Here is a 129048-nt window from a genome sequence, read left to right on the forward strand (position 1 = left end):
CAAAGGTGTTTGTGGCTTGGCTCGTTGCTTGTCCAGTTTGTACCTAAACTTTCTGTACATCAACAAAACTTTTGCGTTTGAAATCTTTGCAATATGAATCTTTGAAATTACAATATTTTTACACGTTAATAACATTTTACCCATTCGGCAATGGCAACTGAATTTCTGTGCATCAACATAACTTTTTAAGGTCTTTCAGATAGATCATGTTTGATTTTGCACCTTTGTCCTTGCACCTTTTCTTGTGAGCATATAACATACAAAATTCATTAAATTTAAGTGTTCATCTTTAATTAAAACCAGTGGAAAATGTAACGCGATTACTGAAAAATTGATCTTAAACTTAAATAAAATGTACAAATTTTCTTAACCCTCATCTTGAAGTGTATGTATCATGGCCGAGCAGTCAAGGTGGTAGCCTGCCGCTTTAGGGAAATCGGGATCGAATCCAGACAGCTCAAAAAATCTCCAGGAATTTTTCGGGGATGGTCCGTCCGGATATGTCGGGTCCCGTCCTTCACCACCCAGCTGCCCCATTATGGGCTTGCTAAAATGAGACCTTAGTGCCCACAAGGCGGAAAGAGTTATTTTTTTTTAAAAAAAAAGTATGTATCCTGTGGGTACATGGCTTTTTTTCTATGAATTTCTCAAAAATAAATAACAGTTGAACGGCAGGCTTTGCAGTATTTCTCATCTGTTGTGTTCTGAAGCGATTCCTACAGCAGTTTTCAAGTTTATGATCCTTTTTCAGGGAAATTTTACGAACAATAATACCTTACAAACCACCTGCAATAAATTCTTTCGCAGCGTGAGGGCACTGTTCTCTGGATTGTCTCACATAAAAATCGCGATTGTTGTAGAATAATAACTCTACAACAGGCCGGATGGCCGAGCGGTCAAGGTGGCAGCCTACCGCTCTGGGGGACCCGGGATCGAATCCGAACGGTCGAATAATCCCCAGGAATTTTTCGGGGGGTGGTCCGTTCGGATATGTCGGGCCCCGTCCCTCACCACCCGGTCGCCCCATTGTGGGCCTGGCCGAACCCATAATGGTCCTACTAAAAGAGGCCCTCTTAGTGCCCACAGGGCGGAAAGAGTTAAAAAAAAAAAAAATAAAAAAAATAACTCTACAACAATCCTACGCGTTCTATCTTTTTCTTATTTCACTGTCCGGAACCAATTCCGATTCATTTCAAATGGGCCATTACAACTATTTTTGACAAAGAAATTTTATCGCTTCGGTGTTATCGCTCGGCTTTCTCGAGATCAGAGCATGATAAATTTAATACTTTCAATTTTTCAATAATTAAAATTTATGTTTATTACATAGCAATACCATTTAGTAATTGTGACACAAATATTTATTTGGTAATTTTATTAGTATTTTTTTTTTAATTATTAAAAATTAAAATCTTAAAGCTATATTCACATCTATGTAACAATGTCGCAGACGGCGGCGTTATGTTACCCGATTAAGAACCATAGCATTTATCATTTTTGTGAACAGACACGATCATTTTGACGTGCAGTACGTTATTTTATGCTATACACGCTGACATACAGTTTCGCATAGCACTTGAACTAACCCCTTCGTGTAGTGAATATGTAGTCGGCTGGAGTTGCTTAATTTCTCCGAAGCGTACTTCATACTGTTGATAGGACGTCGAGAAATCGATAAACAATGGATCAGTGGCAAACCTTTCGCGAACTTTTAAATGATGTCAAACATTATTGTACAAGGTCTTTTGCCACATCCAAATTGGTTTTTTAAGTGGTATAAACACGTTGTTTGCGACATTGTTTCATAGATTGAGAGATGGAGTTCGATAGAAACGGCGTAACCAGCGCCGAAGAGAATGGTTTCTGTATCACGATAATGCATCGAGTACTCATCACTTGTGCTTTAAGTTGATGAGTTACTGAACCAAAGAAAATATCAAATTGAATGCGAAGGTCAAACTCTTGAATATTCCGAAGGAAGCCTTTCAACGAAGATGCTTCAACAATGGCAGGATCGATGGGCAAGTGTGTGTCTGTGCTGTAGGGTCCTACTTTGAAGATTACATAAGCGTTTCTATATGTTCTACTGTTACGATGCTATATCAGAATTCCGAGAACTTTTTGACCGCTCGTATAATTTTGATTTGGTTGGTTTGCTGGGATACGGCAAAACAATACGTGAGCGATCTGCTCAGGAGGGATGCCTCTCGGAAGGACTTTCTATATAAAAAAAATAGTCCTTATTTAGTTATTAGACACGCGAAGAAAACCTAGAAAACCACTTGTCCAGCCTGTTAGTGAAGTGCGAACCTACAACCAGCTATCAGGATTTAGTGGTTTATTCCATTAGACCACTGGTGGGCCAAATAATTTTGAATGCAAAACATTTAAATATACATTTAGACAAAAATACTGTGTTGTTTAAATGTGTAATGGTTTCTATTTTCATCATGTATAATAACGAGAAGTACTCTTACTTTTTATTCTCTAAATTAATATTCCCTCATCAGAAAACGGCGCATAATGAGAAAATCGAATCCGGACCCGTTTTGTGGAATTGCTACACGCTCTCACCTCGCCACGGATAGCGTCGGATCACATGATTTCTAATAAAATAATTTTAAAATTCATAAATAAAAGCTAGTTTTGAAAAAGAGGAAATTATTTAACACTTCCCAATTAAAAAACAAAAAAAAATCAACATAAATTAGTTTAAAAAATAAGGAGACGCTAAAGGATTATAAACATTTCTCCATAAATTCGAACGATACGTATTATATTAATATTTTTATCATAATGCAAATTAATCTTTTAAATGATTAATAATATTTAAATTTAAAAATTAAAAAAGTTTTTATTAAAAATAAAATAAAACTTTAAAATATTATTCTATTTTAACTCTGCCGCCTGGTGCCGGTTTACGGAACTAAGTTATGTTTTTTTTTCTTTTAAAGGAAAAGCTTCCATCTTTTTGTTTTAAGTAAGTTTCTGTTGTTTATTCATTTACATTGACAGAATAATTAATTAATTACTTAACAAAGTGACGTAAATAATCTATTTACAGTGACGTAACCTTTGCATTGCATTGTTATGTGTTATACACTTGACATTGGCTGCTTGTCATACACAAAACTACAAAAATTCATAAAAATTCAGTCAATTTACCTTAAAAATTGTATATTTTTTGTGTTATTTCAGTTAATTATTGTATAAATTTGGTAATGGAATTTATAATTTTCAAATTTTTTTGATATTTTTGGCTGTAGAAGGGTCAATTGAACAATAAGCAATGACCACCACCTCCTGTGTCATTGCTGTGAAAATATTGGATTTACACATGTTTGACAGCATTAACGAATGAAAGAATGGATTAGGGTACGATTACACCTCCAAACAAGATGGTTGGACCTTATCGAAGCCATAGATCGTACCCGTAGGAGCAAACAATTGAAAGGAATTGTACCTCTATGTGCGACCCGTGGCAAGATGCGGTGCCCCGAAATCGGCCTATTTCTGGGTTGCACGTGATCAGGAGTTGCATCGCTCCACCGAGATTATTGCATTTAACTATTTAGCTGGCTTTAGGTGTTTGTGGAGTACTTGATGTTATATAGTTGTAGGGAAGTCTGGGAGGTGTGAGTGACTGCGTGTGGAGAGTCAGTTGAGATGAGCAATGGTGAGCCTTGACAGACACAGAGCGTGGAGAATAGGCAGTGTACTGATACCCGGTAAGAACTGGCCTTCGGAGGCGAATATCTGGCAAGGGGTTGTGCGTATAGGAATGATTCTGTTGACTTTTTTTGCTCGCATGAGGGTCTATAACTTCGTGAGGTGACAAATTTCAGAGTTTACATCTGGCTGTACTGGTTTCGTTACAGTATAAAGATTATATGATTAAGTTGGCAATGTGCAGAAAATACAATGAAGAAATGAAATTCTTCCATTAAGCAGTTATTCATAGGCTCGGAGATAAGCTATCAAATCAACGAAAGACAGAATCTTACTATTGTTCTAATTAGTCGTACAATGACTAAATATAGAGATTCTGTTAAGAGAGTGGACAAAGACTGAATCCTGAACATGATCTTGCTTGCAGAATATTCATTTGAGCTTGTGTACATAGGTTGTTTTCAAAGGATTGGAGACTTGCCAAGCTAAGTTGACAGCTTGTTGCTTTACAAGAGCCAAAAGATCTGGGTCCTGTGCACGAAGTATAGCCTCATATCCCATTAGCTTATTTAATAGCATTTATGTCTGGTGCTATACAGTTCTTGCAACTTTCTTGAGACAAAGGTGGCATAGATGTGGAGTAGAGATTCACAACCTACCAGTTTTTTCTGTATTAGACTACCAGTGAGTTGTAAATCTCTACTTCCTCACACCTGCTTTGTCTGAGGAAAGGATTTTAGAAAGGACCCATGACCTTTTGTCTCTTGTAAACTAAGTTTTCAACTTGGATCAGCAGTTCTCCTCTTCTTTGAAAAGGAATTATATATGCAATCTTAAATTATCATCCAGCATAGAGAAGAGAGGACAGCTGAAGAAAAGATGGAAAGTCTGGAATGGGTCTTATACATAAATTGAAGATTTGGTAGAAAATATCATTCTGTATGGATCATAATTAACTTGTAATAACTAATTGAAATAAAGAAATAATTCTTGTCCAGTAAACTATCTTGTAACATAAAACACATATATTGGCAATGTTTTTAGCTAAAATATATAAAATTAACTAAACTGAAAAGTAATTTTGTTGTCATTTACTATATGAGTTGTTTTCAAAAATGTGAAAGATACAGTCAGGTGTTTCTGCTTGAGAGATGTATATTAGCAGTGGTGGTTGTGAAATTTAACGTAATAGCAACTCGATACTGCTTGTCGTCTTAATCTTGTGATAACGGTGCACTTGCATGTTTATTCTTTGAGTAAGTGCCATCTAACTGTAAGTTGAATAGCTAGTGACATTTATGTGTTGTGTGTATTGGGTGATTACTCTGGTACATGCCATGCATATAACTCTGTAATATAGGTTTGATAATATTTTTGAAAACAGTAAAATTTTACATATTATTGTAAAACACATTTAAAAAGCTTTTAAATACATTTAAATATTTTCCTGTTAATTGTAAATGGCTGTGTAAGTGTATATGCATATGTAGAAAAACATCTGGACTATTTGAGCAAGAGTACAGATTTTTGTGTAATTTCATCTTTTTGTGTAAAATGTTGGCTTGTAAATACATAGACCCAACTGTATTTGTGATGTGAAAATGCTTTAGATGGTAAACTTGTGAACAAGATAGTCAAGCGTACAAGATAGTCAGCGTATTGCCTTCGAGATCCAGCTTTGAGTTCAATTTGTACCGTATAAACTATAATTGATTATAGATATTACTAGTTGGGGCATTGCTTATCATCTCTTACTTACCTGGGTTAATCTTCCCCATGTAGCCATTCATATACAGTAGAACTCTGATTATCTGAGGTAATGTGGATAACTGGTACTCTGATAACTGGAAATTCGGACAGAACAGACAGTTGGTACATTCTGAATTTAAAATTATGAATATAAAAGATTTATACCGATATGCCACAGTGAGCATAGGAAGTTGCATATCAATTGGATGTATTCAATGTGACACAAGATGCATGTATTGAGAAATAGTAATGCACAAATGTGAAACTTTGACTGTTTCCCAGTGTTTTAATGTATATCAAAATGCTCTTGATAATTAATGTAATTACAATAATTTAAAATGGTGGAATTCCTTTTGGAATGCTGGATTCTGTTTATAGTTGAGTGTTATGGAAGGGAAGTAGGTGTGTAATTGTCCCCAGTTGCATAGTGAGTGACTTGTATATATACATCTTCTAAGTTGGAAGTGAAAGATTGGAAGAAGATCCAGGTAGTGTAATTGGAATCATCTACAGGAATTGCAGGTTCAAGTCCCACTCCGAATCAATCTTTTCTTGTAAAATATTCTAAATTAATTAATTTAATTCTAATTATTAAATTTAATACATGATTGTGATTTAATTGCATATGTTTAGTTCAAATTACATAACATCTGTAAATTGAATTAGCCAAGTTATAGTCCAATAATGAATCCATCTTTATCATTTGATTATTAACATGATAAGAGAAATATATGATAAGATGCTAAAAATATTTTAAGTATTTATAATATAAGAAGAATTAGTTGAACTAGCCACTGTAGTTCATCTAATGAAGTAAGCAGTGTGCCGTTAACATTGGACGAGATTGGAGAAATGCTAATGTTTTTGATCCGGTTAACAGGCCATTCCCAGGTATAGACAGATAAAAAATGGATTGCATACATTGGATAGGAAAGAAAGATGGGATAGCATAAACAAGCAAGGGGAGGTAGACTACGATGGTAATGGTTGATGCAAAAGACTAATGAGATATTCCTGTATGGCACTGGCATTATACTTTTATCTGTCCACACTTCAGAACCAAGTGCTGAACTCTAGTTCTGTTGGGTTTTATGTTTATCATCAGGAGTCTATAATTTCACTTGTTCTGATGACATACAGTTCAAAAGCATGGATTTTCTAAAGTCATTTCTGCAAGAAAACAGTTTTAAATTAATGTTAATCTACTTCAATCCCTAAATATTCAAAATGAAAAGACAGCTTTATTTGGAGAACTTGCACATTATTATACCATACATGTTCAGAATCAAGTGCTTTTGGATCCTTGGGTACGCATTTGAAATTGGATCATCTGCTTAAAATACTTGATACTTTTTTATTATTTTTTTTCAGTTAAAAATTCTAAAGGCACTATTTTGTTTTTTGTTCTTTGATACAGAATAAGTACTAACTGAAAACTGTTTTTAGAGAGTGGCAAACCCTGAGGACTGTGCAGCTCCAAAAGCACTTTGATAATGCGTAACTTCTCTGAATAAAGCAGTTCTGTTCTTAGTTTAGATTTATGCTGGTGAATCTTTCTAAACAAGTGTGCTAGCAATAAACAGTATGTTTTTACATTATTTTTATTATAAGAAAATTTACTTTAGATCGTTATATTTATAAATATGTAGTACAGTCAAACCTGTTTTTATGCGCTCCTTTTATGTGCGATTTTTATTTGTGCGATTTTTTTAATGCGAATTTTTAATTTGTGCGGTATAGTTGGCGACTAGTCTCGTGCGATTCGTCATGTCTTACGTTGACTTATTATAGCTAAATAAACTTATTATAGCATAAATGCACTTATTATAGTAATATTATTGCATGAATATGCGAAAAATGAAATAATTTACTTTTTAAGTCAACAAAACACCACCTGGACAAAAATATGTAAAACAGACGATAGACCAGACGATGCAGTCAAGTGCTGACATCTGTTGTCAATAAATTCTATTTCGTACGGTTTTGAGTTATTTTCTATGTGAGACTTTTTTTATGCGGTCCCTGTTGACCGCATAAAAAAATTATTTTTTTAATTGTGTTGCGAAAACTATTATTTACAGCCATTCGTGAAGTTTCGTGAGATTTTTTTTAATGCGTTTTTTTTAATGCGGTCCCTATCCCCCGCATAAAAACAGGTTTGACTGTAATTAAAATTAAACTTACAGATTTTATTATATAATACACATAACCTTCAACAGCTGGATGGCTGAGCAATTAGGGTGGTAGCTTACTGCTATGGGAACCTGGTATTGAATCTGGATGGTTCAAAAAACCCCAGGAGTTTTTTGGGAGGTGGTCCATCCAGATATATTAGGCTTTTTTTCTTGCTACCCAGCTACCTCATAGCGGACTGGCCGAATTAATAACAGGCTATCTAAGAAAGACCCTTTTAGTACACAGAACAGAAAGTTAAAAAATAAAAATAAAAAAAAAACATGCTACTTTTAAAGTAAGCTTATACTTTAGCTATGCCTTTCTGATGGCATCTATATTACTCGTCAAAGCAGTCCCAGAAACTGTTTTTTGCAATATCTAATGGCTTGCATTACTGCAGCTTTTTGCTTGCTGAAATCTATATTCCTGCAACTTCTCTTTTATTTTAGGGAATACATAAGTGTGGAGGCAAAATGAAGGAAGCAAAATCTAAATAAAATAAGAATATAACTACAAATATTTTAAGCCAGCTCTTTTTCTATAAGTATAATTTATTTAACATACAACATTTCTGTAACAGAAAGAGTGACTTTTGTAATTCTGTATTGATCAGATCTTCTTGCAACATCTTGAGATATTGAAGATTTAGCTCTCATTTTAATATGTTTTCTCTTACATGGTAAATCGTTATCAGTTCAAACAGAAGTGAAAAATTTGTTTCTTTTTTTAAGGGTAATTTATACATTTAAATAATTTTATATTTAGTGTCACAGTGCGAAGAAACGACTCATCCAGAAAGCCTTCTGGTTGATACAGACTGTCAAGATTTACCGGAAGTAAGGCTTTTTTGTGCAGTAACAAAATGTTTATTTTAAATTTAAGAGCCGTAATAACATTTTAGATTCCTTACAGAAACGTAAAGGAGGATGGCCAAAAGGACGAAAACGAAAGACTAGACCACGAGATGTTAATGCCCCAAGACTACCTCTCACGGGATACATTCGATTTTTAAACGAAAACAGAGAAAAAGTCCGACTAGAAAATCCGTCTGCCTCTTTTTCTGAAGTGACTAGAATTTTGGCCGGAGAATGGAGTAAATTATCAACTAATGAGAAGCAGGTAATACGTTAGTCATAGTATGTCTCATTTTGAAATGTTCTTTGTTTAGTTTACGCTTAGAAATTACATCTTAATTTTCATTAATTTCAGAGGTATTTAGATGAAGCTGAAAAAGATAAAGAAAGGTATATTAAAGAACTGGAAAAATACCAACAAACTGATGCATATAAGATATTCACTAAACAGAAACAAGAAAAAAAGTGTAAAGGTGACATTTAAGCATGCTCTTTGTGTGATGTAATGCATGTTTTACTTACTTATTTTTGTCCTGTATTTGAAAATACAGAATATTATAATCAAAGTATCCAAAATTAAAGTCTGAAAGTCAGTTTTTACAAGAAAAAAAGTATAAATAATTTAACAAGATTTTAGGATATTTATTCCACACACTAATTTTGATCCACTTCTACAGTTTAAATTTGCAAATAACTACTGCAACTTACTAATTAACTGACTTAAAATCCAGTAGGGAGTGAGCATCACTATTGAAGATGGCTGTGAAAGGCATTTCTTCTTAATAAAAGTTATTAACAATGTCTTATATGGATTTACCTGATTTAGTAAGGTGTAGTGTTGCAGGAAGATTGAAAGCAGTTCATTCTCAAGTCCATCTATCTAGAGACTCAATTATACATCCACAAGTAATTCAACGACTATAGCATTGACTTTGGGAAATTGTCTGCAATAACAACATGCTGAAGGAGTGCATGCCATTCCATGTATTTTCAAAAGGCGGTCTGATTACTTGGCACTGTAAGGATGAAATCTTTTGTAAAGTTTTTCAAGATTCTGTTGGTTTCATGTCTTTTTTCCAACTAGTAATGCTTGTCAACACAAGACTCAACTTGTTCACCTTGAAAGTGAGAATATTGAAAGACGGGATGAGCATTTAAATCCCTGTGAATCAGACAGAATATGCCTGTGGTATATTATGAGATTCTATGCCATTTGTCATCTCCTGAGAACTTTTCTTGAGCTATTTTGTTGAAGAATGCAATTTGTTGCTTGCTGATCTAACCTAAATCATGCAACATGATCTTGAGGGATGCATCTGACATCTCGGTTTGGAATGAGACAATTTATCAAATGACTTACTGTTACATGTAACATTAAATGTAATATCTTCAGTTTTTTGACTATATGTTTTTATATTTTTATTATTATGTATTACTAAATTTCAATAAATTCTATTGAATGGATTTTAGTTATTTTTTTGAAAATGATTTTTGGACTTTAATTTTGGATGCTAGTGTACAATTTAGTATTAAACCTATAGGGATTCTATCATGTATTCTATGAATGCAAGTATTCTTAAAGTATGACACTATTGCCTGATTATAATGAAATATTATTTAATAAAATTTTTTTCTGTAATGAAATGTAGAAAATAATTTTATAAAATATTGCATTATAATCGGTTATGATGAGAGAATGTTGAAAATTTGACAGACAGCGAATACCAAGAGAATAGATACTAAAAAGAATAATCCTGTAAAATATGAATACCTAATACTAATACTATAAGGCAAAATAGAACTTTATAAGCCTCTATTTTGAATCAGATAATTGTTATATAAATATTACTCTATTATTGTCAAATACATTGATCTTTTCAAAAGTTTTGAGTCTAATATTTTTACAGTTTACAGCAGGGATAAGAACTTCCCTTGCTGTCAATATCTCCTTAGTCTTTTGCATCAACCTATGCCATCATAGTTTTCCACTTGTTTACTCTAGTGGGGTCTTTCCTATCTTCCTTTTCTGATACTGACATTCCACCTTCAACCATCCATGCATGAAAATCGCTCATTAACTGTGTCAAAAACATTAGCCTTGTTTAAACTTTCTCTAATTTATAAGGTATTTTACAGTTTTTAATAGTAGATTAGACAAGTTCTATGCTACTAATGAACAAAGCATAGTTCTGTACTTTCATTCAGTTAAGTGCTCATATTTAATGAAAATTTTCTTGATTTTTAAAAAAAAATTTCATATAGGATCTTAAATTATTGTAGCAGTAATGTCTTCTTACAATTGGTTTTATCCAATTTTTCTTCTGTATTTCATGTTAAAATTCTGAATAAAAAAGATTGTTAAAGCAAAATAGAGCAGAATTCATATTTGTAAAGAATCCAGTTAATTTCATTTAAGTTCTCTAGCATATAAGCTAAAATTTTATATGATTCTAACTATATTTTTTCCATATTTTTGTATTTTTTTTTTATTTCTAGATATGATGGATGATACTCAAGGAAGTTATTCTTATCAGTCCTCAACAATCGAGGTTATTCATCAATTTATAATTTGCTTCTTTACATTTTTGCCTTTATATATCTGTGACAAATAGATTTAATAATTATAGATGTTAAATCCTGAAGGTGGTCATGACGAAGATATTCCTGGATTTGATATTCCAATATTTACAGAAGAATTCCTGGATCACAACAAAGGTATTTGGACTTATAACATTCAGTTTTGTAGATGAAAACCCTAAAATTTCATAAGACTTAGTATACATTTTTGACCATAGCTAGAGAAGCAGAATTGCGACAGTTGAGAAAATCGAACACGGAATACGAAGAACAAAATGCGATACTGAGTAAACATATTGAAAATATGAAAATGGCAATTGAAAAATTAGAAGTTGAGACACTCCAACAACGCAACAATAGCAATGCCTTGCAGCAACATTTGGGAGAACTCAGATCTACATTGGCTGACAGTTTCTCCAATATACCTTTACCTGGTAATTTATTTTATAGTTATTTTTCAAATAGAGTAGAGTTAAAAATGAACCAAACTTTTGGAACAGATTTTATTATACAACACACTGAAACATTTACATCATAACCTATTCAAAGTATGTTCCTTCTTTTGTTAGCATTCAAATTTCTTGTCAGAGCAGTCCTGGAAGCCTTTTTTTTGTTTTTAAGGGTTTTTTGATGTGTTTTCCTCCTCTACTAATGATTGGAACCTATTTTAAAGAACAAATAAAAGTTTGTGGGAATGATAGAAATAAAGTACTTTCTCTTCTTAGCCATATATTTATTGACTAATGATGCCTGTGTGACTCATAACCTTATGTTTAACATAAGGTTTTGAGTTTTTTTTTGTTCTTTACATATACACTTCATGATGTTGATAGTTTTGTAAAGGGTTTATTAAGTGTCACATAAATTGCATGAAATACCATATTTCTTTGATTAAACCTTGATCTTCAAGTGAGTCTGAAGGAATGAAGGTGCTGTTTAAAATAAACCACAGGTTGAAAAGCATGGGAAACAATAATAAACGATGCTTTTAGCCCACGACTTTAATTTAGATGTGGGAATAAAGTCACATCACATTGTAAAATGAATTGTAACAAGGCAGTTGGCTTTACACAGTCTTATGGATTTGGTATATTTGTTTTATTTAAGGCTTTAATTTAGATGTGGGAATAAAGTCACATCACATTGTAAAATGAATTGTAACAAGGCAGTTGGCTTTACACAGTCTTATGGATTTGGAATATTTATTTTATTTAAGGTCTGGAAACCAATTATTTTAATAATAGTAAGTTTATTGTTAGTTTCCCTGCCTTTTGGTTTCTAATATACTTAACAATATTTTATTATTAATAGTGGAACAGTCTACCAGAATTCAGAAAATGTGGGAGAAAATAAGACATTTACTGGTCCCAAATAATGTGATATATCATATTATTATATAAATTTTATGCTCGATAGTTTTAGTTATTTAGTATATGGGTTGTATTAAAAATTGTAAATACAGTGCACTTTATATATCAAAAATTCCTTTGTATTGGTTAACTGTTAGTGTTATAATTATATGTTGGTGCTATGTGTTTGTAAGCTGATGAGGGGTCCTTGTACCAGAAATGCATCCTTACCTGAATTTGAAAGTGATTATTAAAGACTAACATTTTTGTAAAAGATTTGGTCTTTTTTTTTCTGTCGGCCTTGGTGCGATAAGCCCTCCAAATTGTTAAATCCTATTTATTAGGCTATCTAACTGTGTCTAAACATGGGAAACATGTTGAAGTACTGCATTGTATAGGATAATTTAGTTTAGAGTGACAGATTTTTTTTTGTTTGTTTACACACACTATCATGTGAGCAATAAGAGGGTCTTTTTTTTTAAAGCTGTTTGGCCAGGCTCACAGTTGGGTAGTGAGGAATGGAGATTGACACATCTGGGAAAGATCACTCCCGAAAAATTTTTGGGGTTTTCCTGCCCTCCTGTATTCAATTCCGAGTCTCCAGAATCAAAGAGTGAGGTCTTAACTACCTTGGCAGTCTGGCAGATAGCCAAATTTGATCCAGAAGATGGTAATTAAGATTCTGATTCTAACAACAGGATGAAAATAAGACACAAATAAATGGCCTGTAAATTAAGATAATTAAGATAGTTCTTTCAGTTTTTACCCACTTGTCTCCAAGGCCCAGTTTAATACCTTATGACAAGAGAGTTGCAAGGTATTAAATCTTGGCCTTTGAAAATCCCAGGTCTTCAAATAAACTTGGGATATATGTATATTACATTTTAAAAATAAACCCCCAGGTTTAATCAAGGAAAACCATAGTAGCTTGCTGCTCTAGATGCTTGTTTCTTATTGCAAACTTTCACTGACACTATTACACAAATTTTTTGATCCACTGCTTGTGACTGAGATGGATTACAAATGATGTTTGTATGCTAGCTTAGATTGGAGTTACAAGAAAGTGATGCCACCAGCTCACTTGGTTTTCTGTAGTTCATTTTTGACTTGACTTCACAAAACATTAGTGATAATTACCACTATTAAATCTTTTATTTTAGGTACAAACGAAGTTCCCACCATTGAGACAATTGACATGTACATGACGAAGTTACATTCAATGATACTCGATAATCCTCAAGATCATGAGAACCTAATTTCAACTGTTCGAGACATTGTTGGAAGATTGGATTATCAAGGATAAATTTTGTAATTTAATTAATGGAAATTTCAATATTTTTATTTTTGTTTTCACGTGTCAAAAAATATGTAATTAATAGAAATGCATTTGAGAGTTATTTACAATTTGATCATCTAGAATGTAAGAAAATTGTTTTTATCTTGGTGTTTCATAGTTCCTATAAGAGAATCGTTTTATTTAACTATATTTTTAAAAATTTATTCAACTTCTAATAATTAAAAATGAAGAATTTTCATCTATATTTTTAAAATTGAATAGAAAATGTTAACAGTTTATCAAAAGGATGTTTTGTGCTGCTTAACGTCATGCAGTCCAGTGTGCCAATACTAAAAGATATACTTTGTAGTAAACACTTTATGATTTTTTTAATTTTATACAGTATTTTTTTGTATAATAATTAACACAATTTATCATTTGTATATTTTTATAGCATATTTGGGAATTGAAAGTGTAAAATTTTCACATTTGATTGTAATTAATTTTTGTTAAAAATAATTTTATAGCAAAGTTTTAAGATGAGTGTTGCTAACATTTTATTGAAACTCTGTTTTAACTTTATTATTGGTTTAGTATTTTCAGTGAAACTGAAAAGAATTTAATTCAATTTAATTACACCAGTGCTTGGTTATAAAGTTTTTGTAAGTAGTAGTTTTATTTATATCTTTGTAGCCTTGTCTATATCTTTTAGACATGTTAAGCAAGTGATTTATTGCTTAACAATCTCCAACCCTTATACACAGTCAATTCTTAATTTTATTGTCAGAGACGAGTTGTAATGAATGTAATTTTAGGAACGAAAGATTGCGTGTAATGTAAAATTACCAAAACGTCATTATTTGGTTACGAAATTTGCACACAGATCAAACAAGTGTTCAATATAATGATACCTTTACTCACTCAGTCAAAAGCTTTAGTTTCCCCAGATAAATGGCAATCGCAAGTAAGCCTGGACAAAATTTTGTGTGATAGAGAGAGTATTAGACGATAGCAAACAGTTTTTCAAATTAGTGGCATTTTGAAATGATTTAAGGAGATAAACTAATTATACCAGAATGCTTTCCGATGCCAAATTGCAAGTGAGATGACCGGCTGTTGTCTATGAGTTCCGGTTGATGAGGGTGCAACAAACCAACTTCTCTGATTTTCAAAAAAATCGTGTTTCTTCTAGCGAAAACTTAATCCACGTGGATCTGGGGTACTAACACTCTCGGTGATTAAGTCTGTTACGTGTCAAGTCCTTTTGTGGATGCAAGATTAACTTAATTTGTGTTAAGTGTATGTCTAGAATTACATTGACAGGTGACAGCATAGTGCATATCCTGTAAATAGTTTTGGAAAGTATGAACATTTGGTTAATTTTATTACATCTGTATATATTTAGCAATATTTTGTATATAGTCAAACTTGAGTTTTTAATCATGATCACTTTTCTAATTAATTTTTTTTCATAAGATTTAATTATGTTCCGACAGACATTAAATTACAGCCTTTTAATTTATATCCCATCTTTAGCTGTATTGTTGATTTTTACTATTTTTATCATAAAAACTTTATAACTTTTAAGACAAACTGAAAGGGAACTTATTGATTGTTTATAATTTTTTATTTGGTAGTTTTAATATATATTTTTGTAGATACTTATTGTATTTCATGTCAGGTACTCATTCATTACGTTTACTTTCAGGTGAAACAGTTACATTATGTTTTATTTAGAGTTTAGTAAGTACTTATGAATTTCTTCTATACTTGTAGTTATGTGATAACAAATAATGGGTGATCAAACAAAGGTAGGACTCCCACGAAGTAGTGCGAAGAGTTAGGCTACCTTCAGTTTGTAGCATTTTCAAACTCCCCCATGCTACTACTCGTGAGTTTTTCTTTCGTTTGATCACCCCATATAACTTGAAACTAATTCTTGACAAAATTCATTTTATGTTTGATTATGTATTATTTTTCAAGGTTTTTTTTTTTTCTTCAATGTTTATTAAGTATTTTAGTAAACAAATGATTAATTATATCAATTCTGAAGAGTCACAATTGTGACCTACAAAATTTAAAAAAATAAAAAATAAAATAAATAAATAAAAGAGTAAAATGAAAACTGCATACTAGAGCAAGGATCAAAATCTTCAGTTTCAAGTAGAGTCATGCAATTTCATATTTAAAGTCCGTACAACTCTTTCTTGTAAGTCGTTTCATTCGTGGCAAAGACTGTTGATCCTTGAACTAGTTATCAATTCAGGCTACATTTACTTAGACCTTTATTATGGTTTACTGTGCTATTTAAAGTTTAAATTACAGCAATTCTAGTAAAATTTTAAAAGATTTTAATGAAGAAATGATATCTGATTCAGAATTTTCATATTTTCTAATAATGTCGTGAGATTGGCAAACGTTTCTAGTGGGCATTTTAATTTTATATCACTTTATATAAACTACACATTGTTGTAACAGTGTTAATTCTGTAAGAAATGATTGCAGATTTGCTTTAACATCCAGGCAATTTCGGTTACTTTAGACCTCTTGGAAGGACCTATATCTCATTCAGCTAACATGTTAAATAGTAAAATGTTAAATGTAGTGTAGAGCATATAGTAAAACTGATATATTCTCTTAAAATTTAATCGATAATTATGTAGAAGGAATACAATTATTTGATGTTTACGTCACGAGAAATCGAGGAAACAGGATAAAAGTATCTTTTGGAAAGCTTCTTGATAACATAGAAACATAATAAAATCAATATTTATAGTTCTCATAGGATGCATATCCTACGAGAACCATATAACGAAAGCATGTGTAATTTGCACGTGTTTTTGTGCTTCACGTTACCAAATACTGCTTTGCAGTTTAGCCTTTACAATAATGTGCAGTTTCAGGGTTATATTTAGCATGGGGATGGTTTAATTTTTAAATTTTTCTACTATTTTAATCATTATGTAAATATAGATGCACTATCAAGTGTGTATATATTTTTTGGTTTTGATTTATATTGCAAATTTTCTCGGTAGCCCTGCAGAGAGCACACAATTTCTTATATTATAGTCGTTCTAGGTGTTTCACAAAAAAAATTGATATTGATATATATATATTGGGAGTTGTGAACAAGTTTTAGCGGACTCGAGTATTAGAAATAGGAATTAGGTGTCTTTTAAGATAGATTATCGGGCTTCTATCACTTAAGATATCTTCTTTTCGATGCACATGAATCATTTTCCTTTAGCAAATTAGTTTAAACACTGATTATATTTTAAGATATATCATTTTAGACACTACGTAATGGATTTTAGGTATGTGAATTTTTAATTTTGTAAGGTGTATCGGTTAGTTGATTCAAGGCTTAAATTTAAATATATAATTCGTGATTATTATTTCAATATTTTCTTCAGGGATATTTAAATTGTGAAAGAAACAATTTGCATTTTCTCAAGACCTCTTCCATTAGAATAATATAGTAAAACTCAATTCAATCAGTGTTATATTGTTCAGACCATTTTTTAGGTTTCTAATTGATCGCACTTAAGTTCATGCGCAGCCATGCCGTTTCTTTGTTTCGCAGTGTGACAAGTGCTTTATGCACCCATTTATCACATGCGAATGTAAATGCTATTACTTAGTTTTTCTATGTTATGAGCAACTTTTATCTTCATTTTTTGGGTTAGAATCAGCATTTTGCTGCATTACTAAACAAAATTACTCACTAAATAATATACATTCAACAATTTTAATTATTTTAAAATTAAAAGAAACTGCTTTATCATTCAAAAGATGAGTTTTAGAGATAGATCAGTGTAAAATCAGTTCCGTTCAAAGGAATAAAATGCGACGAAAGGATAGAATAAAAAAAGAAAACTTCTGTCTGTTCTGAATTGCCAATTTTCGAGATATTTCAGAGTTATAGAATTAATATAACAAGAAAAAATATACTGTATATACTTAATGCTTGTGTAAATTGTACTAGATATCATGTGCATATATTTGTATTGTAAATATGTGTGAAATCTTGTATTGATTTTGTTTATGGTAGGAGAATTTCAAGTTATTTTTTGTTTAACGCAAGTAAAAACAGTTCGTGTTTATCCTAAAAACTTGTATTATTAATTGTGACTTGCCTTTACTTCTTGTTCCCTCTCCTACATTGTTTAATTTGAAAATTGTATAATTGATTTTTGAGCTATTGTTGTAATGTAGAATAATGTAAATGTTATTGCTAGATACTGGCATTAAATGTTAAATTGGAGTATGCATCATTATGGACTTTCCTTCTTTTTTGTTTTTTAAGACCAACTTAAAGTTCTAACTGCCGACAATGCAAATGATAGAGTATTTGCATGAGAGCACCTGCACATAATGGGCCATACTGTATACTTTAGTCTTTACCGCAGGTGTGATTGACTAATAGTGGAGTTGATAGAGTTTTCAAAAGCACCTGCCAGCTGCTCAGAGGATCCAAAGTTGCAAAACCAAATTGCAACTTGGAAGCATTTCAATATGTTGGATTGTTGTCATTTGGCCGACTCCGTTACAGGATTTCGCCCCATTCATAATGAGGCAAAATTGGGGTTGCTACAAAGCCTGTGCTGTGTTTTATGTCAACAAATCAATCACAAGAGAGTCAGTTAGGAGTGAGAAATGAAAAATGATTATACATTCGAACTTCTCATCAAAATTAGCATGATTGAGTTTATATTTAATTTTAGTACCAACACAACACTAGTGGTTATTCTAGCCGTTCCCAAAGTGTGTGCTTCGGTGCCCTAGGGCACCACGACTTCCTCACACAAAATATTATAAAATGTTTATAATGTTAGAATTTGTATAATGTACTTGTTAGAATTTGACATAGGGTGTCTTGGGAAAATCTGCATTTAGCAAGGGTGCATAGAATCAAAAATGTTTGGGATCCACTGGGTTATCCAGTTATTTTAACAGAACTAGGTGACATCTTTCTTGATACAAGGTAAGTTTTAGCTGATCTCCATGCAAATATGCTGTTGACCCCCAATGGTTTGAGTAGTGAAAATTAAGAGTTACAACATAGCCTATGAGCTTGTCAATAGTTGAAGCTCTTGAGGACCTGGGTTTGAATCTGGATGGTTCGAAAAACTCAATGGAGGTGTTTCAGTCCCAGATATGCTGGGACTTTGGAAAAATGAAATGGCCTTAGTGTCTTTTTTCAAGATACTAAAGCCAATTTCATTGTTTCTTAATGTTGTTTTTAAACAGAATGATAATAGAAAATTATGTACAATGTAAATTAAACAAGCAAAATATGTAAATTTATGATATTCTGAAATTTGTGTAGAAGAAACTGCATGCTTTAAGTACCATTTACCATTACACATTGAAGTACTAGATGGGTCACTATGTATGGTTGGCTGTGGTAAGTTAAGGAAGTTCAGACTGGGTTCGAACCCTCCAAGTCTGACTCTCATAACTTATCTTAGGCTGTACACAGGCACATCATTTTTGTATCCCTCAACCATGCTGGTCAATCCCATTGTGAATCATGCTCTCCCATAACACACAATTGTAATCCTGCAACTTCATTCCTCAGTATTTAATCAATTAATCAGTATCTTTTATTATAACTTGCAGACTGCTCCACAAAAGAGAATGTAAAACATTTATTTAAATTATTTAATTAAAAATTCTAAGTATTAAATTTAGCAAGAGATGGTGCCTAATGCCTAACTCAAGTTCCAAATTATCTTAAATTATTAATATTGCTATAGCCGTTTTCTAGCCCAATAATTCGGCATTGGTTGGTGTCTTTATGTAAAACATTTCTTGTCAGAAATGGAAATCTGATGATAGTTTTTGTAATATAAGTGGTGACTGCTACAGGAAACTACAAAGTAGTTGCTGATTATGAAAATTGACAGGTAAGCATCTGATTTAATTTCTCTACAATAGAATGCATATTGGCAGGCCCATCAAAAGCACGGTGTTTGATTGTCTCTTCTTAAATTTTATTAATTTAAAATGTCCTTTAAACAGTAATTTATTTGGAGAATGCAATGTGAACGAGATGAGATACCTGGGCATCATTTTTGACAGGGCACTCAGCTGGAAAGAACACATAAATAAAATCCACCAAAGAATCCATCTTGAGAAAAGCAACTCACTCATGCAAATTTCTAGAAATGTCTGGGGCTTGAACCACCAGTCAGCAAGATTGATATACAGAGCGGCAATCAAGCCTGCAATCCTATACGGTGTACAGGTGTGGGGTGAATCAGCAAACAAAGTTGAAACAAAAAGAAAACTACGATCAACACTAAGGAAATTTATGATAAACATTTGCAAGGCTTACAGAATGGCCCCAACTGATGCAATGTTGGTTCTAGCAAATATCTTACCAATAGATCTCAGGGCCAAACAACTCGTGTAGGAATGGTCCTAATAAGGAAGACATTAACAGCTTAAACAACAAAGAAATAGAAGACAAAATCGAAAAGGGAAAATTACCATCAGACATTGCTGAACTCATTCAAGAAATAAAGGTTAGCCAACTGGAAAAAGCAACAAAAAACATGGATACAATTAGACATCCAGCAGAAGAGAACAGTTACAAAGCAGACATAGATCAAACACATAACAACCAGGGAGAACAATGGAAAATTTTTACGGATGGATCAAAGAATGCAGAAGGCTCCGGAGCCAGAATAGTCATATACGACCCAAAAAATTTTAAAACATACCAGGCGAGTTTAAAAATGGCTAAGTATTGCATGATTACTCAAGCAGAGCTTTGGACAGTCTTCAAGGTTTTGCAGCACATAGACAATAAACCCCAGAGTTTTAAGGGACCAATAAAGGTATATGCAGATAGCAGAGTCGTAATCCATGCACTGAGAAATCAAAACAGAAGGACACAGCTAGCAAGGAACTTATTGAATTGGCCCAGAAATTAGGCAAAAATAAAATAATAAAATTCCAGTGGATTCCTGGACATGAGAAACGAGGGGAATGAACTGGCAGATAAGTTGCAAAGAGGGCCACAATAAAAAAATCTCCCAACAACATATAAAAGAATACCACTCACTGTTGTCAAGAACAAAATCGAGGAAATAGTTGAACAACAATGGCGGGAGAAGTGGGAACACTCCACAACTGGGAGAACTCTATACAGATTCATACCACTAACCAACAATAGACAGACATACAGCCATCTGAGACCCAACTATGAGCTCACACAGTGTCTGCTAGGACATGGAAATTTCAAAGCATATCATTTTGCTTCGGCAAGAAAAACAACGATAAGTGCGACACCGATACCGACAAAACAGATTTCTCTCACTATCTCTACGAATGTAGTAGGTATGAACACCAACGAGAGAAATTCCAAACAGTGTGTTATAGCTGGATATAACTGACCACCAAAAGAGAGTGAATTGATTCAAAACAGAACCCTATATGGACATCTTTGCAACTTCATTAAAGCAACCAGAAAGCTATCGTCAACAAAGGAAAGAAGGAACGAAAACCAATGAGAAAATAACCGAATGAACAATGGACTGACACTGACATCTCAAGAAGCAACTGGCAGACAGTCGGAATAGCACCTGGATCAATACAACAGAATTGATATTGTGTAAATAATGTAAATACTATGAAATTGTTAAGGTTAAATTGTTTAAATGTTTACTTTCATAATTGCATTGTCATGCCATTTTGTTTTTGTTGTTTTTTCTTTGTTAATAATGCTGGGTTTAGGCGACTCATGTGACCCCCTCTGACTTCACCTTCTATGCTTTCCCCTACTCTCTGACTTTTGTTCTTTGTTCCTTTCATTTCTTTAAGGCAGTGTTTTTCAACCGGGGTGCCGCAAAGTTTAAGACCTTTAGGCATTTTCTTGGAAATTTACTTAAGTGTAGATCAAGATAACTCATTGTCGGTATTTCGACAAAATTCAATGGACTTAAATTTTGATTTTGAACACGTAGAAACACTTTTTGCATTAAAATGCTACTTAAAACTGTCAATTTTTAAAATTTTTCTTCCTGGGGAGGAGTCCCCTCCTCGGACCCTACCCCAGCATTGCGCATAATATTCGTTTTCGCAAAAAGTTCATCTCCCCCTTCCATTAGCCCCCCTTTTCAGATTCTAGATCCGCCGCCGGTCAAGGGTGCCGCGATTTTTTATTTTTCAATCAAGGGTGCCACTCAATGAAAAAGGTTGAAAAACTGCCTTAAGGGGTAAGTCAGACAGCTCTCTTAAACTTTACCCAAAAATAAAAAAAAAAAAAATGTAAACGAGTAAAAATATTTACAGTACTTCATAAATGGAAGCAGAAGATAACCCGTGGGTTATCATCCATAGTCAAATATGACATCTTTTGTGATATTTATGATGTAAATGTTAAATGTTGAAACATCCTGACTACATCTGTTATAAAATTTCTTTATTGATTTTTCTCATGATACTTTCCGCAAAATTTTCACAATAGTTAAGCCCATACCAGTGACCAAAGTGAATAAAAATCTTGGAACACTTGTCGTGGGTTCACATCTGACCAGCAAGGAGACTCCATGGTGTTTCTGGTTCTCCTTCACATGTCTGATACCTAAATAGAGCCAGTTTCCTACAGATGGCATTCTTGAAAGCACCTCTTGGCAGATCACCCATGAGTTGCATTATCTTCAACCATCAATTTGATTCAATAGACTCCATTACGGCTCAAGCTCACCCATAACTTTGCATAATTTTGACCAGTAACACAGTCGTGCTGGTGTGTCCTGTTGATCAAGCAATTGTTTAACGGAATAATACTTTTGCTAAATTTACATAAAGATCTGTTTGAATATAAATTAGAAATAAGGAACAACAGATGAATTTTCATAAGAAATTTGATTTAATTTCGATTACAGGATCTTTCATTCTTTTACAATCAAGAATATTAAGTGCAATCAATACCACAGAAAATCATTAGGGAGATGTAAAAATATGCATTAGGTGTTGGAGAATTTCCAGTTTAATTCGAATTCATGTTGAGATTTCATGTATTTACTGAAATTATAGTGTTTTAGAGTAGTTATACGTTTTTGATGCTTCCAAATTGTGTAGATGCAATGGTGGAAGTGATGACCATTCCAATAATTGTAAAAGATTGTCGTCGATTCACCACAAAGACGTTCCACGCAGTGAAAGAAGGTAGTTCTTCCAGACATTTTGATGAAAATCGATCTGCCAACCTTTGTGCAGATTCCTCTCTACAATTGAACGAACTTTCGTACATTACTGTCGAAATTTTCAAGGCCGCTTCGGTTACACGCGAAGAAGAAATGCAAATTTGGCTAAAGAGGAAGAACTGGAAGAGCGCAATACCAAGAAAAAATGCAAAATATTCCGCTTTAAAAGAGAAGGGAGGGCCAAATAAATCACAAAGACTTAGAGCAAGAGTTAATCCCACCGTAATCGTCCAGTATAACAACATGGGAGAGAATATTTCTTCAATTGCGTCTGCCATTTTCTTAATTGTCATATAAATTTGAGGAATAGGAAGAATTTGTTCTGAAGGATCTTCATGGTTTACGAATCTTCCTGATATTACATCAATGGAATCTCCGATTAAACTACACAGAGACGAGAAATACAGAAAGAAGTGATACTGTCGCAAAATGAAGAATATCGCATGGATTATTTCAGATATAATCATAATTATGCACGAAATATTTTCTGATATTTCCATTCCAAACAACGAATGCAATTTCCTCAAGTTTGATTCGTCAGTTACTTCGAAAATTATAATAAAGCAATATGCAATGAGGACATCCAACCATACAAGAATCACTCTTACGAGGAGGATTTTACGTTGCTTTCTATTGAATCTTCCAACTAAATTCTTTTTATACAATTCTGATATTTCTTTAACTACTCTGTATTTAGATAAATGGAAATAATAAAGTGAAATTTCCGTTGTTACTGAAATTAAAATAATCAGAAGCCACTGTAAAACAAGATCCACCGTCCACGTACCTTTGAAATTTGCGATGAAGCCATAGAAGATATAGAAAATATAGAAATTCATGGCAATGAAGTTGATTATTTTGCCGATAGTCAGCTTGTTTTCATCGAATTTCATCCCCAAAATACTCATACTCTTCAGCAAAGGCTTCCAATATTGAAAGAAATCCTCGCATCCTTCTTCCAGATTTAATTCCATCTTATTTATTCGTGTCTCGCTCATATTTCACTGTGGAAATTAGGAGAAATTTTTCCTTTCGAGTTTTTCCTTTCGAAAATCTGATTTATCGTGAAATACTTCCAGCATGAGAAGGACGTTTGAAATAAATGGAAAATTAATTATTCAATTCAATCGCATGTCAATATTGATTATGATGAATTATTTACATAAGTATAATTAAAGCGAAGTCGATTTCTGTAATAGAAAATATAAAAATTCAGTTTTCGTGTGAAATTGCTTTTAATCTGTAAATTTACTGTCACGTGGAGATCCGGAATCGAATTCTATTCAAATCCTATAATTTATCGTGTGTGGTATAGATGGGGTTTTCTTCTTCACTCGTGCCATGCAACCCCATTGAGGGAAAGGCCCTCCTGTTACGGGGGCATAATTGCTGTAGGCCACGTAGCCTTAATAACACTAAGGAATTTTTCGTGGCAGTCGCAGCTTCGTTTCTCCTACTTGGTTGCCCCTCTACGGGCCTAGCATGATAGGAATGGATTAAAAAGCGACCTTTTAGTGCCGAATTTGGCCCTCCGGGTTTATGTAAATCTCGACGTTCTAAGACATCCGAACCCCCAAAAGGGAGAATTTGTGTGTGTGTTGGCGTCTATTTCGTTTCATATCTCAGGATGGGATAAAGATTAAATAACGAAATTTGGCATGGTAGCTTGTGTTTACGGGGCATTGATGCTATTAAATTTTAGTGTTTAAAGGTCAAGGGGGTGCGATATAAAAGAGTGGGGTCGGACTTGAATATTTTATTTGTTACTGGCATTTACAATTTTTTTAAAACTCATTTCTAACTTGAGAATGAAGCCTTTTTATTATAATTAATAATATAAGAGCTACTTTTTATTTTACACAATTTTTAACTTCGAACCAGTGTCACAGTGTTTATTAAAATTAGATATTTTTAAAAACGAGGATTGTTTTATCATGATTTGATAAAATTACACCTTTTTGGGATTCTGTTACTAGTTAAATTTTATATCGTAGTATTATTTGAAAATGATCGAACTTTTTGATGGTCCCATTAACCTCCAGTTCGAGTACTGGGAAAATCGAACAGGAAGCACAAACCAGACTTTCTAGTTTTTTTTTTTTTTTTTTAACTCTTTCCGCCCTGTGGGCACCAAGAGGGCCTCTTTTAGTAGGCCCATTATGGGTTCGGCCAGGCCCACAATGGGGCGACCGGGTGGTGAGGGACGGGGCCCGACATATCCGAACGGACCACCCCCGAAAAATTCCTGGGGATTATTCGACCCGTTCGGATTCGATCCCGGGTCCCCCAGAGCGGTAGGCTGCCACCTTTTTACCGCTCGGCCATCCGGCCGTCAGACTTTCTAGTTATGAAACTGTAATTAATTTTCAGTTCTTCGCGAGACAATTATTCTCGTTCTTGTCATTCAATTATTCTTTACGAGAATGTAAATAATTACTATAGTGTTTGTTTTCGTGAAAACATTTCGTCTAAGCGGGGTTGTTGACTATGATTACAAAACGGTCATAATTGTTTGTTCAGTGATATTTAAATTTTATTGAGAAATTTTCTGATAATTTCGCCTCCTTGTCTGTTTCTAATTTATGAATATTCTTATTTATTTATTACAATTTTAAATGGCTGATTGTACGAAGGCAAGACTTCATGCAAAAGTTTGCTTCTAGTTGTTGTAATTATAAACCGAATGCTAACGAAAAACCTTATTTTTCAGGATAAGGCCCTCACCACCCATCTGCCGCCGGCTTCTACACCAATCGTGGGTTCGGCCGGGCCCACGATTGGTGTAGAAGAAAATGCCCTCTCAGTGCCCACAGAGTGGAAAGAGCTAGACATGTACTATGTAAATAAACTGAACAAAACAAAAAATCACCATTTACAAGATTAATTCGATTATTTTTGCAATTTGAGGCTGAATTTTGGGCCTCCTCTGTGTTTGGAGCTCAAATTGTTCTGACCTCAAAACTGAGAATATCTCTAATTTATAGTAGTACTGTATACTAAGAAAGCCTCTTTTAGCAATCCTATTATGGGTTCGGCCACGCCCACAATGGGGAGGCCGGCGGTGAGAGACGGGCCCGATATATCCGGACGGACCACCCCCTAAAACTCCGGGATCGCATGTGGACGGGTCGAAAAACCCCAGGAATTTTTCGAGGGAGTTCCGTCCGGATACGCCGGGCCCAATCTCTCACCACTTGGCTGCCCCATTGTGGGCGTGGCCGTATCCATAATGGGCATGCTAAAAAATGACCCTCTTAGTACCCACAGGGCAGAAAGAGTTGTTAAAAAACCAATATGGTTAACATACTCGTGGTGACGCGTAATGATAACTAGCAATTTCTTTCAAATATCGAAAAATTCTTTATTTCGAGAATTACTTCAAGGTGTACAAAATTGTATTAATGGTTATAATATACCAGAATTTTGCTTACACTTTTACTATTCGAAGCCGAAAACAACCATTTAAATACTTTATTCTGAATTTCCTTTAGTTGATTCTGCTGCGTTATCGGTATTTTCGTCTTCTGCTCCATCAGTAGATTTTTCAGTAGGATTTTCAGAAGTAGTATTGCTAGATTCTTCATTCTCCGTAAATTTTTCTTCCGCAGTTTCTTTGTCGTTTTTCTCTTTATCGGATTTATCTGAAGAGTCCTGTTCTTTATTTCCCTCATCAGTTTTCTCTCCGGAAGTCATTTTGCTGTCAGTTTCCTGTTCAGATTGCTCTTCTGAAGACTCCACCAAAACGAAGGTGATGAGAAGTAACAGGAAGATTATTTTCATGTCTAATCCGATGATTTTCCAAAAAGTATATCTCTCCGTGAATTCTATGCACCCTTTTATACAAAACTTCACTGTTAAAACCGCCAATTAACTATCGAATGGTGAATGACGTAATGTTTTTCGCCCGTGACTGACATATTTTTAAAGATATCACGCGATAACTTCATTTAAACAGCTTTATTTTAATTAATAAAAAAAGTTTTTGAAAGGTTAATGCACTTTCATACAGATGAATTTCTATATTTTCGTAACGTTTCGCGATTTTTAATTTTGTGTCCTTTAAAAAATAATTTTGTCATCTTCTCTAATGGTCTCGACGCCATCTTGAATTGCTTGGCGTCGTATCTCTTAGCTCGCTGTGAAATACTATTTTGAGAATTTGTGACCGCTTTAGCGCTCTCGAATTCTTAAAATAGATAAGAGAACCGAACCGAACTCATGCCACTCAGTACTGGATAATTGGCCGGATGGCCGAGCGGTCAAGGTGACAGCCTACCGCTCTGGGGGACCCGGGATCGAATCCGAACGGGTCGAATAATCCCCAGGAATTTTTCGGGGGTGGTCCGTTCGGATATGTCGGGCCCCGTCCCTCACCACCCGGTCGCCCCATTGTGGGCCTGGCCGAACCCATAATGGGCCTACTAAAAGAGGTCCTCTTAGTGCACACAGGGCGGAAAGAGTTAAAAAAAAAAAAGTACTGGATAATGAGTGACGTGGGTTCGGTTCCCTTTAGAGAACAGGAAAATTTCTTCCAAGCAGTGCATGATTGATTAAAGCGTGTCTTAGGTCACACGATGCCATAATTAGGCTCGTTACGGCAAGGCGCGACTCTCATTTGGGTTGCTTGATGGGAGCAGCGATATTTCATCATTTATTGCCCACGATATTTATGGTGATCTGAATTTGGGTTTCTTCTCCTTCAATCCTGATTCTTAATGGGGTTACCCTAGCATACCTGAAACACGAGAAATGATGCTCCTCCCAAATTTCCTGCAACAAATCATGATGATATAGAACGGGTTCGAACCCGGACTCTTTAGTCATGTATTCGTTTGCTTTGAAAACGTTATAAAAAATCGCATTATTTTTCATAAACAATTTTCATGAAATTTCTTCTTATTATTTTTAAAACTACGTTTTAATGACGAATTCAGGAAGTGCCTCCATGTTTATCCCCTTGTCTAGTTTTATGTTGATTCAGGGTTTCGGGTAGTTGGGTACACGCGCGATGTCAGACACGTGGAAATTAGTGAACTCGTTACGTCGACCTTTTACCTGTGGGGTCGGGCCAGACCCGTTCTGTAAGGGTGATTCTCAATATAATTTTGGCTTAATGTCCAATATAATGGTAGGGTTAATTGTGACTAAACATATACCCTTTCGTGTAAATTTACATAATGGAGTGATTGTAAAAGGAACGTCACATCTTTTATAATAGACTGCACGAGCAGAAATTTGTTCTAAAATTATTTTATGTATAAATAACACGCAAAAAAAAAATCGAGTTCAACGATTGTTAGTACTGTACATTGTATTATTCTCGACGTGTGAACAAACAGACCGACTGCATCTGTATATTAAAAATAGCATACACAGAAACGAAATGACTTTCTCTGACATTAAAACGTTAATATATTTTTATATTATAAACCACTACTAATACACTATATCATGCACGTGAGCAATTTAATTGTTTTAATTATATTGGGGGCGCTTCTTTACGTCTTTGATGATGACGCATTTTCTCGAGAGGCTAAATCCTATTCTTAGTATGGGAAATATACCAGGCAATTTTTAATTTATTTTATATTAACAAGTCGTACTTTTAAGAATTAAATCTTGGACCGGCTACTGTTACGCTACCTTCTGGAAAGTGACGGACTTCTCAACCAACAGGGATGGTCAAGCTCTGGCATAGAACTGGGACCATTTTGAAACTCGGCGAGAACAGAAGAATATTTTACATAAGGTATGTTACATTCGTTTGATAATCCTGAAATTAATATTGTTCAGAAAGGTTGCCAATAAGTCAATCGGCTTACACAGGTTTTGGATGAAGTGGTGGAATGTATAACTGCAGTTTAAGGGGATTTTGATAATTTTGCTTGTTTGTTTTATTAAGTTATGGCAACGCAACACTAGGAGGATTTCTTCCGGGAGGTCTTTTTAAGGGTAACTGGTCCCTGTAGGGGTAACTCGGAAAACACCACGTGGTCAGCTCGTCCTGGCAGGCGCGAACCCACGACCGAACTCCTGATGTTCAGGGAACGGAACCGTTTTGCCACTGGTGGGCCTTTGATAATTTTGATAAAGAACGATGCCCCTAAGGTATAAAGTGTCATTTGGATTTTCAAGTGTGTAATGTAATGTACTGATTAAACTTATTGGAAGAGATGTTGTACTGCTGTATAGTTGAACCTATCTATCTCGAACGTATTTCTCAAAACTTTTTTTCCCTTGCATTTTCAGTCTAAATTCAATATATTTTCTATCTTTATCTCAATTAATTTTTTCCCAAAACCACTGTATACCAAATTATGGACTGAAGTTTCAATTACAAATTCTTACAATACAGTACTGTACATAGTTGCAACTAATGCTACTTTTCTCTGATTGGTTACGAGTTTCGCTTGCGTCTTATTGGTCGAAGAAAGTCGGCCATTAGAAACTCTTTCTATTGAGGTACTGTACAGGTACTTGCTATTGTATTTTATTAATACACTAGCAAGTACAGTATATATGCCAAATCAAAGCTTTATAGACTGGCCACTGACTCAATCACGACCCCTTGCGGCCATTATGACTCCACATTAACTGCTTAGAAAGGCTTCATATGTCTTATCTTCTGTACTAATCTTATTTAAAATAAAAAATAAAAACTGTATATAAAGTCGTTTCATTTTAAACACATTTCCGAAGAAATTTGCAGTGTGGTGGCTCTGGAAATTTTTAAAATAAAAATCAGGAGGAGTTTCCTTTGAAGCTGCTGGAGATTGTTAAAGGTAACCAGAGGTTACCTTTAACAATCTCCAGCAGATGGCGTTAAAAAGGCAGCATATATTATTTATTAATTTAGCATAGCAAGAGGATGTATATACTCTAAGGAATTCCTAGATTCAAAGGAAACTCCAGCAGATTGTTAAAGGTAACCTCTGGTTACCTTTAACAATCTCCACGCGTATATTGAGTCCGGTTTCGAGATTCGCGCACACTTCATGAGACCATCCTTTACAGATGCAACTTGTATGCAATCTTCACTATAGGTAGTATACTATGCAACAATTCACGATATACTGTGCCATAGTGGTATCAACACACACTTCGTTTCCATGTTCCGATTTTCCCTCTTTTTCTCTCCTTCTTTCGCTTCACTTCTCCCTTTTCTGCGTTTTCTCCTCCATCAAACGCAACTTCATGTTTGTTTGCAATTGGTCTTCTAATTAAGTTTTTCTTTTATGGCATGGATTTCGGAATTTCGCTCTTCTCGGATTTTCCGTTAAAGATTCTTAATTCCCTATTTGTTTGTACACGAAGATGACATTTAAAAATGGCGGGTATTCTCGGATATTCCAAGTATGTGTCCCGAACTACCCGAAATCATGGCTTCCAAATTTTCTGACTGAGGAAAGCTACTTTACTCTTAGGCGAGAAAATGGACAGGATTATACCACTGTTTATTTAGTCCCCTTGTCGGTAATGCTTTGTAACGTCATAGGGTAAGTGCCACCTCTTCCCCTAATGGTGGAACAGTCATGTAACTGAAGGTTGAAACGTTCCCACCTTTGCCCTCCTTATGTGTAAATGCACGAATATAAGACGAATAAAGAAAATGTCAATTTATAAAATGTCATTTTAATTGTCAAAAAATTTCTAATAAATAAAATTAACCATTTATAATTCAAACAATTATAAAAAAAACCTGATGATTTCCTTATTCGCGCAACGAGCTTAGAAAAGTAAATCTACAAATAATAACGCGCAGCGCCTATCTTTCTTGCATCACTAGAGAATTAGAATCGTCTGTTCCTCCGTACTTCTTCAAATATAGATACATTAAACCAATGCCTACTGCAATGCCTACGGCAAGCATTATTATTCCAACACCCGCTAGCAGCCCTGCAGATAGACGAACACCAATTTAACAACTTAAGAACCCAGGCGTGCCCTGGTGTGCAAGTGCCAATTCCACTCACCTGATGAATATCCTCCTTCTTGTACTGGTTTCGTCTCTACATCATCTGATCTGAAAATAAAGGATTTTACTTTAGTAAAATCCTTTACTCTCTCTATTAAACTTTTCTTAGTAGGTTTTGGCTCTGCTTCTTGCTCTTCGCTGCCATAAGGATCTAGAAGATCTATTCCACTATAATGCGCACTTTCTTCTAATGGTTGAGACTGTTGAAGTAACTTAACTAAACTGTTTGGTATCGCTTTAATGGTAACTGCCTATTTATAAACAATGATTTCAATAAAATTTTAAGAGATTTTTCTACATAATCTGAACTTTAAATGCGTACTTACACCTGTCACACCGTCCACAACAACTAAAATTATAAACGATCCACTGTTTATTGCTAATTTAAGATGATTATATGCTACGTTTAAGCTAGTTCCTGGTTGTTTCTTGCTCTTTCCATAAAGTTTCGGTTGATCCATGAGCAAGAAATCGACTCGAATTCTATCGTTTTTTCTAGATTCAAAGATCTGTAACATAAACCAGCAATATCAGAATTTTGTAGGGTGAAAAAACGGTGTTTAGGACACTCACCTCGATGTCCTGGACTAAAATTGTGGATCCAATACGGCTAAAATCTGCAATTGATTTTCTGATTGAAGCTATAAACTTCTGCTCGCCATATGCTTCTACTATTTCTGCATAGTTTTCTAGAAGAAAAAGGTACACATGTGATTAAAATGTCTACACAGGCAAAGGGTTCACTTCACCACTCGGTCAGTTAGACTATGATATGGATACCGTTTATTTGGATCCATATATATAAATGCATATATAGTGTTTTATTCGCATCAAGAATGGTAGAATTAGTGGAAGGCATGTGCCACGAGGGCATATGCCTTCCACTAATTCTACCGTTCTTGATGCGCATTGGCTATGAGGCTCCTGTTGCAGGAGTATCATAGGCAATGCTGCACGAAAAATGGTAGACTTATGACAATCACAAGCAGCGTAACGTACTTACTTTCAATTGAAAAGGATAAGAACAAATGATCTTGGCTAACTAGACAGTTGGTTATATCAAATACAGTAAATGAAGGTTTCGTATCTTTAAAGTCAAATATATTAATCTCTCTAACTGTTTCGTTTGTCTGGCCTTCGACCTGCAAAGAATAGGGAAAACAATTAATTTTGGCAATAGAAATTACTCTATATATACGCATAGTTGTATAAATAACAGGGAATTAGTTTATACTGTAAGCAAAACCATATACAAAAGTATGTTGTGATGACAAGGATCCGAACCTACGTAACCTATATATATATATATATATATATAATTTAAATATAAGAAAGTTGCATGCTACGAAAAAGCGTGGGTTCGGATCTCTACTTGGAAATTTAACTTGTGGTATTGTTCCAAGTTCGCCTGAATGTTGCGCTAGTCGTAATGGTAAAATTTGCACCATCCTTACCACCATCCTCTAATGATAGAATGGTGCAATTTGCAAATTTTCGCTTATTGCGCTCTGTCACGATTTCAAAATTTTCATACTAAAACTCAAAAATCACGTGACAATTTTTAACTGCTATATTTCAGCCAAAACTCACGATTATAATGAGATATTAGTGATGTTTTATGTAACAGTGCAAAAAATGACAGTGCAAAAAAAAAATTCTCTGGATCTGCTGTTTTCAATTAATAAAAGCATAAGGAATGATTTGCAAATGATTACAGATGAAAATTGTCGAATTTTTTATGGGTTCTATGAGTTAATTTTATGGTATGATACACATTAAAACAACAGACAAACGTACAGTTCTAAAGATACTCTGCGTAATTCTAACTGGAACATCGAAAACTTCGTCCTCTTCCGATTCCGAATGCCATCCATTCTGATAAAAGAAAACACAAATAAATTTTTAATTTTCATCTGTAAACCTCTTATTCCATAAAAACTTACAGCAGATGTATAAAATTCCGTAAACATTGTTGTATTCTCGTCGTCCTCATTTTCTCCAGCCCAGACGTCACAAAGGATTTGTCGAGCTCTGTTCTGTTTTTTTAAAAAAAAGAACACACGTTTAAATCGTACAGCAGAAAAGTATGCAAATGCTGGTGTGAACAAGAAGATAAAATACAGAGAACAGCATCACAGAAGAAAATTTTAACCACGTGTTCTGCAGGGAAGTCTAATTGCAAAATCTGCAAACCTTTCCTTTATATTCCATGTCTAGTCCATTGAACCCTAAGATCTCTTCAACTGACGCCACTTTTCTGTCAAAATGGGAGGATACAACAATACTATCTGCAGGGATGGCGAAGGGTACACAAACTCCCGAAACTCTGCTTATATAGTAAACCACACCTGAAAGAATTTGACTCAATATTCGATCACGAAATATAAATCCCGCGCACTTTATATAAGGGTATACCTTGAGTAACATCGAATATTGCCGAAATGGGGGTCTTTCCGAAGACTTTAAACACATCGCCATCTTTTTCGCTAAGTACAAAATCCATTCGAATGACGTTTTCGTCAGAATCATACCAGGTCTAGGAAGATTCTGGTTAGCAAATCTTAATGGTAATTAACCAAACTAATTAAAACCAGCGACTAACCTCATTGTTCCAGACAAACCCCACGCCTTTTAAGCTACCACTCATGTCGTACGTCATAACAGTTTCCTCTAAACGAGCACTAAATGCAGTTGGAAAGTTGGGTTCCTTCACTTCTGTTCGCAAATCTTCGCAGTACATTCTTCGAGGAATCTAAAATTGGGAGCCCAATTTTTAGGTAAAAACCCCCCAAAATGTATATCAAAACACTAAGAAAGAATTACCCAAAAGGTATCCTCATCAAAATCAGGATTCCCTTGATACCAAACAATATTTTCAGTGTAATTGAAGCTTTCAGTTTCAGGCTGTCCATCATCACTATATGTCGTTCTGACACCTAATGTATTAACCTTTATGGGCATGGTTTCTTCTCCACTCGCTATCACAACGTCATCTCCTTAAAAAATAGATTTTTGAGCAAGTTTAAACATGAAAATGCAAGAATTTCGTAATTGGGTCCCACTTACTGCTCCATAAGAACGTCTTATCCATGGTCATATCGAAGTTTTTGTCATAGACGCATCCATGGTATTCTAAATGGGGGATCTGTCGCTCTTTCAGTGTGGAATTCTGTACAAACGCGTACTTGTACGCGCCACCAAAGTGAAACACTTGAGAAGAATCGTACATTCTCGAACGTTTCTCGGATTGTTGTTTATACAAATACCCATAAATGCCACCTAGTCCCGAAAGCTCTAAATTCATCACTTTGCACGTTCGTATGGCTGTAGGATCTTTCTCTGCAGGAGCTGAAATTTGATGAAAGGAAACACTTTTAACATGAATTCTTGCATTTTGAAATATCTTAATTTATTATATTCACCTCCTGGATGAATTACTTGATACACAATCACTTCCTCCTGTTCGTAGTCGAAGATGTGGTGAAGCTCCATTCCTTCGGCCACTATTTTATACTTGGCAATGAGATTTGGGTAATCGAAGTATTCTTCTTCCCAAGTAGTTGTTTGGGAATCAAAATCGATATATTCTCCTTTCATGATGAATGATTCTTTTATTGTAGGAGGGATGGGTCCTTTAAAAATAATAAATGTCACTTTTAATGGAGGGTAAAACGGACAGAAATAATTAGGTTTACGAAGTTCTACCTTCTAGTAAAAGATATATCTGTATAGAACCATAAAAACTTTTAATGGATGGGGCAATTAAGGGTCAACTTATGGTTCTAGAAGACCCGGGATCGAAAACTCCCGTTCCTTAACACCCCCTTTGTAGGCGTCCGAACCACAATGGTAATGAAAAAACCCTCTTAGTTGCCCAAGGATGGAGTTTTAAAAAGGTGGAAGACACCTGTAGAATGAAGTTTCTAATGGAACATGCATCCAGAGAACCAGTGCTCTTGGTGAAAGATGCACCCATAGAAACGGGGTTCTTGGTGGAAAATGCACTCACAGACCCATGAAAGCTATATGTAAAATCAAGTGGTTGTAAAGATTCTAGTCACACAATTCCACATACATTTAGACAGTTCTACAACCGATTCCATATACAACTTTTTATTTTATAAGCTTGTAAAATTATCCAAACCCCCCACCATTTGAAGAGCCCTAAATTTTAATTAAAAACAACTTTAATTCTGTCTCAAATGGAAGATATAAATTCAAATGTTCGTCATCTCTCGTCCTCAATTATAAAAACATCACCGCTCATCTCCATCATCACTATTTTTAATCGCGTGACTAAATGATTTTAATTCTAAACAATTAGAAATTATTAATAGAACCTCATAAATAATTTCTAAAATAAAAACTGAATTTCAAACTCAAAATTTTAGAAATAGCGTAATTCATTTATCCAATTCAAAACAATAGACTAGACTTATCTAATCGGTATGACGATAACAATACAATTTAACGATAACACCAGTCAATTGTTAATGTTTAGTAACTTTTTAATGCTACTCCTACCCATTTTTATACTAAATTTCATGAAATTTATGGCCTAAAAGCACCTTTAGAGGACCCTTTTTTTAACGAGGAAGAATGTTTCCAAACTTTGACAAATCTGCAAGATTCAAGAATGCGTGAAAGTCTAGCGCGTGAGAGGGCCCACCCGTTGTCACTACTATAATTTGGAGGCCCTCTGCGTTAGGGCCACTCACCCGATGCTCGTCAGGGCAAGCATAAATCACACTTAAAAATTGCATTTTGTAGCCTTAAAGGATCGAGTTAAAAGGAAAGTTGATTTTTCCTTTCAATTGAAGGATGCGTTAAATTTCGGGGGCTTTCCGTATTCTGGGCCCAAACCAAAGGTTCTGTTTGGCACTCCCTGGATAAATCCTACTTAAAAATTACGTTTTGTAGGCTTAAAAGAGCGGGACGAGGAGGAAATGTAAAGTTTCTTGCCAAATATGAATTGTATTTTCCTCATTGTTAGGAAACAGCAGATATAGTATAAATTGTTACATGTATACTATAACTTTATACGTAAAGTGAGGAATATAAATTCCTCACTTTACGTATAAAAAAGAAAGCTTGACTTACCACAATTAAACGTTTCGAAGCTGCAAACTGACTCATTATAGCTGGCTTCAGCACCTAACAAACACGCAACACCCCACCACAAGAGCCAAAATCTGTATAAAACAATCATGTTTAGTTCTTCAAAAGGTGAAATTTACAGTAAAACATTGTGAAATTCTTACTTTTCGTTGTTCATTTTTCACTTCGTTTTAATATTCAATCGAAGCAGCCATTTGATATCAGCAGGTATGCCAGGAACTGCTAGGGGGGTGTTTCTGTATTGCTGATATCTATACATCAAAGTTCATTTGCTAGTCACTTGGATGATGATTAGATAGTCTCATGCTTCATAGAGGTGTCTGTTTTACAGATTTCACTTGATTTTCTCACCTAAAATGCCCATTTTTCTTCGTAAATGACCACAGTATCCTGCAAGCTTCCCACTGAACACAACTTTACAATACTACAACTGCTTTCCTTACATTCTAAAAGAATCCCGAACGCAATTCATCATCAAAATTTCAGAATCTCGAATTTATTCGTATTTTTCATTCGGGACGTCGGTATCGAATGGTTAATTAAAGGTGTTCCAAAGGCAATTTCACGTTCGAAAGCTTCACTAAATGATTTCACACGTCTGTAACTTGGCGAGTTTCACGAAATTTATGCAGATTTCTTCGGAAATCATTTGTTAAATTATGAAAATGATTTCATAATACTACTAACAACCGGACTATAACACGTAAAACGGCGTATGGTGATGCGTAAAAGGAAATTTCACGATTTAAATAACTTAAAATCATTTTATTCCGGCATCATTTACGTTTTAAAACAGACGAAACGACGGCACTTTCGTGAAATTCGCAAATTTGTGAAGAATTTCACGTCTTAATTCTGTTTTTTTAAAGAAAACAACCACACAAAATCAGCAGAAACATTTTCTTTTTATTGGCAACATGTTTTTAAATGTGATATATAAATATATATATATCGAAAAATTTGACATTTGTGAAGTGTGTTTGTGTATAACTATATAATTTATATCCCTATACACATGCACACTCGATTTTTCCACGTGTACCAAACATACAGAGAGGAACCCACAAATTGATATATTTAACAATTAATTAATGAGGAGTCACTCGTTTGATAATTTTTGCACACTTCACAAATTAGCAGAACACTCAAAATTTACATACAAAAATAGAAATTCTGGACAGAGAATTTATCACATGAATAATAAAACTCAAAGATTTCAGTAGTTTCCAGGGTTTTCTTGGAGGATTTTCGTGAAGTGAATGTTTTCGGTCCATGTAAACTGTTACTGCAATTGATCTTTGCGTGTGAGAGAGTTTAGTAAGGGTCTAGGATGGCAAAGTTCAACCTGGATTTCGGGACCTCAAGACCGTAGAAGCTCATTGCGATACCCCAAATTCATTCTGGAGTGTTGCAAGATCTCCAGTACCCAATAATTTACATAAAGTTTAAATAAATTATTGGATATTGGTGTTCTTGCACTGCAGAAGCTTGCCATGACACCTCAGAGTAAATCCAGGGTGTTGTAACGACCATAGAAACTTACTGCAAGATCCTCGAATACCCAATAATTTACTTCAAAAATTAAGTTATACAATATCAGGTGTATCCCAGACAAAGTAAGCCAGTAAACAGACATCCTTACTGACTTACTTTGCTTCTAAAACAGGTTGAAACTACTGATCTAGGGTAATTTGGTAAATGATGATGCAGTTTCTATGAAAAAAATGAACCCTAAATTAGCCAAACTTAACAGTAACAGAAACTAACATGTAAATTCACTTCTGTAGTATAAAAACCTGATCAGTATCATCTGTTTTGTAAAAACTACCTCTGAAAAAAAATTCCAATATTGAATTTTGTTTATACATGATCAGTGGCAGTTTTAGGCATAAAGCCTTGTGCAACCAAGACCCAAATGCACAGCACTTTTAGAGGCCTTGGATGCAAACACACATTTGTCGACACTGGGTCTTGATCAAATGCGGTACTAGCTAGCATGATATGGGCTTTGCGTTAGATAAGCAGGCCTCACTATTACAGTCCAGTCTGCTTAAGGCCTCGCGCAACTTAAAACTGCCGCTGCATATGCACACATTTTTTTTTTTTTTTTTTTTTTTGAAAATCTGCAACTTTTGTAAGTGTTTATGATATAGAAACATTGGCGATACCTCGACAAAGGTATCAGGGCATGTTTTAGTCAATTTAAATGTAATTTTAAGAATGTAATTTGCTAAATTTACAAACATTTAACACAAATTATAAAACCGTACACTTTAAAGGATCAAATTAAATGATTACTCAACAGAAAAAAAAAAAAAAAAAATACAATTTGATGCCCCAAGTTGATATGTTATTTCATTATAACTAAAAAAGCAAAAGTTAAGGTATAGATTTATCATCATAATTAATTAACTATAAGAGAAATACGTTAAATTTCATTAAAAAATGTTTAAAATTATTATTCTGATATAAAATTTCTTTTGAGCAAAGCTTTAAGAACCCGTCCCCTTTGCTAGTTTATTTTGTATAAATAACCGCAGGCTTTTAACCAGTATTTTTAATACTTGCGCACCACTCATAGCTGCTATTTGTGACTATGTTTCGGGTCTCATATGAAATTTTTTTACAATAATTTATGGATCTAAACTTTAATACATGGCTCCAACATGCCAAAAATAGTAGCGGAGTTTGCGACAAATGCAAAGATACCAGTTAAATGCCATGGTATTTTAATAAAGCTTCCTAATTTATATAAACCTGTGAATAATACTTTAAAGTTTCTCCCCTTTAATACTATTTTCCGAGGTGTTTAAAAAGATTGACAAGTAAAAGCTGCAAAATGTCGCGCAAACCTCTACTTGACCGAATGTTTTTGTGTGCCACGACGACTCTAAATTTCTAACGTTAAAACCCTATTTCCAAAATTCAAAACTTTACATTATTTGATGACAAAAATGAGTTATATATAAGTAAAAAATTCCAAGAAACAAAGCTTAATCTACATACATATATGATTTTATATTATTTTGTGTAAGGAAATAAATTAAAATACCCCAATATGAATCTAGCAGTCCAGCAGATTTTATGTAAAATTAGAAAATTTCATTGGAAGACTATCATTAGACAGAAATTAATTAGAAATAATAATTAAAATAAAAAATGGTGTTAGGAAATATGTATCTTTGGCCAAAATTTATAAATTTCGTAATCATACTTGATCAGTTTTTTTTGCATTTTGTACAGAATTTACATTTCAGGATGTTTGTTTTCTGTCATAAGTTTAAATTTTGTACGCAATTTTCGTTCGGTTACATGGTTGTCTTGTTTCCGCATGTTTTCTGGAGCTGACTCTCTTCCGAAACAACATGGAATGTTTTTTTAATATTAAATTTATTTTATATTTATATATAAAATAGATAAGATCAGTAAAATTTCTTTGCTTGCGACTCTTTACTGCTCCTGAAAATAAAAATAAGGCTTGTAAATATCTGATTACAAATCATGACACGCAATTAAAAGTATATGCAAATTAAAATAGGCCAGACAATGTAGAAGTGTTGGAGGAATTTAATAATAAATGAAGAGCTTTGACCTGATTGGAATAGAATGGCAATAGTAACACACAGATTTAAGAAATTCTCAATATAAGAAGATTAAATAGTCATTTTTATATGTAAAATTTCTCAACTATATAAGTAATCTCCTGGCTCAATTTATTAATATTAAAACAAATATCTAATTTTCAAATTTATTGCATTATATTTACACTAATTTAATTATTGTAATTTGTTTAAATTATTATATTGACATCTTATGTCATTAGTAGCCTAAATGTATCCTGATTACACCAAATATTTAATTACTGGATTTATTTGTTAACTATTTACTTAAAATTATAGAGAAAAATAAGAGCATTTCCACTATTATTTTATAGAAAACTTAATTCTTATTATAATCCTATAGAACATTGCAGTGAAGATATGGTACCCAATAGATGGGCCTTTTACAGCCTGCAAAGGAAAAAACAGCAGCAGTAATATCTAAAAAAAGTGTCGATAAGTATTGAATCAGACATATGTATTCATTGTGGATACCTTAATCAACATATAATCTTCTAGAAAGAAAATTACAGTAAATTAAAATGGTAGCAATGTTAATTATTACCCAAGTATGCATCGCATGCCAATTGACAGAGTAAGCATTTGAGTTTCAACTACCATTTGCCCTAAATAAAAATGGCAAATCTGCAACAGATAAGACATTGTGTGTTCTGCAGTTTGCAAAGTCAGAATCAGTCATCACCGTGCAACAAGAATGTGGTGGATTACTTTGAAATTGTCTGCCAAAGCTCAGTAGTACAATGACCGATTCTGACTTTGCATGTTGCCATTTTTATTTACTGTGCTTCCTAGAGGCAGCAGACAGTAGATGAAATTGAAACAGTTACTCCATTGATGGGCATTTATGTGTACTTCTTGGGTCATAATTAACACAATTACAGTAATTTGAAATGGTAGCATTCTTTTTGGAAGAACCTGTGTATTTTATAGATTCATATTAGAGGCCATACTAAATGAATCAGATCAGATATTCATTTAAAATGGAGCCAAGTAGGCTGAAAGGTAAATGAAGTTAAATGCCAAATGCATACAGTAAATGAATATGTAGAATAATTCTTCTATTGTCTACACACTAGTATCTGAGCATTTGTTTTAAAAAAGCTAAAAGAAAAAATAAAAATATATGAATTATTAGTAAATAAATTAGAAATCTCTAAAACAAACAGAAAAGATCCAATTAAATAATATTCACAAGGAGACCATCAATCAAACAATCTAAGAAGGGCAAGGGGTTTTTTAATGTGTTATAGTACACTTATCCAACTAGTACACAAAGTAACTCTTGCTAACATGCAAGAGTCTGCAAGATATCAACGTTTAAAGTATTTGTCTTTGTTTCTACACTGAGTTCATAAAAATGACTCATGTGAGCATAGTTGAACAAATGTGACGACTGGTTGGCATACTGGACATTGTAGCTGCAAGCTTCTCTTCTTTCTGAATACTTTTTTTAGGTTAATGTGAGCCTAGGTATACAAAATGGCAACCGTCAACAATAACCTAAATGCACCTATATTTAAACTTTTTTAAAACAAACATTTTTAAAACGTAAATTTGCTACTTACTTTTTTCCCTGCTTTTGGTTACTTTTCCTAATCTTGGACCAGAAACGAAAAATAAAAAAGTAGTCATACTACCTATAAATTCAATCGATGCATGGACGAAGTGAATTACGAGATTCTATACATCAGTGGTTCGAACAAAATTTGCCTGTATTGTACATAAATTTTACTCCTCTTAAGAACTGCAGTCTTACGATTCACATCTCTCTTGCCTTTTCATCTATGATAGGCAGCATCTCCATAGAGGGTGGCATATGCGATCCACGGCCACCTAGCCTTCCATGTGTCATTCACGTTGTCTTTCGGGTCGGAAATCACTATTACATATCCTTGGTTATGACAAATTTAACACGTTTAACACACATTTACACACTTTTAAACACATTTAACACATTTACACACTATAAACGCCCATTTAAACCACGTTTAAACACATTTAACTCACATTTGCACACTTTAAACGCACATTTGAACCACATATAAACCCTTTTACAAAATTTTTACCTCACTTACACAATGCTAACACACCTTTAATACACTTTTCTGACATTAAACACATTAAGGACACGTTTAACATGTTAATTACCATTGACAAACTTTCCTCCTCGATAACTTTAGACTTTGAGTAAATTGTACAAACTTTAAAAAAACACAGACACTTTTTAAAAAATTATCAACATGCATAATCCGTCTACATCGTAACCAAAATTCGAAATTCACATTATTCCTCATGTTTCCTGAATGGAATTTTTTGATGGATATTTGCATACGAAGGCATCATTACTATCAGCGCCATCTACATTTCTTTTCTAAAAACACTTGCCATCGAGGTTACTGGAAACGCCGCCATTTTGTATACCTAGGCTCACATTAACCTTTTTTTAAATGCAATCTTTTCCTGTAATACACAATCATGTGAATTATTATATCCTCCAGCACGTGCACAATTTCCTTAAATTTTTCCTCTCCCATAGCGGCAGAAACAGATAATATTTTGCGTGGAGTCACGTTATTAATCATACTCTTGCTTTGCAACATATTTTTACAATAAATTAGAGCATTTGCAAGCTCATCCTTTCTGCTTCTTGTCTGTCAGTTCAACATTCTCCAAATTAAAATTACTTGTCTCTGCACATTCCATTTTTTCACTGATTAGTTTTTGCACTTTACTTACAACAATGATCTCTATATGGCAATTGAAAGTCTGATGTAAGGTGTAATTTGTTTTGATGACCCCAGCATGCAGTTGCAACAATTAACAAGTTACATCCCAAAGACCAGGATTGGGTTGTATTCACATATTTCTCCAAATTGAGCACAGCAACTCTGTTTTGCCAGGTAAAGGCATAAAGTTAAGATAATTTTTATTTTTCCATTGAATAGGAAATGGGTACATTTCCTACAGTTGTCTAAAAGTATATTAAATTTATTTGCAATTATAAAATGATATGTTTTTGGCCTAATATATATAATAATTGGATAAGAATACTATAACATATTTAAAAAAAAATCAATCAATTTGAGGAGGGCAAGGCTTAATGGTCCCCTTGTCAGTAATAATTATATGATAATCTATGCAACAAAAAAGTTTTAAGAGAGATTATGCTATTTTATGAGAATTTTGTGAAGTGAATTCAAAATGATAAGTTATACAACAGAAATAAATAGAACTACATACTGATAAGTAATATATCCAATCATAATTATTAGCTGTAATCCCATAAAAATAAAGAAATATGTAGGAGTAAGGCAGCTAACTTGTGGCATGGCGGGACATGGTCCTCCCTGTAAAAATTCAAGTTACATTAAATAATTTCATAATGAATACTTTTAAAATAATTGTTAAAGAAAGATGCTAACTGTTTTTGCGTGGAGAGACGAAACGTCACGTTTTACTACATTTAGCCCGTCTTTCACTTCGTTGATGAGTGTCTGATATTGGAATGCTTGGCCGCCGCCTCCGCTGCCCTGAGGAGTTGCTTGACCAGCCAGAAGCGAACCAGTACGCTGATGAATTTCTGCAACAAAAGCTCTGAGCGAAGTTTACTTGTTAAATATTTTGCCAACATTATAAAGAAGTTAAAGAGGAAAAACTAGTATATTACTTGATATCTCTAGAGGCTTGTACCATCTCTCTCTGGTTTCCAAGAAGAGCATCTACCTCGTGTCGACGCAATCCATCAACTGGCATGGCCGGTGGCGGCATTCCTTGACCTCCGTGGGGAACTAACAAGATATAATTTTGGGTAAATAAAATTTAACCTTGTAAAACTTGACAAATATATATAATTTTGTAACTGAATTTAATAGTTATCTTTTATTCCTTTTAAATATATACAGATTTTGTAGTAGAGAAGACTGACAACTATATTAAAAGCAATGCATGTGAATAACAAAATTACTACTAAATCAACATCAGTGGCAGGTCTGGTTGATCATCTCTATCAATTATTATGCTCAAAATAGATGATCTGTTAAATCAATTAGTGGTCATTGATGCTGTCATAACTTCATTGCCTACATGAATTGGCCTTGGGTGTGACTATGCAGACATGAATTTAGAAGTGAGAGGTTGCGAGCAATATAGTTCTCGCAAAGAAAAACGTGCACAAGCGAAAAGTGAAAAATCTTGCTGGTGTGAGTGAATTTCTGGTTCTCGCACATATCTGACAGGGTTTGATATTTATCATGTCTTGCCTCTTCTCGCCACATACTCTCACTCGCGCCTGCATAGTCGCACCCTAAGGGCTGGTTTACACAATGCACCAGAATACATCTTGTAAGTCATTGAGTATGAGAGAGCATGCATTTCTCTCAAGTAGTGAGAATATGACTTATAGCAGGGGTGGCGAACCTATGGCACGCGTGTCCAAAGTGGCACGTAATGTATCTTATGATTTCTGTCCTTTTCAATCATCCTTTCTGTTTATCACCTGATCATCCTTTTTTCAATCAGATTTTTTACATTTATTCGAATTAAAGCGTATTCATTTAATTTCTTTAAATATTATTATTCAAAGTCTAAGACTTTGGCACACATTAACATCTTTAAAGCTAAGTATGCTTACAATATGGCATGTGGACTCAAAAAGGTTTGCCATCCCTGACTTATAGTAAAATAACTTTTAAATCAATCAGTGACATGATCAATGTGAAAAGCAAAAAATCTGACAGATTAAATCTTCTGTAACACTGCTGCAACTTCTTGAATCAAGGTTGCTAACAAGTTACAGGCTTGTTCAAACAAGGCAAAAAATGTTAGTGATAATCATATTATGTAAACTAGCCTTTAAGATTTAATTAAATAACTACTAAATAAACATTCCTTAATATATTTGTTTTATTAATGTTACTAAAATTTCTTGCTAATTTACTTTTACATGGCAAGTAGTAATAGTTTTTTTTTTTTTCCAAAAAAGAACCAGAGATTTGGACAATTTAAAGTACTGTATTTCTATTCTATTATCCAGATCCATGTTAATGATAGATCAAGATATGTATAAACATTAACTATATTGCGGTTCTGGCAGGTCCGAACTGTCATCAAATTTGCAAAAAGTTTATTTAGATTTACAAGACAAGAAAAAATGGTTGTAGCTAGACACAGATTTTGTTTGTGTTAAAACGCAATGCAAAGTCATAAATTGTGGAAAGAATATAGTCCTAAGAATGACCATCTCTGGTTGGGAGATCAAATTCAGTTTTCAGTTTGACCTCTCCTGCAATCCAAGTCGTGGTCCTGTTATGCTTAGTAACACGGGAATGACCACTCAGAAAGCATGGATGAGGTGAATCAACCGATTGAAAATGGAGATTTATATAATTCCTGGTCTTCAAGGACACAAAGCACTCTTTCAGACAACACACAAAGTGTAAACCCATCAAGAGAGCAGCCTCTCTCCATTGTGCCTGAACGACAAAACCTGTGTCGCATCAAGGAAGAAGTGAAACCGGCATCGCTTTACCCTGAACATCTCATTCAACTAGCTCAGTGTATGACCAGCTTCTTGTCTACTCCATGAACATCAACCCGTATCCGCAACCCACTGAACACCACAACCTCTACTAGAAGTCAGTGGACACTTGGACACTTTTATGATCTCACCTCCTCCCAGAAGGAACTTTAGGAAAGGAATTTTGGATAAAATTGTGATACAAAGAATCAGCGAACCTCCAGAAACCTTGTAAGCAACCTTTTGTTCAAATAAATGGGTTATCTGTGAAGGCATGTGTTGTCACTGTCTCCATGACCACCACCCACATATGAACAGACCCTAGATCATTCTGATGCAGAATGTAAATATTCCCCCCCCTTCTAGTTGGCGACCTCACACTGGTGTCAAAGAGGAGGGATTTACAACACTTCCCCTCCAAGTCAACTAACTCACACCATGCATTGTTTCTAATTAAAGTACAGTATATGCACACAAATATCAAAATTAAGACATCAGTATCAACACTGGTCTAACCAATTGCCTTTTGCAACCTTCACAGTCAACACAAATGACTAGATGGGTCTTTCATTGTCAGTACTTTTTAATTTTGTTACACATTTAATTTTCAGATTTACATTAAATAAGATAAATTAAAAATTCTTAAGAACATTCTCACATTACCTCCTCCGACTCCTCCCACTTGTACCGCAGACAGCATCGAAAGAGATCGCTCCTGACGACCAATGATCTCATCTAATTTCCTATTTAATGATTTCATTGCTTCGAATATCTGACTTTGACCTTGAAATATTTGTGTTAATTCTCTTTGCTGGAAGCTTTCATACTAAAGAAACAAATGCAAAATAAAGAAACGAAAATAATAAACTTTAAATTTAATTGATTAATGCACTAACCGCTTCTTCCGGATTATATTCCATATCCTTTTTGTGAGCTTCGTCTGGATGTTGTCGGCGATACCTGAAAGAATGCGAGATTTTTCAAAATACACTTTCCAATATAATTGCTTAAAAAATGAAAATGTAACATACTCTTCTTTCTGTTTTTCCAGTTTAACTTTGTATTCTTCATATTCTTTTGAGAATTTTTCTTTTTCAGTGTCTGCAATTGTCTGTTGTGGGGTCTAAAACACGTACAAATAATCAAGATTAAGTAGATCAAATGTTATATGAAAGTATATTTAGTAACTAAAACTGAAATTGTCAAGATTAATATATTATATATAATTTTAAAAACTACTGCCTGATCTCTATACTTGTTGAGGTAAGTAGAGTAAAAAAGTTAAAAATTTCTTTCCTTAATTAACTTTAATATTTCAATAAACATAATTATTCACCCAGCTTTCAACTTGCCAAATTAAGGAAACAATTTTTAGAATAGCACTTTGTTAAGCAGTGGTTTGCAGATCATACTCCTCTCTTCACAAAGAACTGGTCGAGAAAAAAAACTGCTTTAGAAAAGCCAGGTTTGAGCCGGTTAATTCCACACAATTCTCCAATCCAGGATGCCAAATTTGTGACTTTTCATCGCGAAGTATCATTGAAATATCCACCATAATTTGACTAAAGTTTATCTTGAATAATAAAATCCTAAATGAGAATGTGAATGCTACTGCATTATTACAATTTGCTATCAACAATACCAACATCCATTCTTGCATAATTTCAATGGCAACAATAGCAGATATTATTTGAATTTGTTTTCTGTGAGATATCCCGCATTTTTGGAAATAGAACTGATACACAAACAGACTGGTTTCCTTTTCAATTTCTCTAGAAGGGACTAGGCTTTACATATGTGTATTATATATCCGTTCTTATGTACAGTACTTATTAAGTAGTTTAGATATGAAAATTTAGTTTTGCATATGTTAAATTTCATATTTATTTTGAAGTTTAATTAACTACTTTCTTACTAGTAGAAATTAGAAAACAGTTAGAAATTGACATTTTTCAACTAATTGAAAACATTTTATTTAGATGATACTCACGGGTTGTGTTCCGGGAGGATAGAGACTCGACACGAGGAACTTGAGAACATCGTGATCATCTATGCAACAGAAAAATTTCATTAATAACTTTCAAAAATATAGATAAGCCAACAGAATATCGTAAACTTACCGGCTAATCCACCAGTTGCAGCCGATATACCAAAATAACCAAACTGCGGCAAAAATACATTTTCTACTCTCATGCACATTTCGTAGTCGTCGTCATTATTAGAATTTCCAGCATGAAATAAAATCTAGAAAATTAATAAATTATTTGACTTCAAAATAGCAAAGACATTTCAAATAACTCATTAGATTCCAATTTTTAAGCTACTAAAATATAAATTAGACTGACGAGAATACAGTCAAACTTAAATTTAGAAATATATTTGTCTGCCTTTCAAATTGGCACTAAATTGAATGTGGTGTTAAACTGAAGTACCTCAAAATAATAAGGATTATATGTAGTAATGAAGTTCTACACACAAATACAGTTTAAGAGTTTGAAACTCGTGATTCAGTAATAACAATGTCACATGTAGATACTGAAGGATTCTCTATTCAATATTTTTAGAGAAGTTTCACTTAATTTTGGACTCCTTAAAGTCCAAAATTAAGCTGTGAAGTCATTTCAGGTTTTTAAATTAGCTAGGAGTTGAAGGAATAATAACTTAAAAGGCTTTAATAATCGTTTCTGGCTTGGGAAATTCATTTTATAACTACTGACTTGAGCCGAAAGCATTCATGGATAGAGAGTTTAAATTTAAAAAATAATAAATTAAAAGAATATCGTCCAACAAAATGATTTGTGGTCTGTACAGAATTGTAAAGAATATTTTCTGAGTAACATTTTAATCATTCAAGACATTAGAAAAGGGTTTTCTAATTAACAACACAGGAAAACTAAAGTAAAAAAAAAAAAAGTTTATATTATAATTATTGCAGATGATGTAGCAATGTTTTTTAGCCAAAATTATTTTTTTAGATATTAAGATTTTATGCTAATTTATTTTTAAATACCATAAAATCTATTGAAATTGTTAAAATTTGAGTCTGTTGTACAATAATAAAAAAAGAGAAGTTAAAATTTCTTTATTTTCTGATTTTTTGAGGTGTTTATAGATATGTCAATAGTAAATATACTACCTTTTCCATAATTATTTTATAAATTGACATAAATAAAGGAACCGATCATCAAACTAACCGATAGAACGTTTCTGTAATATTCAATTTTTGTTCGAACGGGGAATGGTTTGTTTCGGAAGTCTCTCAAGCAACCGGCCAATTGCTGATTGATGCCGTCTCTGAAATAATCGAATAGTAAATGATTTTTAAGTTAGATTCATTTATAAATTATAATAATTATATAACAGATTATCTTAAATCAGTGTTTCCAAATGTTTGAAACCTATGGCACACTTTAAGTGAGCTGCAACCTTTGCGCAATTATTAATTATTACTGGACTGGTCAATCATGATGCTCTCTCTAATATTTTTTCTATGGTAATTTAATGGTACAAACTCTGAAATATAATTTATAACACACAGAAGTACATTTTGCTATTTCTTTTTGCAAACTTTTTTATTTGTCTCATCTGTAGTGGATCCAGAAGAACCCAAAGGAAGAGCTAACACACAAAATATTTAAATTACTAAGGACCTTTTATTAACATGTACATGGCGATTATATTGCAGACTGTCTGATAAACCACATTTACTATCAAAAATGTTTTTAAAAACCACTAAACAAATAAGCCCTGTTCTTGACACAGAAAAATTAAAACTTAAGCCCCTATAGCTCTTCTTGGATCCATCTCAGCATCTCACGACACACTTAAAATAGCTTTACAACATACCAGTAGGCTGCAGCACTGGTTCAGAGTCACTGTTTTTAATAATCTTGAAAAAAAAACAGTAATAAAAAAGTAATTTGTCAATACTTTCACTGTAAATTAGTTAAAGGAAGTTTTTTTGTTTGTGTTTTTCACTATATTAATTTAAAAAGTCTTTATATTTGGTATCAATAAGATAGCACTTACGTCTGATGATCATAAACTTTGGTACCATCATTAACCATAGCCATAATGTAAGGATTGTTACCCTAGAACAGTAAAAGAAAAAATTAATTTCTGTAAATTATAATTTATGAAAGTGAACAAAACTTGTCACTGTAATGTCAAATATAACACTGTTTAATTTGGGTAACAAAATAAAGTTTTACTCAACATTTTCCATTTATAATTGGGCCATTTTCAACTTACATTTGAACATTTCATCTTCATGTATGTAAGCCAAAGACATTTCTAAATAAAACTGAATAACTAAATCGAGCATTTTTGTCTTTATGTAATAATAATTACTTTATTTTTAATGAATAAATCTCTTTATGCTATACAGTTACTTCTCTTATAACATGGTGCGTACTTTGTGCATACCTAGAAAACATCATGTTATGGCATGTTGTATAATAAAAATAACACTATTCACGGGAAAGAGTTCAGATTTTAAGCACTTCTGCACTTTAGTTTTATAAAATTTTGAGCTTCTCTGCAATACTCAAAGGTTTCTTTTTTCACTTGGGATACCAAATACAGTATGAAAGAAATGCCTTCTGTGTACCAAGTGTATTCCAAATGTGTTAATACTTTATCGAGAAGGTGCACAAATTTGGGGAACAATGCAAAACATACTTAAGGGTATAAACTATTGTATAAGCTGGGTAATAGCTGATGTTTTTCTTCTGTTTTCTGCATTCAACTGGTGTTGCTTGGTAAGGTAAAGCATTGTCAATTCATGAAAAAACAAGTGTGTGAAAATTTTTTTCACATTTAGGTAAATTTATACCCATTACCTACTGCATTTGCACATTAAAAACACAATTATAACATACCAGACTGTACTTAGAGACGGCCAGTTTTGCATTGCATAACTTTGTCATGTTATTTCAATTCAATTCAATAATGCAGGTTAAATTTTGCATTGCATAACTTTTTCAAAATTCCACAAAAGACAAACTACTAATTTTTTTTAACTCTCTGCTTCGTAGGCATCACAGAAGGCATTTCTTTCATACTTATCATAGGTTCAGCTGTACTCACAATGGGGTAACCAGGTGGCAAGGAATGGTGCCCAAATTATCTGGGACAAACAACTCAAACAAAATGTAAAAATGATTAAAAAAACCAGACTCACTGTTTTCAAAAGTATAATACTGCAAAATTTTAGTCTAACTACTTGTTGCCGATCCCACAAGAAAAACTGTCCCATAGAGCAGCCTTTTTGACTTTGGATCAGATCCATAAAAGACGGATGCATGCAGTATATAGCCTTACAATTACTGCATATATAAAAATTCATAAGAAACCATAATCAGCAAATCCAATTGTAGAGAAGCAAAGCTACAAAGTGGAGAAGCTAGCAAATAGGATAAAAGTAAGGATGATTATCAGTGGATAAGGAAAAGTGTGGACTTGAGGAATAGAACTGAAAGAAATTAAAGGGAGTGAGGAGGACCTTATGATTTTGAGTCCTTGTACCCAAGCATAAACTATGAATTAGCATTCGTGATGCTAGATGAGTTTTTCAAGAGGTTTGGAAGAGAGAAAGTAGCATTAGTTAGTTAAAGACATTATGAAAGAGCCCCATTTCCATTCTGCAGAGAAATATTACACAGAACAAAGGAATGCTAATTGATTTCCAATTGCAGTTGGTGAAAATAGCAGAGAGAAATAACAGAAGTATGGAAGCAGCAGTGTTTCTTCCAGAAAACATTCTCTGGGAGTATTTTTCTTATTGGAGAGAGTGACAAATACAATTGGTCAACCAATTTATTGCTTCTATATACATATATATAATCTTTTGTATGTTTTTACAAAATATATTTTATACCAAGTTATGTGAGGAGGTATTTTTCAATCTCTGGGGAGTAATATTCTTCTGGACTCTTCTGAAATAAACCTGAGAAGCAAGATTAGCTTTTATGTGGGATTTGTGGATGATGATATAATTATATGGAAGAATTACAAAGGAGATAAACTTTATCCCATGCTGGCTCTCCAAAACTTAAAATAGCAATTATCCATATATCTAAAAAGTGAATTTTTTAGATATATCGATAACACAGGTGTACAGTGAATTTTGCATAGGAGTTTATAGAAAAAAAACATTAAAATCCTTCTGATCTGTATGCTTCTCAAAGATCTGCTGCAATACAAATCAGTTAATTCAAAACCTTTATTATAAGAGTAATCTTGTTAAGTTCAGGACAAAAAGATTCAGAAAAGGAGTTGAATTTCCTGCAAGAAATAGTGAGGAACATGGAATATCTAGTCTTTTTTTGACAGTGTCAAAGAGGATAGTGTGAGGAACTGCAAGACATAATTCTCCAGAAAAATTGACTTGTAATTCCTACTATGATCTATTTTGGACAGCAGAAATCAACATCAAAGTACTTAAGTATATAATTTCATTCATATATATATATCTGCTTCCAGCTGTAGAGAACTCATCTGTCAAACAATGCAAAATAACATTTATATATATATAAATGTTATTTTGCATTGTTGACAGATGAGTTCTCTACAGCTGGAAGCAGATTTGTCTGCAAACCAGTACCATAGGAAACTAAGGGGGCTACAGGATAATTAAACATTTTAAAAAATATATTAGTCCTCAACTTAGTAACAAGCTTTTGATTTCATTGCATTAACTTTGGCTATGGCTACTTTTCTTTTACACATGTTAGCTACTAGTATGGTGAATAAGAGAAAAATACCAGCCGAACATCACAACACTGTTCTCTTTGTATCACATTTACATCTTAATTTTTTATGGTGGGTCCAACCCTCATCTCACATTATCGGACAGAGTTTGGCTGCTGCAAACTCTGTTGTATGTTGTTTTCAAGTATGTCTGTGTATGAAAAATGTATTTAAATTCCCTTTGTCTGCCATTAAACATTTCACTTATTGAAAAATAATTAATTAATAGTATAAATTAAATTCAAAACTAGTTATTTACAAGCAATATTTACCTTTCCGTCATTATCAAAGGAATCGAAAAAGATACCCAATCCGTTCCAATTATCGTTACTACCGAATACAGGTCCTTCGACGCCTTTTTTGTCCGTAAACCAAAACGCCTACAAGAGATTTTAAATGTAAATTCAATTTTCCAATAAATTAATTTTATGTTTAATTCTTCATATTGTTTTACTTACGAGACCATCGGCTCCGAGTCTGCCCCGTCCATTCACCCTGAATATCATCTCCACCTCCCACCACTGAAACGTAGTTGCCGATTTGGACCATATCGAACCTAGAAAAGTAATGCACATCCGCATTTATTAACGAATAAAACAGTTTATGACATATTTTTTGTTCAAATTACCTTTTTTGCTTCTTAGGGAAGGAGTAATTCGAACCATTTCCTCACTCGCAATGGCATCTACAAAAGAAACATTTTAACAAATGAATATATTTAAATAATCTCGGACAATCAAAACAACTTGTATGTAAATAAGTGGCCCAGAAATCAGTTAATCATCATAAAGAATAAATTGCAGTCTTCTCATACTCATATGCCTTAATCATATTTTTTTTATCATGTCTCCGTCATTCCATAAAAGAAAACAGTCATTCTGAACTCGGATTATGATTCATATTCACGAGTGTATCCGTAACATACAGAATACAGTTAATTGATTTTTGGGCTGCACTTTATTGCATATATTATAATACAACCAAAGGTATTCTGGAAAATTACAGTTCATTGACAGACATATATGGTTGTCTCCCATTAAGAAAGAAATGCTATCTTCTTTTTAACTTATAATACCAGATTTTACTGAAGAATTTTGTGCTATAAAACTTAATTAACACCTGAAAATTAAACTTTGAAATCTCATTGGGTATGCCAAAAACTAATATATACCGTCGACCAAGAGATAAAGTCATAATTATGCGAGTGACAAATACACACTGCTTGGCCTCACACATTTAAGTTGATCACTCAGGTGGAGTTTGGTGACACGAGAACAGGCTATGCCATACAAAATAAGAAGTGCCAAGTGCCAAACACCAAGTAATTCAGTCAAGTCAATCGTACGAATGCTCAAGATAATGTACGAGAGCATTCGCATGACCAAGACTGAATATGAGAGATAGCATAGCTGTAAGATGCTCATTTGGCACTTACGTAAATCTTCAACATATATATTTCAACAAGGGTAAATTAGAGCTACGTGATTTCAAACAAACTTTAATTTTACATTTTGCGAGGATTCCTACATTAAAAAAAATTTCTCTTCTTTTTAAATTCAAACCTTTTTTAAAAACTTCTTTTGGTGTGGAAATATCTATCATTATGAAGATCGTCCCACGTGGTAATGAAATTGAGTCATTCTTCTTCCCCCAAACAAGAACGGTAAACCAAAAACGCTTGATTGAGTTCTAATGGAAACAGGAACACCAAATTCCCAAAACAATTGGCTAATCTTTCCCAAAATGGATGGCCCAGAAGAGGAGAAACTAAAAAGGAAAGCAAACATTACATCCAAACAACACCAACGTACCTTGAACCTGTTACTGGTGTGTGTTACACGACAGATAAAGTACATCACAAACGTTTTTGAACAGCTTAAAGTTCTTCCTCGAGTGATACACAGAATAACTGATGGAACACAGGATAAATAGAACATGAAGATTTGAAAATTAGATCGGATCCATGTCTCGTGAAATCATTATGTTGGACATGTGCATTCGTGTGGGTAGCCAGTGTTGGCAATTAAAGATCTGTATCCATCAGGATCTGCCAAGCAACTGACAAATTCAGCTCTTCCTTGTGATTGATGCACATGGTGGTGAGGCTAGATTTATAAATGGAAATGGCCTCTAACCATCTCAAGTGTTCACAGTGAGGATGGCCCTTGCTTGGTTAAAGGGCACCTCGATATCAGGATCAGCAGCGTAAACAGCAAGGGCCATGGTACTCCTCATGTGCTGTATGTCTGAGCGGTGTTCTTTATCCTTCATGTAACTCACACCAGTAACAAGTTCAAGGTATGTTGTGAAAAAGCAAAAGAAAAAACAATTGAAAAACTCTGGAGAGTCAGGTGAGTGGTTGGTTGCAGTTTTGTGATGAGAACTTTCTGAGACTCCCTTAATTGTGCCTGCTGTGATCTCCCAAGACTATCTTAATTGTGTCTTCTCAAGGATCTGGAGAACACACTCGAGATTTACCACAGAAAAAAAGGCAAGATCTTCACAGAACACACTCTCACAAGTAGGAAAAATTCTTCTAGTCAAATATTGATATTTAACTAACAACCCAATGGGAAAATAAACTATATTTACGCAATATACATGAGCATTGTCACTTTCTGTCAGATCCACATGACATTAACATTTAAAACAAGATGTGTCAAATATTTCTGTATAGGTTTGCTTAGGCCATCTGCTCAAGCCTGATGTAAACTGTAGATAACAAGCAAACCTCCATTTTTAAAATACTGAAAATTAAGAAAATTAAACAAAGTCTATTTTTAACACCAAACTTTAGCCATTGCAATGCTTTGTTTTATAATTAAACAATTGACTTGCCCTTGTTTTCCTAATTCCAAATTGACGGCTACTTACATGACAAAACAGTTGTTGGGACAGATGTGTAGATAAGACATTCCGTAAGAGAGACTGCATCACTAGTCCATATTCAACTGAACAAATCAAACAGAGATAACATGATTCCGTTTTGGTTTGGCACTGCATCCACTCGAAGACCCATTAAGTCGGGCAAATATTTTTGTTCTAAAATTACGGATCCATCTTGCCACATTCCTTACTTTCCCTTGGCTATGTAACATACCAAGGCAATAACGGATGCGACCATTTTAGCAAGTAAGTAACAGCTGACTCAGAACCAGTTTGGACCCAATAAATTTGACCATCTAATTACAGCAAAGCACTGCATTAGCCAAAGAAAGATATTGAATCGGTATCATTTCCGAACATAAAAGTTCTTCATCAGGTGAAAAAAGGACAACTTATAAAGAAACGTTCGATGGAACAGTTTTCGAAAGAGCTGTGCGAGTGCAACCTCCCAACCAAGACAAGCTATCTGGAGTGTATGCCATCCCGCTGAAAGACCACAGGTGTGACGAAGACTTATGGTACATCGGCTCCACTAAAAGATCGCTAGGAGCGAGAATTAAAGAACATAAAGCAGACATCCGACACCAAAGATGTACAACCGCTTTGGCACGTTACGCCACGGAACCGGATATTCAGCCAAGGTTTGACGAGGCCAGGATCATCCACACCACACCCCTTATACACCATTTGAGATGGATGGAGGCAATTCACATACACAAAACCGCCCATGATAAAAAATGTATTAACAGCAAAGAGGAGTTATCGTTATCCGTCGCATGGCAAATGCTCATATATGACGGATGACATTACAGAAAAATTTCCACTTTCGCCCATGCGCAGAGATGACGACATCCGCACGAGTAGCATTTCGAACTCTCTTCAAAAACTGTTCCATCGAACGTTTTTTTATAAATTGTCCTTTTTTCACCTGATGAAGAACTTTTATGTTCGAAAACGTTTGTGAAACTGGTAATTATATATCATTTCCGAATGTCTAATTAAAGAAAATACAAATAATATCAACAAAAAACATTCTTTAACATGAGCAATTATTTATTGTGACATGGTCACGATGTCAAGCTGCAATTTTCAGTCATTTTAAATTTATTTATATTAAAATATATGCTCTCCACCTCAAATTAGTAGTGTCTTGCTCCTGTACATCATACTTTTCAGTTAGCAATACAGCTGTGCAGGTCATTTAACTCCTTTCGGGGAAAAATTTTTGTATTGAAATAATGTGACATCTGGTTTGCATTGGAAGTTTGTATATAGTTAGTTGGGGCCTCCTGACCCTAATCTTTCCATATCTACTCTTGGCTTTCATCTATCAAACTCTGTTCTCGAGATTAAGAAACAACAAACAAATGGATGACAGTGGGAATTTATAGGTCTTCAATTTTTTTAAATTAAATGTAATAATTCTGAGAGAATAATTAATTAGATAATCAATCTTTTAATGCAACTTAGAGACAGTTTCTTCTACATTATTGCACAATTACAATAACTGCATAAAAAATATTATTTACAGTAAAAAAAATGCAATAATCAATAACATGAGCATTACAATGAATTTTTTTAAAATTAATTACATTGAAGTGTGTCACCAAAGCATCAAACAAGACTTTTTTAAAACAGCAAATGTTATTCTGCAATTTGTTTTCTGTAAATTTTAATAATAAAATTAAAATTTGTGATGTTTAATGAATATAAATATTAAATTTATATGCTAAAACAGGAAGATTGATAGGTAAAAACCAGTTTTTGGTTATTGACAAAGACAATGGATTATTATTCATTTTACGAAATATTATAAGTCTTTCCTCAATTTAGCAATTGGAATTTCCGGTTTCTCGATCCACTTATCAAAGTCTAAGGTAATTGTTATGCACTTCCTCTTAAGAAACATTATCTTGCAAAGCTCGGCTTAGCTATTTGGAAATAATGAGCCAAACCAAAGCTTCAAACCAAGCTGCAAGCAGCAATTCTGGACTCCAGCTATTTGATAAAATGCTAGTTATAAATTACAGTTACTACATTGTAATTGCAGCAAACAAGAAGAGAACAAGCCACAAATGCAAACTCTAAATTCAAAAAATCTACTTTTACGTAGCATAATTTTGTATAAAAAAGTCTCGGTGTCACGCTGCTGTTGACTATAAACCAAATCTTGTTTCTTTTATCTTCATTCTTCTGCATGGAGAAATATATACTGATCTTTAAATACATTCATTTTTGAGTAGAATATAATTATAACAGTTATTTATAAGATACGAGAATATTAAGGCATAATTTAATACAATTAAATGCAAAATGTGACAAAAGAATGCATTTCTTCCTTTTAATACAAATTAATCTCTGATATTTCAATTTTATCAGGAAAAAAACTGAATAAATTCCTATTCTGGTGGTAGAATTGAGGCATCATTCTTTATATTTCACTCAACAGATAGATTGGAGTCACCTTTAAAGGGTGTAACTGCAGCCTACCAAACAGCCTTAATATGATGATGATATACTCTAGCCACTGACAACTTAGCTGGACTAATTACTGCATCTTTAACAGTGAAATTTTAGAAGAATGCCAACATTTTTGATTCAATTAAATTGATCATCCTTGAGCCTGATGGTTTTATTCATTTTGTGACTGAGTATGGCAGCAAGCCATCAAACTGTAAAATGTAGACAAATCTAACTGTTTCTATACTGATAGCAGGTATCGGTGATCCCTGTAGGATTTAAAATATACTATCTTCATGTTCGGGTAATGCAAAAGCAAAGATTTCAGCAGAGGAAAAATTATAACAATGACAATACACATCAAAATATACTAAATTGCTAGTTATAGAACAATAAATTAGTAATTTTGCAATCAATTCTGTAGCAATCTTCTGTCAAATACTTCAATTATAAATACATTTTGAGCCAGATACTAGTTCGTTCCTTCTAAACATCCAAAGTACACTTCCATAATAGAAGTTCAGATATTGACCAGAGTTAAAAATAAAAAGTAAACTGATTTTATATGTTCCATGTTACAACTTTCCCTATTCCATAATAGCAATCAATACATAGAAAAGACCGTACTAAGCCAAATAACATTTGCATGTTTCCATCCTCGTTTGTAAATCTTTTCTATGAAGTTCGATAAAAATATAATAATTAACATTTAAACATCCAAAAACAAGTTATTTTTTATTTGGAATTATGCATAAGTTTCAAATGGAATGTTACTGATATAAATCTTTAACTCTTTCTGCCTGCAAGTAGAAAGGAAATTTTTCATACCTATCACTGTTTCAGTCATGTCTACATGGCTAGGCAGATATATCAGGGTGAAACTCACCTACAAAAATAAAGTCAAAGCCTTTACCCCTCAATCCAGGGTGCCTAGTCTCAAGTTACGTGAGTAGTAACATGAAAATACGACATGGTATTGACTTGTTTGGCAAGACCATGCACTGAAGGAGTTTGTGACATGTGATGCTTCTACTCACGTAACTAGAGACTAGGTGCTTGGACTGCTTAGCAAGTCAAGTGAATAGTAACTCCAATATATTGAGTGTGTCTTGTATTACAAACTCATTCAATAAAAGTTTCTACCCACATGATGCATTCGTGTTGTTATTCGTATAACTTGAAACTAGGCACCAGGTGTAAACAGAACATATTTTTTAAACAATTCATCATAGTTATATTGAAAAAGTTACTAAATTGAATCGGTACTTTTCCACATATGCTCTCGACAATATCAGGTTTGCACTCAATTTTGGCCAACATCTGAACCAGCATGTTAGGAGTCGTGCCATTAATGGCATCTGCGATTCTTGTACGTAGGGCTCTCGCATCTGGCACTTTTATAACATATACACCATACTTGACACATCCACAAAGAAAAAAGTTCAAAGAGATGATGTCTGGTGACTGGGTGGACCAAGAAACAAGACCCCAATGAGCTAGACCACATGAAAGTGGAAGTCTAGATAGCCATCATGCAACAGCAAGCTCTTTCAAGTGAATGCAAATGAAACTTGGGAGTATTGACTGATATTTTCAACACATTTTATTCACAGGACAGTTTAAGACTTGGAATGTTCAAGGAGAACACCCTGTATTATTTTACACCTGTTAATACAGAAATTTTACTAAATGTCACAAAAAACTTTAAATAATATTCAGAAAATACATATTTTTAGCAGAATATGTCATTTTTATTGACTTAAGTACTAAATGCACAAGCTATAAACTGCAGAGAATGTTTCTATGTGTCATAAAACATCTTGCAATAAATAATTTGCGACTTTTATAAAGTCTCAAAAATTATTCAATTGTTTTAACCAATAAAACAACAATTTAAACATTAAAACGTAACTTTAGAAGTAATTTTCTCCAATTTTAAGTTAATTCGACTTGTTAAATTACTCAAAGTTTTCGATTCAAATTATCTTGCAAGCACATTCGTTTTAAAAGGATACTTGCTTAAAAAGAAATAAAGAAGTTAATTAGAAACATCATAAAATATTAAAATTTATGGATTAAAACAGAGTAAATACGTAAATAAATTAAGGCTATAAAATTTTAATGAGTCGAAGGTGATAAAATTAAATATTTATGTAACTACAGCAACACAAATCTGCGACCGCTACAAATCTATTATATTCTTTCGACTGGAAGAATAGGTTTTAATTAACAAAAAATTGAATTTTTTGTTCTTTTGGCATAATTTTAATCATAAATTGTGAAATTTCTTGCATAAAAGTTTGATTTTATGACATTAATATTCAGAAAACAAATTTAAAAGTATACTTTAATACATAATTTTTTTGGAATAATAAAAGATCAGATGTTAGATGCCATATTTCAAGATTATTTCAAGTTCAATTAGGAAAATAAAGAGAGAAAAATATGTTTTGAAGATGATTTTTTTAAAGTATAAATAATGCACAATTAAGATTTCTGTTGCATCACGCTAAGTAAATACTCAAAGCGAAGATATGCAATGTCAAATATTACAAATATTCCCTTTTATAATGATTTATCATTAAAGTTTTATTAACAGATGCTTTTTAAGGACATTTCCTTAACACAAGAGTTTAAGCTTCAAGCCTTGGCAAGCTACAAGAAGTTTAGGTAAAGTTAGTCAAACAATAAGCCAAAAATGCTCCTAATAAATCCTTAATTTTGGCTTCTTTTTATTTAAATACAGTGCCAAGTTTTGTTTATTTCCAAGATAATAGATCTGTTGATGTATTTATGATTATCAGAATGAGAATAAATAAAACAAATGTCTATAACTCATCTTCAGAGATAGGAGTACATTAATTTGAGGTCACTTTCACATGATCCAGGTGTTTGCCCATCCAGGAAAACCCAGGTGTGAAAACTGAATGTGGCACAAGTGAGCAGCATCATGAGGCACAAGACATTTTGCACCACACGGACACAGTAAAACCCTATCTGGACAAAAAATTCACCAGAATCTCCTTGCTATTGGCTCATGGGACTGGCATAGATATTCACCTGTGTCACAATCTATCGGCGCACTGGAGCAAATGCATATCTTCATAACCATTTGCTTCTCTGATCAGTTATATGGGCACCTTCGATTAGCTTCTGCACATGCTCCACAGCATTGTTTTGTCAGTTCTATCAGGCAGTGTGTTAGAAAAGTGACATGGCACATTTCCATGCATACTATCCATTGCAATGGACTTGAAAGAGTGCTCACTTTCAACCAGGAGAGGAGATAATTCTCGGTATCTGGAAAGAATCCAGATGTTGCAGTATTTATTATTCCTTCAATATTGCCATTGATACAAATATTACAATAACAGGCAGTACTTACAATTAGTATTCAAACCTTAGCATCAAAATTAAAAGCATCAATGAAAAAGCAATCTGAGAATGTGTTACATAAAGCAGTCTGCAAATCTCCACATTATTTGATCCTTGGTTTTGAATTAACAAGGGAATGTTTTAAGTTGCATGCAACCCAGATGTTACTCAAGCAGCAAGAGCCTCACGTTACTTCGAGATCAAATTCCAAATTGGATGCGGCAATAGATTCGTCTATTGAATTGGAACTGCCAAAAAAGAAATTGCAAGCAAGTTTTAATTTATGGAAGGTTTGGGAGAGTGTGCAGGAATCCATATCTTACAAAAGTTATTTGTAATTTAACTAGTAAAAATCACTTATTGTATAACAAGACTTTTGCAGGCAATTTCAAAGTACTCCATATGTAAGGCAAACATTCATGTTGCACATGATGTCTCAGAGTCTGCAACCCGCAAAACACAAATTTTTGTTTATGGCACTTACTAGAGACAGTAGACAAAAACACCCGAATGCAGATGGAAGACAAAACTCGAATATTTACTCTATCGATTGGTGTACATCGCATACTTCTCGGATAATAATTAACATAATTACAGTAATTTAAAATGGTAGAATTCTTTTTGGAAGATTATACATAATGAACATATTCATATTATGCAATGCTCTCAAATTAGAGAAGAAGCACACTTCAATTTAACCTTATATTTCTTGGTAATTATATAGCTGACCCCAATGTAACAGATTACAAGATCGCAACACTCAATCACACACCTGAAATCCACAATAACCTCTCTACAAATTGAATTTGGCTTGCTTATTTTATTGAAAAAATAGATAAAAATTTGATATAATGGCAATCATAACTAGTTCTCTCTAATTTAAATGTTAATGTTAATTCAGTTAGTCATGCTCACATCAAGCAATGCAAATTACACAAATCTTTTATTAAACATTCGACAAGTTCTATTTATACATGACAATGAAACAGTTACAAATACATTTAACCTAGTTTCATTCATGCAAATGTCCATACGTTGTAGATAAAAAAAAAAATGAATACAAAGAGGCCGAACGCATAGAGAATTAGATCATATTTAGCAAACTAAAAACCTATTTTTGTCAAATTTTTTTATAGTAGACAAGAAATCTCGTTTTTCCTATCAGCTAAAAAGCCTCCTCTTTGATATGGTATAAACACATTAAGTGCAAATCATATGAAGAATGATTTGCACATTTAATAGTGAGAAAGTTACATAAAATTTCTGCATAATAAATTATTCATATTGATATAAACACAACCGAAAATGTGAGCTAGATCTGTACTTCTCTGACTAGTCAATGTGGCGGATCAGCAATGCTTTTCCAAAAGTGTTGGGCAAACAGTATCTTCACACAAAAATTTATAAATAATGTCTTCTTATTCACTATCACACACTTTAGACTATTAATTACCACCTTTAAATCTCTCTTAATCAAATATACTAGTCTCTCTTTATAATACAACATAATATTATTATGCCACTTCCCACTTCTTCCTTATTTTCTACACTTTATCCTATTCATCACATCATTTTCATCTGTAAATCTTCCATAACTCATTCTCAAAAATTTTATAAAAACCGCTAGGCTGACCCTGGTTTCATAGGTCTTCTCGGTGGATAAAAAAAAAAAGCATCATTCACATCTTACTTCTCCAGTTCTTTCCTTTGAACTAACACTATTATACTAATACACTAACACGAGGACCAAATTTCACTACTATTCTTTTCTCTTCTTTCCTCTTTCTTCCTCTTTACCTGCGGCACTGCCCTTGCGCACTCGCGCAGAGGCAGTGCTGCAGGTGAAGAGGAAGAAAGCATATATCTACTAATTTACTATTGATTATTCCAATGCTACATTAGATAATACGATACAATAAACTGTAAAACAACAAATTGTAAAACTAATCGCACGAAATGTATCCGAATGAGTACTGCAGACTTATAAATTCTACCTTGGCAATATTAAAATATGAAGATAAATATAAAGAGAAGAAATCTCCAAATAAACTCAACTATCCATCACACAGAACTATACACCTGATGAAGCCTGTGTGGTGGCTACTTGCCTTTTACCTATAATCTAAAACTTTATCCTCCTCTTGTGGTAATATCGTCCAACATCCCCGTTTTATTTGTCTCCCCTGCCATATAATATTCTTTTTGGTTTTCCCTAGCTGGCTAAGTGGAGTTTTCCGGGTTTCCTCCTTTCTTACCCCAAATGGGAGCCAGCTCCCCCGAAAGTCCTCCCGGAAGGCTGCTATAACAACTCTCATAGGGTATTGCATTTCTCCCCCATCAAATTTCTCTTCCAAATTTCTGTTGGGCAGTATTATCGCTGGACTGCTCACTGCTGCTTCCTTTCCTCAGCTGCTTTGAGTCATCCAAAATACAGGTTAGGTCTGGTTTGGTTAAAACTGCATACTGCAACTTTCCTATCAAACTTTCTTTCTCCTTAACTTCAAAAAAATCTCGGTAAGTATGATAGCACAAACAAAATATAACACATAACATATAACACGTAAATTATGAGCCCTCACAAGGGACTAGTTTTTCTTATGAGCCCGCCTAGGGACACCATCTACTAACCCACGCAAACCTACCTCTCACATAACACTCTGGGGCCTTTTTATGCTCTCTTTTGAGTGGGAAAGGGCCTAAAACCACAAAGAAAAAAAAAAAAGTATCTTCACACACTATTGGTATGATATAATTATCAGTATTACAACTTTAAATCCAACAATTGTCAGCTGGCAAATGGAGGCTTAATCTAACTACATTCATTAATTAATATGTAAGTTATAGTATCAAGATTCATGAGGCACTTTTCATCACACAACACATTACATTAGATGCTAGTCTCTTATGCAGTTGTATGTTACAATGTTAAAATGTGTGGTGTAAACAATCAATCAATCTTATACAAAACATTGTATTACAATAGTAAATCCACAGACCATGACTTTGAGCAGCACTCTATATCATCTCTATCCAAATATTACTTCAATTCTTACTTTTTTATCATAATTCTCAAGTTTATCAATCAGTTGGTTTAACATATTTTAAAACTATTAGCCTTCTATCTTGATGTTTATGCAAAATTTAGGCATTGTATGCCCATTACATCTAAAAGAGTTTGTCCTATGGCCTAAGGATTTTAATTTGCTTGAATCATCACTTGTTGCATAAAAGACATTGAAGTGCATCATCTGAAAGTGTTCATTTTTTCCCTCGTTATTAGTATAATAAACATGCAATAGAATGAAGTTTCCATCAAACGAGGTGCATATCATACTGCCAGACTAAAATATTGTAGTCATCAATCCAGTAAAATATCACATTACACATAGTAAGATGTTGGATGTATGCACGGTATCCTCAAGCTTGTACTTGAGTAAACAACAGGCAGCACACATGCGTCCTTGACACTTAACGTGTTAAAGAAGTAAATAAGTAGTTAAAAAATATTACAATGTCAATCAGCCATTTAGATTTCGATTGAGAAATTCATTCAAGGTCAAACTGGTCTCGTCTAATTACTATTATACACGACAGATCTGTATGAAAATAGTCTAAACTGCATATTTTTATGCTAAAAATCTCAGAATTGTATTAGTTTGGACACATTACAAGTTTAAAAAATATATTTATATCCATTGATGTATTATATATTAAATTAAAAGCAATTTTAAGACATTAAGTTTTAATTTTCACAATATTTAACATCAAAATATTAAATAATTATCAAAAGGTGCTAATTCTATAGAAATTTTGATATGTTATAACTTTCATCTTAAAATTTAAACTACTTTTATTTGTGTAAAGCAACGTGACACACAGGCGATCTATTGTGGACAATGCCTCAGAGGAGGTTTTTTTATGGGAAACTGGGCCCTATTTAGACATTATCAACGTAAAGAAAACCTAGAAAACTTCCCATAATCAGTCCTTTGGTAAGGCACAAACCCACAACCAACTACCAGCATTTGGTGCTTTTATCCGCTCGGCCACTGGTAGCACGACAAATATATGAATTTTTAATGACTAGAAATGGGTGAGTATTGTGATATAAAGTCAAATCCACTTTTTATTAAAACATTTCATTGATTCTATTTACTGACTGGTAAGTTTTTATGTTTAATTATAAGGACACTAAAAATACAAATGAGAATATAAAGTATAACAAAGAATTCATTTGTATTTTAAATCTGAATCAAAATGCTAGTGGAAATGTATAAAAATTAGTGTTGAGTATCTGGAGTGTAAGCAAATATCCCATTGTAATTGCTATAATTGGACAAATATCTTGATATCAACTCAATTCATTAACTATTATACTGAACTGCTTAATTGGTTAGTGTCATATAGCTAATGTGTTTACTTATATGGCATTAAACAATCATAAGTACAGCAACATACAAATATAAAGAATAAATCACCCACTAAGCATACGAGGCACACGTGTAGGGGTCCCGAAACTGGAAAAAATAATAAGGCAATTTTTCCGATGCAACTGTAACTCATAATTCTATAGCTATAATTAGACATTAGCAGCTTATGATTTAAAATTATGTAGAGGAAGCCCCAAGTCATCTTTGCCTGGAATCCCAAAAGATAATCTATCACTGAAACTAAATGTTTATTTTAAAACAAATGAAGATTTGTCTTAACTTTTTACAATAGAAACTGACAATGATCACATGAATTTTTCCCATTTTAACTGGTAGAATTTAGTAAATATTACTTACTATTTGATCATCAAATATGTGTTAAACATTATTTTCAGTTCTTTTTAATAATATTTCTAGTATTATTCTTACATTCTTTGTTCAATTATTTTCTTAAAAGATGCTAAGGCAAATCACAAGCAACAATATTTCTGAGCATTTTGAGACATTGCAACATCTCGCTATCTCCAAAAAGCGAGCTGTTGCAATGTCTAACATGTTGCTGTCGATTGAAATGGCACATGCGATACCTAAAAATATTGTTGCTCATTATTTACTCGGAGCCTTAGTGTTAAACATTGTACTGATCACGGATGTTTCTAATTTACTTCAATATGCTTGGTTAAACATTGGTAAAATTATGTAAAACTGATATAAATTATAAACAAATTATACAAATATTTTTAAATTATGAATCAGGGTTTATCTTAATACCCTAATATATGGAAAAATGGGAACAATTACATGTCTGAAGGAGACAGTTTGGACTTTATCAGAGCTGTAGACCATACCCAGGGAAGCAAAAAAGTTAAAGGAACCATAATTCCACATGTGACCCTTTGAGAGATACAGCCCCCAAAATCAGGTTGTGATTGAGTCGTGTTATTCCACAAAGACTAACTATTTAGTTCAGGCAACTATTCCAGCTTTGAGTAGCACTCGATGTTATATAGTTTTATGGGATGTGGAGGCTTGCCCCCAAGTGAACACCAAGGGGCAAGTGATAGTGAGCACCGAAACACAAAACTACATGCAGAGCATCAATCAAGGCTCACCATCACTTGTCCGGACCAACGCAGAGCATGGAGAATAGGCAGTACGCCGATATGTGGTAAAAACCGACCTTCAGAGGCAAATATCTTACAAAGGGTAGCATATAAAGGAACGATTCCTTTCACTTTTTTCCCTGTATGAGGGCAGATGGGAAACCCCTTGTTGAGTTCATATCTTACCAAAAAATGACAAAGATCACAGATTTTTAAGCAAATACCCCACTTTACTTGCTAGAATTTGGTAAACATTACCATACACACATGAAATTCCCACAGCAGTGCATCACAGCTTTGCGGAACCTGGACAAATTCAAATCAGAGGGAAATCCCTGGTATTCTCATCCGGCATCTTTTCTCAACCCAACCTCCGTAGAGTTGAATTAGCATTGCACCTGGTTTATAAGAGATCGGTCTGACGCATAGGATAACGCGCCACCAAATATGCATTAAACACTGCACCGATTGCCGCCGTTTCCAATTTAATTCAATATGTTCGGTTACAAGTCACCAAAAACAGAAGAAATTACCTAAACACTTTAAATTATACATCATGATTTATCTTAATACCCTACTGTATGGGATACCGGAAAATCTGGTGAAGATCACGTGGATTTTTATGTAAATATCTATTTAAATGGATAAAGTTTGGTGATGGATGTGATGATGTGGATGTGTACGTAATGATTCGCTATTCAATCTACTCTCATAACGTTTAAGCGTGAGAGGAGTCATGTAAGGAAGCTGCCAGCTTCCTTCATCAATGATGAATTCCCCCCCCCTTTCAATAAGGCAACGTGGACATTCGCGGTTCGATCACTCACTTACTTCCGTATGCTTCCCAAAACGGCACAGTTCCGTCCTTCTGCGCTAAATATGGTCCTTTAAAACTGTATTTATATTCGAATCTCTTGTGCGGTACTTCGACGCTACCGAAAATCACTACGATGCACAGAATAAGCAATAGAAACTCTCCCCACTTGGAAGCCATCTTGCAAGAAAAACAAGCAGACTGATCCAGTCGTCGTGGCAACCGAATTAATCCACCTGGCGGCGGAAATTCGTTTCTGACGTCATTTTATATACCATTTTTTTAGTTATTTTTCTGTGATAAATTTTGATGAGTTTTTAGTTATAATTTGAATTTTATTATGTGATAAAATATTAAAATGCTTAATTAAGTTTTATAGAAAGTGAATTTAAGTTAGAAAATAGCGATGCCTAAATTCATTTTCGGAAGCGGTGTTTGGTTAATTTATATTAAAAGAATAAAATTAATTTTAATTTCATTTAATTTTATTACATTTAAAATTAATTTTACTATTTTAATTATATTTATTTAAGTTAAATCGCTATTTTAAATAATTCGTTTTCATTTATTATTACTATTTATACTTGAAATACAAGCTTAATGTAAGTGTTATTAAATTATTAATTAAGATTACATTAATTTTTATAAATTATGTTGATGTAAGTATAAATATTATTATTATTAAATATATTAATATTTATTTTTGTAATTCTCCAAATTGCCGATAGTGGCATCGCAGTGCCACAATCATGTTGAGGTTGACGTGGTACACGTGGTTGTTTGTTGTTTTGGTAAACGGAAATGAACGAAAATTGACAAACGAGGAAGTTCTTCGGCAATTTGAAGATATTATAAATGAGGAAAAATATGTTCTTGCTCTATTTAGTGAGTATAAATTAATATATAAGCTATTTAAAGTATTTCTGCTATCTTTAAAAAGATCTACTGTTTGAAATTGATAAAATATTTGTATTTTTTAAGCAAAATCATGCTGTCAATGCGTTGAATGTGTAGAAACTGAAGCACTTTTAGCATCTACAAGTCATCATTTGGAAGATTCTTATGGTGTAAAAACTGTAAAACTAATCGAACATAAAGTACTTCAAGAAAGATATGGAATAAAGTCTTATCCTACAGTTTTATATATAAGAGACGGAATTCCTCTTCTATATGATGGTAAGAATTTACAAAATTTTATATATTAAAGAACATAAATTATATTGGCCTATCTTCTTACTAAAAGTAAGATAATTAACTAACATATGCTGTGTAATTAAAATAAAAATACCACATTAAATGTGAAATTGGCCTTAACTTAGTAATAAAATTGATTTTTAATATAATTTTGTTTTATTAAAAGTGTTTACGAGAAATTAAATTTTTATTTTAATGAAACAATAAATATTTTTACTACGTGTTTATATACAGGTTCCTTGGAACTCGATGCTCTTTTGGAAGCTATTGAAAAGAATCGTGAACCACTGATCAAATCATTAAATGATGAAAATTTTGAACATCTGACGCAAGCTGCAACAGGTGCAACAACTGGAGATTGGCTAGTTTTGTTGTATGTAATTTATTTAAATAATACAAGTTGATATAAAAAAAATTAGTTTAGATTGTAAAATTAATATACTATGTTTTGAATTAAATTAAATAATTTAATGTATCACATTATCAAATTTTATCTTCAAGTAACTAAAAGTACTTAAATAAATGAAACAATAAAGATACATTTTGTTTGTAGAAATATAATTTATTCTGACGTTAATGCTTTTAAAGTGTTTAGCTTCAGCTATATATATATATATATGTATATATAACATATCTGTTCAAACATCGAAACATAAAAGGAATAAAACTTAAGTGAATTTAAGAGTGGATCCTGCAATCTTCCTCTCTTCTTTGTTGTGTAGGTGTGTTGTTTTTCCCCTTGTAATGCCAGTCCTCCAAGTACATTTTTTATTTACACGATGTTTACAAGGGGTAATGAGAACATAAGAACATGTCAATCTCAGTAACTAAGTGAATAGCATGTCTTCGTATCCCAGCAGGACAGTCTCTTTTTCTTCTGATTCTCCTCTTTTAAAGGATTCTGTGGACCTGACAGCCTACCAATTTACAGTTGGGTTAGTAACTCTATTTCAGGTCTGCCCTTGCCAGGAAACCTGATTAATTTCACTAATTACATATGACAATCTCTGACCCTTCCAGTAAAACTGGTCCAGCCAGGCAGAAGACCAAATCCTTTAGTCCTTGCCCAAGTCTGCAGAAACATGAATAGAATAATATAAATATTTATGTTATTCTATTCCATATAAATATAGTTATTTGCACATTGTCCCAAATCTGTGATTCCACTCCTTGTTACTATTTATTAACCAATGGTTGTCTTGACATTGCTATTTAGATGTCTTTGTTCTCAAGAATAAATTAATTTTTTTACATGAAGATTGCATTCCTGCTAGCATATAATGCCAACATGAATTCTACATGTACAGTACTTCCAGAATGCATCAAACAGGGCATCAATGAATTGCGATGTTCTAAAATGTGTTCTGATATTCACTGTGAAATTCATCAATGAAGAGACCAATGCACTTGTCGAGCTTTGGATAGGATGAGCCCTGACGAAGCAATATGGCTGCCTCCACAGATATATTATTAACACTATTTATACTACTCATCTGTATTAACTCAAAGTTATTTCGACAAATGCCAATATAGCACTGTTTGCTTCCTCCATCTTGTGGAGGAAGCAAACAGTATAGCACTGGGTTGCCAGATGTTCTGGTAAAACCTTATTAAACTGTTCACCAGTGAATCAGTTGTGGCTGAGACTGATGCATAGTGGAATGTACCCTATATCTTTCAGATAGTTTGAATGAATCTTTATATAGCTTCTAAGAATTAATTTTTGTACATATGTTATATAACAGGGGGTGGGCAAGCAAGAGTTCATTGGGAGCTGAAATGTAGGTTTTGCAAAATGCATGGGAGCCGCAGTTCTGTACTGTCGTGGCGGATAGTATGGTAAGGTGCGCGATTTTCATTATATAATATAAATATAATATAAAACAAATACTGAATTTTTTTAATAAACATATTTTCACAAAATTATAAAAATAAAATTGTAAAAATAATAATAAAAAACAGAAATTAACACTTTCAGCAAGAGCCGCATTTGCCCATCTCTGTGTTATATAATGATGATCTTTAAACAAGATTGAAAACATTATTTCAGTTATTAAACTGGTTTTGTTACTTCATTTAGGTGTATTTTGAGTTAATTATAAGTAGTATATCCAGTTTGTTGCAATGTAATCACTACACAGCTTAAACAAGCAATTAAATACTTTTAATTTAATTCATTTGAATCTTTTAAATCAAATAAGTGTGTTAGAGTTAAGCTAAATTAAGATTAATATTTTAAAATGTTTAAGCCATTATAGTTACTTAATTGCTATTATGTTACTGGAAATAGTTTTAACCGTATGATATTATACAGAAAATGTAATATTTTATACAGTTATAATAAAGGATGTCTTATACATCCAGAACTGTAGGAGCTATGTTGATCTTTATTTTTTAAAGCATGACATTGCGTGAGGAGGAATGAATTCTAGTTATTTTGGTGCCAGGGAATAGAGACGTTACTGAAGAGTTTAACAGACTGTATCCAACCCACTATGTAATTGGTAGGAAGTCTGGATATAGGAAGTCTGGTTGGTATGAAATTGCCATTAAACTCTGGCAATTTCATACCAACTACTATCAAAATAACTTAAATTCATTCTTCTGCTCGATGCCACATTTTAACTGTAAAAGAATAAACAAACATCACTGTAACCTAAGTCTGGCTTCTGTGGGGCCAGACTTAGGAGACACCCTATAGAAAATTTTTAAAATGAGTGGTCATAAAGTGGAAGCTATTGCTAAGTGTTTTTTATTTGTTTTTCTATGCTACCATTAATAAATATTGCATGAAGTTTGTAATTGACCAGTAGATTTTTGTAGGATTTACTAGATTCACCAAGCTCAGGGTGGAATTAGGACAACAGCACATGCAATTTCATATTCTCTCTTACTTACTATATAGTATTGTCAAAGTTCTTCCTGCTTAAATTAGTTGATCTCATGAGAATCAGTGTGTTCTACAAAAGTTAGCCATTGTCCCATTTTTAAAATATACAACTTGTAACTTAAATAGTATAATTTAAGAAATATTGAAGCAAATAAATATAGAAATAAGGTTGTACTACTAATTATACACAAGATGAATTTTGAATCATACAACTGTATATATGAATATGTGCTTAAATATGAAGATCACAAATCCATGCAAGAAGCATGTATCTATGTAAATATAAACATATTTACATGACTCAAGTACAGGAATTTCCAAAATGAATGCTACCATTTAAATGATTGTAATTTTGTTAATTATGAGACAGATCTGAATTTGGACAGGTTATATTTTCAGAAATCTTCATGACAGTTTGACTTAAATATGCCCTATCCCCTTAGCATCCAGCCATAATAAAATGTTCTTGGCCAAACACTTAATTGCCATCATAAAAAGCTATTTTAATATCTGTGATACTCATCAAGTGGCCATCTTATTAGGATTTACTGTACAATACATGACGTGGGATGCAGTTTAAAAACCCGTGTACAATACAACAAATTCCATAAACTATGATGCATTAAATCATTTTTTTTTTTTTTTTTTCTGAATGTCTAATTAAAAATCTGAAAAATGAGACGATCTAAATCTGTGATATTCAACCTGGCTTTCACAATATTTTAGGATTTCACGAATTTCTAAGGATGTTTGTTGCAAAATCCCTTAATATTTAAAGTTTAAATGTATTATTGAATGGGTAAATTCCAGTATGCTTCAGTCTCAGACTTATTCTGTCAAAATAATTTATGGTTAATGAAGATGAGTCAATAAAATAACCACACACGTGGCTATATTGCATTGTCGGAGCTCAACGTATCTACAGTCTGACGAGTACAATGTGCATAAGTGAATACATTTTAGTACATCACAGTTCATCAATGTGCTGTTTGAAACACTCTGGAGTATACTCTATATGAGGTGTGTCACACGCACACCAAGGTAAATCATTTAGTTTCAAAGAAGTCACTTGCAACATTAGTCACAGATTTAGATTAACAAAATGAAATCCTTTAATGCATTTATTTAAGAGTCTGTTTGAAAAAAGACAAACCATACAGACAATTCTTATCATGCAACCAAACTACAACAAAATTTGATCAATAGAACTTGTTATTGTGCAGAGATTTATTTAAATTAATTTAATATTTTTTACAGAAATTGTTCAAATAAGGCTACATTCAAATGATCACGATCTGTATTAATAAAATTTTATCATAATTGCTTTATATAATATAAATATAATAATTTTATATAAGATATTTAAACAAGTTTAGTATCTATTAAGAATTAATATAAAACTTTCTTGTAAATTTAGTAATTTATTTATCATTAAGGAAAATTACTTTTCTCTACATAAACAATTTATTGTTTTTTATATTGTATTTAAAGACTTTTTATATATTAAAATCATTTTATTTGCCACTTATAAACAACTGAATTTTCACATTATAACTAATATTCATTCTTTTTGTCAAAATTTAGTAGAAAAATACTATTAATCTTGCAGGAGGTTATTTCTCGTGTGAATTGCCAGCTGATAAAAGCATTTTATCTTAATTTTATCTATAAAATTTGATAATTTTCGTTCATTTAGGACTATTTTAACGTCATTGTTGTCTTAATAAGTATAAATTTATTGTTTAAATTAATATACTTTAAAAATCATGAAAATTATTTCAAATTTTTTAAATACTAATTTACAGCTCTTAATAATTTAAATATTAAATATAAAAATGGCTTTCTTCCAACAACCTCATAAGACTTTCCAACAGTCCTTTCGTTTAAGGCTCTTTTTGAACTTCTTCTTTTCTTTTATTTCTCAGCTTATATTTTTTTTGAGTTATATACAGAGTCTTCCAAAAAGAATTCTACCATTTTAACTTATTGTAATTATGTTAATTATTATCTGAAAAATGTTATAATATACTGTACATTAAAAACATTGGAAAACTGTCCAACAGTTGCACACATTATAATTTCTCAATGTGTGCATCTCTTGTCATATGGCATGCATCTAACTGATATCTGAAATCTTCCTATGCTTGCTAAGGCATGTCTGTCGGCGCTCCTCCCGCAGCAGACACAATTCTACAGCTCCTGCGGATTACTATTGCTGCACAGTGATGAGTGATTTGCAAACTGTATAACACAAAATGCTTTCTCTGTTGCAGAGTCACCATCTTTGTTCATGGCACTTCCTAGAGATAGTAGATGACAATACATTTGAATTTAGATGGGAGATGAAATTCAGACAGTTACTCTATCAATTGGTGCATGATGTAAACTTCTTGGATAATAATTACATAATTACAGTAATAATTAACATATATATATATTTTATGATTTGTATGGACGTATATAATATTATTTAATTAATTTTCTTCATAGTTACAATGATGCATGCAAGAAAAAGAAAGAAATGTATCAAGTCCAAATGGAAACTGTTGGTGTACGGTAAGAATTTATACAAATTACAATTTTTAGTAAGAAAATTTTATAAATTCTTTTAAGTTAAATGATTATTATAGCTTGTTTATTTTCAAGCTTATTCTATTCTTAAATTGGTGAGAATGTAAATTATATCATCTACATCAATGGTTTTCAATCAGTGGTGTAATTCAGTTGTTGGAGACTAATGATTTAACATTGTGGTGCCACAAAACATTGTACTCCATTACATGGGATAGTAATAATAATAATTTATTAAAAATAAACTTTAGATTCATCATTAAACAACAGTCCTGGGCCGAGATGAATTTCTTTATGTTGGGATCATCCAGTAGTTGCACCAGTGTTTTAATCTGTTTTTCACAACACCCCAGACTGCTGCAATGTCCTGACAATCAATAGTTCATTTAAATCATAAATAAATTACAGTAGAGCATCGATTATCCGACCGCATTCTAGTCAGCAAATTCAAATGTCCACTAGTGATGTGACGCTACAATATTTGGTTGTCTTGGCTACTTTAATATTATTTTTGTTAAATTTTTGCATGTTTTAGCTGGCAGCACTGGCTCGACCATGAAAGGAGGCTAGTATTTAAACCAGGCCTAATACACTATACTAATAATGTATTTTTTCATACTTTTCGGTTATCCAACTTTTCAGTTATCCGACCAACCCCATTCCCCAATTAAGTCGGATAATCGATGCTCTACTGTATTGAGTATTGCACACTAAAGTTTAAAGGTGGAGTAACAGCTTTTAGCAAAGGTTGAAAATGCTGGTGTATATTGTCATCATTCTAATTTTCTTTACATTTCAAAGGCAAATTTATTGGATTTTGATAAATATTTTGAAGGTAAAACAATTCATAAATTGTCATTCAATTAAATTAATGTTTCAAAATTATATTTCAGTTTTCAAAACAGAGTCAATGTAGCATTTGTTGACACGAAAGAGTCTCCTGAACTAAAAGAGAGGTTTAAAGTAACAGCTTGCCCAGTGGTCATATAGTAAGTGTTATTTTTACTTTATTTTTTGTGTATAGTACAGCAGAACAATGCAAAAAAGACAGAATGTCATCAGTATAGAGTCTTCCTCTGCTTCTTTCAAAACATAGCAATTATAAATACTGCTTTGTTAAGACAAAAAAATCCAAACATTTTGGGTTTGTGAAATGGCTTATTTGTATACTGTTTTTCTCTAAAAATGGCTAATGAAATAGAATTTTGGTTTGATTACATACCAGATGATCAAATATAAATGGAAGGAACATGTGGAGAGAATGGACCAGGAGAGGCCAACTTAGTTACTGACTAATTGCAAAAGGATCTAGAAGTAGACCAAAGAGAAGATAAAAAAATTTTGAGACTAATACAGGTAGAAATCTGCTTAACCCATGAAGTCAGGTTGAGGATGATTTTTAATAAATTGTAATTTGCCCAGTTATAGTTCATTAATACTTTTCTTAGTAGTCTTTAATAATGGCTAGATATAACTAAAAACAGAAATTCCAGCAATTTAAGCTAGTATACTCGTATTCATGAGCCACAAATAGGTCTCATCTTGCTAAGACGGAGAAGAGGAACTCGCTGGTTAGATACAATCAAGACAGACAGTGGTCTGTCCCTGTGCCAGCTAAAAGAGACAGTTCTGGATAGAATGAGCTTGAAGAATCTGATCTGTAGGGTAACCCAGGGTCAGCAATGACTGAATGGTTAACAACAACAACTCAAGCAAATATTGATGAAAATAATTAGTGTTAAAAGCACTGATTAAGACTGATTATGACTGCATATTATCAGCCGTATGTTGAAACTGATAGCACAGAGCTTAAAAACACACGTTTACCTGAAGGTAATAATAATTATAACTTTGAGTACAAGTTTCATAAGTGAATTTTAATTGTAGTATGTAATAATTTTGATACTGTTAGATGACTGATAACAAAATACGCGATTAAAATCACTGGATTCTACTACATTATAAAGTTTAATCAAAAGAGAATTAAATCACTTCTAAATTTCTTGGCAATTAAATGTATTTATATAAGTGAAATGTTTTTGACTGTTGCAGTAAATAGAATTGAAATAGAATAGAAAATCTATGAAATTGATAAACAAATTAAACTTTAATTTGTGTTTATTCAATTAAAATGATTAATTTAAGTTTCTAGTCATCTACAATGCTTTACAGACATGGAAGGGATGTAATTGGTGGTTTAGGATGTAATACCGATTAATTATGTAATCTTGATTGAACCAGCAAAACCATTAGTCTGGCAAGGGTTTAGAATTAAGCATGCTGGAAAATTAATGGTTGACTCATATTGAATTTTGTATTTACAATATCTACTTACTTTATGAAAATATTTCAAATTTTATTAGCTACGAGATTTTCCAGAATATAAAATAGTTTATAAAATGGAATTGTGAAAGCATTGATTTGCATGAAAGTAACTAAGGTGAAAAGTAAAGTGTAAATTTAAAGAGTTTTAGCTTGTTCCAGAAACAGTTCTCAGGGACCATCAGTATGATGTATGTAAAGAGAAAAGCACTACAGTGCTGCTATTATGGGAATTGTTCTTGAGAATATACCACACTTCAAGGATGGTAAACTCTTAAAAACCACCACGGACAAACATACCAGAGAAACTCTAGGAAAAAAATAACTACATACATAGTATTAAGAATTTGTGTATTTAATCGTAAGGATGCTGCTTGCCTATCTGCAGCAAGGAAGTGTGTTATAAACCAAGACAAAGTTAAAACCATACACTAATTACTATTGTATACATTTAATGGATTTGTAATGAATTTTCATCATTGTTTGTATTTTATGATTTCTTTATTATTAGTTTTTGTATGTTACTTTAAGTTATTTATGAACAATTCATATTTGGAACACTTTTAAGAATGTTAAAATTTGAATTTAAAAGAATTCTCTTACATGAATGTTCAATCCTGAGGATAGCTACTAAGTTAGCTGGAAACATTAGGTAAATAAAAATCTGTTGTTGGAACAGGTTAGTACTCTTTAAATATGAATATTATTAATTTATAACACATACTTAGCTTGAAATAATTTTACCTATTCCATTCATAAATTAGAATAATTTGTTTTTAACTCATAGCTTTTATGTGCATCATAGGATTGGCCAAACTAACAATAGGAAGAGTCGAGTGATGGAACTTGACATGTCTAGATCAAACTATCCATAAAAATTTTTGTTACTTTGGACCTATGTCTCCCAAAATAGCAGACTGACTGCTTTATTGACTCAATCAGCTGTCTTTTTGAATGGTTTAACAAAAACATTGGATTCATTCCAGTATGCATCAGTCTCGACCACAACCGATCCACTGGTGAATGGTTTGATAAACTTTTACTGGAATGTCTGGCAACCTAACAAGATGGCAGAAGCAAACGGTGCTATATACTAATTTTACTTCATAATGTTGCTATATTTGCATTTCCAGACTTGTTTTGTTGGGTTAATAGAGATGAGTAGTAAAAATGGAGTTAATAACTATGGCAGTGGAAATACTGCTCCGTCAGAGCTTGACAAGTGCAACATGCATCAGTCTCTGCACCAACTCATCAGTAAATATTGGAACATATTTAGTACATTGCAGTTCACCAATGCACCATTTAATGCATACTGGAATGTACCCATTGTACTTTCCTCTGAGTTTAATTTTGAATGGTTTCTTCCATTCTTCTTTTCATGCAAATTCTCCCAGTATTTTATGAATGAGAAGAGCTTAATAAACAACATCATCATTCTAAGTACATTTCAACTTTCTACTTTGACAGTTCACATCCTTTTTAGGTAGGTTAAATTTGACTTCTGATGTTACCAAGACATAATAAAGTGAGGAATGTTATAATAATAGCCACATTATGATACTTAGAATTATAATAATAATAATAATAATATTTATTTTCGTAATATGGGATGGTCCCGTTACAAGGGGGAACATAATTTAAACACTCGATAATTTTACATTAATAATAGTATTTATCTTGAATTACAAAAAATAATTTTAATTATATCTCGTTACCAAATTTGTTGCTGGCCTTCTTGGACAGTTTAACATATTTAATGAAAAAATTGTACAATCTTGTTATTATAGTTGGGCTCATTTGAAACAACTTTTTATAGAATTCATTTAATTGATTTACTCTCGGATAGAGCGGAAATACCATATTTTTCCCTAATCTCTGTACAGCCTCTGCATGAACATATTATATGGAAGATTGAAATTTGCTCTTGACATATTTTGCATGTTTCGTTTCTGATCTTTATATAATTCTGATCCACTAATATATAAAAACTGTTTAGTCGGAGCTGCATATAAAATTTTTTTATCATAAACGGTAGGTGAAAATTAATATATTCGTTTGAAGGAGGAAAGTTTAAGTTCTCCATATACCAGGGATGAAATTTTGAACTCTGTAATTTAACTATTTCTTGATGGATAGAGTTGTTAAACAAATTTTCTATTAATGTACAGTTACCAAATTGCCAATCTTCTTCTGTGTTTCCAAATAAAATGGGAGAAATTCCATATTTAGCCAACAGTTGACTAAATTTAGTGAACCAATTGTTGACATAATTTTTCTTTGTTTCTGTTAGACTTTTCAGATTATTTAATATGGTATTAATCCAAGGGTTTTAACTAGTAATCAGTCTTTTATAAAATTTTTGTATTAATATTAAATAGGGCTCTAATTGTAGTCGGTTTGTGTCGTGACGTATGGCATATCCAGGGACCGCTCTGTCTAACCCATAAATTTTCCTTATATATTGTAATTGTATTATTTCAAAATGAGTTATCCAATCAATTCCCCATATTGGAAAAGCATAACATATTGAATTCATCACTATTGCCGAAAAAAGTTGCATTTGTTTTTGAATTGAATTAATTTTTATTTCGACCAATGGATATATAAGGTTATTAATTAGTTTATTAGCTTCATTTCGCATATTTTTAACGTGGGCTTCGAAGGATAGTGTTGACATTATGTTAAGCCCCAGATACTTAGAATTATAATATGATGATTCTGTAAGAGAATTTCTGTAAATTTAATAAAGGTTTTTTAAATTAGGAATTGTTTTTTGATTCCATTTTAAAAGTCATTAAATAGATTTTATTTATCTAAATAGGTATAGATGTCAAGAAAGCAAAGTTTACTTTCACACCCTTAAGCATCTGTGTTACAATCATAAATTTTTCCAATTGAATAATATTTTGACTTTAAATTTATGATGATTATAATACTTTGAACAACTGTTATAATTATGTATTTATGTGTGATTATAGTTTCCGTCACAGTAAAATGTATGCATACAACTTTCCAGAAATTACAGTTCCATATTTAGAAAAATTCCTGGAAGGTTGGTATAAAAATTCCAAGATGGAATCTGTTCCATTACCAAAAACGCCATTGTAAGTTTATAATTTTAAACATTACTTACTACTTTAACTAATTAAATATGTGTAAATTAACATTTTCTTTTTGTTTTTTCAGTGATAAATTAACAGATTATGCTGCAGAATTTTTGCTGGTAAGTTTATTTTTTCTTTATTTTAAGTTCTTAATTATTAATATTTAAATAAATATTTTTGTTTTATAGAAACATTCCAAGCAAATTTTGATGTATGCTGCAATGGTGATAATTATTGTATTTATGCTGAAATTTTTTATTTCTTTCTTCTCCAAAAAGGAAAAGAAAGAGTGAAGGCTGATGTAAAAATTAATAAAGAATTTTTTTTTATTGTAATATGCATAAATTTTTTGAAAATTAGTGGGAAAAAACAAACAAAATCCATGTATTTTACGTGTTTGACTGTGTAGCAATTCTGAAATTCTGTGCCTGGTAGAATAGATTGGACAGAAGTCTAATTAGCATAACTGGCAACATATCAGTTTGTTGAAGATGCAGGTTTGAACAAAAGGAAGAAAAAAGTGGCTCTGCACTCTGTTTTTACTCGCTGCAGAGCGACTCTTTTCCTTCTTTCGTTCCACCACTGATCTTTAATTGCGTCCTCGATAACACTAAGTAATGGTCAGAGCCACAGTCGGCTCCTCTTGTAACTCTTGTATCATCAGATCAGTCTCTTCCAAAATCTTCTGAAATATATATTTAAAATTAATTTAAATTTTAATTATTAATATTGTTACAAAATGGCAACATAATTGTCTATCTTTAGGCCAAATTCTCTAGAATAATTGATCATGTGTCCAAAAATAAACTGGTTCATTTGGCTTATTCTATGCATTCTTACTCTAGAACAATGTTTCTCAAAGTGGTTCCTACGGACCCCTGGGGGTCCATGGAACTGCTGATGGGCGTCCGGGGAAAACATCAGTGGTCTGCGAAAGGTTTAATAAAAAGTAAAATTATCGACCCATTTTCATTATTATGAAAGTTAAAAATAAATAGTAATCAATAAACTGATAGTCATTTTTATGTCCTGAGTAAGATATAAGTATAGATAAATACATAAAATACAAGTAATGAGAAGCATGGTGGGAATACTAGCTAAAGCTTGCCCATTTTGAAAATGGATTCTGTGCTTCATTTATTGCATACATTATGACATTTTAGAATTTATTTTGTATGTTTATAGAATTTTATATATTTATTAAATTTTTTTCAAAACAGTGATAATTATTGGTCGGTTTTCATAATTATAAAAACTATTTAATGACTAAAAATATATAAGTAATTTATTTATTTTGATTACTAATATGTTTTTCTATGAAAATTTAATAGATAAAATAAAGAACTTAATTTTATTCTTTACTTTACAACTGGATGCATAGGTAGACACTGGGCATCTTTAACATCACTCTTTATTCAGGAGTATTTTACATATTGATACGTGTTTTGGGCAGATGCCCCTCTTCTGTCAGCTTTTACTTTAAGACATTTAGTAAAGAGGTGCTAACTAATACACATCCTGTTTTAAAATACATATATTTACAGTTAAAATTTCCAGACAGTGCACTGAACAGCACTTAGTATTCACTGGTGACTTAATTTTATATTTTTGTAATGTAATTTATAATCCAATTAGAAATAAATTATACATTTTATTTTATTTTCACTATATTATACCTGTTTTTCAAAAACAGGCAAGCTTTAGCTAGTAATTTCAATAAATATTACTTTAAATATCAAAATGTTTTATTTATATTTTATTTTTACGTCACCATTCAAGACATCAGAGTTAAATTTGTAATTTTGCTGTTGTGTAGAGTCAGAGGCGTAGCTACCGTGGAGCAGTTGGAGCAAAGTGCTCCAGACACAAGAATTATGAGGGTGCCAAGTTAAAAAGGTCAATTGTAAAAACATCGATAAAAAAATTTTTGAATTTAATAATTAACCAATTAACTATTAGATTTGACTCCGTTGGACAAATATGTACCGTGCACTTTTTAAGTGCTTATCACTTGCATATCTTGTCACATCATCTGATAAAAATATTCTGGAAGGGTCAACGATGACAGCAACAGTAGAACAAAGTTTTTCAAAACTAAACTTAGTCAAAACTCATTTAAGAAGCAGCGTGTCACAACACCGTCTTAGCTCTGGCTATTATATCAATTGAAAAAACAATAGCTTGTCAACTTGATCTGGAGAAAGTGATTGACCGATTTGCAAACAAAAAAGCCAGAAAACAACAATCTTGAAGTTTTTTTTATATATTATTATGTATTTGTTATGAAACTAAACTTGCATATTTTGTCAATACAGTTTATATAATATGTAGTAAATATTATTAGACACTCCATACTTAAAGAATTATATTTTGTTTTATTATTATATTTTTGTTTATTAAATTGAATATCTTCTTGTTGAAATGCCTTGAATCTCAAATAAATTGTTATTAAGTAAGTTTTTAAATCAAAATAATTAGATATATGTTTTTAAATTAAATGTTCAAAATAAATTTTGCGAGACCTTAGGAACAAGGGGGCATACTGATTCTACTTGCTCCAGGGCACTGAATATGTAGCTATGCCACTGTGTAGAGTTATTTCACTTGGGGGTTCATGGTCAGGTTTTTGCTATGAGAAGGGGCTCGTGGGCATAATAAGTTTTGGAACCATTGCTCTAGAACATAGTTTATAATTGTAAGAGTTATATCACAAAATAGCTTATCAAATTAATGGAAATTTTATTTTTGTACACAGTTAAGGCACTAAGATCACATACACTACTCATGATCATTTGATGGATTAGTATGATTAAAGATACATTTCAACAAATCATAAATTGAAATAACATATTGTGGGTGATGATACACAAGATACATGTTTCATGATTGTTCTCTTTTGCCCATTGGATCTTTTGTTTCAAAAATCTACAGATCATTTGACACAGAACAGATGAAATTTTCATCAGAAGAGATTCAGATACAAACTTTCCAGAAGAGTTTTCATTTGAAAGATTCTCTGAAGAGCATTTCTGATTTTGATACATGGAAGATTCCCAAATCAGAAATGCTGCCAATGGATGATAGATAAATGAATGCAGCAATGTTACTAAAATGATCTTAATATTTACAATTTTATACTTTCCCTTACTAGCAATTATCTGAACTTATATTTTGAAAACTTCAATCAAGAGATGTACCAAATTCTACTTCTACAGCTTCGAGAATCACATGATCTAGAATATGTAAATTCTGTAATGTCCACAATAAATTAGAGAGATTTCCATTATATATGTTGTCTTTAGAATAATTTATTTTATAATGTCAATATTTATACATTTATGTAATGTGTTGATCAATAAATGTACAGTATATTGATGGTTTTCATGCATTATGTATTACTAATCTTTGTCCTTCATAATGTTATGAAATCTCAGCATGTTTTTCCAATATCTAACAATAGTAAACATGTGTATCCAGGTGCTTATGTGCTGCAACACATCCTTGATACCAAGTAATCAGTTTTGCTACTTTAAAATGAAAATAAATATAATAATGCATATTACATAACTTCAAGTAGGTCAGATTAGGTAACTAAAGCAATTCTAAGGTAATTGAGTAACATTCTCCAAAAAACAATGGGGTATGTGTCTTGATCTCCCATGGAATCTGCTTAGAGCACCACCCATATTCTCAAAATCCTGGATATGCCACTGATTGTAATAGTTCATTTGATAAAAGAGATTCAAAGATTATTACAGATTTGAAAATCTTATTTTTTTAATTTCATGATTTTGAACAAGATTATGTACTGTACATTTTCTACTTATAAAGTACTCATTAGCAGACAGTTTCTCAATGGTAAATGCTTACAAATCTTGCAATTGAATCAATATTGGATATAAAAATTATTCACTTCTTCAAACATTTGAATTATGTTTAATGACTGAGTCTAAGTTCTATTCTCACTTGTAGACTCTTCTTCATTGGCAGCTAAGTTAATTTTATGAGAGGGATAAAGATTCGATGAAAATGCTATTTGTTAGCATTTCCTTATGGTATTAATTAAGAATTTATCTCACATTCCAGATTGTGTAGTTTCATTTGATGAGCTTGTTTGTGACATAGAACACTTATTGGTTGACTGAGTTCATACCACATGATGCTACTCAGGGCTGAGCCCCCCAGTGGCTAAGTGGTTCCATTCCCTGAACACTGGGAGTTTGGTTGTGGGTTCACGTGGAGTTTTCTGGATTTTCTTCACATCTGTAATGCTTGAATAGGGGCCAGTTACCTTTAAAAAGACCTTCCGGAAGATATTCCCTAGGCAGATCACCCAAGTGTTGCATTGGCATAACTTAATAAACAAAAAAATACTCAGGGCTGTCAAGAGTGGTCCTGTTATACCATTTTTTTTTTTTTTTTGAATAAATGAAATACATGGAATGATTCTTTATTAGTGAAAAGTGGTCTTGAAGATTTTATTTTTTCTGTTCATAAAAATAACTAATTTATAAGGAGAAGGAACCACTGTGGTCCCTGAGTTTACTCTGGCCTGGAAAAAAATTTCAGCACCACCAACAGCCCTGGCTACTCACATAATTTTTGGCTAAGTACCTGGATCATACAATCATCTATGTTTCAAGAATATGTATATATTGTTTAGTAATATCAAAATAATTTTAAAAAATCAAAATCTATCATCAAAATGAAGGGTTTTACTATTCAACTATATAAACTTTGTAAAAAGTATAAATCAAAATTTGAAAAGGATAAAAATTATAATAAATTTTAATTTATAAAAAAATGCCAATTCTTATTTAAAACGTGAATAAATTATTAATTTTAAATATTTTATTACTCTATAATGTTACAGCATTAACATTGACATACATTATGCATTAAAATTATAATGTAGATGCATATTTCAGAGGACATATACTAATTTAACAAGTACAAACAGGTGAAAAATAAATTTTATTAGAAAATTAAAATTTAAAAACAAGACTTTACATAATACTTTAACATAACATCAGCTCAATCAGCATTCATTTCCTAACTGAGCTTCATACTAAAATAGTAAAATGTAAAGTTAATAATAATTTTACATAATTTCTGTCTAATGATTACAAAATAAAATTTTATTGATTGATAACTCTTATATTTGTTTATATTTTTTGTAAGCTGTTCTCTGTTTTAAAGCATATTTTCATTGTAAACATGTGATGTTATAAAAGATTTCTGTAATAAAAATCCTTTTTATTTTATTACTTTACTAGATATATAAATTTTAAGAATGAAAAAATGTAATTTATTTATTTGAATTTCTAAAAAGCAAAAATTGAATTTTTTATGACATTTCTTTTAACAACAATCTGTAGGTGTTAATTGACAGCATCAGAAAAATGTCATTTTCTTAATTTTGTGATAGAAATTGACAATTTTTATTTGAAAAATTCAATTATAGAAATTGACATGTTTTTAAACAGTTAAGAAAATGACGATTTTAGAAAATTGCAATTTTTAAAAATTAGAAATTGACATTTATAAAAAGAAAATTTCATTTTTAAAACAGAAATCCAGCTTAAAGGTAGGGAGATTTTATTGTTTCAGATGAAAAAATAAATAACTTAAATTAAATTAAAAATGTACATTTTTTTAAATGTGTATTTTAAATTTTATTTTAAAATATTTTAGATTATATTTTCAAAATATGAGTTTTAACATCTAAATTATAATTTTTTTAAAATGAAAATTATATAAAATTATTACAAATATCTACAAAAATTAATTTTCTTGGAGTTTTGTGTTTTTTCTATTTCTTCATTTTTGCTTGCCTTATCAACTAGATTTATAATCTTAAAAAAAGGAAAATTATTTATATTTTAAAATAATATAAATTCGTATGCAAAAAAAATTATATACTGTATATATAATTAATTAATTTACCTCACTAGTTACTGGGAATTTATTTGTTTCTAATTTTGAATAAACTAAAATTCCATTTATAGTGATTTCAAATGATGCTTTGAATGAAAAAATTAATAAATTTAAAATATAAATTGATTAAAAGTATGCTTAAAATTATTATAAATTAATAAAACAATAAATAGTCTAATGAAATAAACTGCAGTTTATTATATTTAAAAAAAATCCAGTTAATTTATATATATTTAATCATTAAAAACACTTATTTTATCTTTAAAAAAATTAATTAATTTTAAATATAATTATAATTTATCTTTAATTAATTGCTACTAAATTATTTTAAAATATAAATGATTTATGGGTGATAAAATAAATTTTAATTATGTTTTAACTCGAAAAAAAAACCACATTAAATTAGCTAAATTATTATTTTTATACGTAAAAAAATAAGTTAGCTTATTATTTAATTTATTTATTTATAAAAAAATTAGTAAAAAATAAAAGATATTTAATGATTTTAATTAATAAAATACAGGAGCAATTTTCTAATGTTTCTCCTCTTCCTATGCCTTATCAATTTAATTAATTTTATAAAGTAAAAATTAAAACATTTATTGATTAATAAATAGTTTAAAAATTACTTGAGAAATTCTTGTAAATAAAGTGTTAAATTTGAAAATTAATTTTTAAAAATTACTTACAAGTTCTCCCCTCTTCTCCTTCTGTATCAGCTTCAGGATTTGCAGCTTTAATTTTTTTCTGCAATTTCTGGAAGCGAGTGCGATAACCTCATTCCGAGCTGTGAAGATAAAAGGCTTTTTTTCTAATTTTTTAATTTTTCTCTTCAATAATTAATTTCAAAAATTCTTATTTTTAAAACTTATGATTGATGGAAACGGTACGAAAGTAATTAATACCTTTACAATATTTATCAGTTAATATATACAGATCTTAATTTCGATGTATACAAGTCTTTATTTTGTTTTATTTATACAATAATAGTTAAAATTATTGTTAACGACTCGAATTAATTAAATTTTTAATGACTTTTTGATGTGTTATTTATTGTATTGTTGGGTTGCAATTTGAAAAATTGTAGACCTATAAATTCCCACTGTCTTCTGACTGACTGAATGTCTGTCTTTCCTTAATTTCGAGAACTGAGTTAGATATATAAAATCTGAGACCAGACATGGAAACCGTAACGGCGGGAGGCCCCGATTAACTATGTTGAAATTGAATTGAAACTATATTTGAATTGAAATAACGTAACTTCCGGTAAAAACCGGAAGTTACGTTATTTCAATTCAAAACGCTCCCCGAAAGGTGTTAGACGACCGGCACGACTCTGTTGTTAAAGGAAAAGTATGATGTATACAGGGGCGAGCCACTACTAATTTGAGGTGGAGAGCATATATTTTAAATTAAATAGATTATAAATATGATTAAAAATTGTAGCCCGGCATTGTGACCATGTCACAATAAATAATTGCTCGTTGTTATTACGTTTTATTTCTATTGTTACGTACAACAATGATTTGTTTCGTCTGTGAAATGTACATTTTTTTACAATGGAATGTAAAATACTACAGTATTTTATAACACTAAAAAATCATGTAGATTATTTAAAAAGTTAACGTAAATCATAATGTACTGATTTAACATGTACAATTTATATAGGCTGTACTTTAGTAGTGTCTTGCTCCTGTACAACATACTTTTCCTTGTACTGTACATGCTGGTCATCTATATAACTCTGTTCTGGAGATTAAGGAAGGGAAGACAGGCAGATGGCAATGGGAATTTATAGGTCTCCAATTTTTGAAAATTGCAACCCAATCAATGACTTGTTTTACATGTAAAATGCATATTTTTAGATCATAATTATGGCCACATTTAAAAATAAATTAAACAAGGTAGGGCTTTCGCGCTTTTAAATTTATTATTTACTGTAAGGGGAAGAGCCTCACATAGAATACAACAGATTAATCCCAGCTCTGACTGACCTAACATTACGAGTAAATGTTTGATCTGTGTTCTATGAAAAATTTGTTTATATGGAGCCACCATAAATGACGTCACATCTCACGAGGGAGGGGGAAAAATTTAGAATGTATATCGCACAGTTACTTTACAGTGGCTAATAACTCATTGTAGTCTGTTAACGGGCGCAGTAAAGAAATTGGTACAAAAATTCCTGGATTTTTTTACCTTTCCGGATTCCAACCTGGATCCCCAGAGCGGTAGCCTGCCACCATAACAGAACGACTGCTTTACTGACAAATCTTGGTTTTATTTGGGAACAGACCACCATCACGTTAGAATGTAGAAGAGCACTGGTGGATGCTTCAATACCTCCTTCACTGTTGAGTGCCGCACTGCCGACCGCCATTGCTGGCGTGCTGATCAATCTCATGTGAGAGTCGATCATCCCTAGCAGTGGCACGAGGGTATGATATGCAACACACCACCCTTGGTATGTTGCCACTCGTGGCAGGACTACAAACAGCCGTTTTTGAGCATGTACGAGTGTGAAGGCAGTAAAATTAGTTACGATATCTATGGGCAAATCTGCCACGAGATAATAAACAATGCCCGTATGCCCGACTGGATGTATTCAGGGAAGATAAGGCAAAAGTTTAATAACTCCTGTGTCTTTTGTCAAAAAATTTTCTGAAATTTGGTGGGGAAGTTTGTGTATTAGAAGCACTGATGCTGTTAAATTTTGCTGGTTAAAGGTCAACAGGGTGGGGAAATAAAGGGGATGACGTTTAACATCTCCAGTGACGTCATACTTAATGAAGATTTTACTCGTAATTAGCATTTACGATTTTTTTTAAATATAAAATTCGTCTCTACCTTTAAGCTGTTTGTTATTTTATAACAATTAATAATATTAAAATCTTTCTATGATAAAATCTCATAACAGATGGCGCCATACACAATTTTAACATTTTTGCCGGGGAAAGTTTATTATATTAAAAAAATACAGGAGCAATTCTACTCTATTAAAATACTCAACTCGTTGCTGTATTTTAACCATATATTTTTATTAAAATATTATGAAAAAAATTAAATTATACATATTAAAAATACTTTAAATTGATCGCAAAGTATGTGCAAAAAGTATAATTAGTTAAAATAACACATTATAAAAGTATTAAAATAATTATAAATAATAGTAATTGAGACTACGAAGAAATTACTACAAATGTTAAATAATGAATGAGTGAATGAATGAATGAAATTGATTAATTTTTAATCGAAATTGATTAGTTTTTAAATGAATGAACGAATGGTTGATCAATTGTAAACATTGAAAGGCGATTAATTTTGAGACGAAACTGATCAAATTGTTACGAATTAATAAAGAAAATAAATCTAGTGCAAACAATTAAATCGATTTAAAAATCGATCTGTTTCTTTTATAATATTTGCGTTTCAATTGTTTACATTTAACTTCACCCATCCATCTATTTCGTTGCAAAATTAAATGCATTTTAATGTTACTTTCCCTGCTGTTATATAACAAAGGAAAGTATAGCGATGAGTCAAAGAAATTAACCTTCCTCCCAAGATTTTTACATTTTTTGGATTCGGGGGACCTTAAAATGTCCGGAAATGCAAAAAACAAGTTAGGGTTTTCTTCTGTATGTAGGGAAGTTTACGTGTATGTGCGTGGTGAGGAGCACGATTTTTTCACCCTCTTTGAAGCTTAATAACTCCTGTGCCTTTTGTCGAAAATTTCTGAAATTTTGCAGAGAGATTTGAGTGTTAGATGTTTTTGTTTCTAGAAATTTTCAGGAAAATCGAATCATTGATTGAGGAGATATGGCCCCACCTCTTAATATCACTCGAATCAATCTGAAGACTCATACAGGAAATGACAGCAATTATTAGGGAATAAAACAAATAAAGAACGCGGAGAAAGTCCAACAACCACGTTGCTAGCTTTTATAAACGAATATATGAAACAGATTTCTGCAAACAATTTCAATTTCATCAATTTAACATGCGAAATATCAATTATTTGATTAAGGAATGGACGAAACCGATCAGCTGTAAACAATTAAAAGGTATTTAACTTTGAGATGAAACAGATCGATTTTTGAATCACGTATAGAAAGAAATCGAACAATTGTAAACAATTGAAAACTTTAATTTAACAACGAAACAGATCAATTTATAAGAAATGAACGAATAAAATTGATCATTTATAAACAATTGAAACGCGATTAATTTTAACAAATAAAAAATTTAAATTTTTAAACGAATAAAAAAAATACAAATATAAGCAATTTGAAATGTAATTAATTTAAAATAAACAAAGCGTATAAATTGTGAATATAGATAAATAATAACTTAACATAAATATAACTTTGCGACTAGATATTATAAATAATTGAATGAATAAATTTTATATATTTGAATGTCTGAAGATGATCTATTTATGATAAAAATAAAAAAATAAAAATAAATAAATGCAGTTAAGTCGAAAATACATTTTAAATTAAAGGGGAAAAAATCAAATAAATTCTATTTTCAAATAATTGAATTGTAAACACGTGAAGCAAAGTAATCGAAAGTTAAAATCGAATTTAATCATTTTTCCAGCCACTTACCAATATTCAATATGCACTCTGACAGGCGCCATTTGCTTAAAAGTACAATGACCTTTCCTTTGGTGTTTAAAAAAATATATAAATTAACAAAACAAGGTTTTTTTTCCTTTATAAAAAAATATCAAACAACCCTCACAAATATTACAATTCAGATGCGTTCTGGCATTAGAAGATGAGTTACCATGGTAACTCTAGTAACAAACGTGGAGTGACGTAATTTCAGAGAACGCACTCTAGCGGATAAAATATTTAATACTGAAAGATTAAATATTTTTATTTATTTTTAATAAACATGTTATTGGATTTTTAAGTCTTATAAATTGTTCCAATGTATTATTTATTAATGAAAAAAAATTAGGAAAAAAAAGTCGATTTTGAAGCGAAACTGATTAATTGGCCCCAATTTTCAAAAATTGGTATAACTATAAATTACCTTTAGCGCCTGTCTGATGTCTGTCTGTCTTTCTTTAAGCTCGAGAAGGGAGTTAAGTAGATGAAATTCGAAGCCATATATATAGAAAGCTTAGGGGTAGGAGGCTCCGTTAATTATATACTAACTTCCGGTCTACACCGAAAGTGACGTTATTTTAATTCAAAAATTTTTCCCAGAATGGAATTACATAGATGACCGACAAGACTCCGTTGTTATCAGGAAAAGTATGATTTACAGGGGCAAGACACTATTAAAATTGAGAGCATTGTGACGAAAAATTGTAGCCAGGAATTGTGATGATGTCACAATAAATAATTGCTCGTTCGTTTTATAAATGAACGGGTGAAACAGATTAGTTTCTATGTGAAATGGATAAAAAAAAAAAGGAATCAAATCAAAAGTAATTGTAAACAATTAAAAATTGATTAATTCTGAGACAATACAGAGTACTTTTCATGGATAAATGGATAGAATTGATGGTTATAAATAATTAAAACGTTATTAATTTTACGAAACAGATGCATTTTTTAGTAAATAAATGGATGAAATACGCTAGTTGAAGATAATTAGAAAATGCTAATTTAACATATTGAACAGATCGGCTTTCAAAACGAATGAAACAGATAAGTTATAAACAATTGAAAACCATCAACGAATTTCGTAATTTTACCGTCAAAAAAGTAAAAATTTTGTGTGGTGCCATCTGTTAAGATATTTTATTTTAAAAACTTCTTATATTAATTATTATTATAAAATGGTAAGAAGCTCAATTTTGAGGGGAGAGAGGATTAACGAGTAAAATTTTCGTTAAGTTCGACCCCTCTCGAGATACGACGCGTGATCCCTTCTGTCTCCCCACCCCGTCAACCTTTAACCATCAAAATTTACTAGCATTAATGCCCTTAATACACAAACTTCCCTGCTAAATTTCAGAAATTTTGGACAAAACATGGGTGTTATGAAGCTTGAAATTGGGCGAAAAAAATTATGCCCTTACAAACACATCCATACATACAGAAAAAACCCCGATTTTTTTTGCTTTTTTGGACGTTTCAAAGACGTAAAAATTTTGTGGGTCTAATAAAGTACGTGAAACGATGAAACACGTGGCTAATAATCCCTTAAAATTAAAACGTGATTAAATTAGCATACAAGGCAAATACATTTTTCAACAAATAATTGTATAAAATAAATCAGCTGTAAGCAATTAAAATGTGTTAATTTAATAAATGGAACAGATCAATTTTTAAACGAATGAAGAGTTGAAACATCAATTACAAACAATTAAAAAATGGATTAAATTTTGAGACGAAATAGATTACTTTTTTAACGAATGAATGAATGAAACAAATTGAAATAATTAAAAATCGATTAATTTATCAAGCGAAACAAATTAATTTTTATTTTTCCTGGCTCTGTTATAACAGAGGGAAAGTATGGCCATCGGTTAAAAATTTACCCCACCCACGAGATTTTTACATTTTCGGACCCAGGGGACCTTTAAGCTTCGAGAAATACGAATGTTTCGGGGGGTGTCTTCTGTATGTATGGATGTTAGTGTGTGGGGGACACGACTTTGTTCACTCTGTTTGAAGCTTAATAACTCTTGCGTATTTTGTCGAAAATTTCTGAAATTTTTCAGGAAAGTTTGTTTATTAAGAGGAATTTGGTGGTTAAAAGTCGAGGGAATGGGGAAATAAAGGGGGTCTCCAGTAAGATCGGATTTAATGACGATTTTACTCGTTATTAGCATTTACAACTATTTATAAAACTCATCCCTAACTTTAAAATTAAGCTTCTTTGTCATTGTATAATAGTTAAAAATATATTTTTAAAAAGTTGTTTTTAACAAAATATCGTAACAGATGGCGCCACCAAATGGTGGGAAGAAAGTTAAGCAACTGGTTGCCGGATTTTTTTTCAACAAGTGAATAAATGAAACAAATCAATTACTTTTGATGAACTCTTTACTAAATCCATGAGCTATAAACATAGTTTTTTATATATTTATCTATGTTTTATACATAAAAATTAAATTATAAAGATTATAAAATACCTGTGGACCTGTATCCTGTATATATATATATATATATAACATGTGAAGAATGAAGCGTGATTTCAATTTTAATGAATGGTAATGCTGTCAACATACAACCTTCTTCCTTTGAAATTGGAAAACGTTTGATTTCAAATGGTATTTTTCGGGCGTCATTCGCATAAAAATCACAAATTTGCAATTCTATACAACCAATAAATTCAATGAATAAAGAAAAAAAAGAATTTAAATAATATACGGATCGATATCCTCTATCATTAATTTTCTTTTATCGGGCTGCAATTTGAAAAAAAAGTAGACAAATTCCCACTGTCGTCCGTCTGTCCGTCTGTTCTTCCCTAATCTCCAGAAGGGAGTTGAACAGAAGAAATTCGACTAATACGTGGAAAGCTTGGGGTAGGAGGCTCCATTAAGTATATACGAACTTCAGATTTGTATCGGAAATCACGTGAATTTTTTCAGAATGGAATTATGTAGGTTACTGGTAAGACACTGTTGTTATCAGGAAAAGTATGATTTACAGGGGCAAGACACTACTAAAATTGTAATGAATAATTTAATAGATTAATTAAAATAAAATAAAAATTTTTATAAACTATTTTCGATAATTTTCTTAATTTACACATTATATTTTTAACAGTTTTATTTTGGTTTTATTAGACTTATTATTTAGTTGTCTGTATTGACGCGTCGAAGCGTCGCTTCGCATCGCTGGCGCACTTTAATTTCTAATTCTAGCAGATTATTTAAGCAGTTATTGAAGCAAAAATATTATTTAATACTTATTATATTTATATTTTAAACAGAAAGTAAAGGAAATATTTTATTAATAAGTTCATAATATTAGTTACCAGTAAGCGAAGCCACGCGACGCGACGCGAGGCGATTGTTAACAACACAGAACTTTAACGATCTTTAGTAACTCTTCCGCTTTCTAAGCCGTCGAAAATAAGCTTTATGATACTCTATACATTAACTGTTATAAAACACGCAAAAATATTTAAAATTTATATAAATATTAACCTGTTAAAGAGAGAAAATTCAGGTCTTTTACATCTCCTTATATTCTTGTTATACTTGTTAAATCATTGCTGCTAAAAGAATATATAATGCGCACCCCCTTCGGTAATATTTGCATGCGCCTTCAAAGCTATATTTAATAAGTAAATTTTACAATATATTCTGTGTTTAAAACATAAGTTAACGTGAGTAATTTATTAATAATTGCGCTACGCCAGTTGCTACCAGCGAGCGAAGCGACGCGCGCGATTATTATTATTAACACAACTTTAACAATACCCACTTCGTAAACCCTCGTAACCAAGCTGTATACCATTCTATGTATCAGTTATAATACGCAAAAATATTTAAATTTTCTGTACATATTAACCTGTTTAAAATGGAAATTTAGCTCTGTACATCCAACCAAGACTGTTCTCCCTCTACTTATATAAGCTAATATATATAGTACGACCTGCGTAAATCGGAATCACACGTTACCGGTTTATCAGGTTTCTGTTTTGAACAGGTTTTTTTTTCAACAAAGAAAAACGCTCTGTTTCAAAGAGTTTTTAACGTTTAGGCTGGTTTCAGTTTCATTCAAGTTCCATTTTAGACAGATTTTACAGTGAGAGACAAAATGGCCATTGTATCCGAGACAAAACATGAGAAAATAAATAAAATTAACCATTTTATAGCCCTGTAATTCTTTATATTATTGTTAAACTGGTTAAAAGATTAGGTATTGAAAAATTATCGAGCTAGAGTACAGTACATACATAATGCACACACTTTATTTTTGTATAGTAATCTTTGTGTATGTCTTCAAAGGTATATTTAATAGGTTAATTGTTCAACGTAACCTGGTTTATCTCCTTTCTTTAAAAGATTGATATTGTCATATTGATTTTTCCATTCTTCTCTAGCATCCTTCTCCTCTTCAGCATCCTTCTCTCCTATTAACGTAAATACTGTATATCTTCAACAATCTTGTCATTTCATTGATTAAAACAGCAAATTTCTTTAATAATTCATGATTTATTATATCTATTTTTACAACCATTTTTATATTTTTATTAATTTTCTTTAATTTATTTTCCTTTTTTTTAATATAAAGAATTTAAATTTATCATGTCGAAATTCAATTTATAAACTCTCAATCTTTTAAAATGCTGTATTTGAAATTCACGTAAATTTTTAAAATTTTTTTTCCTCTTTTAAATAAAATTTAAATACGCCAAACCTGTTAACATCGGACAACAGAAAACATACTGAAACGTCCGTTGTTTGGAAGTTATTTCTTACGCGTTATTTTTGTAATTTATTTTGAAACGTTCCTGAAATAAATGGACGCCATTTAGAGGTGGTCGCTATTACAGGTTCGACTGTATATGTAAATATTATTTAAATAATGAAAGGAAATTTATTTAAAAAATACAAAATAAAATAATAATAAAATTTGAAATTAATGTAAAGTTTAAAAATATATTATAAATTATAAATTCGCAAATGTATGCAAGTTTTAAAATTATTATTATTTTTTAATTAAATTTAATTTTAAAAATAAATAAATAAATAAAATTTAAATATACGCGAATTTTCATTGGTTATTTTTAAAAATTAATTTAATATAATAATAGAATAAAACGAGCAAAAATTATTGTGACATCATCACAATACCTGGCTGGCAATTTTTCGTCACAATGCTCTCAATTTTAAAAGTGTCTTGACCCTGTAAATCATACTTTTCCTGATAACAACAGAGTTTTGCAAGTCATCTATGTAATTCGATTCTGGAAAAAAATTTTGAATTGAAATCACTCGACTTCCAGTAGAGACTGGAAGTTCTTATATAGTTAATGGAGCCTCCTATCTCTAAACTTTCCATATATGGCTCTGAATTTTATCTATTTAACTCTGTTCTGGAGATTAATGAAGGACAGGCAGACAGACGGACGACAGTGAGAATCTATGTGTACAATTTTTTAAAATTTCATTCCAATAAATTATAAAATTAGACGAAAATTTTACTCTGGTTCACAAAGTTTCCATTTGTAATTGGCATCCTTTAACAAGGGGAGAGTGAAGTGTTGGATCAGAAAACGAAGGGGGGGGAAATGCAAATTGCAATTTTAAGAAGAAGATTTTCACGTCATTAAAACCATAAAAAAATGTAAAAAAAATTCATTAATGTTTCTTGTTTTTATTTTTGATTGGCACAAAACTATTGATTGTTAAAAGAGAACAATCCATCACCTCATCTCTTACTACAAATTGATAAAAATTGATTTTTTTTATTTTTAGACGAAATTCTTTTTTAATTATTGTTATTTTTTTAAATTTTAGACAGTAAAATTGTTCGTTTAATCACACAATAAAAGGAAGTTTTCTTTTTATAAAAAAAAGAAAAGAAAGAATTAAAATTTTTGATGAATTTTGAAAGAGGAAGAAGCATGAACCAAAATTAATTTAACAATTAAACTAACTTGTTAAATTTATTAATAAAAACCCTAAAAATAAGCGAAGAATTTAATTAATTTTATATAATTTTCTTCAATTAGAGCATAGTAATGTTAAGATGTCCTTTATACGGGGTGGCCCGAAAGTCAGTTAACGCATTTACCTTTTAAAACATACGTCTTGGTCAACCGACTTTTGGGCCTCCCTATACTGTATCCATATACTTTCGTATGTTTAAATACGTAAGATATAATTCCTACTGCCTTCATGAGGGTATGAGAATTCATCTTTAATACAATATCTTCGTGAAAAATCCTTTTTTATGTAGTAAATAAAGCCCAAAATCGTACTTAAGTCCTATATATTAAGGCTCGATAATGTGTATAAGCCTAGTAATACATAATTTTATGCCTATTAGTGTATTATGCAAGCATAAAGCATAAAATTATTATAAAAACCCCTCATAATATGAATTCAATATGCTTTTGTACTGTAATTAAGGGTAAAATCCCTCTTATGCCTACAATATTTTCCTTTATATAACCTGTCCAAAACGGAACCTGAATAAGAAGGAAAACCTGCCCAGACCGAAGCAATTTTCTACGTTAAGAAAAGAACCTGTTCAAAACGGATACCATGTAATTTCGTTTATACAGGTTTTACTAGATTACAGACAATACCAAGGCGATATTAAGCGCATACACACTTTCCCATTACATTATTAGCTGTACTGTACATTTGTACAATTATGACGTCACGTCGGGTAATTTTTTATAAATTAAAGTTATATAAGCTTAAAAAAGCGAAGATATTAAGGTATAAATAAAGAAAAAACCCTGATTTTGAAACTTCTCCCCATCATAGCGAGTGATTAAAAATTAAAATATTCTAAGTTTCAGGTGAGAATTTTTCGTTAAAATGTCACATTTAGATGAAACGTGTCAATGTGGCGAAATGAGTTTTCGATACTGCTAAAGGATATTAAGAAAAAGGAGGAGGGGGAGAGGGAGAAGATGGAGAAGGAAGAGGAGACGAAGAACGCAGTACAAGAGTACGTGTGTACTTAAGTACATAATCTATTGCTAAATATGGTACCAATGCTTAAATTATCGAAGTAAAATTAAGGAAATTCGGTCAAATTTGTAAATATTAGCTCCATCAGATGGCAGCATGAATACATTATTCACAAACCCTCCTTATAAATAATATAAAAGTTTTCTTCTCTTATATTAATACTTCAGTAGGCTGCAAGAATTTAATTTTAAAATAATTTTTTCTTTCTGGATACTTTCCAATTTTTTTTATATCTTTTTTAAGGAGGAATCAGAATGGTTATGAAGCTGCTCTTCTTCTTCTTCTTCCTCCTCCTCCTCTTCTTCTTCTTTACTTTTATTCTCTCCTCCCGTTTCGTTCAAATGGTTTTCTAGTATTTAATGCAGTCCTTTTTCTTTGCAAAATTCGTCGAAAGAAGTGTGGCTATTTGATGTTTTTTGAAGTTTTTTAACGTTCTTTGATGAGTATTGATGGCACTTTATGATTTTAAATGCTGTGCGGAAGCTGTGGATGAGATTTCAACATCTTACAATGCTGAAAGTATGAAGGATTGACACGAATTTTGGGCCTAAATAAGACTTAATTACACTTTGGTAAGCGTTTACAAAAGTAAAATAAGAAGTAAACATTACAGAATTCAATATTGCGTATGCATTATGTAGGGGATTCTATACGACTTTATGGTTTATCTGTGGCGTTAAAAGAGGGAACGATTGACATGATTTCTAGTTTAAGCGGAGAGTTTTTAACGTTAAATATGTATTTATAAACTTTTATAGAACAAAATATGAGGTAGGCATTACACGATTCAATAATGAGCATGCATTAAATCGAGTTATTTACTAACATTGTACAATTTTCTGTAACGTTAAATCTCAAATGTAAGTGCAAAATTTTATTTTGTAAAATCAGTTTTTTAGGGGTGAATACCATTTGTTATCTTCACATTTTTATGAGGGTAACAAATGATCTTAAACATCAGTATAAATTTTAAAAGTAATATTTTTCATTAAAAAAAACATTATGTGTATGATTTAGAAAGGGTCTTTGTAAAGTCCCCAGGATGGAAAGTGTAAAAAGGCAAAAAAACTCCACCCTGAGGGCACTAAAAGGGCCCTTTTTAAAAATCATCGACATCTTTGGTTCATTTAAACCCACAATGAGGCGATCGTGCGGAGTTCTGCATACCGGGGACAGACCTCACGTAAATATTTCCTATTTTCCACGCATTTAAAAGTCCACCCTGAGGGCTATTTTAAAATCATACGCATCGTGGGATGGGCCAGGCCCACAATTAGGCGATCGTGCGGCGAGGAACGTGGCCCTACATACTTGCACGTGAAAAATCTCCTGAGGGAGGGATCCTCCGCACTGATTCTATTTTTAGTCCACCATAGCTCACGGGCCTCAGACGTTTGTTCAGTTTACAGATTTAAAATTTGAATTTTTGACTGAACCCGAAAGAAAATGGAGTCCGAAATAAAAATATGTAGATTACAATATTAAAAGCGAATGCAAAAATCATTCGACAGATGGCGCTACGTTACATAATTCTCCGAAGAGACTGTTTAATCTGAAACACAGAGTTTCATTGGTCTCATGGTGTCTGCCTTTAATAATTAATAAGAAATGCTGAAGTAATGGGTAGCTAACCTTTTAAATCTTTCATAAGATGAGGTCTGACGCATCGTACTGAAAGTAGAATGCCTTGATACCAAAGAATCCAATTTACTGGATCTGGGTCAACTTTTGTGGTTTAAACAGAAGTTAGAAAATGTTTTTCCTCTTTTCCTCTTTCTTCATCTTCCTTTTTTTTAATAAAAAAATTAAATATTTTAAAAGAATAAAAAGAGGAAAAATGTTCTTTAAAATTCTTTCTATTTTTGTTTTTTTTTTAAATTATTTTTAGTATTTAGTGTTTTGTGTTTTGGTAAATGGAATCATCTTTGTTTAATTTTAATTGAAAAAATTGAAGGCATATTATCGTGACGTATGCTGATATGCAATTTTTAATTATATTTTAATTTTAAAAACAACGCGACTTCCGGTCTACACCGGAAGTCGCGTTGTTTTTAAAATTAAAACGGATAGACAGACAGACGACAGTGGGAATTTTCAGGTATGCAATTTGAAAATTGTGGCCCGATAATTAAAAAAAATGTTAATTTTAGCTTAAAATTTGAGTAAACATGCGCTTTTTTAGAAAGTTGAAGGTAGAAAGCAGCTTTGTTTTACCGAAAAATACATTAAAAAGGTTAGAAATTTGGCTAAATTGGGCGCAATTTCGGCCAAAATTTAGCTTAATTTTTGTCCACAAAAATTTGATATAATTAGCTTTACTTTGACCTAAAAATATTCTAGTATAATGGCATAATTTTTGTTGATAGTAAAGGTTCACGTTATCAAAATATTAGGCTAAACATTCGGTTTTGCTACAAAATTTGGTAAACTAAAGCTCAAATTCTTGGCCAAAAATTTGGCCATTAACTGAGGAATTTTTGTCCAAAAATCAATAAATTTAGATTTATTCGCATAAAAAGAAATCACCAAAAACTATCACAGGTTTTAGTTTTAAAAATAATTAAATATCTTCATTTATCGGAAAAATTAGACCAAAAATAAACTTTATTTTTGTCCAGAAATTTGGTCAAAAAAAAGCAAAAAATTGGAAAAATAGCTTTACTTTCACCAAAAAAACTTCAAATTTTGTCCAAACTCACCTGCAAAAGCTTTATTTTTTTAATCAAAATCCCATTAAAATATACCATTTTAGTCCAAAATGTCCATAAAAATAAATTTAATTTATGATCAAAATCATTGATAGTGTGTTTAATTACCCATTCTAATCCAAAATTTCCATGAAATTGATAAATAATCAACTAGATTTCTTCACTAAAATAATGAAAGTAGTCGCGATTTTATGTCAAAATAAAATTAAAGATATCATAAATCATTGATTAATGAAAGGAAAATGTCTTTGTTTCATTCTAAAACGTCAAGAAAGAGGATGAATTCTTTATTCTCTTAAAGACAATTATTTAAAAAAAATCAGTTTAATCAGTTCAATAAGTATTAAGATTTTCGTGTTTCGTGAAACGTTAGGATCACGAAACATGAAAATGTTATTAGATTTTTAAATAATAGAGCATAGCAAGGTAGTGCGAAAGGTAAGACACTAAAGTAGATGATAAGGGAAAGCATCCAAGTGCAGCACCAAGATGAAGCATTAAAGTAGAGCATTAAAGTAAAGAGCACCAAGATAGTGCACTAAAGTAGAGCACCAAGATACAGCATTAAAGTAAGGCACTAAGATAGGGCACTAAAGTAAGTTATAGAGCCTTTATAGTATTTTTATAGTATTTTATAACCAGTACAGAACATTAAAGTATCAAGCTAGAGCACTAAATAAGGAACATTAGAGAACCCAGATGGAGCATTAAAATAGAGCACTAGAGCACGAAGATAAAGAACTGAGATAGAACACCAAGATAGAGCACTAAAGTAAAGGACTAAAGATGCTAAGGTAAAGCTTAGCATCTTTAGATTTCGAAACACTAAAGATGGAATGCTATAATTTAGATTTCTAAGAAGTAAAAATGTCCTGTTTCATACTATATAACGATATTTTCTATCATTTACACAAAACATATTTTTAAAAGTAATTATTAGAGATTTTCTCGTGCATAGGGAACGGGGAATTTTCCCCTAAACAAATATAATAACTTCCCACATAGATAGGGATATTCCCTAAAGTAATAAACATAAAAATCCTCAAATTCACATTTCACATTTCACATAAGTTCTCAAATCATAAATAAAATCCCTCAGTTAAAACAGGGATCTCTTCCTTCACAATATAAATCCTTTACTAGAGGGAATACCCTTAACGACAAAAATTGTATTTTAAAAATCCCCTATTTCAAGATTTTTACTGAAAAATTCTTCTTGAGTTACTATTAAAATTCTCTATTTTATTGTAAGACATATTTTACATGAGGGGTGATATCTAGATTGTTCCCCCTCATATCCGTTACTTTATAATAAGTTTAATGACTGATTTAAGGTTTATTTTCCTATCAAACTGGCTGGAAATTTAATTTGATAATTCGCTACACACTTAAAAAATAAAAGATATAAAAAATAATGTAAACAAATTAAATTAAATTGAGAAAAATAGCGTTACAACATCATACATTTAAAGCGGCCATTTTGATTGATGTAAGTAAAGTAAGTTATCTCACGGAATATTTTATTAACAAATACGTTTCCCCCATTATTTACAAACGATGACACAACATACTTTATATATAATATATATTTTATCAAAAATCTACAAAATTCCTACCAAAAATAGGGGGGAATTTGCCTAGCTATAACAATTAAGCGACTGCACGCTTCTCGACAGGCGTTAAGAAGAATGAAAACAAAAAAAGAAGAAGAAGCTACATAAAATCGTTATTTTAATCAATGTTTTTAAAAACTTTATATATTCAGAGTTGACATAAGACGAGCTTTAATTATCTTACCTTTAAAAAAAGGAGTAGGGACATTACAGAAGTTGGGGAGGGGGGAAGAGCAAGAGTAAAGCTGTATACACAAGATAGCTCGAGTAATGTTTTCTTTTGCAGTTTCCTGATCTTTACTCAATATTGGTCGAGTGACGGTTGTTTCTCAACTTTACTTCATGGTTATTTCATAAGGGGGATGGTTTCAGTTAGCAGAAATTATCGTTGGGAGATGTCAATTTTTCCACCATCTTCTATAGCAATTTACTATATTGTCGGTGGAAAATACTTTCGTTATTGTTTCCCTTACGATTTAATATAACTCCTACAATCTTCAACTTCATCTTCATTTTATCACAGATGAATTCTGATTGTTGTTTCTATAACTGAACTTGTTCTTGAGTTAGAAAAATCCTTCAACTAAAACCCCTAACCTGAACTTTGCCATAACAACTGTACAATTTTTGTTCTTTATTTTTATTTTTTACCTTTATCTAGATTTAAACTGTTTATTTTTTGCTAGAATGTACTGTACATAAAATTTATAATTTTTCCCTATTTTTAATTATTATTATTTTATTTTTTTGCGTAAAATTATGTTTCTAACGCTTATTAATATGTTGGCACCTTCTCCTTTTGGCATACATACGAGATATTTTTGGAGAGAATTCAAAAACTTTAACACCGATAACTCTGTAAAATAATGGTATTTTCTCTAAACTTTAATCTAAATTAACTAAGAAATTGCTTAGTTAATTATAATTAAGCCTGTAATACGGTAATCTTGTATAATCTGTATCATTTATGCGTACAAAAGAGGGAATTTTTGAGATATTTTATTATTAAATTTGTACATTTTTACAGTCTTAAGAAGTTAAATTTACAATTTAGTAATCTTGTAAATTTATATTATTTTTATTTTATTTTATTTTATTTAAAAGAATTTCTTCAATTTTCTTTTCCTTTCTGCAAAAAGTTTTTTTCCTCTCTTTTCTTTTTACTTTTTCTTGAAAAGTTTTCCAATTTTTATTTTTTATTTTACTTCAGTTTTTAATGTTATAAATTTTATATAATTTATTTTAAATATTTTCAATACAAATGTATTTTAAAAATATTTTATAACATTTAAATTTCATTACTTTTTAATTAATTACAACCAAATTTTCAGTTAAATATCTAAATAATTTGCTGTAATTATATAAAAACCTGCATTTTTATATTATTTTATATATATACTGTATATTAATTTCCTGATTTTTATAAAAAAAATATATTTTTCAGAAACTTTAACACCAAACTGAACGTATCACTGAGATACCTATTCCTTTGAAAATAATTGTGTGAGAAAAAGCAATTAGAAAAGCTTCTAGTAAGAAAAATATGCCCATTATTATTATTACTCAGAAAAACTAAAAAATTCCCAATTTTTCCTGTATTAGGTAGTTTTCCTGAATGCTGCTGAAAATAGGGGAATTTATCAATTTTTTCTCTACCTTACTTAAAATTCTGAATTAAAAAGTTCCTTTAATTGTTCCCGTATTCGAAGAAAATTGTAAAATTTCCTTGAATTTCCGTAAACAAAATTCCCTAAATTTCCCTAAATTTTAAAAATTTCCCTAAATAAACGGGAATTTTTAAAATTTTCGTAGATTTTTCTAGATTTAGGAAATTTACATATTGTATATCTAAGGAATTTTCTTTGAAAAGACCGTAAATTTCCTTGGTTTAGGGAGAATTTTTGAGGAAATTTATACTGTTTTCCCCTCGCTTTCTTTTTCGAAATTTTATATTTTGCTACAGTTCTAATGAACAAATAGAAATATAATCTTCATAAAAAGTAAAGAGAAACAAAATATATACTGTTTATTTTATATATATATAGGCCTATAGAATAAATTTTATGAAATTTAACTTAAAAAGTAAACGAAAAACTAATTTAATTCTTAAATTTCTTTTTTGATATTTATAATATTAATATATTTTAAATGGAAATTCTTCAATAAAAAATACAGCGTTACAGTGATCACATTATAAAAACATTCAAGCCGCATCATAACACATTGACAGTTTTTATACTTCATCAAAAGTGTTGGCTGCATTCTCTCCCCAAAATTTCTCATAAAATAAAAAAAATACTTGAAGGAAATATATATTCTTTATTATATATATATATATATATATATATATATAAGTTAAGAATAGGTGACTAAAGTTATAATAATTTAAACTAATAGATACGAAAAATATGTTTTTATACAACGAAGAATGTTTTTATAACATCAAGCAATATTTCTAAAAAGAATTTATTGACGATGCTCTTCAAAAAAGTATTTAAAAAATTTTGTAAAAAATATAAAACTTCTTTTTCTACTTCAATTCATAAGATTGACATCGTGGTCAGAAATAAAAAAAAAACTATATATATATTTTTTATTAAACTTTTAATATGCTTCTTCGTGATTTCGTTGGGCTGCAATCTGACAAAAATTGTAAACCTATAAATTTCCACTGGCTTGTCCGTCTGTCTGTTCTTCCTTAATCTCGAGAACATTTAGGTGAAAGTTAAGACCAGGTGTGGAAAGATTAGTGGTAGGTTTATAATGACTCCCGATTCATTATATACGAACTTCCGGTTTAGATCAGAAGTTACGTTATTTCAATTTAAAAATTTTCCCCGAAAGGTGTTAGATGACAGACGTGACTATTGCCAACGAAAAGGTGTGACGTACAGGGACAAAACACTACTAATTTGAGATGGGAAGCATATATTTTAAATTAAATAGTTTAAAAATATGATAAAAAAATTGCAACGTTGTATATAAATTTGTTTAGTTGTAAATTCGTCAGTTTATTCTTGAAAAAATTGCGAGAAATTGAAAATACATCGATTTCATTAATGCTGTCTTTTGAATGAAATTGGTTTATTGTTAATTTCATGTAAATTTATCTTGTAAATTTCTCAGCTAATTCTAGAAAAATATTTCTAGAACCATACATTATTTATTTGTTTAAAAATAAATTCGATTCGTTGTTAATTTTACATAAATTTTCGTGTAAATTTACTCATTTCTTATAGATAAATTTATCGATACATGAATTAACTTTGAATAAATTTCGGGTTAAATATAATAAATGAAACATTTCTAGAAATATTTTCTAGAAAACGTTTCATTTCTTCATTTATAATTGGCAAATTTACAATAAAATTGAAGCGAAAATAATAACTTTTTAACTGAAACTAAAATATTGTTAATGTTGCATGAATTTTATTGTAAATTTTAATTTGTATTTAAAAAAAGTTAAGTTAAATTAAAAATGAATTGAGTTAATTAATAATTTTTTAAATGGAATTGGTTTATATATTAATTTTATAAACCCTTATTATGAATTTGATAGCTAATTCTAGAAAAATTACTCTAAAAACATGGCAATTTCATATAATCATTTAAAAATGAAATCGATTAGTTGTTAATTTAATGCAGAAATATTTCTCTAGAAGAAATTAACAAATTTAGAAGAAAATTTACATGAGATTAAAAACGAATCTGTTTCATTTAAATAAGTCATTAATAAAGTCAATTCTTTGTTAATTTCACATTAATTTATTTTAGAATATTCTAGAATATTTACTAGAATTTTTTCTAGAACTTTTCCACAATATTTTACGGTTTAGAAATTATTCATAATTTAAAAAGAATAACATTGGTATTTAAATAATAAATTTATTATATAAAATATTCTAGAATTTTTTAAATGAAATTATTAAAACAATGTTTATAATTTTTAAAACAATATTAGTATTCAAAATATATTCTAGATAAAAAATTTATTACAAGAAAATCTAGAATTAAGAAAATAAATATATTTAATTAAATGAACTTAAACAATTATTTTTTTTATTTTTAATGCAAAAAATACATATATATGTATATATATATTTTAATTCTATCTTCTTTAAAATTTCGAGAAAAATTAATTTTCTGGATTAAGTTTTAATTTATTTTTATTTTTTATTTTTAATCTCAGGATTAAAAAGGATTTAAAGAAAAATTCAAAATGAAGAAAGTGTGTCAAGTGAAAAATTAAGTGGTGAAAAATAGGGAAAAAATTTAGGGAAAAGATCGAGTAAAATAACAAAAATAATAATAATAAATTAAGGGAGACAGGAGAAAAAATTACTTGTGTAGGGAAGTGTTTGAATAAGATTAAAAACAAATCAAGTGAGTAAGTGATAACAACAGAAATATCAGCAAACGGTAAGTGTGGACCTAAATAAGATTAAGGTAGAGATCAGGAAGTGAATAGAAACATGAAAAATATCAGTAGAGAGAGCTGTAAATAAGATTGTGGGAGGGGAAAAAATGAATAAAATAGCAAAAGATATCGTAGGCAAGATAGAAATTTAAAGATAAACAATCATAGGAGAGAATGCGAAATCTCTATCCCTAATTCTTTCTAAAGTATACTTGTACCCTAAAATTTTCTTTCTTAATTTTTTTTATGAAATATTTTTCCAATTCCCTTCCTAACATTCTTTCCCTGAAATTTCCTTTTTTGATTATTTTTATATATTTTTATTTATACATTTTTTCTAATTCCCTCTCTAACATTTTTCCCTAATTCTTTCCCTGAAATCTCCTTTCTTAATTTTTTTTTATCGAACACTTTTCTAATTCCTTCCCTAACATTTTTTAATTTCTGATATTCTTTCCCTAATTCTGTCATTTTTCCCTATAGTATAACGAACCCCAACAATCTTTTCTCCTAATTCTTTTTCTAACACAGCCCTATTTATGAATATAAAAGTATTAAGAATAGGGTTGGGTGTTGAAAATATTTTTAAAAAATTGAGTATATTCAGAAACAATAGAGCATTTTTATGCATGCAAGTATAGTTGACGTTCAGGGAAATATCAGGGACGAGTATAGTTATATTAGAAGAAAATAGATGTTTTGTGGGTTTAGTGTTTCTTCTTTGGATAGAGGTGTGGTTAGTATAGTTTGAGTGTTATTTATTGAGAAGGATACACATGGTACTGATTAAGGATATTATATTATAGGATTTTATGAGGTAAAGAAAGAAAACAATATAGGAAAGAAGAAAACAGCTGGAAAAGTAGGGGGTGAACAAAAGTTGTAGAATGGAGACAGGAGTCAGAAGGAGTGCGCATAATATGTTAAACAGGAAAAACAATAACGAATGAAAACATTAAAGTAAAAAAGGAATAAAAGTATGAGTTGTAAAAGTGAAAATAAAAATAATGAAAGCGCAAAAATATTTAAGTAAAGGGGAAAAGAATTACAAAAGAAATGAATGAAGTAGAAAGAAATACAAAATAATGAGCAGAGTGAGCATTATCAGATTTTTTCTCTTTCTCTTCCTCCTCCCTCTTGTTTTGCTTCTCACTATTATTCGTTACTAACCTGATGTTGCTTTCACTTTGCGAATATAACATCGGGTTAGTAAGAAATAAGGAAAATGACCAGAAGTAAAGTAAATATATCAGTGAAAGAATGAAGGAGTAAAAGTGAAAAATGTAAATAGAAAAAAAGAAGTATTGATAGAAACAAAAGCTCTTTGAGAGTTATCATAAATAAAAGAAAGTTCGAATCGTATGAAGGAACGAAATGAAAGAATGCAAAAAATAACTTTAAATTTCATTTTTTTGTAGATTGATACACAAATAAATGTGATTCTGGGGGAATATTTGCTCCAAGAAAGGCGCAATTTGTATATTTACAAGAGTTAGTGAGCTCTAAAATAATGTATAATGTATAGGACAATACGGAGAATCCATGTAAAATTAGTGTAGTGAAAGGGATCTTATCACAATATATAATAATTTCGGGTGTTCGTATACATAATTTACAGTCCCTTAAACAATTTAGAGTCATATAAATCAAAGTACTTTAAATTAATACAATTATAAGTATTAATCAAGTATTTAAAGTACATTTAAAGTTACTGTATAGAATTCACTTAGTGTATCCTTAACGAGGAAACTATTAAATGAGTAGGGTGTAAATAAAATTAGCTCCTTTGATTTATCTATCTGTTGAATAGTATTATAAAGTGGATTAGACTGTAAATTACGCTTAAAATAGAATAAAAGGGCCCTGTGTTACGTGTATTATTTGCAAAAGGTCTCAAATGTTTCTAAGTGTGCATACTATATACATTCTATGGAGTATGTATGTAGTATATAATATAATATACAATAGCTAGATGTTCGTAATCGCTTTACACATATATGAAGTATACAGAATATACACTATATAATAATAGCGAATCCAGAAATCTTTAGAGTGGGGTGCAGAAAGGAAACAAAATTTTTACTAGGGAAAAACCCTCAGAAGGTGTGTCTAACTTTGTATATAATTCATATAAACCTAGGTATATAAAATTATAGAAGGTACTTCTATAACTTTATATACATACTCTACTATACGCTCTTATTAGTACAGTGACAACTCTACTTATAACACAGATATTTTTAAAGAGAATTATTTAGAACTTTAAATAATAAAAAAAAGTTAAAGAGGGGTTCGAGCCAGGGCGAGAGAGGAGAAAAAAGCGCTAAAATATTATCATTGAATCGTGGTGTAGTTCACTTAATGCATCTAGATGCGCGTCAAAGGTCTGAGTGATCAATCTAGTAAACTGCACTTTATCAAATAGCAAACTCAACTATCAAACAACTTAGTAGCATATCTGTCTTCTTCCTTACATTAATGATAGAAACCAGCACCACTTTGTCATAACGTCTTTTCTTATCCTTAACTTCCAACCCCCCTTCTTCATCTTCTTCTTCCCTTATTTTTCCTACGGTAAAGAATAGAAAGAAATCGGCATTTAACCATTCTGTCCATCACTCGCTTGTCATATCACTCGACATAATATCGGGGATCCATTCCATTTTCTGCACTTCATATCACTCTATATCGATAACACAGCATCTGGCATGTTCATCACCAACAAAATCAATCGAGTAGTAAAGATTTGCTGAGTGCTTGATACCCCGACTATCCATGATATTTCAAACGAGATTTATCCCTTCCATCGATCGAAATTCTGTATAAACAAGTGGTAATAAGTCTATTGTTACTGTAGTAGTAATCTGTAATACTTCTACACTAACAAGAAACTGCAATAATGTACTTAGTTTCGAGCGATGGATATAATGGATTTAGCTTCGTTTTCTATTGTTTGAACGTTTGCATGTCTGTCGTTTCTATAGTAGCACTTCGGATACTTCTGCAGTAATAAAGTTTATAGAATTTTTAAAAATAAGCAGTGATTTCAGTGTGTGTTTGTGCCAATTTTCTTTAAAATGTTTTAAAGTGATGTGTCTATAGTAGCATGCTGGATCCTTCTTCTAATTAAAAATTCTAGAGATTTAGTTGAGAATTGTATGATTTTATAGAAGGTTTATAAATCTATTGTTTCTGCAACAGTATCTGCTGTATAAATACTAAGTTAATGATTTAGTGCAATGTTTAGCTTCGAGTTGTAATTTTATTACCTTTTAGAAGTATCCAGAGTACTTCTATAATAACAAAAACTCAAAAATATACAAATAGATAGTTAAATCTGCATTAATATTCACGCAATTCATGCTAAACCCTGCACTAATATAGAGTTTAGCAAGAATTGCGTGAATTGTAGATAAATTATTTTCTGTAGTAGTATCCAGAACACTTTTATAGTAACAAAGTTTCAGAAAAATTATAGGGGCGATCAGCTTCCAACTAGGCATACCATTTTTGAATTTTTATGTGTTTTGTGTCTATAGAATACTTCTACAGAAACAAAACACTTATAAACCTTCAAAAATAGATAGAAGAACAATAAAAGCAATGAAATATAGAATGAAGCTTAGAAACAAACTATAGAATAAAGTGTAGGATGAATAAAATGTAGACTGAATGAAGTATAGAAATGAAGTATAGAAGTATTCTAGAATAGTTCTGTATCAACAGAAACCATTCTAGAGATAAAAATAGTGATATTAGTGCAAGATTTAGCTTCGAATCGTATGACTTTATGAAAGATTTATGCATTGCGTGACTGGATGAATTTGCTTGCTCGATGGTACAAATGTATTGCATTTAGGATGTAATTATGTGTACGCTTGTTGTATGCTGTCACTTGTGTTAAGCGATGGAAATTCGGAAATGAATCACTCCACATTTATACTTCTTTACATTGAACTAATACTATAAATGCCATATTTTTTACTTCCATGATTACGAATTGTATAAATCTAGATTCGGAAATATGAATCGTTCTAGGAAATAGTTGGATTTTTGAATCAAAGAAAACGTTACTTTATAATAAATAATGACTTTTTATTATTATATTTTAAATCATGAAGACTGTCCTTGCTCCTTAAATCTAAGAATTTCTTCGCATATTCTTGAATTTAAAGAGCTGTTTTAAACAGCTTGTTTTGGATCTAAGGAGTTATTTTGGATATTCTTGGATCTAAGGAATCGTTCTAAACAGTCTAAGAAACTGCTCTAAACATTCTTGATTCTAAGAAATTTATCAACATACTCGGATTTAAGAAGTTACTTCGGACATTCTTGGAAGTTCCGAACATTCTTGAATTTAAGGAACTATTTCAGACATGTTTTAGATCTATTCTATACATCCTTGAGTCTAAGGAATCGTTCTAACAGTCTAAGAAACTGTTATACACATTCCTGAACCTAAAAAAGTATTCCATACATTTTTGTATCTAGGGAAGTTTTTAAACATTTTTAAATCTGAGAGCTGTTCCAAATACTTTAACACCAAAGAAACTCGCAAATTCTTTTATTAAAATCTGAAATATATATATATATATATATTTTTTTTAAATATCCAAAATTTCACGTGCAGTTCTTCACTCCTCGTCGACGTATACAACCGAATAAAATTCTGATGGCGTGACTCTAAAAATCTCGATTATCCATAAAACAGTCTCACTGATTTAGCGTCTACTTAGATATACACTTGGTGGTGCCGTCACGTGATCTTCATGCCACCCCTGTTCACGTGACAAGCTGGTAGTTTCTTTAGAAATCTGACTGATAGTGTGACTAACAATCCTGACTTTGTATCGCGTGATCCAAAGCAATATTTAAAAGCAATCAGTGTTTAAGGTTATTTGGAGTGTGTGTGTGTGTGTGTGTGTGTTCCCTTATTTTTTTAAGTCCTGATATAATCAATCATCTCTACAATTTTTATTTCTGTAGCATGTTTTAATATTCTCCATTATGACGCTGCGTGACTGGCGAAGAAGGCAGACATATTGGATTACTAAGTTAACAAGTTATCTTCATTAATCAGGCAGAAATTGCTTCTATATCATCATACCCGCGCTTATTGCTGCTAAAAACAATTATAATTTGGTAGCAACTTTCAAATTTTAGACCCATATATTGCCACTGTCGTCCGTCTGTCCGTCTGCCCTACTTTAATCTCGAGAAAAGTGTCAGATAGATGAAAATTGAGACCAGATATGGAAAGCTTGGAAGACGATGGCACCGATTAAGTATGTGAGAACTTCTGGAAGTCACGTGATTTCGATTCAAAAGTTTTACCTTATTAAGCCAGCATCAATGTTTCTGCATCAACAAGAAATTGTTATGGATGCTACAGGATGAAAATTGATACTCTAAACAATTGATACGAGTGATTTTGTAGGATTAAGTATAGGAATTCGATAGATTTGAGTGGATACGTCTACAGGATTAAAAGATGGTTCTATAGGATTAAGGCTAGCCTTTTAAGTAATTGGCTAAATAACTCTGAAAGGATTCAGATCCTAAGCATCACAATTGCTCCCTTTACGTAATTTTTGATACTTCTACAAGAATAAAATTGAAGTACTTCATTTAAATCTATAATATATAATTGCATCGAAGTATTTCATTGATTTAAATACTCCGACACTAAAAATTAGGAAACAATTCATATATTTTTCTCGGTTTAGTACTAAAGGAACTATTGCAGATGTTTCTGTAGGCTTACATTGACACAAATGCTACTACAGGATTAAAATTGTCATCTGAAGCTTGGGATGCGAGTATTAATATTTTCATAAGGGTGAGATTAGTATTTAAGTAATTAACTAAATACTTAAGATTTTGACACTACTATGGGACTAAGTTTTAGGCCCCCATAATTATAATTTCAAGTACTTCTATAGTATTAACATTGAAACAACCGAAGAATGTAGTAGATCATTGTAATGATGCCACTATAGAAGCATAACTTGATCATAGCTTAATTAACAGATCACTCACCATAGAAATGTGCTGTTAAGGTAATAAAATTGGGTATATAGAAACAATTTAGTATCATGAAAGTTAGAAAAATATGAAATTTAATTCACTTCGGGTGTTTAATTATCTGTCCATTATCCAAGGATATTGGCAGATTGCGAAAGGGGGAGTAGAAGTTCATCAATAACAAGTGAGCAGAATACAAAATGAATATTTCGACATGATACGGATATCCTGGGGACATAATACATTATTGTTCATTCGTTCATATTATACTACTTAAACTAATACCAGAAAAGTTTTCCAACCCCTTCTGCTAATCTCTGCCCCCCTCTACACGTGTACTACTGTAGAACTGAAATTGTAATTGGGATGGAGCCTCTAGCTAAATCTTCTGTATATTTTCAATTTGAAATGATTTGATTTATTATAAAATTAAAATATTTTATTTAATTTCTGAAACTTTTAACTTGTGTTTTAAATAAATGAATTCATTTATGAAATAATGTACTGTCGCTGCAGACACGTGTAAATTCTTTTGTGTGTTAACAAAGCGATGCACAGTTTTTGTTACTTTACGTTTACTATAACGGCATACTTTAGGTCTGTATGTAACTTTATTATATTAAATTAAGTAGTATGATATCGCAGTAGCATAAGTAAATTTCTTCTATGTTATATTGCTGTAACATGTAATTTTACTGTATATTATTATAGAAGTATGTGTAATATTTCTATATATGTATTTATGTAACTGTTGCGTATAATGGCATTTTTTCTGTTACTGTACAGAAATATATGATGTTCTTGTATGTTATTACATCACACAGTTACAATAACATACAAGAAAGTTTATTTGGCTGCAATTAAAAAAACTGTAGATCTATAAATTCCCACTGTCATCCTTCTGTATGTCTGTTCTTCCTTAATCTTGAGAACGGAGTTAGATTAATGAAAGTCGAAATTAGATATGGAAAGCGTAAGGACAGGAGGCCGCGATTAATTATTTACAAAGATTTTTACGAAAATTTTAAAATTAAAATCACGTAACTTCCGGTCTTTACTGGAAGTTACGTATTTTCCTCTAAACAGAACTACATAGGTGACCGGCATGACTCTATTGTTAACAGGAAAAGTATGATGTACGGAGGCAAGACTACTAATTCGAGGTGGAGAGCATATATTTTAAATGAAATAAATTAAAAATATGATTAGAAATTACAGCCTCACATTGTGACAAGTTTGATAGTTCGTCTGATTGTTAAAAATTGTTACCATGGAAGTATAATTTATAAATTTCTCTTACTTTATTGCAACTTGTTTTCACGTTAACATGGTTGAGTAGTCTCTTGATTAAAGGCGTTTTCATTAATTCTACTAACTCTTAATTACCGTTCTGTTACGAAGTACAAAGAATTGTTACTAAAACGTACTGTACCATAAGCAACGTTTTTTCCCTTTTGCTAACTTCTTTATATTTCTTTATTAAGGTACCCAATTAATCGAGGAATCATAGAGATTTAATTAGTTACTATTAATACTATATTGGTATTAATATTAATTAAGTGTTACACAGTTTTGCTTACTTTATTCATAGGCTACTAACGTTATGTTTCGGCGAATTATTAGAATTTTTACTACGATTGTTGCTGTAGTAACACGCTTATACATTGATACATTATGTTACGCTCCTCGAATTAAAGAATCGATTTCGTTATTAGATTTAACTATTCATTGAGTTACGCTCGTAGAGATTATAGTGATTTTTACCTATTGTTACTACAGTAGCATTTATTTAAGTTTATAGATCCGCTGCTTCCCAGCACGATGAACGAACGACGACAGTAACAGTAATTCTTGTGCCTTTACTATAACCGATCACGCGATCGAAGAGGTAATTTGTCTGCTTCCTTTTCATCATCTTGTTACTACAACAGCAATTTTAAATGCATTCCGCGTGATTAAAATCTGTTGATAGGAGCTTTAATGAGCTTTAATGCAGTTAGTAACAGATAATCTTAATCAGTTACATCAATAAAAATCATACAATTTAAATACTTTTATTATTCTATTAGTATCTGCTTATATAACGTAAAGGTAAAGCAGTGAATGATTTTGTTTGTAGGAGAAGGAACCTAAATAATCTGTTTATAAGGCAAGGAGGCCGACTTGTTAAGTTATAGTGAGCCAATCAATCTGTTTATAACACAGGAAAGTCTCCGTATCTGTTTACAGGGACATGCACAACATGCTATTTTCTTAAAGAGCCTTACTCACTTTCTTTATAAGGCAAGGAAATCAAATGACTCAGTTTATAAAGCAAAAGAAGACCCTTAATCGTTTGTAAAGTAGGGAATTCACTGATTTTTCTTCATTCATTCAGTTTATAAGGCAAGAAAGGCCACTGTTTCTGCTTATAAGGAAAGAAAATTCGTTTATCCAGTTTATATGGAAATGAAAATACAATCCGCTCTGTTTATAAGCTAAAGAGATCCACTAGCGCTATTTGTAAGACAAACAAATCCTTTGAATATTTACGAGGCAAAGATCCATTGACTCTATTTGTAAGGCATAGAGATTCAGTGACTATATTTACAAGGGCAAGATTCACTAATTCTATTTGTAAGACAAAGTAATCCACTGACAAGGCAAGATCTACTGGCTGTTTATAAAACAAAGAGTTTTGGCCTTTGTCTTTGTTTATACGAAAAAGAAAATAAACATGGAAACAATCGATCCAAAAAAAAATCATCCTAATATTAAAATAATCCCTATAACAGCTTTAAAATTTTCCTCAAATATCAGCAAAATTACCATTTTCAATCACACATCTCCCTTCGATTATTAGAAATAACATTCTTCATTAAAAATTCCCTTTTTTCTGATGAAAATCTCCAAATTAACGGAAAATTCCAAAATTAAGGGAAAATCTTAGACTATTCGTAATTACTTATCTAGGAATTATTAATTTCAAGTTTGTTTGGTTTAATTTACATTTATAGAAATCCTGAAATTAGCTCAGATAACAGGATTATAATTAGAGTAAGGGTAAGTATGGAGCATTGAGTTGATCCATATTGTGGAGTCTAGTGACAGTAATCCTCTGATCGATATTTCTCCTCGCAATTGCTCCGAAATTGAGAGGTAATCCTGTAAATAAAACAATTTTCTTCTTCTTCCTTTCTTTGTTACAATATATATTTTAAGCAAAAAAATAATGTTAAAAACAGAAAAAAAATTATCTGTAGAAACATTAAATAATTTATTTTAACTTTCAAAACCTTCAATAAACATTTAAAAAAATCATTCCAAATTATATATAAAACTGTAATAAAAATTTTTAGAAATATCTGATTAATTAATTAATACAAGATACCAATTTATATTTATATTTTACCTGGTGGAAAATTAGAACTGGGTATATTAAAAATTCACTGAAATTAATCAAAATAATAGTGTTTTCCCTAAAATTACACCAAAATATTTTCCTTTATCGTCCCTATTTACTTTCTTCATTAGTCGGTTTCCCTTTATATACATTCTATTTTATTCCTTTATCCTCTTTTCTTATAGCACAATTCCTATCTCCCTATCTTTCTCTAATCAATTTTCTTCTTATATACGTCGTACTTTGTCCCCTTTCCTTTTTTTTTTTAAATCTAATTTCTCTCTATATATTTGCTATTTATTCCTTTATCCCTAATTAATTTACTTTTATTAATTTTACAATTTATTCCCTTTTTCCTAATCTATTTCCCTTCAATCTGTTTCCAATTTCTCTCTTTTTCCCTAGCTAAATTTATATGTTTAATTCCCTAAAATGTCCTTACTTTTTTAAATTCGGTTATTGTTTTTTTTTGAAAAAATATTAATTTAAAATTTTAAAATATTGACGTTTCTTCCTATATTTAGTAACTAACATTTACATTTTTAACATTAATAACACACATTAAATTCTTAAAATCATAATTTTCCTATCTTAAACTTAATAATTACTAAAATCCCACAAAATCCCTATTATTAAAAATCCCTGAAAATTATAAAATCCTTACTATTAAAAATCTCTAAAAAACTATAAAATGCCTAAAAGCCATAAAATCCTCCTAGTAGAAAAATTCCTAAAAACCATAAAATCCCTACTATTAAAACTCATTAAAAGCTATAAAATCCCTACTTTTAAAAATCTCTAAAAAACTATAAAATCCCTAAAAGCCATAAAATCTTACTAGTAGAAAAATTCCTAAAAACCATAAAATCCCTACTATTAAAATTCCTTAAAAGCCGTAAAGTCCCTACTATGAAAAATCTCTAAAACACCATAAAATCCCTGTTATTAAAGATTGCTAAAATTATAATTTTTCTATCTTAAAATTAAAAAAAAAATCTTTAATATCAAAATCACTTTTCATAAATATAAGCAAACCACAGAAAAATGTGAGAAATTTCCCCGTACAGTTCCCATATTGGCCTATCTGTAATTTGACTTTAAAAAAGTCTTTAAAAAATTCTCTTATATTACTGATAGCATCGATCTTTAAAAAATCCCTTAAAATAAATCTAAAACCATCAAATATCCAAAAATAGAAATATAAAACTTTACTATCAAAAACTTCAAAACCAAATATATATCAGTATATTGAAAAAAAAAGCAAAATTTATATTTTTTCCTGTATTTTCAGCTTAAAAAATAAAATAAAAATGTATTTTTCAAGTTATTTTATGTACAAAATCAAAATTCAACTAACGTAGTATATTCTCATTTAAATTATGTGAATAGATATCAAAATAATAAATTTAGGGATTTATTCTTTCAAATTTTATACTTTGGCAAGAAAAAAAGGGGATATTTCTTTCATTTCCCTTTCTTAAGGGAAGAAAAGAAAAATTTTCCTTTTATATACTTTTATTCTCCTTTCACAGAAAGGAGAAAAAAATCTTTTTTAGGGAAAGAAATAAAAAGTGAATTTTCCTTTATATTTCCCTTTCAACACTTTCTTAGGGAAAGAACGGAAAAATACAATTTCGATCTCACATATTTTCTTTTATTTCGCTTTCTTACAAAAGAAAGTACGAATGAAATTCCCTCTCATATATTTATTTTATTTTTTACCTGAAAAAAAAGAATTTACTTCTATATACTTTCCTGAATTTCCTTTATATGAGGGGAAAAAGAGAAATTTTACGATTTTCTTTATTTTACTTTTTAGGAAAAAGGAGGAAAAATGCGATTTCTCTTTATATATTTCTCCTTATCTCTCTCTATTAGAAAAAAGTCAAAGAGAATTTCCCTATTTCCTTTATTATAAAAGAAAAAAAAAAAAAAATTCTCTTTTTAATCCTACAAAAAAGGAAAATAGGAAAGAAAGAGAAGTAAGGAAAATATATAAAGGGAAATTTCCTTTTTTCGAGTAAATGAAAAAAGGAAATTTCTCCCCTTTATTTATTTACTTTTGTTAAAGTAATGAAGGGACAGTGAAATAAATTTTTGAGGGAAGAAAAAAAAAAGAGAATTTCCTTTATTTTATTTATTTATTTATTTTTTAAGTTAAGAGAGTTTTGAAAGTTGAGAGGAAATTTCCCTTTCTTAAAGAAAAAATATATAGAATTTCTCTTATTTCTCATTGTTAGAAAGAGAAGGAAATTTCTCTTTTTTTTTATTTTTTAGGAAATAAGGGATAGTTCACTTGTGTTATAAAATAAAGCAGTTGGTTGGTTGATGGAATAAAGTAAGGCACATAGAGTTTTATAGATTTAAGTGTGTCTAACACCTGAATAGGGAACAAAGTCCTCTCTAAAGGCATCCCTCCTTTGCAGATCGCCTATGTATCGCGATACACAAGCGAGCTGCCTCCCCAGAGGACTTTATCCCCTATTCAGGTGTTAGATACACGAAAATCCGGAAAACTCCACGTGGCCAGCTCGTTGACAAGGCACAAACCCTGGAGAATGAACAGGAAAATGGACCGGTACATACTTTCCCTAATTTCTTATTATGAAAAATAGGTATTAGAAAGAGTTTTTCCCTTATGTATTTTCCTTATCCCTCTTTCTTCGAAAAGAACAAAGAGAATTTTCTTTCATTACAGAAAAAAAGGTATTAAAAAGGGATATTTCCCTTTACGTATTTCCTTGTTTCTCTTTTTTCAAAGGGAGAAAAGAATTTTCTTTTATTAGGGAAAAAACGGTATTAAGGGAAAAACGGTAATAAAGGGATATTTTTCCCTTATTTTTCTTTCTTCGTAAAGGGCAAAAAGAATTTTCTTTCATTAGGGAAAAGAAAGGTATTTCCTTCGACACACTTCCCTATTTTATCCCTTAAGTTATCTTGAGTTTTGCGCTTTAAAACAACAAAGAAAACGGCAGTAATTAGGAGGAATTTCGGATGGTGTAGGAATGTCAGGGATTGAATTTCGTACCGGAAATCATACCCATTTTGGATGTCCTCGACTTGCAACACGAACCGACTAATTATGACTGGAAGGCATCTTTGGTCATTATCATCCTTTATCCTAAATTCGTTGGCTCCATATTTAAAGGCACATTTGCCAAACATTTCATTGTTTTGCTGATCATTTTCGATATTCAAATTTATACTTAGCTACTTCCCATCTTTATCTAACGATTTATAAATTCTATATTAACCCTACGAAAATATTTGTACAATTGTCGTACACAAAGATCCTTTATCTTGAAAACGTTAAACAAATAAAACGTTTGTCTCGACGTAAATGGGTCGTAAGCAATAAGAAAAATTCTCTTAAATGAGTTTTATGGGGATTTTTTTAAACATAAAAATGCAAATTTCCTGCAAAATCGTGGGGGGAAGTCGCGTGCAATTTCCATTCGCGCACGAATTCTCCCTCCTTTTTGTTATCCCCCTCCTGTTATTTCGCTTTAGTACACATTAGAACCTATCTAAAACCGGAACCAGAATATAATGAAAACTTACCTAAACCGAAAACAATACAGTAACGCCTAATTCCGCTTTATACAGGTTTTACTGTACAAACGTTATAGTTATCCTTAAGCATGGGGCCTCCTCCTCTTAAGGCCTCATTTCTGGAAAAAGTTGTTTAGGGCCCTCAAAATTGTTTGTATATATGCTACAGTAAAACCTGTCTAAAACGGAAAAGCGTGCGATTCCGGTTTACACGGGTTTTACTCTACGAAACTTACAGATTCTGATCCTTAATTTTTATTCTCCTTTCCACTTCCAGTCCTATTTTTTTGTTAATTGGGTTATTTGTTTTCTTTAAATCAGACAAATTTCTTTGACTTTTTTCATTTTAAACTTTTAAAAAATCAGGGAAAGATCCTTAAAAATATAAAAATTAACTCTAATAATCGACGTGACTAAACTGTAATTGTCAAATTTGCACTTAACTAATCTGCTTCTCTGAAGGGGGAGGGCTTGAAGCAACTTTAATAAGCTACTTCATACGAAATCCTTGAGAATTTTAAGTAAGGAATTAAGATTTGTATCTTCTTAATCCTGTGATTTAATCCTTAAAAGGCTGATAAAGTTGTTTATTGTTATTTAACTGGTTAACTTTTTAAATTAATGACGTTACATGTTAATAAGTTGAAAGGATAATAGCAATCCTCGGAAACTTATGAAGTTCTATCCAATTTAGGATAGAAAATAGGAGTAATCGTTTATTAAGATGGCCTTTTAAAAACAATTTTCATCTCCCTAAACAATTTTTTTTAATTCAGAAATAAGGCTCTAACCCAGGGGATGTCCATACCTGGCCATGGCATAACTTTCTTAGATCCTCACTTTTGTGTAAATAAAATTGTTTGGGGGCCTCGAAATTGCTTGTATATGCAGCAAAACCTGTCTAAAACGGAACCTGAATAAAATGGAAACCTGCCTAAACAGAAAAAATAATACGTTATCTCGCCATTCCGATTTACACAGGTTTACGGAATATAATAGGATAAAGATTAGCATCTGTGTAACTTTTGTACGGTAAAACGTGTGTAAACCGGAATAGCACGCTTTTCCGTTTAGGCAGGTTTTATTGAGGTTCGGTTTTAGACAGGTTTTACTGTGTATACAAGACGAGAACGTAAAAAAATGGACGTTGTTCGGAGGTTACTTTGTTAGCATTTTTGTTAAAAAAATATCCCCCAAGAAGAACGCTGTTTAGAGGTGTCCATTGTTGACAGGTGGCCGCCATTGCAAGTTCGACCGCGTTATTAAATAAATCTTATTTGTACAGGTCCACAACAAAATCCGTGCGTTTAAAAGGGTGTCAAAAGCAGTAAATAGCCTAATTTGCATGAAGATAGGAAAGAAAAAGTTGAAATTCTTTTGCATAATTAATTATGGTAAAGAAGTGCTTCATGCATAGTCATATAATGACTGATTAACACTAACAACAATCCAGATTTCATTCCCAACACGATGTAGAATTATACATTAATTTAATTTATATCCTACTTACTCATTTGTAGTCTGAAAAGTTAAGTACTGCAATACTTTTTTTTTATAGTCTACGTGTTTATGTTTTATTAATTTACTCGTCTTTTGTAACCGAGTTATAGTCCGTTGCAACGGTTTAATTATTTAAAGAGTGCCTTCTTGCCGGTTACCTTGGCTTTTTTGGGGGTGGATTATTAAAATGGGGATCCGAGCTCTAATTTTCTGGGCTGCTTTTTTGTGTTGTTTAACGTGTAAGCTGTAATTTTAAACCGAAAATTTGCTTGGTTTTTGCAGTTAAAAGATAAAAAAAAAAAACTTGGTTGATTTTACAGTTACGAAAATGAAAGTTTGGTTAAATTTTGCAGTTATAAATTTACTGAGTACGTTTATATTAAATACAAATTTGTTTTTTTTTTTATAACTGCAAAGAGTAAATAAATCACCGATTTGACTATAAATAATTGTTTGAATCACGTTACAGGTATCTAAATAGTAATTTAGACACACGAAACCTATTCCAGAATTAATTATAATGGGTCTAAATAGTAATTTTGACTGATTATAACAAGTTATAAGCCAAATTACGATTCATTTAACTCTCTGAATCATATATTATTCTCCTTAAAGCGTGGAGTTAATCAATACAATCAGTATTTGCTAGTGTTAATCACAGTTACAATCGATTTCTGTAAATAGTCCTTTAAATCTTGAACTTTTCTAAGATGCTTTTCTCGCAAGTGAACTTCACAAGCTTCAGTTTTCCATAGAAACATTATTGTGTTAAGTTTCTACAAGTCTAACCCTAACAATAAACTGTAAAGTAATAATCACCCAATGCTCTTGATGTTTTATAACTCTTAGGGATATTTTGTACATTATTCTGTGGTGTACTAAACAGGTGTACTTGTAAATGATGCACCTTTTAAGCACTCTGATACATAAAGAAGTAAAGAAGTTTACTTGTAAATGATATACATCTTTAATATCAGTGATATATATAGAGGTAAGTGGTACACCTCCTTAGTACCGTTGATACATAAAGAGGCGTGCATTTTAGTAAGCTCGGCAGGAACACTAGCATCAAACTAGAACCAAATTATCCAAAAATAAATAAATGAACTCCAGAAAACTAATGAATTTCAGTAACTAAACTGAAAATTCTTAAAATTGCGTCCCAATTTTAACAGAAAAATCCAAAAACTTTAAAAGAACACTTAAAAAATGGCGCATTTTACGCTGATAATTCTATGATTTATTGAATTAAATAACCGAAAAATACTCCAAAAAGTAAGAAAAAAATATTTTTTTTTTTATTAAACTAAATTTTCTGATCTCCAGAAAAAGATTATCACTTATTACATCGGAAATCACGTCTGTTTGTCTGATGTATGGCAACCAATCTGGAAAATATTGATATTTATGCAAGTCGTAAAGGCTTTAAACTATTTATTTCTAACTTAATACTTCAATTTTAAAATATTAAATAAACAAACGAGTAAATAAGCGAAAAACACTATATTTTTGTGTATACGTGCATTAAATCGTCACCAAACTCGAGTGAGGATAGCCTCGTTGAAGCAGCAGGTCTGGCTGTTAAATCCCAATATTTTTCTACAAAAATAGGATCAAAATTTTTTAAAATTTGACTTAAAATTATTCTAGACATTGTCTAGTAGAAGTGATGACAATTTTTTCGTATCAAAAGGATTTGCCTCTGTTCTGGAGAAACGGTGAGGAAAAAACTGCACTCTTGAGAGTAAATACCAATTATTTATGTATGGCATCTTGGCGCTTGGGTATATTGGTATATTTCCTTCTTAAACCGTAAAAAAACCAAGATATATTTACAGAAAAATCGAGATTTTAAATCAGTAAAGAAAGGAAACAAAGTAAAATTCGCATGAGAATAGTCGTATGTATATAAAATAAATATTTTTTTCTGTATTTTTTTTTCATTTTTGAAGGATGGAAGCGCTGGAATCTCCTTCGCTACAATGCAAACAAGGTTTGTTGAACCGCGTATATCTTTGTGTATAAACCTTTTATAATGTGCAGAAAGGTTGAATATTAAACTAAAAGTCTTCCTCTTTTTATATAATATATAAATTCTTTATATTCTTTTATTTTATATTTATTATTTTATCGCATAAATGAAGGTCCTGTTGACAACAATACAAACAAGGTTCGTTTAAAAGTGTATATCTTTATATATATATAAACCTTTTTTAAACTGTAGAAAGGATGAAGATTAAATTGGAAGTCTTCTGTTTAATATAATATAAATATCCTTCATATATTTTATTTTATATATATTATTTTATCGCATAAATGAAAGTCCTGTTGACAACAATACAAACAAGGTTATTCAGGAGTGTATATCTTTGTATATGAATTTTTAATAAAATGTAAGAAACTTGAAGATTAATCTAGAAGTCTTCTTCTTTTTAAATAATATATAAATTCTTTTTATATATTATTTTCTCAGATATAAATGAGAAACCCGGTACAAATATAAACAACAGATTTGTAAAATACGTTGACACGACAGTGTCATTCCTTTAAAGGAATAAATTGTCTAGGAAATTTACTTCTTTATCCATTACTAAACGAGAAAATTCTTTTATCTTTATGAGTGTTTTACACGAAATTTTGCAATATTAAAAAATAATATTATACAAATTTTGCATGAATGTAATCGAGTATTAAGTAAGAATTTGCTTGTGTTCTTTGATAGAAATCGAATAAATTTGGTGACGAAACGGGGTATCATCACGATATCGCTGTGTTATCTTGTAAAACTCGTGCCTACTTGAAATAATTCAATTGTTTTTCTTATCTTTCTCGTCCACAGATTGATGGAATCAATGTTCAAAGACATCCAGATGTCTTCTACATTCGTCTCGTTAATGATATCTTGCGGATTCTTCTTTGATGCTTTGCCCATTCGATCATTGTAGATACGTCAGAATATAAAAGTAACTTTTGTATATCTTTCAGATACTCGATATTGATAGCAATATTTATCATGTAGAGTCGATATTGATGTCTTGAACACTTGATCATTGTTAGAAAATATCTGGATACCTTCCAGATTCGTTAATGATATCTTAGATACCTTCCAAATCCCCATTGAGTCATGTCTTCTAGATTCAATAGCAATGTCTTGGATACAGATACATTAGAAGATAGCAATATGTTCTGAATACAGACTCGCTAGTGATATCTTCAAGTTTCATTTCTGATATCTTCCAACTTATCCTTGATATCTCAACTTGTTAGACTCATTAATCAAGTCTTAAACACCTTCTAGACTCTTTTTTGATGCCTTAAATACCTTCTAGATTTATTTTTGATGCTTTAAATATTATCTAATTCTTAACTTTGATGTCAGATGTATTCTAACTTCTTCACGTCAGTGTCATCAACGGTGGATTCAAAGAAAGTTAGAAGATATATGTGATCCAAAATACGTTTAATCATCATGATTCTAGCATGGATGCATCATTCAGTGATGACTTTCTCAACGTTGAATGAATTAGCATCAGAATATTGCATCCAAAATTCACAAATTATGCCATTATGCCCACTACTGAGGAGAATAAAGTGAATGGAAGCGTCTTCAGGAAGTCAGAGAAATTTTAGAATTATTGAATAAATTAACTCATTAAGAAAGGGAAAACAGTTAAAATTTGCTCCTCTCGACTGAATTACCTCTTCACCATGCTAATTGTTACCATATCCTCCCAAAAAAACTCCCCAAAATCTGAGGAAATTAATTTGTTATAAGTACTGGAAGAACAATGATAATTACAATTAAGATTTTTAAATTTTATTTAATTAAAAAAATAATAATAATTTCAAATCTTCGATTTTTTAATGTAAAAATTTCAAAAATTATTATTTTTTTCTTTTTTTTTACTTCTCGAATTTCTTTCTAATCAAAAATTGCTCAAATATCTTCCATTTTTTTCAATTATCAAATGATATCGTATTGTAGAAAGATGATTTTTTTTTGGTCTGTATGTGTGTCTGGAGATTGTATCTTGCAATCTATTTTATGAGTAGCGGTTCCTCATCAATGTTTGTTATCCTATTTTCTGATCTGTGACCTATTCGTGACTGACAAATCCTGTTATCGCCTCAACTTCGAATAGTAAATATTGATATTTTCTGCATAACTTCTACATAAATTGATAAAAATTAAATGCTAATTTATAAATATTATTACAATATCACTGGAGTAACAAACTGCTGTTAGAGTTACAAATTACTCATTAGTTTAAAAGCAGGAACAGTAAGAATTGCTATTACTGTAATTCTAACTTAGCATTGATAAACTTACTGCTTAATACTATATTAGAGTATTAATCATCTTATTATTTATGCTAGAAGAGTAAAAAGTACTGTAGTAACGTCCTAGCAATTTATGCTCAGTATTATTCTTGCTAATACTGACCAATTTATTAGTAACGCAGTTGCTATGTTAACAGAATTCTAACAATATACAAGGTCAGATCTTACAGATATGTAGAATCATCTGTAGCATTATCGTCTACAGCATCACCTGTAGCATCATCATATACAGCATCATTTGTAGCATCATCATAGCGTATACTAGTAGTACTATTATCTAGAGGCAGTATGTAGCATAGCTAGTAGCTACTACAATAAAGTAATGCATCTGTTAACTATGCTAGAGGATGTATTACTTTATTATATGCGAGCATAAGCAACTTTTTCTAAAACAATAACATTACTCTTACTTGTACTGTACATATTAATATCCTTAATGTTATGCTGCTAAAAGAGTTTCACTAAAAGTTCAATGATAAAATTACTACTGTACTAGTAAACTTAATATAATTAAGCAGCTATTATCAACTTCTAATCAACTTTATGGTGCTAAAGTATTAATATCATTATTACTTGTGCTAGCACAGTAATGAACATAGCAGTATATCCTTGTTGTTAATGATAATTAATGCTTCTTGCAAACTGAAAGTTAAATTTGTTACTGCCTATACAACGGTGCAGTATTATACACTGCTACTCATACAATTGTGCTCTGTTATACACTTTTGCTGATACAATTGTACTCTGTTATATACACTACTGCTCATATAATTGTGTTCTATTATATTAATACATTGCTGTTGATACAATTGTGCTCTATTATATATTACTGCTCATACAATTGTGCTCTATTATACATTGCTACTGTACTCTATAATACAAGACAAACATTTTTTATACTCGTCACATATGCTAATAAATTAATACTAGCAGAAAGAAGTTAATTATTGCACCAGCACAAGCACTAAATATTCTACTAACAGAATAAAAAATACTTGACTGTGCTGTAAGAATAACGAACATACTTTACCAGAAAGAACTAAGTTTGTTACTGTATCAGAACAATAGCAGAATGCATAAAGTATTTGCTAATAAAGTAACAAAATTCCTCATCAAATTTAAACATAATTTCACAGTAAATAAATGGGTAGATTTTCATATTCTGTTAACAGAAGCAGTAAATATATTAATAAGGTAATTAAACGTTATCTACTTTAAGATAATTTATTATTATTAATAAATCAGATACTGTTTTTTGATAAAGGTCTCATATATTTCAATAAAAATAAAGAAAAATGGGCGTTTTTCTTTAATAACTGTGTAGTAAATTGCTTCAGTAAATTTTCTGTACTTTATCTACCATCTGTTGCTATTATTATAATATATTTTCCTCTGTTACGTCAGTAAAGGAAAGTAACTCTTCATCAATAAAAATAAAACGTTTTATTTACTCGTGTAACTATAAGTAAACGTTGAAAATTTACTTGTCAATTGTAATTTGTTAGTAAAATGTGGCTAAAAGTAAACCTTTTCTTCTTATTTTAGTCAGTAAAAATCCCGTTTCAGTCGTTAAAAATGTAATTTGTTAATCACGTAAAAAAGTACGTGTATTTAATGTGCCGATAGTATATAAGAACACAATTGTTATCAGTAGTAATAAGTGTATAACATAGCACAATTGTATTAGCAACAGTCTATAACAGAGAAGAATTGTATGAGTAGCAATGTATAACAGCACAATTTTGTCAATATCATTGTATAACAGAGAAGAATTGTGTAGCAGCAGTGTATAACACTGCACAATTATACGAGTAGCAGTGTATAACAGCACAATTGTGTCAGTAGCATTGTATAGCACAGCACAAATGTATCGGAATAGCAGTGTATATCAGAACAGTGTATAACAGAGCACGAAACGTCTATTCTGTTATATTAATGGTATATTTGAAGCTTTATTCTGTTAGCAAAAGCACCAAGTATTCTGTTAACAGACTTACAGTGTTTGTGCTAATACAGTAACAAAATTATTAACATATTGAGTAATAATATCTTGCTGTTTATAATTGTTACTCTGCTAACATATAAATAACGATATTATCACTTTATTTATTTTAAAACACTAAAGCATCTAAAATAAGTATTTAAAACACGTGCTTTAGATGAACACTTAAAACAAAAGAAAGAATAAAATGAAAATCATTGTTTTTAAGTGTTTTAATTCCAGTATTTACTTGTATAGTGAGGACTTACCCAAGAAGTGATGTTTAAAAGGCCTTACTCTTGCGTGATATTATTATCGGGCATGGATCGGGAGATGAAAACTACTGACGTATTCAAGGCCTCATCAATCTGTGTGGATCGAGCAGGTTTGCTAGGAGATAAGTTTTCTACGCAGAGAAAAAATATAGGGGTTGTTTCACAACTTAACAGACAGATAAATTTAATTTAATATCACTTTTAAGCCAGTGCTTCTCCCCAACAATAAAAATTTCTATCATAGCCCGTGCAGAATTAACCATGCTGGTAGCAGGTAATCATTATTTAAGTAATTATTTCCTAGTTGTGTAAAAAATACGGATTATTAAAATAACAAATCAAAGTTTAAAACATTGTTTATAAACCCCCAACCCCTTCGAAACAGTGCTCATTTTTGTAACGTTGGTTAGCGCAATTGCAGTATGCCTTCAAGTATATTTTAAGCATGCCAGAAGATACAGGTCTCATGAAATCTTATCCATTAGTTGTTGGGAAAGTCTGTATTAGCTTCTATAACATAAACACTAATATACAAACATATCTTACCAATAGGGAATATCGTGACCTTTCAGTGGTTGCAACCTCTGAAAGCTCATGTAACATCCCTGTGTCAACTGTAACGTTTAGAAGGTAACTGGAAACATTAATATGTGGAAAATAAACTGAAAATGATAAAACATTGATTTATTTTATAGAGAGAGGAGTCGAATCTGATAAACGAATAAAGGTTTCTTTTCTTTTGATTATTCTTTTTTAGTAAAGGATGGTAATTAAAATAAATTTAGTAGAGAAGCTTCAAATTATTCCATTAGAAAACGTGTTTCATTCTGTTTAATTGCGTTGAAAATCGTAAAGCTTACCATAAAAAACCCTAGCGACGAGTTGCGTAACTTTCCCAGCAAAAAGGTTAAGATTGCGTGTGGCGCCATCTGTTACGAGATTTTATTTTAAAAACTTTACTTATTATTAAATGTCAAAAAGCTTATGAGGGTAGAGACGAGTTTTCTTAAAAATTGTTAATGCGAATAACGAGTAAAATCTTTATTAAATCCAAACCCCCCTCGAGATACGACACGTAACCACCTGTATCTCCCCACCCTCTAGAACTTTAACCACCAAAATTTAACAGCATTAATGCCACGAATACACAAATCTCCCTGACAAATTTTAGAAATTTTCGACAAAAAGAATAGGAGTTATTAAGCTTCAAAGAAGGTAAACAAAATCGTGTCTCCCACACACACACCAACATCCATACATACAGAAAAACCCCCAATTTTTTGCATCGGCATAATTTATTTGTGTTACATAATAAAAGTTGGAAAGTAAGAGTGTACTGTATGTGATGTTCTTCGTTATACTGTAATAATAAAATTAAATTAAACTTATTAATTATAGCTATAAAAACATTCTCTTTACCTCTTTCGTTTCTAAGAATAAAAAAAGAAAATAGAATTACTTTTAAAAAAATAATAATAATAGTAAATGTATTCTTTTATCAGTCAAGCTTGTCACATGTTTCAGTACAGATGTATAAAATACGCTCCTTGTCAACTGTATCAGTAAGGAGAATATTCTATTTTCTATTTATCTGTTGCATCCTATATAGAGGTAAGCGAGTGAGGAGGGTAGAAAATCTATAAAATACTTTTCCATTCTGTTGGATCGATAACAGTAAACCTCTATATTGTGACAGTATATTGTATCGAAACAGATCTAATCTACTTATCTGTTGCATCAATATGAAGGTTGCAATACAATTTAATGCATTATTTATCGTTTTATATCCGTAAAAACATCGAATTAACGTTAATAAAATAAGCTTAATGACAATAAAATTTGTTAAATTACACAAGAAAAACGTAAAAAAAATAAATAAAATAGAATAAAAATAAAAGTTACATTCTTGTAACGCTTGAAGCTTACAATAATCAATATTTCAAGGAGCAAAAATGCAGAACGATAAAATAAAAAAATAAAAAAGAAGGTCGTTCTCATGCTTAGCTGATCATGCAAACACCGAGCATTCTGTCTTATTCATAAAACTTTACAGAAATGTAGTCTTGATCCTGTACAAGTTATATTAAAGTCGTCATTTGGTACGTATAGACGTCACAAGTCATCAAAATCTTCATTTATACAACTAAATATACTTTACGTAGTAGCCAATTAGAATCTTGATTATATCGGAAAGAATTGCCCAAGTTGTGACACCTTTGGGGATTGGATCAAAGTTTTCAAATTAGGATTTATTGAGCGTTTAGTTTTCATAATTATTCTCATAATTCATAAATTAGTTTTAATGTCTGTTATTTTAAAGTAGATTTTTAAGATTTAGAAATTTAATTGGGAAGGAATGGCATTAAAGAAAAAAATATACATATACATATATATATATATATTATCTCTACATATTTGATTGGATTATATCGCTTCTTGACGTGACTTCACGTTTACGTCATAATTTTAAGCACTCTCGAGTTCGTTGAACTTAGTTTGTAAAATGTTTTTAATTTTCTCTTAGTTAAATTTATGTAAAAACCATTTATAAACAGGATTTAAAAGAAAATTTCTATTAAGTTTTCTATCTATGGTAAATTTCCTTGATTTTCTTTTACGTTAATGTGCTTAATTGTAGTATAAAACAATACTCCCCTAAAATCGGCAATTTTTCCTTATTTTTTAAAAA

At 31.4% G+C, this 129048-nt stretch overlaps 4 protein-coding genes and 1 long non-coding RNA gene across 6 annotated transcripts; 2 read left to right on the top strand and 3 right to left on the bottom strand.

The window, feature by feature from the left end:
* The first annotated feature begins 2906 nt into the window (after positions 1–2906).
* LOC136984786 (high mobility group protein 20A-like) lies at positions 2907–17923 on the top strand. Of its 2 annotated transcripts, none has more exons than XM_067281920.1 (8): positions 2907–2980; positions 8359–8429; positions 8506–8712; positions 8803–8920; positions 10944–10996; positions 11075–11162; positions 11243–11458; positions 13534–17923. In XM_067281920.1, coding segments are annotated over exons 1-8 (897 nt in total). In that variant the 5' UTR covers positions 2907–2979; the 3' UTR covers positions 13677–17923. The 2 variants fall into 2 exon arrangements, with proteins under 2 accessions (XP_067138021.1, XP_067138030.1); XM_067281929.1 differs by having other exon boundaries at positions 8803–8914.
* Positions 17924–30479: 12556 nt separating this feature from the next.
* On the bottom strand, positions 30480–36325 carry LOC136984834 (uncharacterized). The gene is made up of 15 exons (XM_067281978.1): positions 36104–36325; positions 35943–36034; positions 34265–34474; positions 33909–34190; positions 33666–33838; positions 33445–33594; positions 33258–33378; positions 33036–33190; positions 32786–32878; positions 32640–32717; positions 31846–31984; positions 31416–31531; positions 31169–31351; positions 30841–31093; positions 30480–30763 (listed from the first exon to the last, which is right to left on the bottom strand). Exons 1-15 carry the CDS (start codon positions 36115–36117, stop codon positions 30633–30635), a joined length of 2190 nt encoding a protein of 729 aa, XP_067138079.1. The 5' UTR covers positions 36118–36325; the 3' UTR covers positions 30480–30632.
* Positions 36326–36846: 521 nt separating this feature from the next.
* ergic53 (protein ERGIC-53) lies at positions 36847–67131 on the bottom strand. The gene is made up of 15 exons (XM_067281988.1): positions 66931–67131; positions 52474–52530; positions 52304–52401; positions 52118–52225; positions 49125–49186; positions 48290–48389; positions 47216–47339; positions 47086–47144; positions 46127–46218; positions 45992–46055; positions 45759–45921; positions 43248–43368; positions 43003–43174; positions 42821–42927; positions 36847–39419 (listed from the first exon to the last, which is right to left on the bottom strand). The coding sequence occupies exons 1-15, from the start codon at positions 67091–67093 to the stop codon at positions 39383–39385; spliced, it is 1527 nt and encodes a 508-aa protein (XP_067138089.1). The 5' UTR covers positions 67094–67131; the 3' UTR covers positions 36847–39382.
* Positions 67132–67653: 522 nt separating this feature from the next.
* On the top strand, positions 67654–79332 carry LOC136984971 (protein disulfide-isomerase A4). The gene is made up of 8 exons (XM_067282126.1): positions 67654–67798; positions 67895–68089; positions 68342–68480; positions 73488–73553; positions 74462–74557; positions 78872–78997; positions 79080–79116; positions 79186–79332. Exons 1-8 carry the CDS (start codon positions 67663–67665, stop codon positions 79288–79290), a joined length of 900 nt encoding a protein of 299 aa, XP_067138227.1. The 5' UTR covers positions 67654–67662; the 3' UTR covers positions 79291–79332.
* A 5378-nt stretch (positions 79333–84710) lies between these two features.
* Positions 84711–89690, bottom strand: LOC136985066 (uncharacterized). The gene is made up of 4 exons (XR_010882274.1): positions 89545–89690; positions 85624–85721; positions 84944–85020; positions 84711–84852 (listed from the first exon to the last, which is right to left on the bottom strand). It is a non-coding gene; the product is annotated as an uncharacterized lncRNA (long non-coding RNA).
* Positions 89691–129048: the final 39358 nt, after the last annotated feature.

The sequence above is a fragment of the Centruroides vittatus genome, unplaced genomic scaffold (genome assembly GCF_030686945.1).
Source record: "Centruroides vittatus isolate TY-2023 unplaced genomic scaffold, ASM3068694v2 contig_120, whole genome shotgun sequence".
In the NCBI taxonomy this organism is placed as follows: domain Eukaryota; kingdom Metazoa; phylum Arthropoda; class Arachnida; order Scorpiones; family Buthidae; genus Centruroides; species Centruroides vittatus.

Bases quoted from the DNA above. Each gene is read 5' to 3' on its own strand.
- LOC136984786 (XM_067281920.1), top strand. The intron at 8,713-8,802 runs GTAATACGTTAG...CATTAATTTCAG, and splicing joins TATCAACTAATGAGAAGCAG to AGGTATTTAGATGAAGCTGA. The intron at 11,459-13,533 runs GTAATTTATTTT...CTTTTATTTTAG, and splicing joins CTCCAATATACCTTTACCTG to GTACAAACGAAGTTCCCACC.
- LOC136984834 (XM_067281978.1), bottom strand. The intron at 33,379-33,444 runs GTTAGTCGCTGG...GAATCTTCCTAG, and splicing joins GGTTTGTCTGGAACAATGAG to ACCTGGTATGATTCTGACGA. The intron at 32,879-33,035 runs GTTTGCAGATTT...TTAAAAAAACAG, and splicing joins ACATGGAATATAAAGGAAAG to AACAGAGCTCGACAAATCCT.
- ergic53 (XM_067281988.1), bottom strand. From the start codon at position 67,093: ATGGCTTCCAAGTGGGGAGAGTTTCTATTGCTTATTCTGTGCATCGTA. The intron at 52,531-66,930 runs GTAAGTGAGTGA...TTTCTTTTGTAG, and splicing joins GTTTTGGGAAGCATACGGAA to ATGCCATTGCGAGTGAGGAA. The intron at 52,226-52,303 runs GTAAGTAAAACA...AATCTCTTGTAG, and splicing joins GACTCGGAGCCGATGGTCTC to GCGTTTTGGTTTACGGACAA.
- LOC136984971 (XM_067282126.1), top strand. From the start codon at position 67,663: ATGTTGAGGTTGACGTGGTACACGTGGTTGTTTGTTGTTTTGGTAAAC. The intron at 67,799-67,894 runs GTGAGTATAAAT...GTATTTTTTAAG, and splicing joins ATATGTTCTTGCTCTATTTA to CAAAATCATGCTGTCAATGC. The intron at 79,117-79,185 runs GTAAGTTTATTT...TTTGTTTTATAG, and splicing joins ATGCTGCAGAATTTTTGCTG to AAACATTCCAAGCAAATTTT.